The sequence below is a fragment of the Neovison vison genome, chromosome 10 (assembly GCF_020171115.1).
Source record: "Neovison vison isolate M4711 chromosome 10, ASM_NN_V1, whole genome shotgun sequence".
NCBI classification, from domain to species: domain Eukaryota; kingdom Metazoa; phylum Chordata; class Mammalia; order Carnivora; family Mustelidae; genus Neogale; species Neogale vison.
The window spans coordinates 13,230,842-13,363,257 of NC_058100.1; the positions used below are offsets into that span (position 1 = coordinate 13,230,842).

Genomic DNA, 132,416 nt, shown 5'->3' on the forward strand with positions numbered 1-132,416 from the left:
CTCTCTAAACTTCACTTTCCTTGAATATAAAATAAGATCGGTAGAGTCGATAGTCTTAAGATCTTTTCTAACCTCCAATGACTGTGATTATTTAATACTAAAGAAATGTTCATTACTCAGCTAGAAGGAATCTCTGGCACCTAAAAGTATATTTTGAAGGAAGTGTACTTTAGAAGTGAAATGTGACCTTTGAAGTACCTTGAAGAATCAGGGACCGGCGTTCAGATGCAAAGAGTCACATTAATGCAAGTGACATCAAATTAAGGGCTCTTGAAAAGTTGCAGCTAAATAAAAAGGAAACTAGTTTTGCTGAACAGCACCCAATTTTCCCAAACCAGATGCAAACAAGTACTTAAATCTGGTCAGAGACTTACTATTGTAATTTTTTAATCTGATCTGCCTGTTCTGGGAAAGTCACGGCAGCAAGTTATAGGAAATGAGCCCTGAATTCTTGCCACCCAGAGTATGAAGACTTGCCACCCAGAGCCTGTTCTAACAGTAGTAATGATGATAGGAGGCACCTCCCTATTTTGTTCTTCCACAAAATTAAATGGTCAAATCTAGAGACCACAGAAATCCCATGCAGCTCTGTCATAACATAGGTTTAGATAGCCTGCAACATTAGCATGGTTTAATCCTACCATTTCAGACCTCCTATACACTATCAATTGAGCAACATTACTTACTCAATGATCCAAAAACCTGTCATTGTAATTTTAGCTTAAATTATAACAAACTCATAGGTTCTTGCACTCAAGGAAAGCCAGAAGGCCCAGATCAACTCATTTGATGATTAAGCATCTATGCATGCACAGAACTTGCAGGACACTACAGGGGACATAGATGAACATATCATAGAAATTGTCCCAGGAAACATGAGAGGGACATGCTAGGTGCATCCCATTTATTCATTCCTTTAGAATTCTTCAGGTCCAACACTAACAATGCCAGACACTTTCTGCTCCAGGCCCCCTGGGAGTAGAGCAGGGAAAGAGGTAAAGTCAGCATGAAGTTCTTCGAATCCAGAGGACGGAGGAAACATGGCAACTGAGTAGGGTTAAGAAAGTTAGCAGGTTAGTAGGATTCAAGAAGATGAAATGTGGGCGAAGATTAGCCCAGGCACAGGGGTCTGATGGACAGAGGTAGAGAGCAGAGCATCAACAATTACACAGAGCACGGTGTGTGTGGCTTTTCCAGTACCACAGGCTGACTGGATGTGAGAACATGGAAGAAGCCAGAGTCCAGACCTGAAAATAGACGGGGCCAGAGGAGGAAATATCTGCAGGTCCCTGTTCTTACTCAGCCTTATCCCACAAGGTATTCCATGGATGTATGGACCCTCCCCGTGAAATGACACAGCTACATCATTGCTTTAGAGAACTTCCAGAAGATGCCAAAAGGAAGCTCCATTCCTTCCTCTTGGGACCATCTTGCGTGACAATGTATGCTTCAGGAATTAAAATAGAAGCTTTGTTTATTGTAAATGAAAAACTAGCCAAAAGGAAGTGGCGCCTTTATACAGTGACTTTCTGTGACTTTTCTGGATCATAAAATATGCTTCGTTATTCATGACTACAAAACAGAGGCATTTCTGTTGTTCATGTTGAGGAATGATGCAGCTCATGTCCAGAATATACTATTGGCCTTCATTTACCCAAAGGCGCAAGTCCAGTTCTTTTCAGCCGTTGTTTCAAATTCTTCTTTTTCATTATCCTATTCTTCCTTCCTTGCTCCACTCCATGTTAATACACATTGCAGCGGCAAAAAGGACTATTAAATAAGATATCAAGTAATAGAATAAATCCATTTACAAGGGTTTAAATAAGATCTCACGTCTACATATAAGCCCATGTAGGCAAATATTCAGACTAATTATGCGGCTACATGGTTAAATTCTGCTTCCCTGAGTCAACAGATAAAGAAACTTATAGAAAAAGAAACCATAAAAATTATCAATGGTACAGTAGCAGCTAGGCAGTTGAAGAGCAGGGAACAGAATACAGGAGCCCTCCCTGCTCATTCTTTCATTATTTCTCCACACTGTCCCCTTTAGAGCAAAGATAACACCCAACCTTTCTTGGAAAGCACCACATTTTTCAGGCTATGTTTCTTTTGGAGTTGTTCTGGAGACAACAACATCATTAAAATTTGAGGCAAAGGACAGACATAATGTCTATCTGGTTGCTATTAGTGTTTTGGAAACTCCAAATGAAATGCTTCTTTCTAGTTAGCAACTGGAGGTGTTGATCAAACAATAGTTTCCCAGCCAACCTAAAAACTGGATGTACCCAGATGACTTTGCACTCAAACATTGGAATTTTGAGGGCATGTGTGTAAAGCTTGATTAATCATGGTACCGACCTTAGCAAAGCCATAGAAGACTTTGGCTTTGCTAAGTAGCATGACATATGTAAGACAAAAAACCCATATCCTGAGTCTATGGCATGCCAGAAACAGTCACTTCGCATGGCATTACCAACTTCACCATCTAAAGCAACTTTGTTCCAATGTCCTAAACCAGTAGTAATCTATTGAATAATTAATCCCATGGCGGCTCTAGAGCTCCTCTTTACAAACTGAGAATATACTCAGGCATGAAAATATGGGAAAGCATTCAGATATGAATTGCTGAAATAACTACAAGGAAATCTCACTGCACACATACAAGTTATGTTGACATGGAAGAATATCTCCCCATCAGTCTGAGTAAACTATTACATAACAGCTAAGCTATAATAAAATCCTGATTCCAAATCAAATAAGTCTCCCAGACTTCTAAAATGAGTCACCAACAGCTTTATAAACATACAAAATACTTGACAAGGAAGTCTCTGATAATTTTTTAGTAATTATGTCTGCAAATTGTTCCTTGCTGACATCACCATTAGAAATGGTTTCCCATAAGTTTGCATTGCCTCTTCACATCTGTTCATTAATCACTAATGCTTTGAATATTTCTATCATTATTAGGTAATTCACAGCGTTTACATGATTCCACAGCACTCTCCTCAGTGGAATTTTTAATTAGGGGAATCAGTGTGATCAAAGCTGACATAACCGTGGTCTCAAGTTTCTTGCAGTATTTAGTGCAGGTTCACAATATTGACACACCTTTATCCTAAAATCGTATTTCACAGACAAAGATGTCATGACTTCTAAACATCTCCAAGAAAATGCAGAAGAAAGAAGGGAGCTGGGCTGGGGAGTGATGGGGGAACGTGCAAGGGACGGTGGCAGGGTGGTCACTGAATTGACATCTTTTGTGTTAAAAGACGTTTCAAAGCACTGGCGTCATCTCTCTTTGTGTTAGACATGAGATTTAAAGTTCTGATCTGACATGTGATTCCCAAACCAGCCCTGAGCCAAAGACGAGTGTCAGATCCTGGGTTCTTCATCCTGTATTGTCTGGCAGTGCGTCTAGGAGAGAGGAAGATCTGTGAGAGTTAAGTAAGCACTGCCGATCTGAAATAAAGAAAGAGCAGCCTCAGCCTGGGCTTCAGGTCAGGTTCATCCCGGAAAGGAGGGCAACATTGCCGACAATTTCAGGCTAAGATGAAGGAAAGTGGTTGGGAACAAGAGGACTCTTTGGCCTAAACTAGGCCATTATAATGGATGTGACCCAGAATAAACTAAGTCCTTGATCTCTCTGTAACTGTACTCATACAGTGATAAACACTGGCTCCCTGGAAGCCTGAGAAAGTACAATATTTAGAGGAGTTCAAAATGTGTCTAAATGGAATTTGGATTTCTCCCTAAATGACCTGTGTGGTTGGCATGCCAGAAGCTTGCCACTGGAATGCCACTGGAATGAAGATGGTTGAACAAGCAGAGGAATAAGCACGGTACTTCCTGTCGAAAACAAAATTGCTATCTTCATCAGGCCTGAAACCTCCCGTGTAATATGTAGAATAAATACATGGGAAAGATGCTTTCTATGGGGAAATGGGAGTTCTGAGGGTCAGTTTTAACTTAATGCAAAAGAAGCATTTTATCGTTAAAGCTATCCAACATAGTAATAGATTAAATGTAGAGTAGCATTTCCGAACAGGAAACACTCAGGTAGAAGTTATATTTAAGCGCCATATAAGTGACTCATTCATTAATCTATTCATGCATGGCATGGTATTCATAGAAAGACTTTTAAACATAAGGTGCCAATAATGCAGAGACTAATAAGCTATAGCCACTAACATACAGTAATTCACAGAATAGTCAATGAGCTACATACATAGCCGTACATAGAACATGACTTTATAAGGAGCTGGAGAAATATTTATCTTCCACCGGCCTTGTGATTGGTTGCTTTTCTGTGCTTCTGAAACAAAACAAAATCTTCAGATCTATCATTTATATTACTGGAAAAGAAAATAATGCCTACCCCTTTAATTTAAAGAGACGCAGCGAGTAGGAATAACTGAAGAGAATAGTAGAACAAGCAGTACTGCCAAAAAAAGTGAAGCAGTAGGGGGAAAAGATAAAGGAAAAATAAAGTGGTATCAGTAGACCCTTGGAAATCATGCTTTCTATGGCAAAAACAAAACAAAACAAAACTTTTCTCCCTCTTCTCTGATCCTAGAAGTAAATATCTTCTCATCACCCTAATTAAAAGACCTTTCTGACTTCAGAAATTGCCCTGATAGGAAAATTCTTTCTAGCTTATTTCAGTAAGTTAACCCTAAAAATTAATAGTCATATAAGCTATGTTTAGCTTACATTTAAAATTTAGGAAATTAGGAATATTTAAAAATTTAGGAAAGAGTGAACACTGAAAATGAAGAAAGACAAACTGCTTATCTTATCTAAGGTCCCTGGGATGAGGAAACCAAAAAGTGAGAACCACGAGCCACTGTCAATTATTTTGAAGAACTCTGAGGAGCATGAGAGGTGACAGAAGCTTGGGGAGAGAAAAGAGTGGTTCTGGACCAAGCTCACTCTGGGTTCACTGAACTAAGCAAGAAATATTAACTTATTTCCTGTTCTGAAAGCTGAGAACTTTAACTGTCTTTGAAGGACACTTGACAAGGTGAGTCATGATGTCCTGGTGGGGAAAATGAAGAATTGTGAACCCAACTGACCAGCTGGTTGGTGACTTTATAACTTCAAGTGACTATAATCTAAGTAAGGTGGCCATGGAGGGCACCTAACTTGGGAAGAAGATTCTCACAGCAAGCTATGGATGCCCCAAATTAACTCATTTCTCATTGAATTCAGGGAGGATGCTACTGAAATGATGATACTTTAAATGGACAACATGAACCAGAAAGAAACACCTGATTAGTTGATAGAACTTTTTTCCATGTATACTGCTTAATATGCTGCTACTTCTGAAAGCCAATGTCATATCTCACTAGTATTAAAAGTATGATTGAGATGGTAGAGCAGATGAAGGGTAGAAATTAAAAGCATGCATATCTCAATGCAAAACAAAGAAGCAATTTCTGATACATACATTGTTGGAAAATTTATTGGCCTTCTAGAAGAGGCTTGGAGGGTACTGAAGTGATTTTTTTCTTTGTGACTGTATAGATCTATCCAATATGGTAGTCACTAATTGCATGGGTCACTGAACATTGAAAGTGGGCCTCGTCCAAGTTAAGAAGTGCTTTGTCAAATACACTGAATTTTTGAAGACTTGGTAGGAAAAACTTGAGTGTAAATCATCTCCACACAAGGTAAAGTGAGTTTACACATTGGGTGAGGACTGGGCTCCCTCTATATCCTTGGGACTCCACATTTCATGCTATGGATTAAAAAACTGCCAATAGAAACTGAAAAATAATTAACACTTCTTTGCTAATTTGAAAAATGCCTTTCTAGCAACTACCATTTGTTGATTTAAGAGTCCTGCTTAGGTTAAGACCATTTGTGGAAGAAACTGAATGGCAATGACTCATCACACAAGTGTCCTTGGATTCTTGGCATTTTCTATTAGAGCCATCATGTTGATCAACCATCTGTTGATATCTGTAGTCACAGAATCTTGAACTAATGTTTATCATCCTTTATAATAGGCACTTTTAATTCAAGAATTTTCCAATTCTTATTTCCTACAGTATCTTACAGAGATGATGTCTAGTAGTTTGGTTAGTGATGGAGGAAAAAGCTTCAGAAAATTGCAAAAGAGCTCAACCTTGAGTATTTAACCCTGTGTGTTAGGAAAACTGAGGGGAACAAGTACAGTCTATGTTCATAAATTGGTTTATAATAGTCATCTTCCTGTTTCAAGGTTAAACTTTTATCTCCTTAACTGGATAATCATATCCCTTTGAAATCAGCATGCTAGTCCCTTGTATGAAGTGTGAGCTTTGGACAAGAGATTTGTGAAGCATAGACAGATGCTTGTTGCATGGATGGACTACAGTAATGCTCATTATTTGGGGAGACGAGTTACTTCTCAGAGAAGAGTGGAATATTCAGATAAGCCCAGAAAGCAATATAGGAACTTATGCTATCTCAGATCACTGTCAATTCTAACCCCCACATACCTGCCTTCAGAAATCAATAAGCTCTTCAAGGAGTTTATCATCTAACCATGGAGCTCACCACCATGGATCAGAGGACGTTATATCTGAAGACACCAACTCTGAAACCTACATCTCCTAACTCTGGTCTTGACCTCTTACATTCCACCTGGATGTTACTACCTAGGTATCTTGTACGATTGTAAGGGCTTAGCCTTTTATGGCACGAGGGGATAGTAGTTAGCATTAATGCTCATCCTTGACCTGAAATGCTCTGCTTTTCAGTGGCCTTGATCCATGACGATCTAAAAATTCTGACCAAATTTCAGGATCCCAGAGCCCTGCAGGGACTTTTTATATAATTGGCATTCATATTGTTTTACAGGCATTTGGCCTGTTAGGAAGCTTGTGACGGGCACTTAGAAGTCAAATGACAAGAGTAATTAAGAATAGCCATGAAGGATGATGTAAAGGCATCTCCATTTCAGGCAGGGAAGAGCAAGAAATGTTCTACCCACTGGGTCATAGATAAAAATAGCGGCCATCTACTGGTGCCAGGTACTTCACAGGATTCTCTCATTTTATCCTCGCTGTCCCTTTATGAGATGGGTGCTGTAATATCCCGATGTCATCCATGAGGAATCTCAAGCAAGGAGAGTTTCTGCTACTTGTCAGTTGTTATAGCCCCTGGGGTTGGAGCTCCGTCCTACACCAATCCCATTCCATTGATCTGAAGCCTGCTTCCTGTACTGACTGAGGGGAGAACAGGCCTTCCTAGCTGGGAGCCCAGCGGGTCTCAGAGGAGTCCCTGCTGAGACCTTCATAGACTGTGAAGAGTTGCTTCCTCTGAGAGTAGGAGAGAGGGCAGCTGAATTGCCAAGATGCAATTTGCACCCTTGTGAAGGAGGCTGTGCCTAGAGAGTTCTGGATGATAAAGGACCCCACTCCAAAGAATCCTGGGGACCTCAGAGTTCTGTGCCTCACACGGTAAGGTAACCAAAACAAGCACACCAAAAAAAAAAAAAAAAAAACGAAATTACCTAAAATTAGGGCTGCACAATTTCAGTAACAGTTCACTCTCTAACTGCCCCCAGAAAGAGGCAAACCAGTGCCTCCTTTTTCCCACAGAAACTTGCTTCTTTTGTACCTTAGTCATTAGGGTGTTCCAATCGAGCTCCGTGCAGATTAAAACCCTTTATGGACTTGCTATCTCTGTGTTCTGATCCAAATTTAGTCAAAAAATGAAGGACCGTGGTCACAATCAGAGGCCAAGGAGGAAAAAAAAAAAAATGCATATAAACTCATTATCATTAGACCTTAGAATTCTTATCCTTACAATGTTGGGTCAGAAATGTTAACTTGAAGTAAAGGAAACCAAGCAAAAAAGAGATGATGGTATCTCTCTCAAAGAGACAAGCAGGAAACAATCAGAAATGCAGGAGTTGCCTGTGTAGACAGCACTGGTTCCAGATCCGGTTCTGAAGGCCTTCTGAGAAAAAGAGGCAGGAAGAAGGAAGGAGGGCCTTCCCGATCACCTCCTGCCAGAAGAAAGTTTGAGCAAGAACGTGGCAGAGCGAAAGGAGCCCAAGAACAACAAGGCTGGGTGAAGGAAATGTCAGAGAGCGTGAATCTCAGCTTTGCACTTCCCGGAGGCCCAATATCTGACCAAATTTAGAAGTAAACAACAGCTGGAAAGGAAGAGGAAGAAAAGAAAGAAGAGACACATTTATCCAGGTGCTGTGAAATGTGAGGGGGAGTCGGATATGCCTGAGAGTGGCATCAGATGTCAAGGAGAGGCCGCAGGGTGGGGGGTGGGGGGCAGCTGCAGAAGAGGAACAGCCAAGGGCCACATTAGAGATCGCCCGCCAGCAGACAGCTCCAAAGCCAAAAGGATGTTGGCCTTTATGGTCAAAGCACAGTTCTAGGCCCTCATAAAGGACAAGTGCCAGAAAAGGAGGCAGGAGGGAAGGGAGGCAGGAGAGAAGTAAAGGAGGGGCTGAGTGGACAGACGGTGGGAAGCAAAGAAAACACACTTCCGGACCTTGAAGTGGTTATCTCTACGCAGCCCTTTCCTGCCTGGCTTATTTGCAACCACCAAATCCTCCAAATTATAATAAATATGAAAATGTTTTCCACTGCTGAAGTCTCCAGTTAAAGTTAAAATGGAGGAAAGGTGAAAGAGTGAAGAGTGTAGGTCCCTCCACCCAAGGTCATCTTCAGCCTTAAACAGGGGACTCCAATCGCAAAGCCTGGAAGAGGGTCGTCCGAGAAAGAGTAGAAACTGGCTGGTAAGGAAGGACAATGCAATCAGAGTGGTCAACGAGCCGTACAGCGCAAGGGGCAGATGTCTGAATTACCTAATTTAATGGAGTTCAATTTTGTGTTTGCCCCTGCCAGTTAAGAAACAGCCATCTAGCAATACGGTCAGGTGGAAACGATGTATTATTTAGAAAAAGAAAACAGTTTCATATTTCATGTCATGTGAGACTAATAGCCTCGTACACGTGCATCCAAATAATACATAATCAGTACTGTTGTTTATCATTATTATTATTATTATTATTTATTAACAACAGTGGTGTGGAACCCAATTTCGCAGTGGCTGAGGTCAGCCCCCAATGGATGACTCACACACATGGCCGATCTACATAATGGGCTAAGATTACCATCTGGTATAACAATCTACATCACAAGACTCCACATTTCCTGTTACCCAGGGTAAGTAAATTTCAAGCATGAGGGAAAATTTTAGCAAGTTTCTCCAAGTACCTTCACTGTGAGACGAATGTGGCTTTCACAGACAGGAGGGGAAGGAAAATTATGAGGTAAAGGTTATTCTCTCTTTCATCTACCCCTGACTTCCCCTCACAGGAGAGAAACACCACCTTTGCAATCCTGGCTTCTACCATCTAGAAAATCTAAGTGGCCTAACTGATCTCTAACAGAGGCCCTCCTGGCTTTATAGGAGACAAGCATTTAAAACGACAGTGAGAGAGGGGGGTATGTGTCTGAAAACCCCTAGCCCTTCCCTCCTCACCCTATTCTTTTATTTATTTAGTTTGTTTCTGGAATGAAGATACCGAAGCATGTCGTGAAAACACACAAGGAAAGCCCAGCCCCTTGAGGATTCCTTTAGTATTTTGTATTTCTAATAAAGACATCCACATCTGAAATCATTCTCACACAGAACTGACTTTGCTTCGTTTTTAAGATTTTCCTACCCATAAAGATGTTATTACTGTCATAACTGGAACTGCCAGGCTTTCCATTTGAGGCAGGCTTCATACCTGCCTGCGCGAAGCCCCCTGGTGCATTTTCTCAACACCCGTCTCTTCTTCTGAGCCACGCCCCCCAACAGTCCACCAATCACAGAAGCCCTCCAAGGGCTTTGGGGGGGGAACATAAGACAAGCCAACAACCCCACTCTTGGTTTGGTTTTTCGGATTCGTTTGTATGATTTAATCTTTTTTTTTCCTCTGCATTTTCACCTATTTAGAACTTCACAGTTTTGCAATTCATATTTTTAAATTAAGATTAGAATTCAGCTAGATAAGAGATTTCTATTTGCTACCTGTTAGAAAGTGTTGTATTATGCCCATTCAAGTATAAACAAAGAAATGTAATCTAACCAGGAAGAAAAGCAAACGAATAGTTTATGGCAACCTTTGCTTAGGAGCAATAGCTCTGTGTATTGTTAATAATACAAAGTCCTTTGCACGATAGTCTGAAGCAAGGATCGGCAAGCTTTTCCTGGCAACTCAGATAGTAAATATTTTAGGCTTTGTGGAGGCAAAATAGAAGATACTGTAGTTATTTAACTAAAAAGTATTTATATAACAAAAAAGACAAATTTTCCACAAAATTTTTATTAATATAGTTCAAAATGTAATAATACAATTGAGTATAGTTTTTTTGTAATATAGATCTCCTAAGAAGAAAGAAGTTATTGGGAGGGGTGGTAACATTTTTCGTAGTTGGGGTTCAGAGCTGGTGTTCCCTATCATCCAAGTGGGACACACATTATCTGTAGCATTCCTGGCTCGCTGGCTGTAAAAATAGGCAACAGACTGAACTTGATCAAGGGGCCAGAGTTTGCCATCCCCTGCCTTATAGTCTTATGTGCTTTCAAGTGAGTCTCATACCTACAATCTTACTTGTGCTTTCCAGTATTTCTATGAGAAGTCTAGACAGCTATATCATTCCTGGATTATAGATGAGGCTCCTAAGACTTCCAAAAATAGAGTGCCTTCCTGAGGGAAAAGCTAGTAAATACTGGCACCAAGACTTAACCCTGAACTTCCTAACTTTTCACACACTCCAACAGGGGGCCTATAGGGGAAGTCTCTGCTTCCTCTGGCTTGCCCAGGTAAATAGTCAAATGTTAATAATATTCCAAGATGGTGTTGGTACTACCCCAAAGATTCTTGTAATCCTATTTTTGAATGGTCTATCTTGAATGACAACACATCTTCCTTAGACAATGATTTGACTTTTGGTAAGATCCTTTGATGCCAAGTTTCATTGAACACAAGCTTAGTTTGAGTCACAAACAAGGGTTAGCTATAATGTGATGAGACTTTCTATCTGGATTGATCTCAAAAAACCAATTGTGAAGAAAATGTCCAAGCAGAAATACCTACTCCTGTTCCCCAAAAGAAAAGAAATCTTCCAGGATAAATGAGTAGCCTCCCAGTTGACTTAGCTTTATAACATTCTAGAATTAGAAGGGACTTTGAAGATAAATTTTTCCAACTTCCTTCATTTACAGAAGAAAAAGAAAAAATAGACCCAGAAAGACTATTTTGAAGACTAGCATTCATTTGGATTGTAAAATCTAATATTTAGTTTTAAAACCCTTCCCTCAGTAATAATAAACACTGAAGGAATTCTCTCCAGAATATAGCTTATAAATAACACTGGATATAGTGTTATTTACACTAACAAGGGTAAGATTTCTACCCTAAAAAGACTGGGAAGTTTGATCTTTTTAAGGCAAACTACTGGTCCAGATGACATCTCAAAATCTTTCCCAGCCTCTAAACTCCCTAATACTGTGTAGACTCATCTGGAATTAAAGTCAAATTTTGTGGGTAGTAGTGACCATTTACTGAGAGCTTCCTGTGTCTTGCAGAGTGTTTAGCTCTTAGTTCATAAATGTTCCCAACAACCCAAAAGATAGCTTATATTATCCCCATTTTATAGATGAGAAGACCTACACAAAGAGCTTTGTCTAAGATCACGTTTAGAGTTAAAGGCACATATTGGATTCCAACTTAATCAGTTTGTTAGAGTTCAATCCAAGAAGCAAGATCACCAGAAAGAGATATATATTTGAGTTTACACAATCATAAGCTCAACAGTTTATGTACCGCTGGGCCTGAAGTCAGAAGTCAGGGTTTCAGGAAAGGAAAGATGGACACAAAATAGGGGAAAGCAAGGACAAATGAAATCCATGAGGATAAGCTGGAATCTACGAGGGTCAACTGGAAACCATGTGAGCCTCTCACTGCCTCCAAGTCTCCAACTCCAATGATTCATGTAACCTTCCAGTGAGCTGTGCCCTCTGCAGTCAAATGCTCTACCCCTGATTTATAACCCTGAGCTGTGTCCTCTGTCACAGTATTGCACGCCAACCTCTCCAGGTTCCCAGCTTCGGCTTTCATGTAACCATTGTTCTTTCTGCTCTTTTTGGGGACTAAGACCTCTAGACCAACAGAGCATGGACATGAAGAAAAAATTCCATTAATTTATCACTAGGAGTGAGATAAGAGAAACCATTCAACATGTCTACCTCTATCTATGAGATTAATAAATCCTATCTATGAGAGAAAGAAGACCATCATCTGCTCACGAGTTTAGAGCAGATAAAGCCTCTTGGAGGCTATGACTTTAGTCATCTATTCTATTTACGTCCAGTTGGCACTGTAACAAGTCTTCATGAAGCCTTGCTACCATTAATTTTTTTTAAGATTTTATTTATTTATTTGACAGAGAGAGAGAGTACAATCAGGGGAGTGGGAGAGTTAGAGGCATTCTTCTCACTGAGCAGGGAGCCATATGTAGGACTCAATCCCAGGACCCTGGGATCATGACCTGAGCTGAATGCAGTCTCTTAACCAACTGAGCCACCCAGGGACCCCACCATGCTACCATTCTATCCGGCCTAATCCTCCAGAGCAATGGGGGAACCCAGGAAGAGCACTAAACTGCAGGATTTAATTTCCTGTAGAATGAAGTCCTTTGTTAAAAACAATATTGTGTGGTGATCATGGCATTCTAGAAGTCCATTGATGGTAGGGTTAGCAGAAGAACTACAGGAAGGTAAAGTGAAATCTACATCTAGAGTAAATATCTATCCAGTGAGAACAAAATGCTAGTGCTTTCCTCTTCCAAGAAGGAAATGACCCAATGCAATCAACTTGCCACCAGATTTCTGCCTAAACCTTCCAGGCAATGGTGCCATCTTAGGGGCTCAGTCCTTTTCTCTGCTGCTAGAAGGACAGATCTTCAGCAGCGGCTGAAGCCAAACCAACCTTACTGAGTATAAGACTCTGTTTTTGTGCACATGTACAACCTCCACTCCCACTTCTCTGTCCATATTATTTGAAGAACCCATTGAGCAAGTCAAGGGACACCTAGGGAGAGATTGACTTCTGTCAATAAGACATTATTGACATAAGACATAAGAATATTAACTTCTGGTAATAAGACAGATCATCTTGTATATTGATCATTAAGATCTTCCTCTGCTTCATTTGGTTTTGGACACACATCTAGAGATCCATCCACATATTCTTCCCAGACCTTTTTGTCACTAATTTTCCAGTTGAGCTCCTTCTAAGTCTCTGACCATCTGGGAAACCATAGCCACAGCCATGAGTCATTGTACATTTACTACATCTACTACATCTCTTACCCTCTCTTTCTAAGCAAAATGAATGACTTTTAATTACACTGCTTAAAGTTTTGCACACTGAAAGACTTTTCCTTACCTGCGGTGTCTTTAGGGCACCCAGAGTGAAGCTATAGAACTACAACAATTTTCTTTGGAATAGTGCTAGCATGCCATCCAGTACTACGCTTAAATCAGGAGAAGAAGATTGTTTCTTTCATCAACTGATCATAGGGAACCTCCACGAGGCCATATGCCTATGCCAAGATGGAAGGAGCGTTGTAGCAAGAGAATGTCCCATGAGCATCTCTGCTTTTGCATACACAACTTCCTTTTTCAGAAACTGCTCTCAGCTGATCTCATTTGTAACACTCCCATTTAATAATGGAGTACTTCTCCACACATACAACTTGATGACCCAAGTCCATGCGTGTCTCCTTGACCTTAACTATTGTGTCATCTTACGGTTGGAATTCATAACAAACAGGAGCCATGATATTGGGTGTAGAAGGAGACATCAGGCAACCACTCTTCTTTTCAACATCACTGCAGACATTATTTGTGTTAACACTGCTGATTTCAGATACAAAGCAGGTTTAATGGAAGAGCCAAACCCAAGCAACCCCTGGGGAAAGGATAATGGAGGATGCTTGATTTACACTCTCGAAGATGATGACCTGTAAGCAGTAAGTATATAGGAGAAAAGAACTCCCAAATTATATATAATTTAAGTTCTTTTTGTTATGTTATCTCTTAAGATTTATTTATTTAAACAAGATGGGGCCAGGGAGGGAGACAAAGCATAAGAGACTCTTAGTCTCAGGAAACAAACTGAGGGTTGCTGGGGGGTGGAGAGGAGGGTGAGGGTGGCTGGGTGATGGACATTGGGGAGGGTATGTGCTATGGTGAGTGCTGTGAATTGTGTAAGACTGATGATTCACAGACCTGTACCCCTGAAGCAAATAATGCATTATATGCTGATAAAAAAAATATTTAGTTCAGAGAAAGAAAACAGGGGTATGGGAAGGGGCCCAGAGGAAAAGACTCAAGCAGAATCCTTGCTGAGTGTGGAATCGATGTGGACCTTAATCTTATGAGCCTGAGATCGTGACCTGAGCCTAAATTAAGAGTCAGATGCTCAACCGACTGAGTCACCCAGGCGCCCCTATATAATTTAAGTTCCAAATATCTTTTTAAGTAAATGGGGGCTTCCAGTTTTTTGTTGTTGCTGTTAATGATGCACTCCCAGAGCCAAGAACAAAGTATCCAGTCTCCTCTGAACTCTTTAATTTCCCTCTCAGATTTTCTAAAATAAAACATTATATAAACTACAATAATTGTTCAAAAATGTTAACATTATTCCACTGTCAAACTTGAGACATTTTGCATCCCATTTTGACAAATGTTATAATGATAACCAACTCTTAAGTTTGGGTGTCCCTTTGGGAAGTTCTAATCTGATTCAGGCAAACTTGATTCTGGGCTCCACAAGGAAGGAGAAGGTAAAAGGAAAGAGAAGCACTTCCTTTGTGAAGCAGGAGGGGGGAAAATATCTTATCTTGGGAGACAGAGTGCAAACACGATACGGTAAAAGTGTGGCTTTGATGTCCATATTACTACTTTCCTCATCACAGACCAAAGGAAGACTTCACATAAGCAGAAAGATGGTGCATCTATGAAGAGAGAACTATTCGTTTATCAATATCTTACAAATAATAATAAGACAGAGTGATTTTTTTTCCAAAGAGCCTTCCAAGTATTGCATTTCCAATGATTACAATTAAAAGCAACTGGAATGAATCACCCCTAGAAATTTGAACGAGAATTTTCCTTCCAGTCTTTGGGTGACTTTTACTCTCTGGACTTCACCATGGTGGCTGAGGACTGCAAGTGTTGGTACCCTGGGAATTTGTCTCATTTTTCCTGGGAGGATTGTCTCGCTCTGGTTACTATTGGACATAAATGAGAAATGACGTTGAAAATGCAGTCACTGTCAAGGCTTTAGAAAAAGGGGGTTGGTAAGTGGTGACAAGGATAATCCAAGAACTGTAGTTACTGTCAAATGCAAGGATAATCATAAGAATTGCAGTTAAGCCAAGGAGCATTAATGCTTGGCGTGGGAATGGATCATCAAATTTAGGGAGCCTTCTTGCTGAACTCTAACAAACGCTAAAATGATTCTGTGCCCTGGGGATATCCACCAACTCAGAGGCTAGCCTATGTTTAACATTTTTCTTCAGCTGAGGTAGAAAGTAGACACCCCACGTAGATTCGTGGAGAACTGATTTTGTATGTGGAGTGGTAAGAGATGCCAGCAAGGTGAGGGAAGGAAATCCATAGGGATGGAGCAAGAAGAAGGCACATTTCACATGTATCTGTGCTGATGCTGCTACCGGTCTGGTCTGAAATTCTACACCCTGTACCGAAGAAGATGCTTACAACAGTCATGGGTCACAACACGAAATCCTTTATTCCCACGGCAAATAACATTGGAAAATGATGCTCCATGCAATTAAGGTTTGTTGGGATTTTTTTTTTTTTCTCTTCACATATGGCAATATTTATCTTCAAAGTTTTCCTCCTTGGCTCACGGGCTCCTTTGTAGAGCATCTGGTCTTGTGTGGCCTAATTGTAAGATGATTTGTTGTGTGATTCAGTAGCATTGTTTATTTGTACAGTGGTTCAGTGGAATTTATAAACTGCATAATATTGTTCTAGACTGTTTTCTTTTTATTAAGACGCCACATTTTCTCCAGCATTCATGACTGGGATTATAATTAGGTGGAGCATTCAAGATATTTTCATCCCAACTTCCTCTGTTAATTAATGACATTAAACAAGAAATGCTTGCATTTCAGTGAAAAGATGGAGGCAGGCATAGAAAGAGGACTGGATGGACGAATCAAGTTAAAATCCATCTTTGTTTTGCACACAAGAGCTTGTTAACAAATACTCAAATGTAACGAATACAAGCTGCAAGTTATTTCTAATTAGTCCTAGCTGTTCTCAGGAAAACCGAGTCGAATCATGGAGTCTTTTAGAAAAGATCCCTTTTGCTATTCTTGGTCTGTCCCTGAGAAACCCTCAGTAAATGGTCCCAGTGACTTGTCACACGTTCTTTAATGATGAAATGTTTCCAGTGCTGCCAGGCCTATAAAAAGTTCTAAGAGCAATTTGACCTTCCCACTTAGTTTCCTTTATTAAAAAGAAGCCGCATGTGGGGTTTTTTGTTTTATTTTTTTTCCAATCAGAATATTTCTAAATAAAGTATAAATGGTATTTTCAAGGGGCTTTGGGGTTAAAAAAAAGTTGTAATTCCAGAATCGGGAATGGGACTTGAAATCTTACAATGTTAAGATATGTTGGAGCTGGAAAGAAAGTCTTGAGGCAAAATAGGGATATCACAGGGGAAAAACCAGCTAGCTATTGGTCAAGCCGTTTCCAACATGGCACTGCTTTGGTGAATGAGTCACAGACCAGAGTCTGGCCCCCCGCCTTTTCAGTCAGCAACTGGACCTTATCAATAATTCCAGACATAGTCAGAATCTTGAGGAGAGACCCACACCCTCAGTTCACAGGAGATTAATGTGTAAACCAAAGGTCAATTTACTAATTTATTATGGTTGATATCTATGTCCAGTGTCCCGAGTGCTTGCCCCTCCCATCTAAGACCTCCCTTTCCATGTACTGAACAGCTAGGAGGTTGGGTTATTAATCTGAATGTTGCTTGGTTGGCGTGGAACTGAAACAAATGGGTGGGGAATGTCTTGAGGATCATGTCATCTAAGCTAAGATAAGGTTTAATGAAACTCCCATCATCTCACAGGAAACACTCTACAGATATCTATGTCTCCCAAATTCAGTCATTTGAATCCTCCAGCTAAGACTTAACATAAATCATTAACAAGCTTACTCTTTTTCTTCTCTGCTGCACGTCTTTATTTAAAAGTGTTAAGATTATTATTAACCAATTATCAAATGACTATTTGTGTGGACATCAGAAAGTATGCTGTACACTTCCCTTATGTGCTTATTTAATTTCTCTAAATCTCTATGAGCATCTTTTTGTTTTGTTTTGTTTTACCCCTCTCTAAGTTTCTTGGATAATCCTTGCCATTATCCCAATGTATCAACTTCAGACTTCAGGATTCAATCATCCACTGAAGATATGCTCATTTATCTGGAATGTATTGAGGAAATGCTAAGTGCAGAGAACCGGGTTTGGTACAGTTAAAGGCACGAAAGGAAGAGGAGATGAGCTCCTGCTGTCAGGAAACCTCACATTCAATTAGGAAGATGAAGTATCCACACACAAATTCTAAAGAACAATGCAGGGCAGTACATGGCTTCATGCCAAACATGTAGTGGAGTTCAAAGAAAGGGGAAAACAGGGTCGTTCGGAGAGGGTTTCATGGAAGGAGTGGAATTTCGGAGGAAAACCGTATATGGATCCCAGGGTAAGGCAGGCTTTCTCCATCTAGGCACTGCTGACATTGTGTGAAGACCTTGCCATGCATTGTAGGGTGTATGGCATAGCCCTGTCCTCTGTCCCATGGGCCAGTAGCACCAAGTGCAACAACCAAAATTCCCTGCACATTGTCGAACAGCCCTTGGAATGCAAAATCCCCTTTACTGGGAACCAGAGGGTTAAGGCGACCACTAATCTAACTGAAAGATCCAACTGACCCTTAGAGATGGGTGACCAGTGCCCAGCGGGGAGAGAGGTTAGCGCTACAGATCCAGAATAAGAGCCAGCAACACCAAGCTGTGAACAGGTTAAGATCGGGGAGGCCAGGAGACTTGGGGGCAATCTAAGAGATACAGGCCTGGGACTGGATGTAGGATAATACCTAACTGAAGTCACATAATTTCCTTTTTACCCTCAAACTGATTTTTCAAAAATGTTTAAAATGTTCTTGCCTTTTTTCTGAATTGGTGATTTTCTTTTATTGGGGGGGGGCATATCTTTAAAACAATAAGAAAAACCTCAAATAAAAAGATGGGTTGGCTACATGCAGCCAGTTATCTCGGGAGACATTTAAATAACCTAGAGGAACAGATAGGACTGTAGGCATGACATCAGGAGAGCTTTTCGGGGCACAGAGTTCCCTCCTTACTCTACACGATTCTGCCTGAGAATGTGAGCCCTAAACTGAGTGCTGAAATATATGATTACTCCAGGACACACTTCAAAATAACCACCACCCTAAGCAGTATCATTACCATCCATTCTAGAATGCCTTTCCAGAGTGCTGTCTTTCCATTAGGGCTACATAGGAACAAAGGTCTCACTCATCCGCAGCCGCTAATTTTCCTGAAATGCCCCATGGACAAGCCAGCTCAGAGCCAGAAATGGTCACGTGCTGGTGACCTGGGGGGAGGGGGAAGGGACCCGGGAAAGGCAAAGGGACACCTGAGACTAGAGAAGGCCTGTGACGATCCCATCAAGTCTTCCACAGCCTCATTGTCTCCTGGATTCAATCTGTAATCATTCTAGCAGGAAGCGAGGAGGCGCCAGGAGGCCCGCAGGATCCGTCCTTTAAAAGAAAAAAAAAAAGAAAAAGAAAAAACCCAGTTGACCTTTCCAATTTGGGTCTTAAAATTGTGCTTGTTTGTAACTCACCCCAAACCAGCTACGGTGAGGAAATATGGTTGCGGGTCGGTAAGAGGTGATGGGGGTACTGGGGCACAGTGAAGGGCCATCGGAGGGGAGAAGAAACCAGGATCTATCTGGAACTTTCCCCAGCCTGGTTAAGTCAGCTTCCATGCTTTCTATTTCACTCTTTGCCTGGACGCTAGCACCTCGGGAGCAAGCAGGGCAGAAACAACGCTGATTCAGAAAGTCTGGTTGCCAGACATTCTGTCAGAAGCAGAAAGACGAAGAGGACCCTGTAGAGAAGGCAGGCAGGACATGGCGAGGGCTGTTGCCCCTGCCTGCCTGCCTGCCTGCCGAGGAAACGGTCAGAAAATCTCTCAGGTCAAAGAAAATCAGAGTGGAAAGAAGACTTCATTTAAACAAACAAACAAACAAATACTCAGTTTCCTCTGATTTCCAGAATTTCTGGGTAGGCATCAACTGGAAACGGCCACAGTGGGGTTGGTGGGCGGGGGGTGTTGTCATACAATTTCTTTTTCCCCGATAAAATCATTTTTATGCAATGATTCCTTTAAGGTCTTCTGAGATGGTTTTTATTTTGCCCGAAGAAATTCATCTCTTCCTTTTAAACCTCTCCTTCTCCATCCATTACTATTTGCTTCCTTTAAAAAAAGAAGAAACCACTCATATTATGACATACACTAGAATAGCACCAAGACCTATTCTTAGATTGATATATAAGGAATTCACTCACCACTCCCTTCAGGATTAAGGAGCATTAACCTTTGGAATGCAGTCTTTATATGCATGTCAGGGTATTTTTAAGAATGGGAAAACCCAGGATACAGATAAACAACATGGGTTCCAAATGGGGTTATTTTTAGACCTGAGATTCCAAAGTGTATAAAGCTACAGATACCAAAATGTTTCTCATCCTGGTGGACATGCCCCCCCCTTCTTGTCACCTTCAGAGTCCACTCTCCCTTTGGTCTGCTGCACTGTATGCACACATGCAAACACACACACACACACACACACACACACACACAAACACACACACCCCCTCAGACCTCTTCATAAAACCCCATTGCCACAATCTCTAGTCTTGATTATAGCCAAAACTGTGATGAGGAGTAGAAATATTGAACTGTTGTTTTCTGCAGACAAAAGACCACTTTTACTGAGGCTTCCTCCCAAAACTTTTTTTTTCCCCCCAAAACGCTGGGGTAGCTGTGAGTTTTTCTGTCAGCCTTTAAATGTGAGTTCTTCCTACAAACCAGTCGCAAACTCTTGAGAGTGTAATGGGAAAATGCTGTGGATGGTATCCTTCCTGCCGTTCCTACCAAGAAGCAGTCTCTGAGAAATGGACAGAGGGACCATTGAAAAGAATGGAAAAAGCTCCCTTACGTGATATGGCATATAAAATCCGCAATGAAAAAAAAAAAAAAGTAACAGCACTTGAAAGTTTAACTTATTTGTGCTGATCATTGTGCACTCTTTGGAGTTTTCATAGAGAACATGAAGAGTCACATGTTTATTCCCAAACTGTGAATCTCTCTACAATATAGAGTACACATTAATGGATCTTTTGTTTTCCACTAATCTAGGACACATGTCATCCTCTAAAGAACTAATGGGAAGGGAGGATAATGGGAACTGTTTGCCTGATTCTTGGGGAAATACAGCAGATGTATGGGCCCTGGCACCTGGACAGAATCAACTTTTCTATTTGGCTTGACCCAAATTGTCTGAGTCTGCTTATGTTCTAGGAAAGGAATATCATTATGCTAATGATTTTCATAATCATAGTCAATGGATACAATTCTGGGATTTGTTTCAGAATAGTCCAGTGAAGGGAAGAAGAAAGTGAGGGGAAGTAGAGAGAAAAAGCTGACAGCTCAAGGTAGAGAAAACCCTTGTACATGAAGGTTTATGGGACTATTTGTGCTACTTTTGTGATGTCTGAAATTTTCCATAGTAAAAAGCTTCTTAAAATTTTATTTTAATAAATATATTTATTTATTTTAAAAAGGTATTTTTCATATCAACTCTTTGAGTGACTCTTGCATAAAAGCACATTTTCCCAGTTTAACTTACACAGTGGAAGCCCCCATGGAGCTAGCAACCTAGTTTGGGGTATTATGAAGTCATGCAAACAGTAAGATACCCAGAATCCCAAATCCTTGTTTCATTACTTACTAGCAAAGAGATTTCAGGCAAAATTGCTGGCTCTCCCTGAATTTGGTAATATCACATCTGAATTGTAGACAGTAATACCTACGTTATCATAGAATTGATGTGAAGTTTAAAGAAATTAATACATCTAAAGGGATCCTGCCATGATAGGTGATTGATAAATGTCAGTTTTATTTTTCAACAAAACCATTAATGCAATAAAAAATGCTGACTTTATGTCAGACGCCAAAGAAACAGAACAAGTGTTCATTTCAGCATATATTTGACCTTCATATATTAAGTATCTTCCGTGTGATTTGAACCATGCTGGGCACAACACAGAATAATAGAGGATCCTAGTTCTAGAAGATTCCATAGCTATGTAGAAGGCAGATATATAAATTTATACAGCCAGTTAGGGGCAAGTCAAAATAGGTATATGCATGTGGAATTCCAGGAGCCCTGGAGAAGACGCTGTGGGCTTAGCCCATGAGGGGTCATCGAGTGGTTAATCAGGCACTCAATTAGGCATCCTACTGACCACTAAACCCTGCTCCACAGCCTCCCGGGGAATCCATCCAAGCTCCCAGCCAATCCATTGCCTTCCCTGTCCATATCCTAGGTAACCAACAGACAGCCGCGGAAACGGAGCATACACAGTGGAAGGAAACCAGAACAAATAACCTCTGGCATTTCCACTCATTTCAGGACAGTACATCTGAATTGTTCATAAACAGAGAACAGAACTGTTGGAAGGAACGTTGGTAGATTGGAGGGTCCGGCTTAAGGGGCTGGGGCAAGGGCTCGAGAGGGCAGATACAATGGGGACACTTGAGTCCCAGAGAGGCGGTCAGTGGCAGAGTCCCCCTGGGCATCAGAAGGCAGTCTCTGGCAGGCTCTGCCTTGGGTCAGGGGACAAAGAGGATTTGAAAACTGAAAAAGAGAATCGCTGGGGTGGTAGTGCACAGAAAGAGGCGATGTCCAAATAACTTGTCCCTCCCATTTTCTATTGGCACTATAAATACCATTCTAAAATGTTACCGTAACTTAATGAGTCTCTTTTAGGAAGCATTTGGTAGTGAGTCATCTCAAAACTATGTATGAAGCTAAAAACCCTGCTCTGATTTTTTGCAACTCCTCAACTGGCTTTTACTGGGTCTGGTTTAAAATCCCATTTCTGTGACCAGGAAGGACCTGTGCAATGTACAGACAAGGTCACCTTTGCTGCCATGGGATCACAAACAGCCTTCACTCCTGTCTGGCCAGGGACCTTCCAGGGGAAGAGGAGAGAGAGTCAGAGACCTCTTTTTAGTAAGACTTGAGACAGGGGCTCATTTTAACGAATAAAAGGTTTTCAGAATGAGATCCTTCTCGGATGACAGGCAATAGACAGAAGGGAACTAGACCGATGGCCCAACACAAGGGACTTCGAAAGATTGGGCCCAATCCCCAAACATCCTGGATCCACTTTCCTTTCGTGTCCATTGCTACAGCACTGGCCAAGCCGCCATTTTGGCCAACTGCCTAGGTAAGCTCCACACGCTTTCCTTTCAGACCTCATCCTCTCCACCTTGTGGCTCCTCAGAAAGTCAACAAAAAAAATCAAGGGCCTGCACTAGACAACAATCCTAGCAGAACTGCTACATCACCTTACAAAGTGAGGGCCTTGCGCATTACATCAAATCCTTACCACACACAGCAAAATAGACAGTGTTCATTAGCCCTAGGTTTTTGGTGCTGTTTAGTGATTCTGCCTTTTGAATTAGAATTATTTGTCAATAGAACAGTAATATATGTTTACTACATGAACATTTTAAGGTAAAACAACAACAACAACAACAACATAGAGATAAGAACTCTTATCCGACTCCTTGAGCATAAGAATGATGAGCATTTGGGTACAATTTTCTGCTGAATTGCACAGGGATTAAGAGCATAGGCTTGAAGACAGTGGCTTGCTTTAATATTAGCTCCTGCATTGGACACCTAGATGACTTTGGCCAATCTATTTGACTTCTCATCATCCCACGTTCCTCACCTGAAAAATGGGGACTACAACAGAAGCAATCATAGGAACATTGTAAAGACTAATCCTCAGAACTGGTGTGCTGCAGCCAAAAGAGAGACAGCAGAAAGGGGCTCAGTACTTGAGAGTAGAGGAGAAAGAGGAGAAATTCTGTCTGGAAACCTGTGCAAACTCCTGTGATTGATTATAAAATTGAGCTCTGAGCTCGTTGGCAGACAGAATAAGAATAGATTATTGAGGCATCATATTCTCTCATCATCTCATTAAAGAAAGCTTCCCATTATATCAGGAAAGATTTGTATTCTATTAGCAGTTGACTCTAAGAGGAATTATTGTATGGTCTTTTACATGTGGGACCAAAAAGAACATAGTAGGGATTATATTTTAAATATTTACCAAAACACAGATGTTTCTGGCAATCATCTTATATCTTCTCTTCATGCTCTCCAAGTACGTAATTACTTGCTTTTAAAATTGAATATTATCTAAAAAACAAACTTAAATCACCCTCCTAAATATCAGATTATCCTTGACTTTGCAGCCTTTCATTGTTTTACCATAAATCTCTATGGTTTAATACAGTCTTTCATTTTACTGCTGTATATATTTCCCACTTACAGGTTCTTTTTTTTTTAAGGTTTTTTTTTTGTTTTGTTTTGTTTTGTTTTGTTTATTTGACAGAGAACACAAGCAGGCAGAGAGGCAGGCAGAGAGAGAGAGGAAGGGAAGCAGACTCCCTGCTGAGCAGAGAGCCCAATGTGGGGCTCCATCCCAGGACCCTGAGACCATGACCTGAGCTGAAGGCAGAGGCTTTAACCCACTGAGCCACCCAGGTGCCCCCCTACTTACAGGTTCTTGATAGAAAGGTTAATGAACAACATTCAACTGAGTGAGATTTAAAGACCTTTTTGACTTTGTGTAGTGATTCACCAATCAGGCAGCACCCAATGGGCCACCAGACAGAATCAAGCTCCAAAGAGTTGTACAGCTCAAGAGGGTTTTATAGAGCAAAGCGAGCAGGAACAAGGAAGTTATTCTGGGAAAAAAGCAAACAGGTTCTTACTGTAAAATTACTTCTCTTTATGAAGCAAAGAGCCCAGTCAGGTAACTTCTGCAGGCAAGCACTCATTGGTTGACCTAAGTTTCCTTTTCTGGGAAAGCCAAGCATACAATGATGGGTAAGCTTGGGTTTGCTGATATGGGACTTAGCATGAGGGATTCCATCTTGGGCTCATTCTGGTTCCTTTAACAGAGATCATGCATGAAATTCGCTCCCCTTGAGAAGAGAACATGAGTTTTAAAATAGGGTGAATATAGTATGTTAATTATGGCATCAAAACCAATATCTTTTTACAAAACTTTAAAAAAGAATTGAAAACAAGATTGCACTGAACTCATTAAATATGCTTAAGAATAGTTGAAAACTCTTCTTAAGCTCTCTATGGACCCCAAACTGACAACAACTAAAAATATCTCTTCTGTGTCTTTTCTGTATGGTCATTGTATTAAGTCCCCCAAGTCTCTGTACATAACACTTTCCTTCCAGAATTACCAAGCCCTGAATACTTGAAAACATTAATGCTGCATTTTTAAATGACATCTCACATTTAGATTTTCTATTAATCCAAATGGCTCTATTAATGTGTCTCTGTAATTAAAGCTGTGTAGATACCGAGAGGATAAAAACAGTTCAGTGATCAGAACCAGGCCCCTAGAATGACAGAAAGTTCCAAAACCATCCATGGAACAGGCTTCCTTTTTGAACAGCTGGTTTATGTTGCAAAGATCACAGAAAGCTCAAGATAGCCTTTTCTTTGTGTATGAGACTTGTGAGTAAGAGTTAACAAGATCCATAGTTAGGAAATGACATCACAACTTTCCAAGGGGGGGTGTGGATTTACTTTGTAATTTGTGCACTGAATGGTGTTTCTGATAGTGATTGTCTAGTCATGGGGGTGGGAACAGGGAGGTCCTTTTCACGCCACCTGCAGCACACTTCCATGGTGTGAGGGCTGTTTGGGGGCTCACTATGAAGGTACAGGAGATGACTTAAAGTTCTAAACTCCTCAGCTCTTCAAGAACAGTCCTAGAGCTTTGGAGGTTCAACTTCCGAAGGCCATGTCCAATATCAGCCACATCACATAGCACGTAGCACACCCAGCCTAGGGAGGGGTATAAACTGAGGCAGGAGAAATGGTGACCCAGTAAAAGAGCCCAGTGTACAGTTGAGGAAGAAATTTCTGCTCTGGGGCTCTGTGCATGGCTCCAATTGGTTCCCTTTATTGGTAAAGTTTTTCTTTGTGGGTTTTCTTTCTGGTCTATTGAGGACTTGACCAATAGCCCATGGAATGTGTCAGCTCTAATTGCCTGTGTGGATTGGCACAAGTCATGCCTCAAAATTGGAATGTTGTCACATATAACATAGTCCTGCAGAGGAAGAAATGTGGCCTGGAAAATGTTTTATCCAAACATTCCTTAAAAGCAATTGTGTTCTGCCATAGTAAGGGGCGGACAACCTTTACCAGCTGAGCGACTTGCCAGGAGGCCTGAGTCTCCACACGCGTCAAGACACTTTTACCTCCCCGGGCCCCTAAAAAAGCAGACTTCCTCTTCCCTCTCAGAATATCAGATATGGCCAATTGCATTGGGGGGCGCTCTAGTACGGTCATTGCCAAGGCCAGCTTTCTAAAAGCGGATAATTAGAGAGCAGCAAAGAAAAACAGATGAGGCATCTATGCACCTGGGCTTGGCTTTGGGGTGAGCCTCCTAAATGATCAGCAGCTTACACAAGCATGGCCTGATGGGCAGGTAAGAGCTGGCAAAGTCAGGCAAAGCTCGCTGGAACAAGTTCGAAGGAAGCATGGAAACTGTCTTCATGGGGAGACTGGCCACTAAGAGAGATGCCGTGAGTTCAGGCTATAATGTGATTAGGGAGATGAAGAAACAACAGTAACATCAAGGGAGCATCTGTGAGTTGCCAGGCACAGTGAGTTGGCATTTTTGCCAATATAATCTGAGGACTCTGAAGTCCAAGCCCTCACATTCTCTCACAGAGTCTGTTTCCTTTAGAAATAAATGGTGGCAATCTGGTTCCTGTGAACCAATCAAGTGGTAAATATCAGGCCACGCAGAAAAATCAGTGCTTTGCTTATTCACTCTGTTTCCCTCTGCACCTGGTAGACAGGTGCTGGGTGAGAAAAACAGATGCTTGAACCCAATACTACCACATAGGTAGGAAAACATTCACTTCCCATGTCATAAGCCCAGATACTATTCCTCTTGCCTCAGAAATATACCTCATTAAGGCACCTAGGCAGACACCAAAGCATTGTTGACAATAAAGAACGTAGCAAAATAGCTTTCTTTACCTAAAACCAGTCTATTGGTTGACTGACTGAAGTTTTTGAAAAATTAGCAAAATTGAGTTGCTCTTTTGTCACAAGAGAGTGAGTTGAATGGAGACTAGTAGCAAAGCCAGAACTCTACATCCGTTGGAAAGATATGATCAAGAGCTCCCACCAGGGAAGGACTCTCTACAAGAGAAACTTTCCAGAAAGTTCCCATAGAAAAAACTCAGACCCACAGGAAATGTCTAGTTGAGTTGATGGATCGCAGACCACCCCACTTGCCAAACTCCCATTTCAACCTCTTGCAGCCACCATCATGTGAAGAAACAATTCTCCTTTTCGTCCTGGGATACATCTTTTTTGGGAAATGACAAACTGTGGTCTTCTAAACATTTCGTGTTTGATATTTGACATTTTCCCAAGAGACCCAACCCTACCCTCACGGTGCAATGGAATGGAGATAAAGATTGCTTCTTTTTTTAGAGAAGGACAATGCTGCTTTGGGAGAACTAGAGAGATAAGCAGGCATCTCCCAGCAGAGAGTGGGGTCGAAACAATCAAGATCCCCAGAGAAGTGAGTGTGGGTCTGTTACCACCTGATATTATTGATACTTAATCTTCAAACTGATAGTCTTTCAAATATTTATAGTGTCTGGAAACTATATGTCCCTGAAATGGTTCTGGTTTTATGAACACTTTTTCATAAATGGAATTGCCTGTGCCAGATGGTCAGTGACAAAAGCAGACATTAGATGTTGCATTGAATTTACCTGGAAGATTTTTTTTTTTAGCTATAAAATCCCTTCCCCTTCCCCAAAGTGATCTGAGTCAGTAGGTCAGGGGTGCACTTAGGAATCTTTAATTTTAAAAACTCTGGGTGCTTCTGTTGTGTACCCTGTCTTGGGACCAATGGGGGCAGGTGGAATGCCTGTGCAGAAGAGAGTGTGAGACTTTTACTTATCCCACAGTTGTAGATTTTTCAAACTATCTTACAAAGAAGACTGAAGAGCAGAGTTTGGTCTAGTTGGTCCAAATCTTTCTCTATTTTCAGCAAAAATATCCAGCCATGATCAGATCGTTGAAGCCCATTATATATATATAGTTTATTATCCCTTGAACGTTCTCAGGAATAAGTGTGGTCTTTTTCTCTATACTTCTGAGTTAAATGGCTATAGGTTGAGTTGTGTTCCCTCAAAAAAAGATCTGTGGGAATCCTAATTCCAAGTATCTCCAAATATGACCTTATTGGGAGATGAGGTCTTAACAGAACTAATTAAAATGAGGTCATTAGGGTGGGTCCTAACCCAATATGACTGGGGTCTTTGTTAAAAGGGGATATTTGGACACAGAGATAGATGTTCTAGAGGAAAGATGATGTTCTAGAGGAAAGATGATGACACGGGAAAAAGATGGTCATCCATAAACCAAGGAGAGAGGCCTGCTTAGAATAGATACTTCCCTTACACCCCTCAGAATGAACCACCCCTGCCAACATAAATTAATGTTGTTAACATAATAAATTTATGTTGTTGAGTCACCCAGTTTGTGGTGCTTTCTTACAGAAGCCTTGGGAAAAAAACACATAAACATCAGTCAATATTTGGTGGCCCAGCCTCCATCTACCTTCTTAATAAATGTAATATTTCTCCAGTGTAATTAATGTTTTCCTAGTATAGGGAGTCTTGCTGGGAGGGTAACTCCCTTTTGCTACTCTACCATAGTACCCAAGGGAACCAGATTTTTCTTCTAAATTCCCATGTTCTAGCAAAAGAATTGGCCTATGACCTAAGTTCAGCCCATCGGATATTGTCTTCTGGGACTTTCCATCTTGAAGGAGGAAAGCACAGATGGAGAGAGCCTGAGGAAGCTCTATAGCACCTCCACTTTGCTATCCATGCAAACAGAATGTTGGTTTCTCCTTCCTGCTTCCGGTCCTTCCAGAGCTTCCTTGGTCCCTGCTAATCCCCCAGTCTGGTCTCCCTGAATCTTGTTTTATTGTCCTTGTTGTTGTTTTTAGAAATGGGCAGAGGGAGAGGGAGAGAGAGATTCTGAAGCCAGGCTCCATGCCCAGCGAGGAACCCAACTCCAGGCTTGATCTCACAATTCTGAGATCACGACCTGAGCTGAAACCAAGAGTCAGACACTTCTAACTGAGCTACTAGGTGCCCCCTGAGTCCTGTTTTTGGAGCATCAGATGAGATTATCACTAGTCAGTCTTTTTTTGACCCTACAAAACAGCCAGTTTCATATGGTTCAACCTAATAATTTTGCCAGAGTCATTTTCTGTTGTTTGTTGCTAAGAACCTCAATGCACTTCTAATGCTTCTCACACATTCATCATTATAACCCACTAAGATAATTTCCAGGTGCCTGTCTTCCCAATACCACTATATTCCCAACACCTGTAGAGTGCTTATCACATCATAGGTGCTCAATAAATATTTAATGATTTGATCACTTTTGACTTTCAGCTTGTGTCTCTTTCAGGAGACTCTGACTCTCCAGCAATTTATACATTTCCCGGTGATATAAGATGTTGTTGAATGGGACGCCTGGGTGGCTCAGTTGGTTAAGCAGCTGCCTTCGGCTCAGGTCATGATCCCAGCGTCCTGGGATCGAGTCCCACATCGGGCTCCTTGCTCAGCAGGGAACCTGCTTCTCCCTCTGCCTCTGCCTGCCATTCTGTCTGCCTGTGCTCGCTCTCTCCCTCTCTCTCTCTGATAAATAAATAAAATCTTAAAAAAAAAAAAAAGATGTTGTTGAATGACTGAACTCACTAAAAAAAAAATACCTTTTCAATAAGAAAGGATCCATGCAAATCATCTTTTTTTTTTTTTACTTATAGCCCCTCTTAGTTTTATCAATATCTTAAAAGTCCTGTAGCTAACTTCTTAATTTCAAAGGCAGAAATAGTAATTATTACTGTTATCATTGCTATATAACCAATCAACTTAACTGATGGCTTAAAATGGCAATAATCATTTTTATTACCTTCCATGGTTATGAGTATTGATGAGATCAGCTGAGCAATATTTGCCTGAGATTCTTTGTGCAGAAAAAGTCAGTGACTGTGACTGGAACAGTCTGAAGCCTTCTTCACTCACCTGTGTGACAGCTGATGTTGGCCATCAACTAGGATCTCAGCTGAGGCTGTTGGCTGGAACACTTAAAAATGGTCTGTGCATGTGGTTTGCATTTCTTTACAGCATGATAACCAGTTTCCAAGAGCAAGTTCCTGAAGAGAACCAGATAAAAGCTATGTTACCTTTTATGATCAACCCTTGGATATCATGTAGTATCACCTTCATTACAGTCCCAAGTCCAGTCAGATCCAATGAGACAAGACCTGTATTCCACAAGGAATGGGAAGAGTATCTATTTCATGATGTAAAATGTGCATGTGGGATGAGGTATATGGTGGCAGCCATTTTGAAAAAATATAATCCACCAGAGTTTGCCCTCTGACTACAGTGATTCATATCCCTCCCAAAATACCACATACACTCAACCTCCTCCCTCAAAACTTCCATGTCTCATGCCATAAGTTTGAAGTCTAGGATTCTGTCATTTAAATCAGATACAAATATGGTTGAAACTCAGGTGAAAATTCTTAAGTACATCATCGTAAGTACTATTTCTCTTGATCTGAAGGCCTATAAACTCAGTGGCCAACATAATACAGGAAGAATATGGTTCCCCCTCCCACCACAAAGGAAATAAAAGTTTCACAACTGTAGGAAAGAGATTGGAGCCAACTTGATTAGGGTGTAGAAGGTGAGAAGAGGACCATTATCCTGTACTTTGGTCAAGTTTAAGGAATATGCACGTCCACACTTTCCCAGACAGTAAGCCTCATGGGGCAAACTGCACTGCAGAAAAACAATGACTGAAGGAGATGTTTGAAAGGATTACCTAAAGCAGCATCAGTGAGTTCTATGAACTCAGCATGAGCCAAGAAAAACAGGCAAGAACATCCAATAACTCTGAAAAAGACACAGAAATGGGAGAGTCAACCAACCACCAGAGACAGGGGATTGGGATGTGAACAATATAAAGCATATCTTCTTAACAGCAAGAAGGACACAGCAGGTCCCCTGGCCTCAGGAGCACATAAAGCAAACATAGAGGGTATGGTGGGCCTGAGCCAGTTTGCCCTGAGATCCATTCCTCACTGTCCCCCGACTCTGTTCTCTGACATGGGGAAGCTAATTCTTACAGGTTGCATTACCCTGACTCCCATCTCACCTGGCTTCCCACTGAGTGTAACCAGAGGAGATGCTGACAGGACACAGGGAAAGGGGAAGAAAGAATCTAGGGGGCTTCTATCCTATTTTGCTTCAGACAACATTTCCAGCAAAGACAGTGGCACTTCAAAGCTCCAGCCCCCAACAGAGGGGCCACTCCAACGCAGCCCCTGAATTCATAACACTGCATCCTCACTTGTCCCTCTGGGTATCATGTAGTATCACCTTCATTACAGTTCCAAGTCCAGTCAGATCCAATGAGATAAGACCTGTATTCCAGTAATTATTAGCTTTCTGCTGTTGCTAGCCTTTGGGTTGCCTTAAAGTCTCCTATGTGTTTCCTCATCTCTTCCATCCCCCGGTAATCAGTTCTGCATACCAAATTCCTATTTCAAACACCAGTGTTTTTTTATTTTCCTGTTTTGACCTCCTCTAATATAGAAGGCCATGTCCACGATGGGTTATGACATACTCCAGGGATCAGTGAAAAGAGAACCGCACACCAAATATGTACCTCCTATAGGCCCCATAAGCCTCCATCAGGACCCGCATGCTACTGAGAACAGAGAAAAAGGAGGAGTGGGCCAAGCAAATTCAATGCTGAGTAATTAGCCAAAAGAAACAGCTTTTAAACTGTAGCAACGTAGTTTTCTTCACTTGGCAGGCTTAATTGTTCCACTACTTGAACAAAACAAGAGGCTTATAAGTTAAGTGAATTCAGTCAGAAGAACAGAAAATTCCTTCCTTCACATCTGAACACATAGTCTTAAAACAAACATCTACCATGTCAAGGATTTTAGATTTGCCTTCTAAGCAATGGCAATGCTCTGTTAGGTTTCTTTCAGGGGCTGACATATTTGATCATTGCTTGAGAAAGATCCTCTTGCTGAACTGGGAAGCATGTTTCAGAGGGAACAAGATAAGAGACAGTGAGACATGTTTGTCTTTTTATAACAGCATAAATTGCGGGTCCAGATGTGGCTTTCCTTAAGGACATGAGCAATTTGATCATTTGGGATCTATACCCTTCAATAAATGCTCCTGTTAATAAAGATGACAACCCAATTCCCTTTCTTCCATGGTCAAGGACAGAGCCCAAAACAAATTTCTTTAAAGACATTGAGGGAAATGCTAGAAATATGAACGCAGAAAATAAGTCTTTAAACCTTGCTTTCCCACAGACTGTGACTTTGGAGCACATGGGGAATGATATCACATCCCAAAAGCAGTCATCCCTGGAGCCTTTATGATAGACACAAATTAATGCAGAATTCACCTGAAGAGACCCTCTGGTTGAAGTAAATTTTGGAAATATTCTCATTTTTGCTACTGTGCAACTAGAGGGTCATTTTAGAAACCCACCACCGTTATTTACACTATTTAATAATTCTTCACGGCCTTATGAAACCCTTGATAACTGACCAATGTTGAGGAAGTTTTAGTCGATATCAGAGTTTCTCAATTATAGCAATATTGACAACCTTTGGCTAACTACTTCTTTATTGAGGGAGGCCATCCCGCCCACTGTAGGATGTTTAGTTGCATCCTTGGCCTTTACCCACCAGAATCAAGTTGGACTTCCTGAATTGTAACAACCAAAAGTGTCTCCAGATCTTGTCAAATGTCTCAGGAACAAAGGGACAAAAGTGTCCCTGGCTCAGAGTCCCTGGAACTGGGATTAGATGGAACAAGTTACCCATGGGGGCTCTCAATCAAGACACACACACTTGTAAGTCGTAGTGATGATTCTGGAGATGTTGGCATGGCAGGCAACAAAGCTATGATAATGGTAATTTGGTGCATTCCAAGCTATGAGCTCTTGGGGTGCTGAACTAGTTACTGTTGACTTTCAAGAGCTCTAGGGGATGGAATGAATATCAGAATCCCTGTTTGCTTGTCCTTCATCTTCAGAGATAACATTGTTCCAGTCTTCCTTTATTATGAAAAGCTGTTTATCAATTCTCTTGTGTGAATTTGCAGAGTCGGGTTATCTCCCAGGAGAGCTAATTTTCCAACCTTATCTCTGGTTGGCAATTGAAAGACTTTGCCCATTGACAGGCTCTGATGGAGAAAGCATTTTGGGAAGAAGTAGCTCTTCCTTCTCCTATACCTACCAAATGATGCCTGGGAAGTGGATGATGATTCTGCCTCCTTCAGAGATGGAAACCATGTCTCCGTATTGGCAACAAGGAAGGTACAGTGTGAGCTCACATTCTAGCATCTTCTTTCAGGTTTTCACTGGAGTGAAATCCCTGCTCAAACAGAATATGATCAGAGCAGAGTTTATTGATTTGGCCTGTGTTGTTCACTTTTGTGAACTTAAAACCTGAAACAAAATCTGATACATAGGATAAACTCAGTAATTACTTGTCAAGTGAATGATGCTTCCTGCTCGCTGGTACCAATCATAGAAAAACACATGCGGGCTACCTACAAATCAGGAAAAAAAAATACAAAGTACTTTATAGATTACCTAATCCAATGCTTGTGTTTTATTAAAGAAGGACATACTGAGAATGCTGATTTCTTGGGGTCCTAGACAGTGCCTCAGCAGCAGAGTTGGGACTCTGCACCTATCCCAGGCCTTTCCTCAAATTAACAAACATTCATTAAATTTCCATGAGTTAAATTGTGCTGGAACACAATATAAATAAGGACTGGTCAAACATGGGAAACACAGGATTGGGATGCTAACTGCTCTGAGAGAGACCCCTGCGGGGAGGGAGGATGTGACCATTCCCCAAACCCAGTGCAGCAGGACAGAGACAGAGAACAAAGATCCCCTTCTTGTAGTCACATCATTTATGCAAGCAGCAGGTTGGCTTTTAAAAGACTCCTAGTGAAAGACAAGAGCACCGTGGGATTCCTCCTTTGAATCTTCTGCTTCAAGTTAAGCCCAGCTGACCAATTTGTTCTGTAATTTTTCAGTACATTTGTTCGGCTGCTTTGATATTACACACAGACAGCCAACTCTTGGACTACATGTGAGCCGCACATGAAGCTGGAGCTCCGTGGCCCTCCCTTTCCCATGTTCCCTCTTTCCTTTTCCTTCCGTTGCGTCCTGAAGTGATCCCTGATATCACTACTCTAGATCCCTGATCAAGAGTAAATAAATTAAAATCGATTCTAGTACCTCTGGGTTGCAATTGGTTCTGGTGCTACACCACTGACAATGTTCAAACTCACACACACATGCACACACACACACACACACACACACACACTTTGGGAAAGATCATACGGAATAATTCTTCATTTTTGACCACCAGAGGCTGTACCAAGTAGGCAGTATTCGGGGGGATTGCCCGACCTCCCCAGGGCTCCAGGGTGCCTCCCACAGCAGCTCCTATCTACTTCACCTCTGTAGGAATCTGAATGTGGCAAGTGGTTTCTTGGACCACCAGGACATGAGCGAGGGGAAGATGTACACACATGCTGATGTGACATTCGAAACATCACAAAATGAACCACCAGCGCTTGACTTAAAGTTCTCAGTTTTCTGTACTGTTTAATTTAATTTTGTTTCAAATGAAGAAATTAGTGTTACACCCATATTTGAGGACAAGCCAAACTGCATGACTTCACATTGCCTTTAGAGTCGTATTGGATTACATAACTTCTTAGCTTGTTTGCTCCCAACATCCTGAGATTTGGAATTTTCTATATGATTCAGAATGGAGATTTGGGCCTGAGGAGAGGGTTTCCATCTCTGGGGCTGGCCAGACCTTTATGATGTCACCTGAGTAACACATCTGTGTTCTTTCAGTTGGGTTGGCATCTATAAGAGAGAAAATCCTACTTTGGGGGAAAAGCCTGAGAGATTATATTGGGCTTTTTCCTTTACCACTAACTTCTTGCCTTGCTCTTTAATTATGTCTGTTCTCTCAGGCTGACTGATTTCCCTAGTTTTGATCACACAGTACAGAGTCTCCCTCTGTACATTCTGTTCCTTTCACTAGGTCTCTGCCCAGTTACAGGAACACACTCATCTCTTCTTCAAACAGCCATTACTTGCTTGAAATAAAAGAACCAACTCAAAGTATTTCAGGGAAATAAAGACACCATCAGGAAAAAAATCTAAAGCAATTCTTTCATTTAAAGAAGGCCATTGGAAAGCATTTTTTAAATCATTTTGTGAAATAATTTCAATAAGTTACTCATATCTATCAATACAATGATCAAATATGTATCTTAACAATTTCTCCAATCTCATAGGATCTAGTTTGATGTTTCAAAAGAGGTATAAAACTAACCTTTCCTTTATTGTCTCTGACTTGGAATACTAGTGAAACCAGAGTCTTATTTTCCTTTGTTCAGCATGTAAAATGCAGTTGCAGAGACAAGGGGAGGACAGAGAACAGAGCAACTGATCTAAACTGATTTAAAACTGATTTTTAGCAGATTAGCAACAAAGAGATGAAATCCAGTTATAGCTAGAATTACAAGGTAACAGCCTTTGATAGAAACAAAAGCATGTGTTAGCTTCAAGCCCAGAAGTAGGTTTGCAGTGAAACTCTTAAAATTTACGATGCCCAGGCTTTTCCCATTGTTATGGGCCCTTTCTAAGACTCTGAATCTAATTCTGTATTTGTAATTTTGATTCTGTTTTAAAAAGATAGGTAGATAGATAGATAGATAGATAGATGATAGGTAGATAATTACAAAAACACAACTCCTCCCTTCTGTAAATTTCTGGAACCCAAAGCCTGGAGGCAGCTATCTAAGGCCTCCAGCCCTGGAAACTCAGCACAACCTACTTACAGATAGAAAAGCAATGTCAGGCACCTGGGTGGTTCAGTTGGTTAAGTGACTGCCTTCAGCTCAGGTCATGACCCCGAGTCCCAGGATCGAGTCCTACATCGGGCTCCCAGCTCCACAGAGAGTCTGCTTCTCCTCTGACCTTCTCCTCGCTCTTGTTCTCTCTCGCTGTCTCTCTCCCAAATAAATAAATAAAAAGAAAAGCAATGTCTTCTCCAGCCCAGTAACTCAAATGAGCACAACAAGTGTTTTGCTTCCTCCCTAAATACAACAGAAAAAGTTGTCACAGGTGTATCGGTGAAGATTTTTATGGACTGAAAACATTTAATAAGATAGTCCAATGACTCTAGAAGTGGGTGGTACTGCCCCACACAGTGGCTTTGCTGGTATGTAGCAATTAGTTTTGTCAAGAGTTTTGTTGGTGGGGCTTGGATAATACTTGCATTTTCCTTACTATATTAGTCAACCAGTGCCAGCTGTTAGGTTGAACCCTAAGGAATTGTCAACATACAAGAAATCACGAGCTACAAAACCAGTTTCAGAGGGTTTGGCCTAATATTGTTCAATGGTATGTTAATTATAAAAACAAAAGCTGGTCAGTAGCTGTTGAGGGTAGTTTAGATTTTGTTTCTAAAGAGAACAGCTTCCAAATTCTACATTAGAGCTGTCGAATAAGAAATAGAACTTCCAGTTTCTGGTTCTGTGTATAAAGAACTGGAAGTGGCCACTTCATCTTAACAACTAGTACTGTCAACTGAGCAGACTGAAAAATCAGAAAGTCTTCTTGGAATCCTAGGAGAGGAGAAAACTGCAGCTTCCAGAACTGGAGAAAAAGACAGGCAAACACAGGCCATCACAGCTTCCAAGACCAGAGTCTCACAAGCCAGAACCAATGCAGGAAGCATTGCAGGGCTAGAAAAACTGGAAGCATCATTGATGAATGGCGGAAGGCTCAGTGCAAACAGCTCTGAAAGTTAAGGAATTCTAGGGGGACCCAGTTACAGGGGAGGCCCCACAATACTGTTAAGATTTACCTCCAGGAGCTCTACTACATTCCCAGAATAGATATTGAAGAACAATTTCATAGTACACCCATCAGGGAGAGGGGGCAAAGAGCCATTCTGAAATATACCTAAGCACTCTGTTCTTAGCATGGCCCCCTCTCAGGGGAAACTAATTAACCGAAGGCTAACTAGCCAGAGTATCAGAGCCTAACTGACCTAGAGAAGGGAAGGAAATACGAACTCCAACCCACTCTAGCCATGCTGTGCTACCTAATGGTGGTGGATTAGAAAAACTGAGAAACTCTTATGAAGTTCAGAGTCCAGGGGCAGAGGCATACTGAGACCAAGACCTCACCAGGAGACCGTAGTACAGAATGCTTCCCCTCCCACCTCAACACCAAGCCAGTAAGGCCTATTTAGAGCAGTTTCTTTCACCCAGTATGTCATGTCTAGCTATCAAGAGAAAAATTACAAGGCATACTAAAAGGCAAAAACACAATTTGAAGAGACACAGCAAGCATCAGAATCAGACCTGGCAGGGATATTGAAAGGACTAGATAGGGAATTTAAAACAATTTTGATTAACATGCTAAGGGCTCTAAAGGATAAAGTAGACAGCATGCAAGAACAGATAGACAGGCAATGTAAGCAGAGAGATGGAAATCCTAAGAAAGAACCAAAAAGAAATGCTAGAGAAATGGGATGTGAGCCACATGGATAATTTTAACTTTATGATAATAGTATTAAAAAAGTAAAAGAAACAGGTGAAATTAATTTTAATAATGTACTTTATTTAATCCCATATATCCAAAATAGTATTATTCAAACATGTTATCAAGATCAAAAATTAATGAGACGTTTTACATTCTTATTTTGGTACTGTCTTTGAAATCTGATGTGTATTTTACACTTTGTTATATCTCAGTTCAGATTAGACAGATTTCAACTGCTTGAAAGCCACATATGCCTAGCAGCTAGTGTACTTACTGGACAATGAAATTCTAGACCCTTCCCTTACAAACTGAGGGATCTTGGACACATGATTTAACCAAGCTGTGTCTAATCACTTCCCTGCAAAATGGAGCTGTTAAAAAAAAAAAAAAAAAAACTATATCATAAGGTAATATGTGAGGTTAACTAGGTTAACAGAGAACAGGAGCTGGTAGGTGCTCAGCAAACCACAGTTCTATCATCATCTTAGGAAGTAGGTCATTCAGTTGGCCACTTTGTCTCTTTAACAGAATTACAGAGTATTCTCAGAAATAACTCATGGCTTGATCCATTTATGAGAAATAGAGTCTGGAGCATTTACACACTCACTCTCAAGACAGGGAAGTACGGCCCCAGGTTACAGTCTGAATATAAACAGTTCGTTACAATAGAATTGCCAAGAGTCCAAAACAGAACAAGTTGAGAAATATATTAAGACTGCAGTTTACTGATTATCCACTATAGTCCAAACGTCAAGGGAAATACTTGTCATACGTAGATTCACTGGACCACAGGAACACAAAAACAAACCTGCAAAGCCCTGTAAATCAGGTAGTCTAGTCCTCATTTACAAAATAAAGAACCAGGTCTCAGAGTGGTTGACAAACTTGCCAAAGCTAATGTTAGGTGATTCTCTTCATTCCCCTGCTACCCTCCTTTTCTTACTCATCACAGGAAGGCAATGAGGGCTTGGATGATGGACCCCACACTGGCCACTCTGCAGAGAAGCAGGAAAGGACTGTGTTCAAGTGAAACACTTCCTTTAACTGTGAGTTGAAGATCGAAGATGAAACACAGACGATCGTAGAAAAGGGACCATTTTTTTTTTTTTATGACACCTAAACTTGCATTGAGGGTCTGTTCCCGTGTGAGGTTTCGATGGTGGGCACAGACTGGTTTTTGCATCGGAGAAAGCAAGACAACCAGATTGAGCCACGACTACTTTTTTATTAGTTCCATTTCTTATGAGATTGGCAACTCACTCGTGAAGCCTGGCCTTGAAGGGAAAAGGCCAAAGCTCTTTGCGGGAATAGGGGTTTTTCGGGGCAGCGGACCGGGGAGAGAGAGAGGAGTAGCTGTTCCGAACACCAATCCCAGAGAGCACGTGGTTCTCGTTCTATCCGGCTGGCTCAGCAGCTGCCCAAGTTATGGGGCTACAGGGGATACTGTCTAGACCAGTTCTTTTGGCCCTGAGGTTGGCAGAACATAGAACCAGAAAGCCAAGGCATGGTTCAAACAACTCTCTGCATTTTTTCTGGTAGACAGTCAAGCTGGATGGAAACCGAATCTCAAACAATTACCAAATGGCAATAAACAACAGAATAAAAAGACTGCACAGGGCTTTCTCTGGTCCTTGGTCGACACATCCTAGCTCATGAGCTATAAAACATGACATTTCTGGAGAGAATATCCTTGAAAATAAAAGCCCAACCTTAAAGATCTAGGACTTTTCCAGCTCGAGATGATTCTCAGGGCGGTAAAAGTGTTCTCTAGTCTCAGTGATAATCCCGTGAGAGGAAAAACACATCAACATCCAATCGAAATAATTTATTTACCACTAGAGCACCACAAAACAGACATACATCATGTTTAAAATACAGCGTAATCGGTCATCAAAGTACAAAACAGCTATTCTTCTATTCCATTTTTTAAATCATGCCGACCGTGAAATTGTACTGCTGCTTAACACGAAAACCACCATCCCGCCCCGACCCATAGACTAACATCTTCCCATTCCCGACCGCCCCCCTCCCTGCCCACCACAATATTTACTTATGGGAGATAAAGACCTTACAGAACCTCCAAACGAAAAAAAAAAGGATTCAAGAGATCTTAAAATAGAGCATTTAAAATATTATCAGTGCATTCATGAGGAAAGACAAAATAATACAAAACAAAACGTCATTCTGAGAGGAAAACACCTGCAGAAATAAAAGTGATTTACATAGAATTAATAGCAAACGGAAGGAAAAAAATCAACGCACTCGTTTCTGAGGTCAGGTCACACCCAACACCAGGGTCCTCTACTACCATGGCGTCCCTATTCTTGCCTTTCCAGTTTGCAAATCTGTGAATCCAATTCATCATCTCATTAATGGCCAGAAAACGGCAGACAAGAAGTCCACTGGATCACACACACAACTTCACTTGGATTCACACCTCGCCAGGCAACCCTTTCGGGGACCCTGCATATACTCCATTGTTTTACTTATTAATTTTTCTTCTCAAGCTAAGGAAGAGACAACTGGTAAACTGACCTACCAACCTTGACAGAACGTTACCTTCTCTGCAACAATATGGCAAATCATTCACTTATTAAAGCAAGGTAAATTCTAGTCTCAGATCTAGATAACTCTCATTCAGAGGGATAAACAGAATTTTTGGATCGTGGGCATATTTGGCTTGTACCTCTAATGACCATCAAAGAACATCTATGAAGACCTTAACTTTAGTGAAATCAACTAAGTGACTCGCGCTAAATGGGGCTTTTTTCCTTCCTTTAAAAAAAAAAAAAATCAACAAAAATATCAGTCTTTCCATTTCTCCCCGAACACTAAAAACCTGACTAAAGGAAAAGATGTCTCCTATGAACTGTCTGATCTCAAGAACCATAGAATTCTGTGAACATACCGATTAAACCAAGTTGCAGAAAGCTGTCTCCACTCAGCCATGAAGATTCTGAGTTTCAGTCAGATCCTGACTGAAACGAAAATACTTCAGCTCAGTGATCTATGTATATCTATCATATTCCCGAGTTTTCCTAGCACAGAAGATGGTTAACATTGGAATTGATTAGTAATGATGCTTAGGAGATGAAGGAAGACTTTTGAACTTGAATCGATCCTTTTTATAAAAGGAAAACGAAAGGACAAGTGGACTCAGATAGCTTATGTCATAATATTGGACAATACACAAAGCGCACGGGGAGAAATACTATAAAACACATAACTGTAAGTGCAAGTCAAACTGCAGGGCCTTTCCTCCAAAGTCCTGGCCGGCTAAAGGAAACACACAGGTCTGAGTGATCATTAAAAAGAGCCCCAGTGTAAGTCCAATCTAAATCATAGTTGACATTATTACAGAACATTAAAAATATGGTAAAAATTTACACATTACATGTAAAGTAGTTAACGTTCTGATTTAATAGTTTACAAAAAAGATCTGCAGATGTGTTTCCAATTACACTGGCTTCTCTACCCATCTATTGTAAGAATGTAGGTACGGTTACATATATGGAAATGAAGAAAAACCTATAGCATAGCCATACAGCAATACTTGAAGGTCTGAAATTGGACCGGTACGTAGCAAAACATTTCAACATGTCACTGGTTTACTGAACTGACAAAGAGCCATTTACAATTAAAAGGAAAGAAAAAAATCTTACAGACTTATTCTGACTGAAATTTTCCTTTATTAACAGGCTTTTCAGTTTTGAACCTTACAAGAAGCTTCCTTAGGCAGTTGGTACACAGCATGTGTTTTCAGGGTCTTTATCTTAATGCAGACTTGCTTGGTCACAGAATAACTCGCCTGCGTTTTCATCCCGTTAATATGACCTCTTTTTTTTCTGGCTCATTTGAGTTCAAGTTCCTTAAGCCATCCATGAGTTCCTGGCAAAGTATTTGGTCTCCACTTTATACACCTGTTTTATTTTCCAAGGGCAATGAAACGTTCATTATGTAGTAACACACAATAAATAACTCACTGTTAACTCGAAAGGTAACGGGCAGGGTGCCTATGGCATAGCAATACAGAAAAATCAAGTGAGGCATGGGATAGGAATGGTATGTACAGCAACTCCACTTAATGGGATTTTCCTGTTTGTTTGTTTGTTTTTCCTTTCACATAATTAACACTAACAAATTCTTCCAGTGTTTATTTTTTTCTTAAAAAAAAAAAAAAAAAGGTTTCGCTTCTTGTCTCTCTCACTTACAGAGTAGGTGAAATGTAGAATAAAGCCTTCAATTTGTTTCATTTTGTTTTGTTTCAGATGCCAGTTTTAACAAACAGAACACAGACTTCCGAAGTGTTTGAACTAGTACCGTTTTTTTTTCAAAAATTTTTTTAACACTGTCGAAGCAAGGCTCTCTTAGTTTTCTGTTATAAACATTGTCTTTGTTCTTGTCATCGCCCTCCTGCTTATCTTCATCACCATGGGATTATCATCTCGCCACTTTTCCAAGAATCTTAGCTGCATTTGCAAGACTTTACGATCATATTAGAGAGTTGTTCGATCTTGGGGGTCTTGCCGATGTAGTAGAGAATGGTGAGCGGTTCTAAATCCTGGGACACACAGCAAGGAGAAGCAGATGCTTCTGGATTTATGGTATTATATAAGCTGAGAACCTGAAAGAACATAGGAGAGGAAAGAGAACATAGGAAAAGACCAATAAAAAAAGGTAGGGGAGTGACTTTAAAAAGAACAATTCCATAGTGCTATAGTGTGACCTTATCAGTCACCGCACTCAGGAGACAATTTAAATGGACTGGTTTACAATTTCCTTCTCTTAAACCCCCAATTATGGTCAACTTGGTATGTGCTCCTAGCAATCACTGAATTCATCATTTTCCTACAGAATCCCTTCCTCATACGCCGTAAACAAATGATTTTGTAAAAGCTCAGATTGTACAAAATCGCTCATTCAACAAATTTTACAGTTTCCCCAATAATTCTTGACTTTGATCACTGCATCGCTGTACACACACTTGCCAGACTGTCGAAAAATTTGGTGCTCTTAGTATTTGTTTTGCTGTCTACCCTTCCTTGTAACCAAGTGTCTATTTCTAATTCCCACCTAGGTTAGCGCTCCCTTTGGCTCAGAGACTCTATGGACTTTGTTTTGACCTCACAGCCGGAGTAAGCAGAATGAGACTGTGGGCTCCGTGAAGAAGCAAATGCAGGGAGAAGTAGAAGAATCACAGGCTGGATGAAAACTCCCATGAGCACTTTAATCTACCTTTACGTATAGAAAAAAACACCTGTCTGCCTGTGAAACCTCTCTGCGCTGTGTCTTGGCAGGCCAATTTAATGTCACCTACATTTTTGTTTTAAAGAAAAAAAGATACAAGTTTTTTCATTTAATATTGCTTCATAACACAATCAAGAATTAACCAGTTAAGAGTTACTTAAGAATGACACCAGGGCGCCTGGGTGGCTCCATGTGTTAAGCGTCTGCCTTCGGCTCAGGTCATGGTCTCAGGGTCCTGGGATCGAGCCCTGCATCAGCTCCCGGGGAGTCTGCTTTTCCCTCTGCCCACCCCCTTGCTCACACTCTTCTCGCACGTGTTCTCTCTCTCTCAAAAATAAATAAATAAAAATCTTAAAAAAAAAAAAAAAGAATGATACGAAAAGCAAGCTCTATTTTTAAATTATTCACTTTCTTTCATTTTGCTTAAAACAACAATAGTAATAATAATCAGCCCTCCATCAGATTCCATGTGGTAAATGGGCATGCCTAAGTGGGAGGGCTTTAGCCAGTCCCACAGTGGAATGAAAAGAAAGTTCTAGAGTTAGTCCCATACCCTTAACTGAGTTTCGTATCCACGGGGGATGGGCCTTTAACCAATGGAAGTACGTAGGTTCCCCAGTGATGATAAAGAGACGTTTCCAAGGATGCCATTAATGTGTTAGTCAAACAGCAAGTGACCTTTTCCTCGAGATTCACTGCGATTTTTTCAGCCTAAGACAGAAGATCTGTTCAGTGCGGCAACACTGACTACTTTATTAAGCTACCTCTGGCTTCTCGGGTAACTGTCCAAACCACATATTTGTGACCATGACAGTTATTCTTCCTCTCCCCTTGAAAAACAAGCATGGTCTCAGCCTTCACACACTCCCTCTGTGTATCAGGGAGGGGAATTATATTTCTACTTGGCAATGGGGCCGTGCCCACATTCTAGCTACTGTTGCCACAGCCCAGTTGAAACAGCCTGGCCAGAGAGCTCAGACAAAGGGACAGGCATGAGCAAGCTCTCCTCACATGGCCAAGCACGTGGTCAGCCTGGAGTGCCAAAACCTACAGGGGGTTGAGAAAACAGCTGAAGGAGGGAGTGTCCTATTTGTCAATTGAAAGCCCAGCATATGTAGGCATTTATAAATAAATAGACTTCATGTTCTACTAGCACGTGATTTTTCATATGAATTAAAGAGGAATTTTATAACACAGATTGTCTAAAGTCATCAATAACCCCCAAACTCTTGAATTGAGTCGAATGCCTTATGTGATCCTCTTGGCAACAGGTCCATTTTCCTACCCTGCAGTGAAGGCAATTTTTCTAATGCTTCTTTAATAAGGAGATTTACAGAGGCATAACCCCAATGTGTAGCCACATTTTGGGAATAAGACTCAGTAAGGCAGAGCAAACCGAGGCCTGGTTATAAAACAAGGAAGTCTGCATTCCAAGTTTTGGTTTGTCATCAACTGTTAGATCCTTGATCTACACGATCTAGACTCTAATTTCTGTAAGTAAAGTGAAATGTTCAGATAAGATAATTTATGAAGTCCTTCCCTTCTCTGAAATCCTACATTATGAGGTACGAGGAAAAAGCATTAGGACAAGCATCATTATTCCATAGAAAAAGTCTTTGCTGATCTGGGCTACTCATCCATAGCCTCCCATCAAGAACTGGCCCTCTGAATTAGCCTTCTAACCTCACTGAAGTGATCCAACAAAATATTTAGATTCTTGTGTACTTTGGGTATATTCAAAAAGACTTGGAGATCCTAATTTTCCCATAGCTTTCTCTAATTTCATCAATTTGCTCTTTATATCTACTCTCAAGTTTGGCTTTGTTATTTTAAAAGATCATCTTTAACATAAACATTCCTTTTTACTGATGAGAAATTGAGGGATTGAGGTTTAGAGAAGTCAAATGACTTTTTAATTGTCGTGCATGAGGGAGTCACTATTCCAAAGCATCAAATGAGGTCCTCAAAGTTCTTTCCAATGTGACAGTCCTTGATACAGATGATGAGAGCTCCTTTTTTTAGATGGGGACTTGGGTCCTTTCACATCCAAGCTATGCATGACCCCAAGTGATAAATTGATTCCAAAAGATTTTTTTATAGCTACCAGTCATTTGTAATATAAAATAAAGAAAAAAATGAACAAAACTGTCTCCTAGATGCTTATCATTGAATTGGGAAGGCAAAATCCACACTTGAAACTGAGCAGTGTCCCTTCTGACTTCACCTACCCCCTACATTCTTCCTGGCCATTCAAGAGGATCGTTCCAGTACCCATTCATGTGCGATGAACAGGCACCAGGCTAAACAGAATTCAGTGGACATATTACCTGGAGGTACACATTAGCGACCCAACAATAGAAGAAATGGAGCCAAATACTTACCCTACTGTGCTGAGTGTCTGAACTCCATAAATATGGGCACGCTCCAGCACAGAAGTTGGCATTGTACCCTTTAGGTTCATGTATCCATTTCCATCCAAGATCCCTCTTGAAATCAATGTAAAGTGGACGCAGACAGCAATTATCCTGTACATTTCTGTTAGAAGAAAGAGCAGTGGAGATTTTACAGCTGATTCCCCCCCACACACACCCAATTCCAAGCCAGAAAAATGACTCCTTCACTCATGCAAACAGCATCCAATGAGCAAGTACCATGGGCTAGGTCCGAATGGTTTTATAGGAATCTCAAATGACTTTCACGATGGAATGTCATGGTGACCTGATGGACTACTTCCCTTTAAGAATTCTAAACCTCAATTCCCTTGGTTGGCTGTGACCTTGAAAGTCAAACCTTTCCCTTGAATGACTAGATAGAAGCAGAGAGGTGGCTGAAGAGACCAATCCCCCCTTTCCAACCAACACTGAGCAGTTTTGCCAGGTCAGCCTCAAAGGTCCTTTCAAATATAAAATGATCCAAGTACAACAGCTATTTTCAAAGAACCACCTAAGGCATTTTCCTTTGAGAATGAATCCATAATTTCATCTCATGCCCCTAGACCAGGGAATGAACCAGAAATCAAGACACATGGAGCCTCGCTGAGGGTAACCACTGACTCTGGCGACCAATAAAAGCCATTTTACTCATGAACTCTCTGAGCATCTATCAGTGAGGACCCCTTACTGCCCCATAGCTCTCACAATAAAGAACCTTCCTCTCAGGAGGCTTGATAAGAAACCACAGGAGAACACTCACAACCTCCCCTCTATGAACTCTTACAGGAGTGGTTAATAAATCTGTGTAGCCTTCACTTCTCTCAGATTCAGTAGCTAATGACACAGTAGCATTCTTCTATTTCTCTCATCTCTGTGAAAAAGGGTATGGCCATGGACGCTCTACCGTGGACAGTGGGGGGAGGGCGGGCTTCATACAGACAGTGAGTCTTTCCAATTAAGGATCAGCCATCATACCCCTCAAGTAACCTTATATTCGCTCTGGGGAGCAGGGAGCTCATTTTCTTCTTCAGCCCCAAAGTGCTTCAGGGGGATCTGGGAAAAACTTCAGGGGACTCGTTTTTTGACTTCACACTTGGTTCCTTGCAATGGGGCCATGGAAGACTACACAGAAAACAGTTTGGAGCCTCTGGGAAGAAGGCCGTTAGGAGGTAGGGTGGCTATCCTGTCCTATACCTGGCCTTAAGCCATGAGTGGAGTTTAGCTCCATTTGTAAGAAAAGACAAAGGCAGTGTGAGAGTCGACAGATGTGATTACTTTGTTTTATTTTGATTTCCTTTACCTAAAACAATATGCTGCATCCAAAGCACGCTTCTTCCGCCGGTTGGACTGTTGTGACTCAAGTCTGTAGGAGGGCAACAACATTAGCAGGAGGTGTGGGGTCTTCCCACTGTTTTTTTTCCTAGTGGACTTTATAGTTTTCTGATCACCACTGGTATATGTGGAGGCGCCATCAATACCTTGAAAAAATGCATTTGGGTGACAAACATTTAGCTTTACCTTCATCAAATACAATCAGCCATTCTTTCTTTCCTTTGCATCTTGTCACAAGCAGCCATGATGACCTCACAATAGCATCACCGGTTGGCTACCGTCATTCCCCACGGAAATCGATACAGCACGAGGAGACAATCACAGGCGACAATGGACACTTCTCACTGAGGCTCGTGGCAGGAGACAGTTCAGTGTCCAAGGCAGGGCTTGTTGGTTATGAAGGTCACTACAGAAGAAGACTTTGACCATAGTCCAAGGGCGACCTAGCTAGTTTATTTGAACTGAACCCTCAGTTCAGGCCATGTCCAGCCCCTCAGCGACTGAAGGGCACAGCAAAAGAACACGGCTTGTCCCCCGCCAATTCACTCTCTTCCTCAGGCTACTAAACTCAAAAGACTTTCCTCATGAACACAACCCGAGACTCACAAGAAATTGCAGTGAATTAAGTTCAAGTGAAACAGAAGTCACCCTTACCTAATGCTATTTGGGGAAGCTGTGAAGAAAGGGCTTTTTCATTTATTTTATGGCGTCTTCAACACTTTCCTGATTCCATCTGAGATTCAGAAACTCGAGCTCCCCAAAGCATGCTCAAGAGACTGCCAGTTTAAGCATTTAATCTCCACACTCCAGAGAATCATGGCTACGTTAGAGACTGAAATAAATCTCTCGACCTTCTGGAGTAGTTTTCCATGAGCGAGGGCCACTGGAGCCTTCTGCAAGTGGACGGGGGTCCCGGGTGGTGGTAGCTGGGGCAGGGGAATCAGCTCCCTGGCATGCTGCTGTGGAGTCACTGCGGCCCGAGCACACGGAACCCTTCCCTCCTGCCTCTCATCATCCAAACTGGCTGGCTCACAAGGGAAGCAAGTCCAACTGTTGGCATCTCCTCCTTCTCCCTGACCTTTGGCTAATCACTAAGAGGTGAGGAGGAACAGGGAGAAACTAAAACCTCATCATGTCTTTATAAATTATTCCAGAAGTTTGATCAGGCAGCCAGTGGAAATACTGGATGCCAGCTAGAAACGGTGGAGTGTTCTGATTCACATAAGATGAGGTCAAGAGGCTATGGTATGAGGGGCTTCTCAAGTGAAGTATGGTTGTAGGCCTCCTGATGTTGCACTTGGGGCATTATCGATGGATGTCCTTGAATGTGTGCTATCTTCTGCTATAATACTAGCATAGCTGGAAAGCTGGATTGCTTAAATGAAGAGTACAGGGCTTACCTGACTAATAGTTTGGAAAGCTGATGAATCAGTCAGTATTGCCAAATCACAGGGCATGGAGCAGAGTAAACTGGGAACCAATTGCTTGGTCCCAATTCTTTCTGCCTTCATTTATCTTTCTCCAGTCTTATCTTTTCCCAAACAATTATAACTCCTCAGGCCTCACCAAACAATTCCATTTTCACATGCAAACGTGCTTGATCCCCCACGAGATTATCAACATAGACCCTCCCCTCCCCCACCTCATATGACCAAGTTTCAGTTACCTGCAAATCTTGCTTCTAGCTCTTCACTTTTATTGGGAATGATGTAATTATTAGATGGCACAAAGGTGCAGCAGGGACAGTGTAAACTTATTTTAAATCCCAGGTTTCTGTCTGGAAAACATTAAGTCAAGGAGGTCATTTGGATGTGTGATAATACCCTTAATTCTGCAATCAACTTACAATAATGTGGGGTCACTGAGCATCTAGGGACGAGGACAGAGGGCGGCTGTAACCTTTATGGTGGAGCCATTCGTGGACGGCATCTGTCACGTCAAAGGAAAGCCATTCGCCTTCTGCTCTCGTCTTGACGACTTTGCTGTCAATGTAGCGCTGGGTTGGAGACGTTAAATCTTTGGATTTGAGAATCTGGAGAAGGAGAGAGAGAGGGAACAAGCTCAGTTGGCAACCGGTCAGCATGACTAACCCGAAGCCATTAACAGTATTCCAAGTCATTATCTAAACTCAGCTCCGCTCTGGTACACCCAGGTATTGTCATCTAACGGCACGTGTGCATAAAAGCATGACACCAGGCCGTGTGCCATGAAAAATAGAGCTACTAAGTCAGCTGTGTATTATGATAAAGGTGACATAAACCATAAAGCCAAGTGTCTAAGAGAAAGTGACAGTAATTATTTTACTTTGCTGACATACGCTTTGTGAGATTCCAGCCATAAATTCTATGCTATTAAGTTAGCGGTTTTGTTCTGCTTTTTAATCTGGGGAGCTGGGAGGTGGGGGGGACAGGAAGAGTGGGCCAGTCCAGAGGACCCATGCTCACCCTCTAACGGCCCTGAATTATATAAATCTCCTTCTAATAAAGAGAAAAAGTTCCCAACCTTGGTTCTTAAATCCACCCCCATTGACATATGTGGCACGCCTCAGCTTTTGAGGTAAGTCCCTGGCTGGGATTTTTACTCTCCAGGTGTGACTTGTTATGATTGATAAAGATATTCCATATCCTGCAGACAAAGAATGAATTGGGGCAGGAGCAGTCTGGCCCAGTGTGAGACTCTGAAAGCCAACCAGCCTGAACACTGAGACTTCAGAAGGATTCGTTCAGTTCAAAGACGTAAAGAGCCACTGAAGGAGGTTCTTGGGTTTCTATAGGAAGTGAACACTTCAGGTGGTTTTTAAAAAATTCTGTCTGTCTTTAAATGATGATGTCTTATGAACCAGTCAAACCAAGATCTCATTCTCTTAGAGCTCTATTAAATCCCTACCCTAACCTGTAGCTTGCCTTCCCTTAGTACTCAGGGGCTTATACTGCCCTTCCTAATGTTGAGTCTAACTCTCCTGGGCTTGGTTCATACATGTGGGTTGGTCTCTCCAACAAGCTCATATGCTTCCCCAGGGCAGTGATCATATCTTCAATTTGATGCCATTTCCAGGCACAGCATTCAATTTAATTCAGTGTCTATTAAAGGACTGTTCAAATATCCAGAAGCCTTACTTACTCCCCTTTCAATCTTGCAAAAACAAAAATGCATAATCTTCCTGCTGATTTTAAAAGGCAAAAAAAAAAAAAAAAAGGCACTTTTCTTCCGTATGTGTACATGAATTGTTCAGGTAAGTAATTTACCAACAAATGCTTCCTAAGATATTTGGCATTAGGGTGGACTTTTTTTTTTTTCTGGATGAAGTAAGTTTAGGAAAGAAAAGAGATTCTCGTAATGGAACTTTGGGGGGGGGCTCAAAAATTTTAGACAAAATCTACTCTACTGGTCTTGCCCCTGAGGGTCGACACACCCCACTAAATGAAGACAATTTAGAGGCATCCGTGATTCTACCACAGACAAGAGATGTTCTTGGTAAATTAAAGGAAACGAGTAAACATGGTTTGAGGGCTGGGTGCACCGGGCTCTGGGCTTGGCTCACATTATTTCCTTTCATTGAATCCTCAAGATGTTCCTGTAAAGTGGATTAAGGAAACTGAAATTCAGGGAGGTTCACCAACTCATTCAGTGCCTCACGGTGAGCATGTAGGGAGAGAGGATTCAAAGCAATCCCCTAAATTCCTCACTCTGGTGCTGGATTTTGAAGACCAAAGAGTTATGGGGTCAGATTTGAATCACCATTCATCCTTACCCCTTCCAGATGACCAAGAAACATTCAGTGATCGAAGTAAAGATTTTTAAATAAGATTAAAATAAATGTTGGTATAAAAAGGAAATAAAACATGTGGAATGTATACACAGTTAATCCTGGTGTAAACCTCTAAAGATACAGCCTCCCAGCAGGCCAATCCTCTGGAAACCAAACCTTGCCTTGAAAACACTCCCAGGTGGGTAAATAAGACACCACGTATCCAATTCATAACAAATGGTATAATTAAACTAACCTAGGATTAAAATGATAAAACAATGGTTGAGATGTGTTCAGGCATTTCCATCTTAAAATTAGTAGAAAATTCAGAGCGTGTTTTTCTAATTTTAAATTTCTTCCCCTAGTGGACTGCCTATACTGATACATTATTTCATAATGTTTTTATATTTGCTTTATTCCTAATCAGCACAATGTATGTCTTTTTTTTTCTTTTTTAAGATTTTATTTATTTATTTGACAGACAGAGATCACAAGTAGGCAGAGAGGCAGGCAGAGAGAGAAGAGAAAGCAGGCTCCCTGTCAAGCAGAAAGCCCGATGCGGGGCTCGATCCCAGGACCCTGGGATCATGACCTGAGCTGAAGGTAGAGGCTTTAACCCACTGAGCCACCCAGGCGCCCCAGCACAATGTATGTCTTATTCACCTTCATATCCCTAACACTTCCTCTAGAACAAAACATTGCTTTCATTGTTGTAGTAATTACATATTATATATTTATAAAATATATCAAATATCTATGATATCGATCTCTGATATAAGTATCATTGAAGACACAGATTTTTTTTTAATGACCATATTGATCAAATGGACAGAAAAAAACACAAACCAGCAAATCTATGGAAATTCTTCACCTCAGAGAGAGCAGTAAATCTAGAGGATCTTTCTTTCAAAGAAGACCAAAAGAGATCAAAAGATTCTGAAATCTTTTTCTTTTTTAAATCTCATCCTCTAATAAGTGTTTCATCAGCCACAAAACACCAGTAGGTTCTGATGGTGGACAGCTTCATATTCTCACCTGACTGATAGGTTCTCTGTGTCTTTTCACTGGTTCAAGAATAAGCCCATTTAAGCCACCCAAGAATGACCGCTACTTAGCTACACAATTCTGAAACAGAGAGGTGGCTTTGGTCTTGTGGGTTTGCTGTCTCAAACTTTATGGCTAAGGAGTTCTTAAACTCACTTGTTGCAACTGAACTCCATTCTTTCTTACCAAGTCCTCCATGGAAACAGGAAACAGCTGCTTTCCATCACTCATAGACTATCCCTCATATTCTTGGAGACTATTATTAAGTCCCCCTCAGCATGCCCGCTCTCTCTCTCTCTAAGCTAAATAAACCCTGTTCCCTTAGCCCATATTTAGAGGAGTGATTTCCCAAACCTTTAATCACTTGGGTCACTAACTGATGCTCTATAAAAGTATTCCTCCTCCAGCTTCGTGGTGTTGATTCAGAACTGGCTAGAAAACCTTCTAATCGCATCTGAAAGTCTGAAATCTTAACTTAAAAGGTATCTTCTTTCTAAGAATAGACACCACCTCTCTATTCCCTGGTTATCTTTCATTTAACACGCACACAAAATTAAACGGGAAGGGAAGAAAATCAACCTACTGCTATTATCGATTAGGACCTCCTCAAATTCAAGAGTTTATACAAAAATGACTAAATCAGTCACTCTCACTCCATTTTAGCCTTTGCTGTCATCTTTCCCAGTCTCCCGACGAGTGTATTGAACGTGAAAAGGACTGGATATTCAGTTGTCGTTTTTTCTAGAGCCAGAGTCGCTTCTAAATTCCTCTATAGATCGTATCGTGACAAAGATAGTTCAGATGAATACTAGAAGTTCTCTGAACTGGCTTCCACTCAACTAGCCAGATTCACCAGTATTCTCCATTTGTTCTGTAATGCATATTGGCGTATGCTGGGGTTCATTGCTGGAAAACTCCTCTCTAGTATGTTCCGAGAACTTCTGGTCTTACCCATTGAGTCATATGCTTAGCAAATATCAACTGTACATGTTTCTAAACCAGTGTATGACAGTTGGGCTTGATATTGTAATTTTCCAGGGGAATCAAATGGTCTAGAAAGGATGAAATGCAGGCCCCAAAGTTAAGAGAGAACTGTTGCTTCTGTGAAAACCAAGGTGAATGCTTAGGAAAGTCTTCAGTACAGAAAAGTTGCTTTAAAAACACTTAAAAACAAAACAAAACAAAACACCAGTTTGGTGGTTCCTCATAAAGGTAGACATAGAATTACCATTTGACTCAGTGATTCCACTCCTAGGTATATATATAACCAAAAGAACTGAAAGCAGGCACTCAAACAGATACTTGCATCCCAATGTTCAAGCAACAATACTCACAATCACTGAAAAGTAAAAACAACCCAAGTATTCATCAACAGATAAACAAACAATATAAATAAAACATAACATAGACACATATTATTTAGCCATGAAAATGAACAAAATTCTGACATATTACAACACAGATGAATCTTGAAAACATTATGCTAAGTAAACTAAGCCGGACACCAGAGGATGAATAAAGATGATTTCACTTCCACGAGGCACCTAGGATAGGTGAATTCATAGAGATAAAAGTAGAATAGAAGTCACCAGGTTTGATGGGTAGGGAAAATGGGGAGTTACTGGTTAAGGGGCGCAGAGTTTCTGTTTGGGATGATGGGAAATTTCTGAAAATAATGAGTGGTACTGGTTATATGACATTGTAAATGTACTTAATGCCATTGAATTGCATACCTAAAAAATGGTTAAAAGGTTAAATTTATGTGTATTTAACCACAACAGTCTTTCTCTAATTTCAGATGTCAGAGAGACAGCTATAGAAGAAATAACAAAAGGAATAATATAATAATAACCTAGAAGGAGCCTGGGGCCCCTCAGTGGCTCAGTTGGTTAAGTGTGTAACTCCTGATTTTGGCTCAGGTCATGACCTCAGGGTCCTGAGATCGAGTCTCACATCAGGCTCCATGTTCAATATGGAGTCCGCTTGGGATTCTCTCCCTCTAGCTCTGCTCCTCCCCCAGCTCACTCTCTGACATAAATAAATAAATAAATAAATAAATATCTTAACAAACAAACAAACGAAAAACCCTAGAAGGATTCTGTACTTGTGTTGCTCAACACATTGCCCTGAAATTTCTTTCTTCTTCAAAATTTCTTTCTTCTAGAAAAACTAGAAATTATAGGTGATGCATAATGGATGTAGTTCATGCAAAAAATACAACATGGATTGGCAGTAGGCAGAGCCATGGAAAAGTCCTTGGCCTTTTATAAAACACAAAGCATGTAAAGTGTGTGTGTGTGTGTCTTTAGGTATGTATATGCATATACATATATATGTTTTAAGTTAAAATATCTATTTACCTCTCTCACTCGCTTGCTCCTGTTTCTATAAAACCCCTGCTTTGACTTTTTTTTTTAAAATAACAGACCAAAACTGTTTCTGATTGAATTAGAAAGCATACTGAAAATGAAATTTAGCTGCCTCTTGCTTAGCTACCACCCACAGTGGTATGAATGTTACCTTCATTACATTACTGATATACACACATTATCTATAATATGTGCAAAATACCCACATACCGCCTTTGGCAAGGCTCTAAACTCTACACTGAATTACAAAACTCCCTACACAAAAGGATCCATTCATCTCTCTGGCACTGGAAAGCAGCCAATCAGGAGTGGATCGAGGCAAAAGTCACTGATGTTACCCAATAGTTCAGGGCAAAAAAAAAAAAAAAAAAGGAAGAAAGAAAGAAATAGAAGACTAGATGCAAAATTACAGCCAGAGGAAATCTTAGTCTTAAAGGAATAACAATATAAATCGCTCCGGATTTGGCTTAGACACCAACGGCAATACCTTTTCCTCTCCTATGAGACACTGGAAAGAGAGAAAGCAAGCATTAAAAATTCTATTCTACTTCGCATATTCAGACATCAGTGGACCTACAGGAGAACTAGGGAGCCAATTCAACCCAGACTTCTAATGCAAAGGTATATTTAAGAGAAAATTCCCAACACTAGGGTAACTAGTTGTTGCTGTTGTTTTAAATGCATTTAATGTTCTTAATGTACTTAACATTTAAAAGCATTTAAATGTTTGCGGTTACTGGCACAAAGTGATTAGCTAATGCTGAATGAAGAATGTCCTCTGCTGCCCAAGAGCACAGTCTCTCAGCTGTGCCTGACCTCACACTCTCCAACCTCCCTACCATGAAGTATCGGTGTCAGAAAGTTCCCAGAAGGCCATCAGCTCCAACCCATACGATTCATTCATTGACATCTTGGTCTCTGAAGACTTCTCGTGATGGCGGACTCATGACTTCTTGAGGAAGGCCCTCTCGCTTCTGAATAATTTGTATGTTGTAATCCTTCCTTCTCTTGGATGCGAAATCTCCACCAACTAGTCTTACTTAATAGTAATATCATTGCTTCATATGGGTACTACCATTTCCGCTTTTTCAAGTATTTCCACAGGTTCATGTTTTTCTGTCTTCACAAAAAACCCTGTGGTGTGGATATCATGGCCCTTACCATCCAAGGTACACAACTAAAGGGAAAGAAGCCTGAAGTGCTTACGTGGGGGATCACAGCCCTGTAAGAAAAGTCTGGTCTAACATCCTGGCCTCTTCATCCCAGCAGAGAGGGTTTCCCCATATTGTGTTTTGTTCTCTGGAAAAAGACATGAAATTCTCTTTCTTTTCTATGTCAGGCCCCTGTCATAGGAGGCGCCTCTCTCAACGGCTTCCTGCAGGACGAGGTTTGAGGTCCTTCACCATCCTTGTTAAGCCCCCACCTCGATGTTCCTCTTATAATCCCTTCTTCAGCGCACTCGGAGGTCGTCTAGCAGGATGCGGAGAATATCTCAGAATGCGCCACGTGTGGAAAAGAAGGGAGATTGCTTCCCTTGTTCTGGTCACTATTTTTAATGCAAACTATTTACTTTTGGCAGCAGCCACATCACACCATTGGGTCATAGTAAACTTTTTATAAAATAAAACCTTTGTCCTGACACAAACCGTTAAGTCAGATTTTCCATCCCCAATCCTTTCTGGAATGACATGGAATAGAGAGACAGAAATGAAGGGGGGCAAAAAGGAAAGAGAAGGTAGGTTTATCTAGCCGCATGGTTCTCTAACTTCAGCCTACATTAGAAACATATGGAGGGCTTACTAAATAAAACACAGATTGCTAAGCCCTAACCCCCCAGACTTTCTGATCTAATAGAGACGAGATGGGGGCCCAAGAATTTGCATTTCTGACATATTCCTAGGCGATGCACAAGCTGCTGGTCGACTCTGCGAACCAGAGCTCTGGTCTACATTTATGCGATTCATTCTTGAACCTAAATGCAAATTGCACATTATCTCAGTTAATTTTGAACTTCTTATTTGACCTTGACCTTAGGTTTTAGCCTCTTGGAAGCTCTCTGAATCCTGTTTGCTACTCAACATATATGCTATTTATCAGGGTGATGGTAACATCATTAAATCACCTAGAGCCAAAACCATAACCTCTTGCTGGATCTTTGGGTCCTTCTTTCCTGGTTGGCCCTGTTTCTTTAATCAACACTCTGTGGTTTAATCAACACTCCTTATATACAGCAGAAAAAAGTAGTTCACTACTTTGAGGTGTGAGGCCCAGTTTAGTTCAGGAGTCTTGCCCATTTTGCCACTGACAATCGAATCTGGTGGTCCCTTAGGTTTCTTTGAAGATCCCCATAGGGCTTGCCAAGTGCCTTTGGAAATTGTTAATGCAACAAAAAATTTTCATAGGCTTTGAAGTCAGGCAAACATAAACTAGCACTTACTGGATTTGTGATTTTCTTATTTATGGAATGGGTTAATAAAACTCACCTTCTATGGTTGTTAATAGAATTAAATAACACATGAGTAGGGAAAGCATCTATCACATTGCTGGTATTCAATAAATGTGAATTATTATAATTATGTTCCTTATCTGGTCAAAATCTTCCAGAGGCTTCCACTGTCTAGTGAATAAACTCCAAATCCCATAGTTTAGTATTTAAGACATAACTTGCTACTAATCTATCAGCCTAGACTTGCCTCTCATCCCTAGAAATCTAAACCCTATCCCTAAAACATATATTCCATGTCCCAACTCTGCATTTAGACTAGAATCCCTATGAGTATGCCTTCCCCACTCTCCCGGTTTTTACTTAAAAACAAAAACAAGCTTAACAATCACAAAAACCTTCTTACTTTTCAGCTCAGCTTTTCAATGAAATGGTTACTTTCACTCTGAAATCCCTTTTCTCGTCCGAGCCCCTCAGCAATCACTGTGTGTGCCAAGTATTCAGCCCCTTGCACACCGGCCTCAAGGGTAATCCTGCCTGTGCGTAAACGTCCATTTCTTCCAAGGGAATAACCAGCTACTAAAAGAGAGGGAAACATGCACTAATTTACATCCCCATAATCCCTGTGCTCTAGTTTGCTGACCCTGGAGGCTTAAAGAATTCAGATTCATTTATTTAATTTTAGAGATCTGACTCTCGGGATTGAAATCTTGCTTCCATCAACCTTTCCTCTCCTGCAAAAAGACAAACAGAACCCACTCCCGAAGATGTTTCTTGGCTTTTCTGCAGAAGGAACAGGTGATTCTCTGATATACCCTTTGCATTGACTGTGGAGGAGATGTCTGTCCACAAGAAAAAAAACCGAAAGCAACCTATAAGTTCTATAATATTTTATATGATCAGTTCATTAGTTTGGTTATTGACTCATTTGTTGAATAATTGCTGGGCACCTTATACGTGTATGAGTCTTCATTTATTCATCCCTTCCAATGTGTTTCATAGCTCACTTCTCCAGGCGAATTCAACCGCTCTGAAGCACTTGTTGTGAGCAAGGCATTACCCTTCTGTCAGGGACAGTAAGATGGTCCCCGTTCCTAAAAGAATCCATGCTCTAGTAAGGGAATGGGGTCTCTCAACAACTGAAAGTCCTGCCTTCACGGGCCACAGTGAGGTCATGTTGCAGGGCATGACCGGGAACAGGGAGATAACTATCACCAAAGTGACAGGTAACTACTAACGTCGGAAAGGCTAGCAAGAACCCTGGGCACTGTGAGAACACAGGCCACATCATAGAGACGTCCAGGCTCATTACAAAAGAGAACAAATAAATGTCATCTTCCTTTCTCTGCAGGGCTCCTTCACCCATCCTAAGCACCGGAAGCTTGAACTTAGAGTTTGCCCCGGAAGTACATTAATGTACTTGGTACCTTAGCTCTTGGAACAGAGCACTACAAACTGGGTGGTTTAAAAGAGCAGAAATGAACTCTCTCACGGTCCTGGGGGTCAGAAGTCAGAAAGCAATATGTTGGCTGGGCCATGTTTCCTGGGATACCTCCAGAAGGGGATCCTTTCTTACCTCTCTCAGTACCTGGTGTTTTGCTGGCAATCTTTGGCATTTGTTGGTTTGAAGCTACCTAACTTCGATCTCTACCTTTGTCTCACATGGCATTGTCTCTGTGTGTCTCTGTCTTTACATGGTCATCTTCTTATAAGAACACTGATCATACAGAATGAGGGCTCTACCCCCTACCACAATAGGACCTCATTTTGACCTAACCGATTGTATCTATAATGACCCTATTTCCAAGAAAGGTCACCTTCTGATGTCCCGGGGATTACAACTTCAGCATGTCTTTTTTTGAGGGAGCACAATTAAACTATCACAATAAGTGTTCGTATGTTACACTGGGCTGAGTATGTTCCAAATGCTCTGACCATGAAGTGCTTCAAAACAAAGGACGTTCTGGCTCTTTCTTATTCTTCCACAAAGTATGCCACTGAATTTGCACAGTCCGTTCTTGGCAAATGCTTGTTGACTAGCAGACTTCATTAGAAAGACACACACAATCAAGTGATAAATAAGCCCTTGAACAATCCACCGTTTACACTATAAATTTGGAATTTTATGCACACACATCACAGAGATTATGTGTATGTGTATCTCTATACCATATTTTATGCATATGACAAGGAGGAGAGAAAGAATTATCAGTGTAAGCAACTTTATACTGTCTTTTCCTTTTCTATTTAATGTATTTCACTGTGGAATGAAAATAAGGGAGAAAAAGCAAGAAAAGAATTTTCAAGTAATAGAAAGTAGGGCTTTATGGAGAATCAGAAGTACGGAAAAGGTTTCTTTTCTTCCCCTGAGGCATAAATGTAGCTCTCTGTTCCTGCTCGCCTGCAGGCTCCTTGAACGACGCTGGGTCACTTTAGGGTGCTTAACACACAGACAGACCGCCTGATGATCCTTCAGAAGTGGCTTAACGGACCCAATACTTATCTTGCTTCTCCCATCGCCCTGTCTTGTAATTGCCCTGGCTGCTTTGAAATCGCATCCCTCTAAGAGGAGGTGGTAATGTATACCTCACAAGAGCTTCGAGAGGGCCTGGAGAGTAGACTCCCATGGAGTACAGATCAGCTTCAAAAGAAAGACACACATAAAAATACAGTGTCTCTGGGTCTCAGATATCTACATTATTGTGTCACTAGAGTAAGTCTTTCTCTGTAAGGCACAGAGTTCCTGTATTATACATATCCGTGTGCAATTAGGATAAAGAAGGGCATATATAGATCTCTAATGACCTTTATGGAAATGTTGCCGGAGAGGTCTTCAAGCTACACATATACACACAAACACACATACACACATAGGAAAGCCTTGCCTCTGTGATGAACACACCTTATAATTCTCTATTGTTTTCTTCCACTTTTTTTTCATTCTCTACAGATGGGCCTTTGTGCTGACTGCCCGTACGCATAAACAAGTAAATTCATTTCCACAGGTCTGAGGGATGAAGGAGTCCTTTGTGTGAACACAAAGTCTTTCAGATGTCACAGCTCAAGAGCATTCAGAAGACCATCCCCTACGAATCACACAGCAGAGGAAAAAGAAAAGATTCAGCTGAGCAAAAGTCACATCGGGGCAGGCTAGAAAGAGACGTGTGCAGGCCAACAGTTAGCGACAGCATCTGAAGGGAAACTAGGTCAAGACCTCAAGTCACGCCTATCCTGGAGGCTGGACCGCACAGCCTAGGACTGCGGATTTTGATAATTCCAGTTGTTTCCTGCTGTGGCAAGAAGGAGTCTCCCCCAACAAGACTGCAAGCTCTCTGGGGCCTATCTTCTGATTTTTTTCGACTGATCTCCCTTTCCAAGTCCACTCTGACTTGACACCAACACACACGCATACTGGAAAACCATACTTCTAACACCCTTTCCTACTTCCTGGCTCCCAACAACACATATGGCCTACATTACAATTTAAGTCCCTTCTTAGATTCAGTCGAGCACTTTAATTTAGGGGGTGAGATTATAAAGCAAGGAGTCGAAAAATAAAATAATGACTCCGGTTTTTCTGCAGACATAGAGTTTATGGGTTACCTAAGAATATCAGTTTCACGAATCTCTTATGTAATATATATATTTTTTTACCTACATCATTCTTATCCACTTAACCAGCACTAGCTCTGAATAAATAACAAAAAAAATGGGTAGATATATGTTTCTTTCTCGATAGTTAGATATCTTTAAAACAAATGTAGCAAAATTTCCAAATCCAAATAAAGGAAAAAATATTTCTCAGAAGAGTCCCCCTCATGATATTACACACTTATTTCACAACATTTCCTTGCCCTTGAATCTCATTTTGAAATACGTCTTCAGTTCCTTGGAAAACATGTGTTGAACACCCACCGCGTACCACGTACCGTTCCGGGAATCTGTCCCCAGGGTTGAAGGTAAAGCAGGTAGAGGAAGGGCAGAAGATCAAGTACAGCCAAATGATGAAGGGCCTGGGGGGAAGCATGCAGTGGAGCGTGGGGGTAGGAAATGTTGGGAAGAGGGGCCCTGAGATGTCAGGGCGGCCACGAAGGACCATGTGGGCGGAGGGCACAGTGGCCAGAGTTCAGGAGGGAGTAAAGGCAGGTGTCGGAGGTGTAGCCAGGAGGAGGAGGCGCGGGGGAGGGGCCCGAGTGAGGGCAGAAAGCACAGGGGGCGGTGGTGCTGGAGGCCCAGCAAGAAACAGGCCCCCACACAGTAAGGGCTTTGGCTCCTTGGTGATGTGAGGTGAGAAGCCATCACAGGGCTTTCAACAGGGGACTGAGATCTGACCCACATCTCAGTGGGAATCGGTCTTAACTACACATACACACACACTCTAAGGAGGTCAGGGGGCAGCAGCCAGGCCAGGGGGCCACACCTGGACCGGCCAGGACGCTACCGCAAAGGCTAGAGGCAAAAACTCCTTGGATGAGAGTAGCAGCCGCAGAGATGAGAAGAGGCTGGATTTCAGATCTGTCTTTGAAAACCAGCTATCACGTAGGAAAATTAATTACTTTTCAATTTCCTCTTCACCAGAACTTCGGCAGTTTCCAAAAATTAACACCACCTTTCAGAGGTTCGGATCTGTTTCCATTGAAGGAATTCCCAATTATGTATTTGTAGGCTCTGAACCCAGCTCTAGAGGAGAGGTTTTCAAAACAAAAAACAAAGAAAATCCCGAGCACTGTGAATATCAAGAAATAAACATACATCCTCCCTCGGAACCATCTTTTGCCCTAGTGAAGGTTGTCCAACAGTTGGCAGACATTAAGATTTTTTAAAACGGAGCCTTACGAAGCAAACAAGGAGCTGCTCCCCACGAGCCCGCCCTGCCCCCCGATAACAGGAAGTCGGTCTGATGAGACCTCACCCCACCAGACATGAGCGACAAAATCACACAGTGGTGTCATCCTCACAAGCCATGTCTAGGGGAAATATAAACCATGTTCTGGATGATAAGCAAAACCCTGAGAGTAATGCACTCTCCATGCATCCAACATGCCAGACCCTCCCGTGCATCTCCTCCCCGTGACTCGTTAGAACCATGATCTCCATTTTATGATGAAAAACTGAGGCTCAGAGACATGAATAGTTTGTAAGACCAAAACGCTAATAAATAAGAAGAGGCAGAAGATGACCCCAACCCCTTACCCCTACACTCCCCCCACCCACCCCGCAACACCCCTCCACAAAGATTCTCTTCTTTCCTGCCTGGAGCTGCTCCTCAGCGGCAGAGTGAGACCAACAGGAGCGGAACTGAGTTGAAAATAGTATTTTAGGAGGCGCTGAAGCGAACTCCCGGGGCAGCCACCGAGAGCCTGACCCCACAGCAATGGAGACCGGAGGGAGTTTTCATTTTTACGAGACTGTGAGCAGATCAAAAATTGAAGAGGCTGTTTCTTACAAACGTTCAAACCCGACGCTTTGGCAACTATAGTAATAATATGAGAGTAACCATTGAGCCGAAGTACATTGTGCTAGGAGTTTCCACGCATTCCGTGTTCGCTTTACGAAGTCCTGGCCAAGGAGGTGTTTTTACTCACATTTTACTGATGTGGAAATTGGCTCAGTGATGTGACTTCCTCAGACTCTCCGGAGGGGCGAAACCACACCTTGAACTCCCAATGGCCCCACCCCAGGGCCTGCGTTCTTCCTGCGAGTGTGGGCAAGTGGTCCAGAGCATGGCCTGTGGGGCCAGACTGCCCGGGTTCGAATTCTACCTCTGCAAGGGCCTGGGCAAGTTACTCGACTTCTCTGCGCCTCAGTTTCCTCTTTTGTAAAAGGAGGGTAAGAACCCACCTCAGAGGCTTATTAAAAGGATTGAATGACTCCATCTATATAAAACACTTAAATCGTGCCTAGCATACAGTGTGCCCTGTGTGTTGGTGATAATTATCAATATCATTACACAATCATATTCCACAAAAGGAACATGGAATTATTAGTAACTCTTGCATGACTATCCACGTTTCTTTCAATACAGTGGGGTACTACTATTTGCACAACTTTTGGGGTCCCGTCTGCTCTCATGGTTAACATTGAGTAACGTCATGACTTAACCCGAATGATAATAATCCGATTTCCCCATGAGGCAAGCCTGTCGTTCGATCAGTTTGAAAAAACCAGAGATATTAATAGCCTCGTGCAAACAAAGTGTTTATTATATATACCTCATGGCTTTTTTTTTTTTTTTTAAGCAGGTCACTCTACTGTGTGTCTCCAATGTGGCGCCAGAGTCAGGATCAGCATTAAGGGGATTGTATGCTGTAAAATTCTGCACAACAGAAGCACAGTATAACTTTTTTTTCAGTAGCACATTTTGCAAGTCTAACTTAACAGACAGTCGGTTTTTTTGGCTGACTTCTTTTTATTTTACACACCCTTGGGCAATATGAGAAATGAAAACTGAACTCTGTGTGTGTGTGTGTGTGTGTGCATAGGAACACATGCATGTGCATGTGGTTGGGGTTCAGAAAAGGGGGCAATTCTTATTAACCCCATCAGTGCCATGCTCCCCACAGTGACGGAACCTCACCCTTTGAGTCCCTTCAAAAGCAGACTCAAGCCATTAACCTTGCATTTTCACTGTAAAGCCTCAGGGTGTGCATATTTTAAAATATTTTGCAGAGATTATATATGTATATATAAAATTATATACACACACACATATATATATATAACATACATATGTATTCTATATATTACATAAATAAGATTCAGAATTCCTCTGAAATCCACTTGAGTTTATTTTGTCTCAGCACATTTATCTTCTACTAACCAACAGGCACCCATCAGCAGACTGTACTCTCCCAAGCTCTCTGCCACCAACACTAACGGTCTCATACCAGCGCCATGCAAGAAGATGACCTTTTTCTCCCAATGTTTTATGATATATGAGCATATGACATCACCTTGTCTCCCAAGGAGTGTTTTTGCATGATTTTATTAGTGGCCTGAAGCTAACAAATTAATCTTAAAAATAATCTGGCAACTGACTTGGGCGGGTAATTCTGTTAGGGCTCTTCCTCTTCAAGGAATCAAAGATTTTGAAGCCAAAATCGAAGAGATGACATGGAAGGAATTGAACCAGGACATGTTGAGTGCCCACTCTCCATCTGGGAGGTAGAGACATTGTTTAATGTCACCCTTCCAATAAATACCAAGCTAATCAGGAATTGTTAAGGAAACTTAGGTCACAATACTCTTGCCATTGAACCTGCCACCATGTTACCTTGTAAAGGGTGAAAAAAGAGCATAGATGAAGCCATCGAATCCCGGGGTATTAGCGCACACACTGAAACGCAGTAAAAGCAGTCCCAACATGATTAAAGAAATCGCTGTGCATATTAACTAACCAAATCTGCTCTGATCTCAGTCTGATATATTCAGATATCCCTGCTGTAAATATTGTTGGGCTCAAGGGAATCTCTTGATTCAGACAGATGGTTTCACCCAAGGAGTCCAACCCGATGCCAGGCTGCCCCCCAGCTGGGGGAAAAAAAATGAATTCTGAGGCATTTCTCTGGATCCTCCCAGCTTTTGCTTTAAGAGTACTTTGGGAATATCTCTATTAGTGGAAAGACTGTACTGATGAGACACAGTGTCAGATAACGGATTGTTATTTGAGGCCATGAAATTTTGGGGTAGCTTGTTATTCAGTGACTAGATTGTCAAAACAGTCATGAAGGTACAAGTCTTACTATCCTAGAGGTGGTCAAGTTTGAAACGCGCAGTTAGTTTGGAAAGGGTGTGAGTTAGTGAGGGGAAGCTAGAAATATCTGAAAGCTACAAGGTCCTTTGAGGTCAGTACAGCTAACGTTAAGTATTGGTTGGTGGTCTCATGGCACCATGAAGTCATGACTGCCCTTAAATAAGTTATTAATTTCTTGGACCCTCATTTCTTCACTTGTAAAATTGGGAATTTTTCCCAGTCCAAGATGGCAGGTGCCTTTGCTCAAGTTGGTGATATTCATTTTGAAGAATGTTTCTCTTCCCTATCTATTCTCTCTCTTATAACTCTGGGCATGATTTTAATCGTAAACGTAGGAGCAGGTTAATCAGAGAAAGATGTGTTCAAATTTCCAAATGAGCTGAGAGCTATTTTCCAGATTGTAGGTTCGAAGGCATTCCCAGAGCACTGGAGCTTTATCTGATCGTATTCCAATAAAGGCCGCCTTTGGCATAAAGCTTTAAAAACGTGGTAAGGGTCATTCCCATTTGGAAAAGGTTCAGTTTGTGTCTTTTTTCCCCTCTTCTTTTTCTTCATCTATCAAAGTGCTTTATCCCCCTCATGTTCCCTCCAGCATTGGTGTAGACTTGAAGTCATTGCACAATTCCACCAGTACATGCTGTTTACAGTCCGTCGACATCAGCAAAGTCAGAGCAGGGGGACAGTAAGGCTTTATTTTACCACCATCCATCAAAGTTCTGACAGACTATTCTGTAGAGAGAGGAGAGCCGTGAGAACTCCAAGTCCCCTCGCCAAGCTAAATGTGACTTCCACAGAAGCTCGGGTGTCCTAAAGCTCCCAGGAGAGGAGAATCAACACACACACAGCCCCGGACAAGACAAACTGTGGACTCACTCACAGAAAAGCTATCTTATCCAGCCTGGTATTCTGACTCTAGAAGGATACCTGTATAGATCCTATGGGACAGAACAACCACCAAACCCTGCCTGAAATCTGGGATTCCCAATGGAGAAGAATAATGTGCATATCCAAAGATCTGAGAGCCTTTGCAAACCACACCTGTCCAGATGCAGGTTTTTAATTTTTTTTTTTTCCCTCTAAGGAGAATTGGAATCTAGAGAAAGGGACTGTGGACGGGCCTTATAAAAGTTCCCACAGGGCTTTCATACTTGGGGGAGCACCAGCACCTACCCATGAACTTGCATGTGCACATACTTATACACACACATTCTCCCCCTGCATAAAACAAATGCCCTGAGGAATTCTAATAAATTATCCATTCAACCATCTGAACAGCCTGAGAACCTATTCATAGCCCTCCTACCCTTCTTTTTCTAGGGAGTAGAATGCCAGTTGCGTGTCAAATATACAGTAATCAAAGGGCATCTGGAAACTTCAGAGGCTTTGTTCTTCTGAATAGTGGAGCTTTCGAAATAGCAAAAGATCTCCTTGTGTAAGCACCAAGCCTTGCCCCCCCCACAAGATAACGTGTCAGCAGTTTCAGACGTGAAACTCTGAAATTTTATTGCATGTATTCAGTTTCCTGAATATCATCTAACCTCACCTTCATAATTCAAGGCTCTTAAAGCACCAATTTCCGTACCGGGGCTAGAAGAGGGGAAAAAAAATAAATAAACTCCCTCTTCTGGAAGGATGTCCTTACTCTCAGAGACCGTCTCATCGCCAGGAAGGGATGTGTCCCTCGAGGCTGGTCATGTAGAGGACCTTTAGTGAAGGTCATGTAGAGGACCTTTAGTGAAGGTCCTCTACATGAAGGCTGCAGAGATGCCACATGGCTGCTGAAGGCAAGTGGAAAGTCAGAGAACAAGCCAAAAATGGGACTCCAAATAAAGACACCACAGCAGACGTCAGGAGCCCGGTGGGATGCCATAGCTGTCAGGGCTGGGTTAGCTATCAACAGGGAAAGATTTAGAAAAAGGGCCCGCAACAAGCACCACGTTCATTCTATGATCTGATTTTCGGGGCCAGCATCATCGAGGTGTGTGGGCAAAAATCCAAGTCTAAAGGATCATCCGCTTCTGTCAAAGCATCCACCCCCAGCCCTCCCCTTCTAATTCAGCGCTTCTGATTTCTTGTGGTCCTAGAGACGACCCCCCCTGGTCACAAGTGAATAAAGGGCCAAAGGCTGCCTTTCCACGAACTCAGCTGTGTGTGTGTGTGCTTCGTGTCTTCTGTGACGGTGGTCAGGGGTCTCCGACTTACTTCCTAGCCGTGTTTCAGGAGGGGAGACCGCTGCCTTGTTGAGCTCCCCATAGATGAGGAATTGTTTCCTTCCTTCCCTGCCCTCTAAAACCACCTCCTTCCAGTTCCTGTTTTCAGGGACAGAGAACGAGCCCATGCTCACCCTCTTCACACAACACGCTTCTGTCTTGGGCTGTTCCTCTTCCAACTGGGGACTCCTATCTGTGCAGATCTTACTGCTCCAGTGACGGGAGAGCCCGTGTGGCAGGAACCTTCCAGAAGGTACACAGCCACTAAGAAGTCACTGAGGAAGAATTCACTAAAGGTCCTCTACATGACCAGCCTCGAGGGACACATCCCTTCCTGGCGAGGAGATGGTCTCTGAGAGTAAGGCAAGTGCTCAAGTTAATTCTGCCCTTACCAGAGGCCGCTCCTTGGAGCACAGGGTCAGGGGCCCAAGAGTAACAGTGACTTGGCAGCTTAGCTTAGGGGCAACAAGATGTAAGAGATCTGCCTTCAACTGATTGAAGTCAGACCACTGAAATGGAGCCAGAGAGGATATTCCATGATGCTATCCTCCATACACAAGACATATAAAGGCAATTTTTTAAAAAGATTTTATTTATTTATTTGACAGAGAGAGAGAGAGATCACAAGTAGGCAGAGAGGCAGGCAGAGAGAGAAGGGAATCAGGCTCCCTGCTGAGCAGAGAGCCCCTTGAGGGGCTCGATCCCAGGAACCTGAGATCATGACCTGAGCTGAAGGCAGAGGATTAACCTACTGAGCCACCCAGGCGCCCCATATAAAGGCAATTTAATTGAGAAAGAAGAAAAGAGAGAACATGGAATCATGTTTTTGGTTGTTGTTTTGTTTTGTTTTGTTTTTTTAATTACCTTGAATTATCTATCTGGCTACCTTTGCCCTAGCTTCTTTTTCCGAGAACCCAGTCTTTGTTTTCCCTCCAGATACCAATCCACTCTCTGGCTGGCCTGGTCACTCTTGTTTTCCTTCTCTTCTGGCTGATACCCAGGCAATGAGGAAGGGAATGCATGAGGTGTAGTGAGAAGCGGGCACCTGGGAGTCACAGCTGAACTGGGGTAGCCACCTTGCCCCTTCCTAGCTGTGTTGATCCTGGCCAAGGGACTTACTTTCTCTTTGACTCAGCATCTGCCTCTGTGAAAAGGAGGAAGAACACAGTAGTCAAAAGAATACCTTCAATGGGTGAATGCGGTCAAAAATGTCGAAACTTCCAGTAATAAGATAGATAAATCCTGGGGGTACAAGATACAGCATGGGGACTACAGCCAACCACGCTGTAGCATGTATTTGAAAGTTGCTCAGAGAGTACATCTTGAAAGTCCTCACCACAGGGGGGAAAAATTGTGTAACTATGGGAAGTGATCAATGTAAACTGAACTTACTGTGGTAGACATTTTGCAATACAGACATATGTCAAATCACTACGTTGTACCCCTTAAACTAGTATCATATTATACTGCTATTATATTTCAGTCATTTCTATAAAAGAAAAGAATACCTCACCATGCCAGCCTCGCAGTAGAACCGTGAGTATTAAAGGAGACAATACTTAAAACATGCTTAACAGAGTCTCTGGTACTCAGGAAGCCCACACTGACGCTATCGTAGGTGACCAGAAGCAATGGCTTCCCTCACGGTGCTCTCAGAACATGCACCAAGATTTGAGGTCCTCCAAGAAGAGGTCCTTGGGGATTCATTTTAATAAGTAAGAATTAGCTTTCATGAACACACATGTAAACTAGTACTTGAAGACTCTTTTTAGAACTTTTAAAACCTACTCTCTGCAACCTCAGACACAACATTGATTAGCGTGGTAATTCCTCATTCTCATAACAAACACAAAGAAAATTCTCATCCAAAGTATCGACGTTTCCAAGTGATTAGAATCCAGAACAACTAGAAGTTTCTACCTACAGATGTCAATATCTTTCTTTTCCTCAAGTAAGTCCCGTTTTTAGTCATACAGTCACCCATGCCTCCTCCTTAGCATCATGGTTCTCTGGTGTGTTCTTGACCCTTAGTTTCCCTCAGACACTCTCCCTGGAGGACGAGCTTCTCCCAGTCTCCTCTCACCCCCAGTCTCTCCCGAGCACCATCTACAAGGTGCCCCTCAATGGGCCCCTTCAAGGCTGTGTTTTTGAATGGGTTGCTCCTCTGTCGAGAATGATCGTCCCTCATCCTGTTTTAACCATGCTTCTCAAGGCCCTGGTCCGATGTCAACTCCCTGGTGAAAGCTCTTCAACTCTGCCCTCTACACACACCGTTCCTGTCACCCTACGACCCGCGGAAGTCACTCGTGCACAGGTCTGCCTCCCTCCTCAGACTCAGGGCTTTTTGAAAGTGTTCCCAAGTGCATTCGAATCACCCCAAGGTCTTGTGAAAACCGTAGATTCTGCTCTACATTGTGTTTGTTCAGACTCAGCGAGGCTGGGATGACGCAGGAGGTTCTGCATCTCCCTCAGCTTCTAGACAATGCAGTCTACTGCCCTGTAATCCACTTGAGAAGCTTTTAAGAGCCTTTCAGAAATGTCAGTGACTTGGCACTTCCTCTTCCTCTTCATTCTCCTTCTCATCATTTTTTTTTTAAGATTTTTACTTATTTATTTGACAGACAGAGATCCCAAGTAGGCAGAGAGAGAGGAAGAGAAGCAGGCTCCCCGCTGAGCAGAGAACCCGACGCGGGGCTCGATCCCAGGACCCTGAGATCATGACCTGAGCCGAAGGCAGAGGCTTTAACCCACTGAGCCACCCAGGTGCCCCGTCATCATCATCTTTTAACACAGGTGCCCAGCACCTGTACTTAGAGAGATGAAAGCGATGTCAGGGCTGCCTGAAATAATGGAGGGCAGAGGCAGACAGGAAATGGGGCTGGGGGGAGCGGTACAGAGAAGGAGGTTAGCGAAGGGGCAGGAGATAGGGAAGAGGGGACAAAAAGAGGGAAAATTATAGGGAGAGAGGGGACAATAGAAAGGCCAACACTGTCTGACTTTCCAGGTTGGGGAGGTGGATTTCTGGTTGCCATCCCTCCCGGGGTGGGGGGTGCCCCAGCCATTTATGCCACCAGAGAAATGTGCTCAGACCTTCACCACTTCTTTCTAAAGGTTCTTCCTTCCCGACCGATTGAGGAATGAGGTACCGAGAGCAAAGGAATAACAAATGAGTCTCCCTCACGATTGTGAGTGTCCAGAATGGTTTTTGTCACAACGGCAGAAAGGATTTTTACCTTAAGACTTCAAACTAACTGTTCACCAAACCACGTACACGAAAGTTACCTGGTAGAGTTCGATCCGTTGTTCGGGCACTCTGGCTTTCGGGTTCTGTAAACGAAAGACTCTGAACTCTGCTTTCACCAAGTTGGATGCATTCTTCTCCATCGCCGAGACGTCGAAGCGGACGATTCTGAAGTAGGGTCTGTAGAAAGTGGGCGGGATGGCATCTGTAAAAAGGGCAATCATTGAAAATGATAAAATCCATTATTCTCTCAAAAAGGACCCTGAGGCACGAGATCGTCTCAAGAAAACATACGGGAAATATCTACAGAAGGATTTCGTTTCCAAGGGCCAATTTAATACCATTAACAATTTAACCAGAGGGGGAAAAAATAAATAAACATGTGCATTTGGTTACAGGAGTCACAGATTAATAGAGATTAACAAACCACTTCCAACTCCGTTCGAGGGCATGCCGTTAACCCCATCCTTTGAAAGTTGACAGAGCCGTGGAAAATCCTAGACGGTTGTGAACCGGAGCAAGATTGTGACAGTTGATGCCTGGAGAGAGCTGTCGGGCTTACATACACTTAATCAGATGTGCCAAGAAAATAGCTCCTAATGGCAAGCAGTCTGCCCATGGATTTTTTTTCCTTGAAGTTTTGGCATCCGAATCCTCTGCTCTATCCAGGTTCGTGCATTGCATCTTTTTTGGCTTCAATAGTTTGGTTTTTTCACACACATATGACCAAATATACCCTCTAGTTAAGTTAAGAAAATTTGAATTTAAAAAGATAATAATAATAACATCCAAATACAAGTTATCTGGTCTGATGAGGAGAAAGACACGAAGAGTCCGCCCCAACACCTTCAATTCTAAGCTGAAACACACAGAGGCAGATAGTACACAACAATTTCAAGTTCACGGGTTGCTAGAGGTTTGCTGTTATTTTACAGTCATTTGCCACTGCCTTTGAACAAGCACGTGAGCTTCTCCAACAAAACCCAAGCGGGTCCCCATCCCGACCACGCAGTTCAGACCCGGCATCCGTGTATGGAGCCTGTACACTGCGCAGGCCACTTGTTCCAGATTTTTCTACAATTCTCCTCCCAGATCTTCTGCAAACTTTCCTTCATTATTCCGGAATGTTCCATCCAAACTGGGTAGCTCCAGTCCTTTCTACCCTCTTCTCAAATGTGTAGCTTCGTTACAACATAATCATTCACAGTTGTTTATGGCTTTTTACAAGTGTTTTTATGACTTCTGCATTATGTTTGTTTATTTTGTTTTCCCCTGTGGAAATTTTGAGAATCTTGAGGGCAGAGACCAGATTTGCCAGGTCTTCCTCCCCGCCCCTGCAAACCCTACAACCCTGGACAGGGCCCCCTGCACACTTGGAATTCACCAACCATCCCCTTTTGGCATGGTTGGTCATCAGTAGGAGTCTTGAAAGACTCGGCCATCTGGCTATTGGCAAGACTAACTTCTTATTAAATAAACTAGCCATCTTGCCGATCTTCAAATAGAAATAAATACCTTTCATGATTTCTTGGGAAACCCGTGCCCTGACGATGAGACTGGAACAGGTAACAAGCCACTATACATTGTGTATATAAGTAGCTTGCGATTAAATGCATAATTAGGCTTCCTGTTCACGGTTACTTTGTAAAGTGATAACTAGTTAGATTTCTTCGTTTCCCCCCTCTTGTCCATATCCCCAAATTTGATTCAGCAGGGAGATATGGCTAGTGTTGAGGTGAGGGAAACACCACTCACTTGATGTCACTCTAGAATCTCCCATATGCAAGATTTTCCCTGAGAAGCAGGGGAAAAAAAAAAAAAAGGCAAGAACATGCGACCATTTGCTGATCTTAAGAGCTCAGCACTCTTTTCCCTCAAGGGGGTTTACCCCATCCCTCTCCCCGCGTCCTGGGACTCCCAGAAAGCCACTTTTGGGGAAGGGGTGAATTCCCAGCCACGCTCCGCACCATGACTGCCAAAGGACCTTGTGAATGGAAGCTTTGTAGCTCGTGAGCCAGGAGTCTCCGAAACAAACAAACAAACAAAATAAAAACCCCCAAAAATCTAAAGCATCCAGGTGTCAGAAAAAAGAAAGTATTCATGCGGACACAGCGATGGCCCAGCACACTACAACTGTGAGGGAGTCGGGGACGGTGTTCAGGTGGACAGACATGCCTTCAAGCAACCCCGGTTTCTGGACCCCCGAGCGCTGCAATTTGAAAAGGTCACACCGCTGGGCTGCTGGGAAGAAATCGATCTTTCTCTCCTCTGGGACGTGCCGCCCCCCTCACCCCCACCAGGTGATTGGAGCAGCTGGTCATGGCCTGACCAGCTGAGCCACAAACAGGCGGAGGCCCAGCCCAGAAGCTGGAGCCAGGCTGGAGCCAGGTTCTCCGGCTTCCTATACCCTCCAGGCTGGCCAGAACCTTCCACAGGCCTAATGGCTGAATTCGTCTTCCCATGGCCCCCCCCATTAGACAGCAGAAGCTTCAGACACGCTCTGAAGCAGCATCCGGAGGAGCAAAGCCCATTCGGCGCGTTTTCCCCTCCACGTTCTGCGGAAGCCCCACAGGCCTGTTCCTCTTCCCCAAACACCCATCGTTCACACCCACCCGCCCAATCTCATCCTCCATCGAGTTTGTAAATAAGTGCTCTTGAGATTTATTTTTATTCTCTTTTGTGTTTATTAAACTTGGAGCAATTCCCCCCCCCCTTCTGGTCTTCTGCCCAAACTCACTCTCTCTTTTTAGGGCTGCTTCAGACCACGAGGTCAATTTTGTTTCTTCTTCTTCTAAGCAAATTGTCCAATGATCCTGTCCGAGGCTTTTGAGCTCTAAAGGGGCGTTTGCAAATATTTACAGGAGCAGCTTGATGGTTAAGTGCAGCTGTTCTGCTCAGCTCCCTATACACTGGCGAACGGCCCTCCGCCCCTCTGGCTCTTAGAACCCCTTCCGCTAGTTCTGTTTCAAGACCTGATAACACAAATCTGCATTTGCGGGGGGGTGGGGGGGTGGTCTTGCTTTAGAAGCAGAAGGAGCTCAGACACCAGGAGAGGACCCCAGAGCAGCCCCCACCAGCAACTCTGCTTTGGTCTCTAACCACAGGGAAGGGACCCGGCCAGGAGGAAGCCGCAGCCTCCCCCACACCCTTGCTCCAGGACACGGGGCCAGGAGATCCCTCGATAAAGACTGTTGACCAGAAAGAACTGGTGACTGCTTCCAAGGGCCAGCTGCAGCTGTCCCCTGCTGTCATCTGCTACGGGACGCAGCCCCCTGCCTGGCTGAGGAACTTGAGTGACTTGGCAAATGTTTCTGCATTGGGGCGGGGAGGGGGGGTAGAGAAAGAGTCACAGCAAATTGCTCTGGCCTGGGCTGTGACCCTCCCCTTGCTTCATAAAAGCTTCTGTAGGCCCAGTGTGGGCAGGGCCGACAGTGGGCCATCGACACCCAGCCGGGGGACGGGGCCGGCTCGCTCCGGGAGCCAAAGCAGCCGGGTGGGGATGTAATGGCTTATGCAGCCCTAATCCACCCACTTCGCCTTGGAGGGATGGAGCTTTTTCCTCTGCCTTCTCCAAGAACTCATTTCCCCCGTTGGAATGGGAGTTCTCCCCAAAGTCCTCTGTAATTCCAATCCCAGCTCCTACTCCCCAGCCAGGTGGTCAGGTACTTGGGCTTGACCTCTGCCAGCTTACCCACACTCACATCCTGTTTGGCTCCTGCCTCTCCATTTCTGACCCACTTTTTTTTTTTTTTTTTGGTTCAATCAAATTGATTTTCCTGCAACCCTTTGGATCAGACCACCAGGCTGATTCTCTGCCTCCTCCCGTGCTTTTTCCCGTGGGCCTGCTTCTCAGGGAAAATCTTGCACATGGGAGATTCCCAAATGACATCAAGTGAATGGTGTTTCCCTCGTCTCAACACTGGCCATATCTCCCTGCTGAATCAAATTTGGGGGAATGGACAAGAAGGGGGGAAATGAGGAAATCTAACTAGTTATCACTTTACAAAGTAACCGTGAACAGCCTAAATACGCATGTAATCACAAGGTACTTAAATAAGCAATGTATACTGACTTGTTATCTGTTCCAATAGCTTATTATGTATTATCTTCTCCTGAAGTAAACGCCTCCTGAAGTAAACGCCTCCAGCCCAGGAATCTTTACATACAGTTCTTTGATTCATCACAGCCCAGGGCCTGCGGCATGGACGTGTGATCAGACAGTCACACAGAGTTCCCATGCTCAGAAAAGCATCATACTCGAGTTTAATGCTCTACAGTTGCCATCTTGAAATCCTTAATAATTTCATCTTTGAATTGAGGCTTTAGAAGGGAAGTCTGTTGGGACAAATGAGATGTACACAGGGGGTGTAAAGCCTTGGCTCGTAAGCTATTCCATCTCTCATTACCTGCGGACCTTCCTATGATTGGTCCTCAGCCCGCTAGCCCTCACCCCTCTAAGGCCCCCAGCCTCCCCTGGGAGAGTCGGGGTCAGGCACACACCATTGAACCCTCTCAGGGCACACAGCAGCTGTTTCCACCTGAGGCTCACAGCGTGGCCGTGCATTCAGAGGGCACCTCTTGCCCACTGTGACCCAGGTTACCAAGCACCCTGCAGGTTTGCAAACCTACGGGCTGGAGTGGCGGTCCGGAGAGGCCGGGTTCAACACGGCATCAGTCTGGTGGCTGGAAGCAGCAGGCGCCCAGCTGCACAGTCCCAGGGTAGAGGGCAGAGCCCTGGGGGCTACGCGTCTGCTCCTGCTCTGGGAGCATCCCCGCCAGTACCCATGGGAGCACGACATCAAGGAGCCCATGACATCACCGCAACGGGTCAAGAGAGAGGAGAGAGAAAGGGATCACGGAGCCAAGGAAGAAGCTTTGTATTTTAGAATCTTTGACAGCACACGTTCCCTGCTTTTTAAACAAGAGGCCCCACATTTTCATTTGGAAAAGCAACCCACACAGTTTTAGAGCCAGCCTCACCCCGGTGAAAGCTACAGGATCTTAATGCCATGTGGAACCTTCAAGGCCATCTGAATTTTAATCCCAAATCATCCAGTGCTAGCTAACGGCAACGGGACATTATTGGGCTTTTCGGAGCCCGTTTCTCCATCTGTGCAATGATTTAAATAATTCCCTATCTGATATGCATTGAGTCATGTGGTCAGGATGCATAACGAAGCAGATGGAACATTGGAGCCCTGGTCTGGCACTAATTTCCCCGCAGAAACGTCCCTTCCTGCCCCCCACCTCATTCTACAACAAAGTTGCCACGTGCTCCTCAGGGCTTCCTTGAATACCCTGGGGGAGAGAAAACTCCCCTACCTCTACTAACTTAATTAGAAGCGGAGAAGAGAAGGAGCAGGAGCGGCTAAGTGGACTGGGGCAGTTTAAAACGACTCTACCTCTGAGTCCCTAGGAGTCAATCTAAGTTTCCTCAGAATCCCCACCGCCCGCCTTCAGCCTCCTGCCTCAGAAAGGGGCCAAAAGACATCTTTCTTCTCACTGGACTTCTCTGGGTCAAGCTATTCCATCGCCCTCTCTGACGCTCATAGTAGGACTACTTAGTAGTAGCAGCAGTAGGACTACATCGTAGGTCTACTCACCCAAAAAGGCGGCAAAAACACCACCAGAGGAGAGTCTGACAGCATGACCAGCATGATGAGCTCTGACAAAGGATGTGGACGGGGCTCTGCAAGAAATACCCCCGAGAATGTGCAGGGCTCAGCCTTTAGAAAGGCAACGAGCCACTCGCCCGGCTGGTGCCTACTTCCTAATACGGTTGTCTTCTTGCCCGAGGCACTCACCATTCACCTGGACCTTAAATACAAGGTGGTCTCCCTTCCTGGGGATGGGATGCGGGGGCCTTACCAAGTACTCCAGGCTCCTGGTGAAAAGGGGAGCGGTGGGCCCTCCATAGTGGGGGTTCTCAAAGCGTGGGTGTGGGGTAGGGGTGGTCCGCATTTTGTCAAAATCCTTGGGCAACTCGTACATTCCCTAAAGCTTAACAACCACTGAAATTAAAGACAGAAGAAAAGAAATCCACCGAGAAGACAAAGGAGCACCTATGAGAGATTTTTTTTTTTTTTGAAACCACCGATCATCACATACTACTTAAATTGAAAATACTAATTATTAGTCTTTCTTTTTTGTCCATCTCCTGCTGCTAGAATATAAACTCCATGGAGAGAGCTTTGTTTTATTCAGTGAAGTATCTGAAGTATCTAGGAAAGCGCATAGAACATAGTAGTCACCCATTAAATAGTTTTGAATGATTTTTTTTTAAGACAAAGGAGTATCTAAACTTTTTTTTTTTTTTTTTTTAAAGAAAGTAATCTATTGGGAGAATCCAAACTTTTGATCAGGCATTACACATGAACAAAAAGAGTAGGACAGGATGCCTATGAGGTTCAGTCAGTTAAGTATCAGCCTTTGGCTCAGGTCATGATCCCAGGGTCCAGGGATAGAGCCCCACATCGGGCTCCCTGCTCAGTGGAGAGCCTGCTTCTCCCTCTGCCTACTTCTGCTCTCTCTCTGTCAAATAAATAAATAATTTTTTTTAAAAAAAGGAGGAAACAAAGAAAGAAGAGAAGAAAAAAAGACAGAGAAAACGTGAAATGACAGCAACACATGACTCTGATAATGGAAAAGGAGAACTCCCCCATGATTTGTACTAATTGTCTCCCTTGACTCCACATTTCAAACAAAAGAACTTTGAAAATATGAATGCCTGGGTCCCAGCCCCAGAAACTGTTTAATTAATTGGACTAAGAGTGACTTTCTTAAGCCCCTCAGCAGATTCTCAAGCAGAGACAGAACAGAGAACCCAATCCCTTAAAAAGGAATTGATAACACTTAACTTGAAGAAGGAGACAACTTAGAGACCCCAAATATTTCAGGGTCTTGCATATGGAAAGTTCTTATTTTCCAAAAGGGTCAGAGAGTCATAGGGCTCAACATATAAACATTTTTATAATAACTTAGACGAGTTTTAAAAAATGCACTGTCTTTCAGGGTTGGGAGTGCTCACGTCACAAAGAATTCATGTAGTTTCAAGACCAAAGATGCAATGGGGTGTCCTGAAGCTGGGGGCGGGAGGAACTAGGCAGCCACCCAGCTCAGTTGTGAGATTATCTTTCTCATTTTGATGTTCTCCATTCATGAACCTCCAAAAAATGGCTCTCTCCCCTAAATCCCACATTAGAGGATGGTCACTCACTACCTATATGGGAATTACCTGGGGGTGGGGTGGGAGAACTTATTAATGTGCTTATCACCTGGCTCCATTCCAGACCTACAGGGAGGATTTCAGATGATTCTGTTTTACACTCAGGTCGGAGAGCATCTGCCCTAGCCCACGGTCCAACTACAACGAAGTTGGCCAGGCTTCCCTTCCTGTTCCTCGGGGTCATGAACTAACCAGGGATGAAGAAATATGTCCATCCACCATCCACACCCTGAAAAAGAATGGCCCGGATCACTGCAGCCTCAGAATTCTACTCCATGACCCCCTCCCATTTTATTCCAGCTTCCTAGACGTCATTTCTGCTCAGAGGGTGTTTTTCATCCCCATTTCACAGACAAAGAAATTCAGAGCAAGGAGAATGAACTAGCCCTTGGCTAAGGTCAAGGCAAGCCTGGCTGTTCCATCAGTTCTGGCTTTTTACTCTAATGCCTGCCTTCTGCTCAAGGGAGTCCCTTGAACGAGAAGGCATGACCATCACCCCAGGCAGAAATGCTGGCCCAGGCACTGGAGCACTGCCACAAAACCCAACACGGAGAAGTGGCTTGTTCTCAACTAGGGATCAGCGTGACCTTGCCTTAAAGCTCAAGAGAGTTCAACATGAGATCAAGTATTTTCACTGATACTTCTGGAAAGAATGACCCCGATTTGGAGACCTGGGTCTTGCTCAGTGTGAATGTTTCCCCATGAGACACACTTTGCCAACATCAGCATGGTCCAGAACCCTAAGCCCCACCCCCCGCCACGGATGTGCCTGGTGGCCGTCATTCCCGAGGCGTCCACAGGCTCCTACCCTGTGCTCCTCGAATGAACAGAGCTAACTTCTCACCTCCCGCCCCAGAAAAGACCACCTCCCGTGGCAGCTCCGCATAAGCGGCATAGACTTTTGACATCCCTAATGAGCGTCGTGGCCCCTCATTCCTGCCATCCCCAGCTCTGAGGGAAGTAATTTGGGGTTCATTAGACAGTCCCCAGAGTGCGGCAAGGCAAGCAACCCACTGAACGGCTGGAGGGCAATAAACTAGCTTCTATTTGTGTGTGCAGAGACACGGCCAGCGAGAAACCAAGACAATTGTGTTTTGGGGTTTTCTGAAATTTGTCTTGGCCCACGGGCTACGGATTCTATTTCACTACCACATCCCAAACACGGCTGACATTCAAGTCACAGCAATTTAACCCAAAATGACTGAGAAATAAACAGTGCATCCGTGGTTTCTGATGTTCTCTCCGGCCGTCCCTCCTATTAAATGTAACACGGCACCGGCGCATCTGCCATTTAAGGGGGAGGGGGGCATCTCCAAGTCGGGGACAGTGTCGAACTTGACGTGCTGTTGGCATCTGCGAGGCTAAGTGTGTCAGCATCGGCTTATGTGACTTGGCCTTCCTCTCGCTGCTATTTGAGACCGTGCGTCGTGTCAGCAGGAGTTTCTGGGCCCCTTCCCGCACAGAGCAAACGCAGGAAAATAACAGTGGGGCCGGCCCCTGGCAGTCGGCCTTCTCGAACTGTGACAGACACGGGGTTTCTAGTGTCTGCTCCCAAGTTTCCATCGGGCTCATAAAACCCCTCCTACATGGAAACACGCCTTCTGGTTCAATTCCTCTAACGTGTCTCCCTCATCAGGCTCAGGGCTAGGCCAGCGATGTGTGTAGGGCGTGCTGGGTTTTAGCAGCAAAATCTGTGACTGTGGAAAGGGGCAGGCCGAGCCCTGCTGCTAGAAGGCCAGTGGTTAACTGAGAAATGTCACAGGCCCTGAGCGCCACTGTCAGGGCCCCCGGACAGGTGCCCCGTGAATGTGGCGTCTCCCTTTCCAGTGGTCTCCCCGCGGCGGGGTCTTCTCCATGTTGGAACAGGCCTTTGAAGGCCCTCTGTCACTCTGCCACTGTCTCATTCTTTAAAGCACATAAAGCTCCTGGCTTGGGTTTCTTTCTCTCTCTCTCTCTCTCTCTCTCTCTCTCTCTCCCATTCTTATCTTCTTTCCTTTCTTTGCTCTATTTTCTCTCTCTTCTCTTTGATTTGTGCTTTCTTCTCTCTAGGATACCTAATGGGACAAAACAGTCACAATTTGGGGCCACTAATGGCTTTTAAAGAGGCCAATGACCCTATGACGTAGTTACCCATACAACTACTCTAGAATTCAGCAACGGCTCCCAACAAGGTCAGTAGGAAAAAAAAGGCAACATGCATTGACTTCGCAGACAAGTTAAACTTGGACATTTAGGATGTCATCCTTAATCTCTTAATGGACTAGAAGCACGCTTCATTTTTAATCTCTTTCTACAGATTGAGAAACTGAGGAGTAAAACCTCCCCAGGATTACCCCCAAACACTGGCAAAAGGCGGCTTCAAATGCACAATCTGAGACCTTCTAGCTCACCCCTGCGAAGAGAGCATTCATAACCCCAAACTTCAATAATCCCCCTTTCCAGAAAGGACCGCCCTTTCCCTGCAGCTCTAGGACTGGTATGGATTCTGGACATGATTAATGGACACGGTGCTCATTACCAGGCTGAAAATCTTCCTCTAATCCTCCTGACATTAAGGCAGTGATGCACATAATGGCCACTGCGTGTCTGGTACTGTGTGCTTCTCCCTGTGTTTGCTGTAAGCTTCTTGCTTGTGGCCTGACTTCTTTGTCAGGCAATTGCCTAATTACATGGACTGTGCTGATCGGCTGCTGCTCTGCCCTAAAGCTAAGCTAATGAGCAGGGAGGCACACCCTGCTAGGATTGCAAGCGATTCACCAACTTAACCAAGGGGCAGGGGCTATTATTATGCACGTATTAAACTCATAACTTCGGCGTGAGTAAAGACGAAAAGGAAGAGATGGTCTGGATTATCCAGTTTGAGAGAAGGAAAGCGAATACAGCCCACATTCCGTCTCCCTGAAACTCTGTGTTGCACTTCAAGGCATTGCCTGGCACTTCCCACGTGCTCTCTCAAGGTCATTGGCATCTAATTCTTCTTACTGCAGTTTTCTGTACAATAAGAGAAGACCCCATCGCGTCTCTCCCAGAACTCCTCACTGACAGAGAACTCAAAATTCAGGTATCCTACAATGTCTGACAGCTCAGGTGGCACAAAATTGCTTCTCTATGCTGCGCTGAGATTGGTTTTGCAGCCCTTCCCACTTGGTCTAGTTTTTGATTTACTCTACTTCTGCTTGACCCTGCTCAGAAATTTGGAAACCAGTTCTATGTCTCCCCACCCCTATTTCTTTCCTAAGCAAACATCCTTACTTCCCTTCATTATTTTTCATGAACGCTTTTTACTTCCACGTTATCCTCTTTGTTCCAATCTTAAAATCAGACCCTCAAGTCTGAACATAATTCTCAAGGCAGAAGAGAGTAAGTAGCACTATCACCTCCCTTCCTGTGGGACTTATACTTTTATTAATGCATCCCAATGGTACGTCATTCTCACTCTTTTTTCTCACCTTTGCACTCATATTTTCTATGTCTTTTGAATGCATAATACATTTCAAGTCTGAGGTCTTTTTCATACAAACTATTTTACAGATGCTACTGTCTTAGGCCTTATACCCGAGGCTTTTTTTGGGTGCAGATTTTACAATGATCAACCCCTGTTCAAATGCCTCTACTTATTTGACCTCATTCCTCATTTCAGATTTGCCCAGATGGATTTGTAATCTGATTTAGTAAGCATCAGAATTCATTTGTTAAATGACATTGCAGAGGACTGAATCTGAAAATCAGAAAGCCACTTAGTTTGTATTTCCTACAATACCCTAGATCATGAACCAAGTTTCTAAATTTTGTTTGGGTGAATACAGACCTGAATCCATGCTACAGCTTCTTCCTTTGAGCTGTTTCCACTCTGCCAGGCACCCCTATGTACCACTCATCTCCGTGGGGACAGCCAAGTCCAGGAGAAGGGGCCCCTAGTTACACACAGTGCCATAGGGTTGCTGTTTGCCCAGTGGCCTTCTTTCTAAAGCAGGTCAGCAGGACAGCTATATCCTACTGCCAACTGTCAAGGAAAATGGCCAACAGGACAAAGTTGAGGAAGGTTCCGGAACCCCTCTCCCCCCAGAAAGCCTATCCTCTACGAATCGATACTCTGAGGGTTAGTTTCCAAACACACTTCGTTGAAAAGCTGAATGGAAGGTCTGAATGGTTCATTGTGCTGAACGCTAGCCCTGAATCTCAAACATAAAGATGGTAGGGAGTAAGAATGGCTTGGAAGGAATTTTTAGTTAGCAGATAATCTTATTAGCATTTCAGTAGATGGTCACTCAGTACCTCAAAAAAAAATATTTGAGTTTCAGAGGATGGTGCTTTCCTGTATTCAGTAAAGGGCGTGTACTCTTCCCCCCATCCTGTTTGTACTGGCAACACGGCTATGGGCAATTAAGATATGGGGCCATACAGGAATTATAGGAATCCAGATTAACTGTGGCATGAACGTGTTCTGGAATGGAGCCTCCGGTGTTTTGCTTGTTTTAAGAAATCAGGTTAATTTGGGTGCTAAGCAACTTATGTTCAAGGTGGGGCCACCATTTGTGAGAGGAGAAAAAAACAATCTTTAAAGAAATCTTCATGGCAGAACTAGACCACAACTGAGTCCTTTTAAGTGTTCAAGGATGGTTAGTTTCATTTAAGTATCCAAGAGCTAAGGCCGGTGGCGTAGCATCAATCTCATGGGTCAGGTGCAGAGAGGATACAAAATGTGTCAATATCACCTGCTCTTAGAGACACTGAGCTAGAAAACTGACAGGACAACAGCATCCAGAACATCCTAAGATTGAGTCCAACCTGTCCCCCTTACCCTTGTATCCCCACAAAGACCGAAAGCACGGAGATTTTGAGGACAGACAGAATTCTTAAGGGAAAAAAAAGAGTTTCTCCTCTTTGGGAAAACGTAAGCTCTGTCTTACGGCTCTCTCGAGTTTTTTCTCAGACGCCCTCAGAAGTCTTTTGGACAAGAGGTCAAAACTCAGGTGATTTCTGAAGCTTTGTCCTCAGAAGTTCTATTTCCTCATGGCCAGTAAGCAGATGACACAGGACAGACCCTTTTACTTAGTCCCAAGCAGTGGCTCTCCTCCACTTCCTCAAAAGCATTTCCTAAGCCCTTCAAAGAAGAGCTCTTGAAGAAAGCTAGTGCTTCTCAGATGTGTTGAGATGAGAGCAAACAGAAGTCCCAGAGAACAGGAGAGGTATCCACCCATGTACGGAAGCAGAAGAAAACACGCAGCAGGCGAAGGTACAGAGATGGGAATTTCTACGAAGGCAGCAGAGGGCTTACACACGCACAGCCTAGTGGACCTTAAAGTCAGCGGAATTACTTTTGCCAGGTTACGTGACTGAGTTTTGCCTTTTTGATACCTATTTCTTGCCATTTTGCTTTGATTTCATTAGACTTAAAAATTGAGGTATAAGGGACATACAGTATTCTATTCATTTCAGCTGTTTCATTAGACCATTTTAAAAGGCTAGACAACAGACCCGAAAAGCATTCCTGTGTCAGAAAAGTGAGAAAACCATCACTTCCGTAATCTCATCTGAATACACTAATTTAGCTTTTGTGTATACAAATGAATGAAAGTTCACCAGTGAAGAACACACACATTGTGCAGCAGAGAACCCACAGGATACTGGCTTGAGTTCAGTCACTGCCGGAGGAGTCTGGACAAGGGAAACTTCGTAACTCTTTTCAAGGGCTCTTAAACCCCTTGAGAATTCTCTTTAGTAGGGAGGGAGCTGTGTCTTTGCATCTCCGAAGCCCTAGATCAGAGATCGCTGAAGAGTCAGCAAGAGGTCTGCAGACATCTGTCTCTCCAAGAAAACTCATTGGTGAGTTTGCTTTTAGACCTTCCTGACCAGGATGCACACTGGACCAGCCCTGGGAGCACCAGCACTAGGAAGACAGGCACTGGGCACTAGGAAGACACCCAATATAGAGCACTGGCTCTATATTGGGGGAGGGGTCTTCGTAACTTTCACAAGCACAGGGGCTAAATCCGTTGCCTTCCCACTCCTATGTTCCAGCTCCAGACCCAGGACAGGACCACCTAGCACGTCATAGGTGCTCAGTACCGCAAAGCAGAAGGAAGTACATTCTTTCCTCAAAAAGGTAAGTCACATGATGACAATGAATGCTAACACATCTGCACAGGACTCGGCATTGCACAACACACTTTCACATCTATTACTTCACTGGAGCCGAATAACCTACGAACAAGGTAGCATTATCCCCATTAGACTGTTAAGGAAACCACCTCGCAGAGAGGCCGAAGGTTTTATTTAAAGGGTTCTCCAGGATTCTTAGTGCTAATCTAATGCTCATCTCCTAACACCAGGCTTAGGAGCTGCATCCCTTCTATGATGTAAAGCAGCCACGGGTCCTAAAGAGAAGGGACAGCAGGCTGAGAAGACTGAGTTTGAGACCGCCGTGATCGTCCCACGTGAAGAGCTACAGCGACATGGAAATAAACACGCTGTCCTTTCCGCCGCTCTGATGTCCAGTGCAAGGAGTTTTCTCCTCACTGATACTGAGAACAGCTATTTCTAGTGCCGAGAGCAAAAGCATCTTCCCGTACAAGCACGACCAGTTAAGGGTGACAGCGCAGAGACGGGGCCAAGATGAAGAACCGGACTGACGGTCATCCCAGACAGCTGCCTCAGGGACCATGGTCTACCATGACCTCTGTGACTGGTACTTCAGGAATGACCTAGAGATGAGAGAGAAGCTGAGGGACAGACAGCTTCCCCAGTTTCAGCGGGAGATCCTCGACGTCTTTAGAACCCTCTGACTTCTTCCACAATAGGGGCGGCTGCCTCCGTGGGCATGACAAAGATTCAGAGGCGCTTTTGGATCATGAGCCTCAATCATTTAGTGGTTCAGAGACAGTCCACAGGGACCTGGGAGTTGGCAATACTTTTGACTGTTCCCTCTGGCTGTGGAGAACCAGCTGTAGCTGCGACCTCTCTTCCCGCCAAGATGGCCTCACCCAGGTCATTCTGCTCAGGTAGGCCATGGCGCAGCCCAAACACAGATGGACTTTGACAAACTCCAGCTGATCCCCTTGCTATTTTTTTTTAACTGACTGACCACACACTGTGCTTGTATTATAGGAAGGAAGCCGGGCGGTGAGGGGCGGCTCCGAGAGGCCAACATGGCTTCTCCAAGCTCTGCTAGAATTTTACCTGGTGTCTAATCCCAACCCACGGCTCTCAGGGCACCCTGAGTCCTCGAACTACAGATTCGAATCTTGCGGGAGACCCAGAGGCATGGTTCTTCCCACAGGGGGCCTTGCAGGCTCCATCCACTTCTAGGAAGGGTCACCGTGATCAGGCCGGGCATCAGGGGGTGGGTCAGACAGACAGACAGACAGAGACGCGAACTTCATGGTGTGTTCGGCACCTTCAATATCTCAGAGAAGGACGCCTGGACGCTGGAAGCACTTGGCAGAGAGAGAGAGACGGCAGCATGCAGTCAGGGCTGCTCTCCCAGGAAAACATCGTGTTTTCCCAGAAGTCGGTTGTAGGGGGGGGGGGCGGGTCAAGGGACATGAAAAGGTCAAGTGGGACAGGGTCTCGGGCTGTGGCCATTCGGGCCCGAAGGGGTTTATGGTGGACAGGGCAGGAGGGGCTTTTCAGAAGCGAGCGTGAAGAGGGCGAACAGAACAGATTCCGGCAGACTCAGACGCCCTGCGGGGCCGCGCCAGCAAACGCTCCAGGCCCCGGTCCCCTCACGCAGAAGACAACAGTGGGCCCAGGCTCCACGCGCCCGTCCAAGGCGGGGACGGTCCCCGGCTCCGGCCGTGGCCCGGGGCTTTAGGTTAGAAAGCGCAGACCCTGCTGGAGCTTAGCGACCCTCCTCGAGCCGGTCAGGAGCCCTGCGGCCAGGCAAGCCCGCTCCCATCCTTTTTCTTTTTTAAAAGTTACTATTTTTTAAAAATTAAAAAATAAAATAAAATAAAATAAAAGTTACTATTTTTTTACATTTTTTAGTTAAGTTCCCTCCAGTTTACCTCTAGTGTCTTATTAGTCTCAGGGGCAGGACGCAGTGACTCCTCAGTTGCCCGGGACACCCCGCGCTCCTTACAAGTGTCCGCCTTCGTGTCCGTCCCCCACGACCCCATCCCCTGACACTGTCCCCTCCAGCAGCCCTACGCTTGTTCCCTGCGGCGGGCTCTCTCAGGGTGGGTCTCCCTCTCCGACTTTATCTTCTTTTATTTTTCCTTCCCTTCCCCTCTGCCCACTTCCGCTCTTGACCATCCTCTCCCATCTCTTAACTTCCAACCAGCGAAGCCTCCACAGTTACTCTCCATCACCTCCAAGACACAACTTCATAATGTGCCTTGCTTCATACACTGCCACCCCAGCTTCGTGGGCACTCGGCCGTCTCCCCTTCCCTCTGCTCCTGCCACAGGAGACCCTGCCCTCGGGACACCCTGTTATTTCCAGACAAGCCAGGCACCGGCCCACCCACCACACCCATGCCCCTGCCACGTCTGGGCCCTCGTCCTGGAAAGTCTAGGAAAGTCCTACTTGTCCTGGAAAGTCCTGCCTCAGTGCCTCCTCTTTGCAGAATTTCCAGCTCTGCCAGAGCAGAAGCACTGTCTCCCTTCTTTGTGTCCCAGGGGCACTTCTGTATTATATATATATTATTGTCACCTCTCAACATGTTTACTCGGTAGACGTGGGCAGCAGGAGAGCAAGGACTCACAGTCATTTCTGGGCTTAAAATGTGATAACGCTGGGGCACCAGGGGGGCTCAGCTGGTTACATGTCTGCCTTTAGCTGAGGTCATGGTTTCGGGTCCTGGAATCAGGCCCTGAGTCAGGCTCCCTGCTCAGAGGGGAGTCCGTTTCTCCTTCTCCCTCTGCCCCTCCCCTCCAGTCATGCGCTCTCTCTCTCTCTCTCTCTCTCTCAAATAAATAAATAAGATCTTTTTTAAAAATAAAATAAAATGTGATAATGCCAACTCTCTCCTCTAAGAATTGCTATGAAGGGTTAGATAAAATAATGACTATGAACACAATGAGTACTCAGTCAGTGTAAGGTCGTATTATAAATGACGGCTGGGAGAGGAACAGGGAAAGCTGCACCTGCTCATGGAGAAAACCCGTGTAAGTAAGACTCTTCTACCCACAAAGAAGAGGTCCCATATGTCCAAACTCCAGAGTGCCTGAAACCCTGGGGATAGGAGCCATGCTTCTCCCAGCTTACAGAATCACACACACACACACACACAGCACAGTCCTTGGATCTGCCTGTCCTACTTCATTTACAACAACTAGAATCAGAAACCAGTGGGCACAAGTGAGCCTGATTCACTAGGACGTGTCTTAGGAAACCAGTGTTGGATCCACTGGATTTGCTGACCCACAGCATCACCCACATATAAACCAGGTGCAAAAACAGACTTGGAGTGGTTTCATTATTAGAAGTACCCACATGCCCATACAACCTACAAAACACTTTTCTCAACAGAATCTCATTTTTATCCCTGGGCGAGATCAGCCCCTCTCCTTAGAGCCCCCAGGGTATACATGAAAGGACCGAAGCTTACAGTGGGCAGGTCAGAGAGCAGAGAAAGGGGCTGGAAATCGTAAACCAAGTCTTTCTGTCCCCAAGTCCACACTCTTGCCATACCCCACCCCCACTACTGATAGAGGTTTGCTCTGCAGTACTTTAAAGACCAGGGGATGGAAAGTCCCAGGACAGCCCAAGCTCAGTAAAGCTTTCTCTGGGCCGGAGCTATCCACAGAAGAAGCTGGTAACTTGGGAGCAGTCTTATGACAGATTTAAGGAGAGAGGACAAAACCAGATGTCCTTACAAAGCCACCTCCCCATGACCTAGACACCGTGCTGAAGATTATCAAACAAGTCTGGGTCTAGCAATTTGAATCTTCGATGTTCCTAAAGAGCACAGAGAGGGAAAGAGCCAGACACATCAAGAGTTCAGAGACTGAACTTATAAAAGGCCTCGTTTAGGTTACAAGGTCTGGGCTACAGCTCTTTGCCACCAGCTGCTGACATGTTTGGCATGTGATTCGCTAGCCTGTGATCCAGTGCTGTCTGTTGTAGTTAAATGAGGAGACTGATCTTACTCCTGACATGTGGTTTTATTAAAACCCTTCAGCAAAAACTCCCAAGCCTTATGGGTGCGGAGATGGATGGTTTATGCCAAGGACTATCACTTCTTAGTAAGCAGTCCCATTTGTCCCTGAAGCTGTGTTGCCTTGGGGAAGACCCCATAACCTCTCTGTGCCTTGTCTACTCCTGAGTGCTTCACGGGGCCACAGTCAGGCTCAAACATGATGATGTTCACGAAAGTGTTTTGTTCAATGCAAAGCAATAAACAAACTTATTCTCAACTGTCTTTGAAGAAGAAGACTAACCCCACAGCCCGGGGGAGTCATTCAAAGATCACAAGCATTGCTTGCCTTACCTTATCTCATTCCCTGGAAATGACTTCCGAGGGAGACCCCTCACTCTGCAGAAAAGGAAACTGAGGCTCAGAGCTCAGAACAAGAGAGTACTAATAAGCCCTTAACAAACCCAAATCCTGACTCCTACATGCGTTCTTCCCACTGAGCACTTTGGGAAGGGTTCATGCCGATTTTAAGGCAGAGAGCTCAGGCCCCCCTCAGGATGGTTAGACCCGATCTCTGTGACCTCAGTGCCATGAATGAGACTTGCCCTGGCCTCGGCATGCACCTGGGCAGCCCCACACACCCGCAGCCAAGCCTTGTGTGCCCTCCCAGTTTCACTGAGCGGCCCCACAGGTCACCCTCCCAGGTCACACAGGTCAATGCAACCATCCTTCTCAGCAGATCTGTTTTCTCCTTCTGTCCCTTTTTGACCAGACTGTAGGCACATGAATGGACTACCCATGGCCCCTGAGCTTACCGAGGAAGAAGGTGAAGCAAACACGTGGTAAATCCACTCCCTGGAGTGTCAGCCTCTCAATGTGGAAGGCGCCAATAATAATGCCGGCAGCGAAGAGCCTTCCCCGCAACCTCTCCTCTAAGCCTCGTGAGGTGTCTACCAGGAAGATCCCATTTTAATCCCATTTTACAGATGAGGAGACTAAGGCTGAGGCAGATTACATACTGTATCGGTGGTCGCCCAGGTAATCAGAGATGGAGCCAGCGGGGAACTGTCTTACAGTGGACCTTGTGCCATACATCACAGAATGCGACATGAGCCCAGGGGACACACAACCCTGTTCATAATACAGAATGGAGTAACTAATGTACTTGCTTTTCTCGGCTTTGCAAATATCCCACATACCTGCCATGCTTTTCCCTCGCAGGTTATTCTGAGATTATTCTAATTCTGTTCTCACACACATGGCGACATCGATGATCTACACCAGTAAGACTGTAACTTCGAATCCTACAAACTAATGAATGACAAGACACTCATCAAAAATGAGAGAAGTACCCAGTGATATTTAATCCCTTTTTTCTTTCTTTCTTTTTTTAATGAATTAAGATGTTCTGGAAGTGGTGGGGGGGGAGGGATTCCCAGTGAATTACTTTGTAACTATTTAAATAAACTTTCTCTAGACCTCATCTCTACAGGACTGTCACACCACCACTAAATCTGCCACGGGTTACGACAACTCTGTGGTGCCAAAATGAGGGGAAGGGCGGAGGGCAAGCATTCTTGGTCATTTCACAACGTTCAGGAGGCTCCAGAATGGGGTGCTTTCTTAGCAGTGTGGGTTAACTCTCTACCTTTTTAGGTGGGGAAATCCAAAGGCAACAATTCTTACTTGAAAATGCCTTTCACAGAAAGTTCTTCAGAAGCTTGTGGTTAATTTTGTTGCAATTTCTAACTCCTTGAAATCTGACTCATGGAACAGATCAACAAATTTTGTGAGTCTTCTGACATGTAGTTTTGTTGAAATTCTTCTGTCAAAATACTCCCAAACACCACAGTTAGAGAGATGAGCCGTTCAGGCAAGGAACTCCAGAGTTGCCTACGAAGCCAAGAGGAGCCCGTGACTCCCCTTCCCACAAGCCACCTGCTCTCCCATCAAAAAGGAAAGGGCCCTCCGAAGGGCAAAATTAACACTCTCGTTCGTGCATTTCAAAATGTTCCTGCATTTTCCCTCATGTAGATTTATATCTACAATAGATGATATGTTTTTCAATAAGACACAGGCTTTCCAGCTTTGCATTTTGGAGCCACCTAAAGATCACTTACAAATCCCAGGAGGATTATGCATTGAAAAAACAGGGATTTCAGATTCTGTCTAAACCTGGGTTCATTTGTGCTCAGGGTGTTCCAATTAAACGTCTTTTTATACCGTAAATCCAGTTCTGCAGCTTTCCTTTGATATCCAAGGGCAGGACCCAGAAGTTTAAGACTCTGTCATGATTCTCTTTCCTCCTGGCTGAGACTCGCCTTTCCTTTTGCTTTTCATTCATTCCTGTCATCTTTCCTTATCAACTAATGTTTCATTTAAAAACCCCATTATTTCCACAAAGACTCGAAAAGCAATTTACAGTCGGTTTGTGTCACAGAACCACGTCCTCAGACCCATAAACATTTCTCTTCAAAAGCTGAGTGAGGGACCACAAGAGAAACAGCACGTCACACCTGCACACACCTCCAGTGCTTGGAAAGGAATGCCCACAACCACATGAGCTCCTCAGGGGACCAGAGGAAGACTTTGCAAATGGTCTCAGCCTCACCCCCACCCCCCACCACCCCCACCACCCTCACTATCCCCCCTCCACCCCGTTTGGGGAGCAGGGCTTGGTAATTCTAGTCCTTCCTGCCCTAATCCTGACTCCTTTACCACTGGCCGCTTCACTACAGACAAGTTACTCTACCCTCTTCTGCTTTTAGATTTCAAATGATGGATTCACTTTCCTGTGCCCAGATGTTCAGCAGGACACAGTACGGAAAGCCAGTAAAGGGGAAAAAAAAATAAAATCTAAATTTCCACAGAGAAAAAAAAACCCGACTACCTACTTGAACTTGGAAGTGAAACCAGGTGCTTCCAGCCAGTCCCCATAGCAGTCCTGCATCAGCAAAGCACCTCGAGGAATCGGGGCCCCTCCTTAAATCTCGGCATATATCTCCGAGCCCCGTTTCTCTGTGCTGGGGGTGACCATTCTCCCACAGACAATACTCACCAGAGAGCTTTAGTTCAGACGTCTGCTTTTATAATTTTCCATCTTCAGCTAAAAATACTTCTTTCTGAGTGAGTTTCAACCAAAGCATAATCCCCCAAACCAACAGGCACAGGGACAGAATAAAGGCTCTTGCAAGGGGCCTCGGGGCAAGAAGCCTCCTCTGTTTCTCTTTCCAGCCTCAATGGAAGACCGCCCTGAGCACCTCCATGGGGGCGGGGGGGGGGGGGGGAGGGGGACTGTTCCCATGGGATTGCTTAATTTACACACATTGACCATCCCCCTCTCCCCCCTCCCCGTCCCCTGCGAAATTATAGCTCTCTTGGGGGCTCTAAGGGCAGCCCCCATCTGGGGCAGAAAGAACTCGAGTCAGCTTTTTCCTTCTCCTCTTGCTGACCTTGGGGATCTTGTCACCATTTACCCACCAGATGAAGAGATAACAGAGCGAAAGCATGGGACGTTCTCCATGTACTTCCCTGGCAATGGTTGCTTGTTCGATCTGAGAATAATGGTCTCCTGCTGCAGCCCTCAACTCCCCACTTGTACACACACACACACACACACACATGCTCCGAATAACAGTATCTCATTTACCAGCTCTGTTTACTGACCTATCGACTAGCTCTGTTCAGTATGGGCTGTCTGGAGCTCTGCCTCAAGCCCCTTCTCTTTGAGGAACATCCCAGAAAGCTGTGCTGGCCCAGAGCTTTAGGGTTTGGTTTTGTTCGTAATCTTGGCCCCGGGGGCCGAAGGAAGACTCCTGCTTTACCGGAGAGCGACATCAGGGCTGCGAGCCCTGGGTCGACTCCTGGCTCCGCCACCAGAAAGCCAGCCTGGGGGGTGGGGGGGAAGCTCTTCACCTGGTTGGGCCTCAGTTTCCTCATTCATAAAATGGGACTAGCGCCCCCAGGGCCGGGCAGTTGCGTGGGTCAGAGGAAGTGAGAGCCAACAGGGGAAATGGGGAGGGCTCCGGTTGCTGGACCCCCCCCCCCACCACCGGGCAGCACCGCTCCCCCGCTCTGTCCCAGCCTCGCTCAAGTAAAATTCCAGACAGACCTTGGAACAGAACCTGGGGAAATCCACTTCAGCCTTGAAACCGCACTTTGCCCATCTGCACAATGGAGACGACCCAGCGCCTCCCTCGGAGGGCCCTGGGGGGAACAGAGGGTGTGGAACGCGGGAGCACGGGGCACTGTGCCTGGCCGAGGCCAGGCACCCCAACGTGTTGGCCAGTCTTACTTCTCTCGGATCCCAAGTTGCCAGCAAAAGGGCTGTTTCTGGCAAATGTTTGTTCACCTTCCCAGCTACCTACTCACCCAGCGAGTCCTCTGAGCACGGAGCTCCCTTCCCGGCCACCCGCCCCGCCCGTGCTCTGCTCAGCTCTGCTCTTCATCTCCAGATGAAGCAAAAATCTGGTAAATATTACACTTACAAGGTAACAGGTCTGGAATGCTTGGCATCTCAGGCGAGTGCAATTGCTTCTTGGCGCCCAAACACATATACGCTGCAGCCCAGGGCCAAACTACATTTGGCTGCTTTGTGCAATTCAAATAAAGATATTAAAAAATCCTCCAAGTCTATAAACATTTGTACTGTTTGCTAATCAAAGGGTTTTTTGTTTGTTTGTTTTTTGTTTTTTGCCATCTGAAGACAACTTGGCGTGCTGGGCGCTCTTCTCTGCTCGGAACGTAAGGAGTACTGCTGATCCAGGCACCGCATGGCTTTCTGATCCACGTAAACGATTTATCTAGTTTAGGTGCACTCCCCTTGCGAGGGACCTGCCTTTCCCCAAACAAACAGACCCCAGCAATTTTCGTTCCAGAGTTTGTGTCCGTCACAATGTTGCTTTTGTGCCGCAGGACCAGTGACTGACCTGAGCTTCCCGTGAAGGGGGGAGGTGACAGCTCTCGTGGCTACGGGTCCTGGCTCTACCTCTTACCAGCTATGGACCTTGGGCAAGCTCCTCTTTTCTCTCTGTGCCTTGATTCCCTCATCTGTGCAATAAAGACAATAATCACACCTACCTATTATTGCCAGGATCAAATGAACCAGGACCTCTGAGGTGCTTAGAAAAATCTTTAGAGTCTAAGCAGCACGATGCAAGAATGAGTAAAAAATATTGTTGTTATGGATCAAATACGAAGCATAAACAAGACAGTAGACGAAGGTCCTTAGCAAAGGATAACTTGTTCCTTTGGCAGAAGAAGCTGAATGCAACTGGCCTTACTTAGGCCCACATTCTCCATGAACTCACAGCAAGGAGAGAGGAACCTGGTAAAGTTAGATTATCTCGCGGTCAGTGATTTAAATGCGGACTTCACCAACTCAGATGTCAGGACTGAACTTGTTTTGGTTGTAAGGGCAGAAAAAAATAAATAAATAATACCATTTTCAACGGGCTTCCTCTAACCTTCCCGAGAGCTCACGTCAGAACTTTCCGATGAAGCCTCCTCCGAGACGGCCGCCATGAGAAAGCACAGGAGGGCGGACTTGGAGGGGCAGGTCGGAACAAAGAAAGGGGCCACATTTTCCTAAGAATCAAGGAAACGCAGCACACTCTCTGGGTCTGCTTTTACAGTTAAAGGGAATAGTGAGGCCCGACTTCCCCTGCGGGCGACAGGAGGTCGTGTTTCAAGGACAGCCGGGATGACAGCTAGAACAGGCTGGCAGACACCCCTCGGCTCGCCGGCCCTGGAAGATGCTGCTTCAGCCGGTGACGGCCACGGGCCCAGACACAAGCAGGTAAGGGCTACCTTGGTGCCGCTTCTACACCTGTTTCTCTCTTACCCTTCTCCCCACCCCCCGCCTCTTCCACCCCTGCCTATTCCCTCAGGTCCCTTTTCTGTCAGAAAAAGAAGGAACAAGCACTACAACATACGTAATGAATGAGAACTACAAGACGGTAGCTAACAGGGAGGCCTCATCCCAGGATTCCCTTTACAGAAGGTACTAGAAGCCAGTCATAGCAGTGAGAGAGACGGAAAGAATTTTTATAAAGTAAGACCCTCTGGGGCCTCACGTTGCCTCCTCTGGAGGCATCTACCTTGCATCCCCAGGACCTAGGGCAGAATTTCTCCCCCTGTCAGGACCACTCAAGGTACAGGAGAAGACTAGGGGGCTTCCCTGAGGGTCAGCAGGGGCAAGCTATGCCACAAGTGGGCAAGCACCCAGCATCCAACAGGACTCCTGTTCTCTGTACTTGAGAAGCCTAAGTCTCTCTCAGTATGAAGTAGGTGAGGGGGAGGAGCACCAAACTGAATGAATCACAGCGCTGATTGGGGGGGTGGGGTTGGCGGGGAGGGATGTCCTTGTGGTTAACCACATTTTACTGGGGTTTTTATTGATTACAGTTGTCTTGAAAGAGACATGACTCAGACATACCGTATCCCAAGCCACGTATAGCACTGGGCTCTAATGGAATTTCAGTGTAGGAGAACGTCACGAACCATACTATGAAATGTGAAAAGCTTTGTTATCAACATAGACCCCATTTGCTTCCGTCCTTCAGCAGCTCGAGAACAGGCTGACTTTTCTATTCCCCTTTCCACTGGAAGGCCGTGGTCATTCACTGCTCAAGTACGCACACTGCTCTGTGTACATTATGGGTCGCTGCTAGTTAAAGGTAAGGTTCTGTGAACCAACCTCTTTGCCTTGGTGCTCCCACCATCTTTTGCTTGTGAATATCATTTGACAGTTTTCTGGGATCCTCCTTTGTATGCTGTAAGCTACTTGAGGGCAGGCATTATATACAACAATTACATAACAATACAACAATTACAACAACAAAGTCAACATGACTTGTTTTGAGGGGCATATCGTCTATACTGTTCCCACCAGGATTATCCCATTTTAGTGGAAAACAGGAAACTGAGGCTTAAAGAGGAAACACAGCCAATCCCGCACATGGAACTAGAAATGGCACCGCCTTGACTAGTGCCTTTCTCCGGGCCATCTCTACTGCTTCTTCCAAGAGGGACCCATCTCCACTTATCTCATTTCTTATTCACCTGTGTGGTTCAGACACCAAACCCTGGAGGCAATATATGCTCAGTAAATATTATTAAACTGAATAAAATAAAAATTTCCACATCAGTATTTGCACAGACGAGCCCAGCTGGAATTCAAGAGACATGACACGGGAGGCAGAGGGACCCACTTAATTGTAGCAATAATTACCAACACATCTAGTCCTTTTAGGCCAGTACTGAGAGTTTTTAAGCCCTCCAGAGAAGATGAAGAATGTTATTCTGCCTTATACTCTTCCATCGATTTTTAAACAATGTCTCCAATATTATTTCCTCTTAAAAAAAATCGGTAGCATTTTTTAAATATTTTCCTAGGCTTAAAAAAAAAATGATACTTGCTTTTCTCAACGTATGGAAATTTGATATTCAAAACATGGGCCAGAATTTCTGGTGTCCTTGTAACTCTCCATATACAAAAGTTAGAAAGTTAAAGACTTTTTGTTTTTCAATTCCCTGAAATGAATGGATGGATGGATGGATGGATGGATGATGGTTTATTTAGCCCTTAGCATGTGCCAGGCATTTGTACGTATTAATTTCTCTCTTGGAAAGGATCATTGAGCAGGAGATTTTTTAAAAATTAGTCCTCATTTTTGTCTTAAATATTTTGTTTACTTGAGAGAGAGCAACAGAATGTGAGCAGGAGCAGGAGGGAGGGGGTAGGGGAAAGGGCAGAGGGAGAGAGAGAAGCAGGCTCCCCGCTGAGCAAGGAGGTGGGGCTCTATCCCAGGACCCTGGGATCATGACCTGAGCAGAAGGCAGACGCTTAACCAACTGAGCCACCCAGGCAACCCTAATTAGTTCTCATTTTAGAAATGGGAAAGATGAGGTTCAGGGAAGGTAGCTGACTTGCCCCATATTACAGTCAGGATTTTATCCGAGGCTCCTTCAGGCAAAGCCTGTATTTTCTTTCTATTATATCATAGACTGAGTGTCACACTCCAGAGTCATCTTTGGCTCATGTGTGAGTCACTTTCTTGGCTTATCAACAGTAGGTTAGGATCAAAAAACCAAAGGCTGACATCTCCACAACTTTAAAGGAAGGGACCACCGTCTGTTATAACAAAGCAAAAGAAACAGAGAGGCCCATTATATGAACCCGTCTGTCTAGACAGATGACTAAACAGGGGTCCCTCCAGGGTTAGACTTGAATTTCCTCCGTTCAGCCTGTTGGATATTTAGCAATAAAAAAAAAAAAAAAAAGAAAGAAAGAAAGAAAGAGAAAAAACACTGCTTAAAGGCTTTAGTGCTGATGCAACCCTCCCACACTACCCTGAAAGTTGTTTCAAAGTTGTTCAGTGCAGGCTGCATGTGTTAAACCCTCAAGAAGACAATAGACTGTCACAAGAGGAGCCCTAAAAATACTCATGCTGTGTGGCTAAAGACCCAAGCACACAGGCCTAACTTTCCCTTTTGAACCTTCAGTGACAGCCCTTCGAACTCACAGAGAAGCAGGAGGCAATCCAGGTGTCCCCCCCAGGACCATCCACAGCCAGACGGCATCAAAGTGGGGCTTCTCCTCTGTCACAGGGGCTGTCAAGTAGCTTCCCTTCCTGCTCCTCAGGTGCCCTGGGGACTCTGCACTTTTTCTAACTCACAATACTAAAGATGCTACTTTGAACGAAGAAAAAGTCAGGATCCTTTCATCAAGGCTACGAGAGGTAAACAGAGGCTGGTGGCTGGGTTTTTTGAAAGCCTATTATTAATACTGCTGTTTCGTGTACAGAAATGTCTCCCAGGTAGGCAATTAGGAGTTGTGAACACACGATGTGGCCCCAGGCAGAAACGGGGAGCTTACCAACAAACGAAGACCTTCCTCCGTTCCCAAGAAATCCTTAGCAACACGCAAAGCACTGTTTCAATCATGGCCCACATTTGCAGAATTCATTCACTCCCTCACTTAACAAATATTTACCAGGTGCCTCGATCTGCAGCATTTTTTTAAATGTATGGGGTGAGATAGGACTGCCAGGAACCTGGTGGAATTTCTAGAGCCTGAGCCTGGGACCATTCTGGACTTTTAACAGGCGTTAAAGGATTGATGCGGTAGTCGGAGTAAGTACGCAGATTTACCAGCCTTCAGGAAAACAAACGACAACGACAAAAAGGCTGTTCCTCTCCAGGGAACAAATGAGAAACACCCGATTTTGGATTACACGCTCCAGTGATTACACAATCCGAACAAGACAATAAACCGCAAGGAGGCACCAGAGCTCATGTCAGTTCCCATAAGAAGGAACCATTTCCTTCCTCAAATGGGGAACACAGAACCCAGATGGGCTAAAACCAGAAGTTGCCGCCTCATTCCCACATCTGTGTGCAAGCCCTTGGGTTCTGCTGCCTACCTTGAACTTTCCTAGGTTCTGGGAAGTGAAAATAATGTATTTAAGAGAATTTAAAATTATATATATATATATATATATATATATACAGTATTTAAAATACTGTATTTAAGAAAAAAAAACAAAGACATCCAAACATACTGTTTTTTTCTTTTTTCAGAATAGAATAATTTCCTAATCATACAGATACATATTATTCTCAGTAAGTTCTCCTTTTCTGACTATCTCATCCCTTCATCCAAAATTTCAGATTTCAGTTTATCATCTTAGGGGTCCGACTAGTAGGATGCGCTCTGAAGTCAGACAGACTTCATGTTCAAGTTCTGGCTCTGCTACTTAGGAGCAACATAACCATGGGGAAATTACATGATGTCAGTAAGCCTTGGTCTCCTTATCTATGAAACAGTGACTAATAATTATATTTATCTTATAAGACTAATATAGAGATTATCACAGTTCTTAATACAACTATTCAATAACTGACAGCAAGCGTGTTCAGCATTTTTAATTTGTTATTACTGAAGACAGAATCCACCCTCTCTCTCCCAACACCCTCCCCCAAATGTACATCTTTTCTTCATACAGAAGTTTGCTCATACTATAATAAGGATAGCTGGACAGAAAATCATAGTTTGAACATAAGCTAAGGAAACCCCCAAAAGAGAGCTTCTTACTCAAACCAAACATTAGAATCACCTGGGTTTTTTTTTTTTTTTTGAAAACCAAAGATACCGCACCCTCCCTCCCCAACTCCCACACCCTCCATCAACCCAGTGGAAATTCTGGAGGAGACCCCCAGCACGTTAAATGCCCCCCAGGCGGCTCAGCGCACAGCGAGGCTGAGAAGCCCGGCACTAGAGCCCACGGACCCTGTCGCGGACCGTCCACGCTTCCAGTAAGGGATCTGCGCGCCGCGGCACCTGCAGCCCAAGTTCAAGTTCCTGCCGCGGCGCCAGCGCACCTGCAGCTTCGCCTTCTTGGGGCCTCCCCCGACTCGTTTCTGACAAGTCTCTCTCCCTAACACTTACACTCAAGTCAACGAGCCCTGAAGCCTCCGCGGCGGCGGTCCCACAGGGAGCTGCCCTCCTGCTCCCCGGAACCAGGCGGTGGACCAGGTAAGGAGCTGCCTCTGTCCAGCAAGACGGAGCAGGAAAACAGTCGCCAGCCGGGCCGGCGCGCAAACACAAGTAGTCTGCTCCACTTCAGAGCAAAGAAGGTCCGATCCAGGCATCTTAGAAAAACGTGGCCTGACCATTTAGATTCCAGAGCATCCAAAACCAATCTGAAGCCCGTCGGTGGACAAAGTTCACATTCAGCGAAGCAGCTCCAGCAGCTGCATCGCGCACACAGCGGGCGATTCAGAAACACAGAGGTCGGGCCGTGTGCGGAACAACACTCTGGTTCTCGCTGCTCTTTCCCACCCGACCTCAAGGGCAGGGTGGAAAAGCTCAGCCTCCGCAGCTCCTAAGGAGATGAAGGAGAGGCTGCCGAGATGACTGCGAGCTCGCTAGACCAAGCCACCGAGCCCGCTCAGGACAAATGGGCAAAGGATGGGTGGCCGTCCCTGCATGCAAGGTCCCACCGGAGATGCCCCATGCCAGCAGGGTTTCTCTCCATTCGCTCACGGAACACAGCGGGAAGGAGCAGGAATCGAAGCAGCCGACTGGGCAGGTCATTGCCAGGCGACCGAGGTTCAGGTTCGATTGGATTCTAGGGAACCACGAGGCACGTGATGTTTAGATTGTTAAACTGGCATGGGCCTCACACAAGAGAGAGAAATAGGAAATGGGAAATCCGCGTTCCCTCCAGCAAGCAGTGAAGCACCTGTGGACTTCTGCTCTCCGGACACAGAGCGTGGGTCTTACCGGGGACGACATCTATCAGATAGGGCTGCGCATGTCAGGATCACGGTGGCAACCTGAGACCCTAAAGCTAAGGGGGGTCATCCTGGGTTTCAGAGTGTCCCTGACATACATGCATTTCACACAACACAGGAGGGCTTCCTTCAGAAACCCCATACTACCAACGAGGCCATTTATACCAGGTAGAGTTGGCTCCATTGGAAAAGACAGTCAAATATAAAAATGGAGAATGACATTTCTGTCTGTTATAAAATCAACCCACTGATTATTTCGTACATATCCATTACAAAGCTCCCCATAATTCCAAAGATGAAGCAACAGAGAGGATCCAAGCATGCAAAACACACAATATAGGAAGTTTTTAACAGGAATGAAATCTTTCTCCCTTCCCAAATCCGCCACCTACGCTGTCGTAAACTGCATCACCTGTTCAAGATGTCCGTCCCTCTCTCCTGGGCCCATTGCCACCTGACCCCCACCTTTGTTCTCCCTTTCTGTCCTGTTGAAACCAGGTGTGGCCAGTGGAATGTGGGCAGGGAAAACGGCCCATGTCATTGTGTGGCGGTGAGCTCAGCATGCCTGGCTTAGAGGCTGCCCCTTTCACTGGGTCCCAGAATGAGGATGTCGTGGAACAAAGCCACAGCCAACCCACAAACCCATATGATATGAGCAAGAGATTAATTTTTGTGGTATGCCATTGAGAGGAAAAAGAAAGCTCTAGATAGTGACCTTGAGCTTGTGAAATAATGCCATTTTCCACAGAGTCCCATTACACCACTGCCCGTCACAGTATAATGGATTTTATACGCAACAGACAAATCATGTCTTCTGAACGTATCAGCTCTGAATAACAAATCCTCGATATAAAGATCTTACCCTCTGGCCTCAGTATTTCAGAGTGGGTCTCCTGAAGGAATTCCTTCAATACTAAGGGCTTCTGCTGTTTCTTGGTTCAGCTAGCCATGCAAGCTCAGACAGGAAGGGAACAATGCGAAGGACACATCTCCTTCCAGAAAGCATAAGCCGCTTCCCCTGGCTGCTTGAAGACTGCCAAACTGCAATGGCAAAGGTTGTCTTTCAAGTAGCAGATATCACCTCCTTCAGGAAGGCCTCCTGTACCTCTCCATGACAAGTTAAGCAATTCTTCCAACCTGTCAGGACTCTTACTTAGAATCAACCATACAATACTGGCTTTTTTGGTTTGGCTTGGTTGGTCGGGGTGCTTGACTTCCTCACTCAGCTGCAGGCTCCCTGGAAACAGGATCTGTACTCTAGGCCTCCATCTATAAAGGGACCTAGCATAATACCTGCCACCCAGGAGACTCAAAGGATATTTCTTGCACAGATGAGGGACTGAAATCCACATTCCAGTCTTCCTGTTCAAAGCTTAAAAGTTAGAAAGCAAACTCTGGTCCAACAGAAATGCTTCTCACGAATAAGAGACACGGTTTTACAAATTCCCTGGCTTCTGACCACATTTCAGAACTTAGGCACTAGGCACATCTGGACAGATTCAGATACTCTTTGAAGCCTGACTTTCCAGTTTCCACAGGGGAAGGTGGTAGCCTGTCATTCTAGGCCAACGCATCGTCACCAATGAGCTTAGGGGCACATGTCCCTGCTCACCCGGTCACAGACGCTGTGAGAAGGCATCACAGCAAGGACACCTGTCAGCACAGATGGGAGACCCCAGAGGTTATTTTAAAACACACATAGCTCCTTTCTAGAAAGGAAAGGGGGTGAGTGGATAGTAACTCAGGAATACTAACTTAGAATTTTTTCGAAAACCGTATTCTACATACAGAACCCACTGGAGTTTGCCTATGAACTTATTCCCAAAGAGAGAACTCGGCACCACTTGAAATTCTTGATAGAGTGAGGTTTCACCTGGAAAGGCAGCTGCAAAATGCATTGCAGCACATCACAAAGACCTCCTCGCTGGACTTGTGTACGGTTCCCACCTTGGCAGCCACCACAACAACCTTGACTAAACCCGCCCGTCTCCCCATTTTATGCAGAGGAAAAGCCACAGATTTGATGTTGGCCTCCAAGGCACTATCTGACCCATCCGACATGACCTCTCTGTGATCTCATCTCCCAGGACATTTCTGATAATCCCTGAACAGCTCAGGAGCAGCACCAGCTGTTCCCTCTGCCAGAAAAGCTCTCTCCCACAGAGCCCCAGGCTCCTCTCCGACCTCCTTCAAGCCTCTGCTTCGAATCCACCCTCCTCCTGCGCCCCCCCACGCCCAGCTTCTTTGAAATCACAACTCCCCTCCCCATCCCCAACCCTGCTCTATGTTCTCCCCTCTAATATTTTCAGATCCTGCCATTCTTACTGAAATCTTTAAAAGAATTCTTCATCTTCCTCCAAGGCGTAGACCTCTCTAAGGACCCAATGTTTTGCTCTTTTATTCCCTGATGCCATCACTAGCGCCTAGACACGCTGTTAATACCGCTGAAAGAACTAATGTCTCCTGACAGCTTCCTGTTTCTACCTGCGTCCACCCACAATCTCTGCGTGCACTTGACATTCATCTTAAACCACTATCTATATTTTGTAATTAATGTAGAGGTCTTGTCATTAAAGGCTTTTGGGGAAGTAGAACAGACACAGCTCCTCTTTCTTTTCATAACTTCGGTAGCCAAGGAGTATGGTTAGTGATACAGAACACGAAGAACTGGATATTTCTCTAAACAGTTGGACAGCCAAAAGTCCTACAGCAGGTATAAGATATCCGTACCGTGTGGCTGGATTCAAAATCATCATGGTTCCAAAGTAACCAGCAGAGCATCAGAATAGCAGCCGGCAGAGGACTGCACAAATGCCAAGTAATTTATCCTCAACTTTTCTTTCTAAAACCTGATCAGATTTGCACCTGCTCTAATACCTCTGGTTGAGAAAAACATCCTTTGGAAGCAGAAAGCCGCTGTTACTCGAAGCGGAGTCTGGCTGAGCGAGTGGAGTTTACATTCCATCGTCGGCCAGATCCTTACCCCGTGGAATGTTTGAGAACAGGATTCAGGCCACGAAGAGGTCGGCAGCGCTTCGACCGAACATGACCTCAGGGAATTAAACCTTATACGTCGACTTATACATTATACGTGTCCCTTACACATCATACATTAGTTTTCAAAATCTCCTTCCCACTCCCAGGGGCCCAGCTCAAGGCACCTGGGTGGAAGAATTCACTGCCAGGCATAATTGCTAAGCTAGGTCTCCATCACCCCATGTGACTCATTCATTTGCTTACACACTCACTGCTCCCTCCGTGATGAACAGCGAGCTGGGGGCGGGGGGGTTGGGGGTGGAGGGGCGGATGTGTGATCCTGCAGACAACAGGTCAACCTCGATCTCTGTATGCACCCGGGAGAAGGGAAAACACAGCATCAAGACTGTTGGCTGAGGTGAAGGTCCCACACCTGCAGAACCAGATGATCTCACAGAGGCCCCGCTTCATCTGAATCTTCCCACGCGGGAGGACTGTGACTAAACGGACCTGCGTGATCAGAGCATCCTTGGCCTTGAGCGGCCGCAGACTCTAGTGAGATCAGAGCAACCTGCGCAGCCCACTTCCAGGTGCACAAGCATCAGCTCCACAACCCCGCCCCCCCGCCCTGCTATTCGAATTCTGAGGTTCTGGGCCAGGACCGGGGATCTGCTCTTCAGGACACCTCGGGAGACACACGCGCAGGCCACGCTTGGAGAAACACCATCTCTCGGCCTCCACCGAGCTATTTCAAAGCCTCGTACTCAGTAAAGAGTTGAAAAAATACAAAACCCAAACTCTCAAGACATCTGAATTCCTCTTCACCACTTTGAATCCATGTTTGCAGACAGACTGCCTCAACTGCCGATCTTCTAGGTTCTTAGATCTCAGTAGGAAAAGCTTCAGGCAAGCTAACGTTATCTTAACCCAGACTTTGGGGGCGAATGATTTAAAAAAAGAAAAATGATTCAGCAGCCACATAGGCTGTGCGGAGCAAGGACCACTGCATCCTCCAGAGGATTTTCTTTTGCGAAAGCTGTGCCAGTCCAACCCCGGGTGTCAGGACGCGGCCTTATCAACTGCTCCCAGGTTAGAGAGTGAGAACAGCGAGAGGCGCCACGGGCTCTGCGCTCCCTCCAGCCGCTCCCAGCATCTCCTTGGAATGGAGAGGCGGTTCACACAAGGTGACAGGGATGGCCCTCGCGCTGCTTGGCACAGGCCAGCCTCCACTTAACGAGTGCTCAGAATCACACTCAGCATGGAGAAATTCACCCTGACCCTGGACACTTGCCCCCTGGCATCCACTCACTTACATTTTTACTCAATTACTATTTCTAAGAACAGAGACCAAAAAAAAAAAAAAAAAAAAAAAAAAAAAGCAGAGCCCCACCGCTCCACCGTCTTCTGTGGAAGGGCTGAAAGGGGTCCGCAGGCCAGGGGTCCGCAGGCCTGGAGGCCGGGTGGGGCGGAGGAGGCTGGCGCTGCGCGGGATCCCCATGGAGTTCACGCTCTCTTTCCCTTCCACGCCCTCAGAGACACTCCTGATTTTCCCAGACTCGCTGAAGAGCATGGTGGGTTTCCAGTGTGTTTTCACCAAAGAAAGAGGGAGGCTTGCAGCCATGAAATGACCGAAAATAACCCCAAGCGAGGAGCGTCTGAGAAGAAAAACCACCCAGAGAACGATGGTAGGCCTCTCGACTTGTTTACTAGGGGAAGAAAAGATGAAAAGGAAATGAATCCGAAGTAGTCACTAAGACAATTACAAAAATTAATGAGACGGGAGGGCCAAGGGAAGGCAAAAGGAAAGCCAGAAAGCCTGGGGGCTCTGTGGTCTGGTGGAGGGCATGGAGGCCAGACCTGAATTCGGATTCTGGCTCTGCCGTCCACCCCTCGGGTGCTATGACCGAGCACAAGGTATTTTCCTGTCCAAGCCCCAGTTTCCTGACACGTGGGGATGGTCATCCCAGCCGCCCCTGACCCACCAGCATGGGGAGGACAGGACGCTGCATAACCCCATAGGACATAGGAGGGATTCAACAAATGTTTTCCTTCTCTGGTTCCCTTCCCTTTTCTTTTCCAAAAAGCTAGTGGGAAAAACACCAGACAATTAAATCCTTGGTTTAGATAGTGAAATAAAATATAAACGTAGAGGTTGAGAACAAAATAATAATCTGTCTCACAAAAGGGAAATTTAAAAGCATAGATTAAACCTTTTACTCTTTATTCACATAGCAACTTCTAGCCACTTTGTACATGAAAATAAATGTATATTCCCAATAGGATCTGTTCTTTTTTGAGGAAACCCAGCTTAAACCACTGCAAATAAATGACTTTAATCCTTTGTTCCTTGATTCCTAAGCAGCAAGGTTAGGCATGGTAAATTGTACAGTAGGCTATCCCAGTAAACTAGGTATCTACTAAGGTAATAAAAACATTTCTTTTGTCCTTATCTGGGACCTCGGCCCACACTTAGCATCAGTATAATGTGAACCTTCTTGGGGTCTCAAAAATATGAGTGAACCACAAGGCCAGGATTATGAGTCTATTTCATTTCTTCTTGAACATGGATCAGGGAAAACTGGACCCCTGAATTCTTACATATCAGGATCACTAAGTCCTATCTTTGCCGTGATCTCACTGCTCGGCATACAGTAGGCACTCAATAATAGCTGACGGAATTGGTTAATGCTCCGAATCAGGAAGCATGGAGACCTCGGGCTTCAGAGCTCCTCAGCCTGGCATGTAGCACTGGCTCCAAGGGGTTTGCACTCAGGGCTCAGTGGCGAGCTCCCAGGGCTGGTCAGCCAAAGGCTTGCCCCATGGCAATCCATTCTCATGTCACCCAGAAGGTCACAAATAATGGCAACATTCCCACAGGCCTCCCTCCAGACCTTCAAAGGAAAGAAAAGCTCCTTCGTCCCCTTTAGTTCAGTACGAGAAACATTCATTGAGCAACTACTGTATGCCAGGCATAAGAACATAGGTATTAAAAAAGACACCCAGAAAGGACCCCTGATAATCTGGCCACACTCGCTTAACCCTCCAGAGAGCATCGACCATAGGGGGTGGGGGAGAGCGGGGTCAGCAGATCCATATTAAACCCCCCGTCACTCCCAGACACAGATCTCATGTACCTGCAACCCCTTCTTGCACATACGGCCATCAGATCGTCATTTACGGACTAAAAATTTGGGGCACCTTTGTGACTGTTCAGCTCCAAGGCTGCATTCCCGAATTCTCTCTGGCCTCTGACAAGTTCCCCCACAGGAGACAGACACCGAAGATGGACGTGATAGCACTACGTCAAATGAGGTATAAAGCAGACAAGTGTACTCACCAGGGTACCCACAGAGCACCTGGGACGGCCTGGCGCACAAGCTGCCCACTGAGCCAGAGGGCGTTGTAACAACTGGGCAGACAGCTAGGAGTTTTAAAAAGCACAGTCATTAGCTATTTGACTGAGGTGATGCCTTGCACAGAGCTATACAAAGATTCAAAGTCGAAGCTGGCTCTCCGAAGGCACTCATTCCCCCACACACAGAAGGTCCCCCCTCCTCGGGGACCAAGGATCTCGGAGGGATTCTGGATTCTGCTCCCAGATCTCTCGGCACCCCTTAACCAACACTCAGGCTCCTGAATTCCGTTTTCCCTTTAACATGCTCTAGCATCAACATCGTAGGGTACAATTTATACACAGAAATGGTAAAATAAATACTGTGACTTATGTCAGAGATGAACAGGGAAGGCCTTGACCTCCTTGGACAAAAGACAGCCTACCAATGATGATTAAACCCCCATGTTTCATTTGGTTGGCCTAGATTTCGGTTTCCTTAAAACACCTGTCATCCTTCCGAACCCTCACATGAAAACGCCTTGAATGGGTCAAGAATACAAGTGTATCTTAGTTGGGTGTTGCTGGGTGACAGTTTAAACATCTAGGTCTGCTCCGGATAGGTTAAACATTATCTCTCATCATAGTTATTACCCCGTGAAATTTTGAACTTTTTTTTCTTTAAAATAATGGCAACATCTTGTATATTGCCAGCCATATTCTTAGAAAAAGAAAATACACCAAAAAATACGTGCAATGGAAGAGAAAACACTGCTGGGTGTTCTATCTGGGGTTGAGTCGATAGAACTCGACAAATACAGGATTTCTGTATAATAAGATGCAGATCGGAGCCCCCGCTTTCGTCACCGAATTCCCGTGAGTCTTTGAACAAGAGCCTCGATTCACCCAACCCTTGGTTTCTACATGAAGCATACATCAAGCTACCCCTGGGGGTTTTTAGGACAATCACAGTGAGATGATATATTTAAGAGACTGGCAAATAAGAGGCGATCAAGGGATGTAATAATATTAGTTATGTAACTAATTTGATAGACACACCCCGTGACTGGCTTCCAGGCCTGGGGTGAATGTACTTCTTCCCTAGCGCCTTACATGGATTTAGCCTCCGTGCACCTGCCATCCGTCTAGGGCATGTCTTCCAAAAGTAGCCCCGTCCCTCTGCAAACCAGACTTGAAAACTTCTTTTGACAGAAGACAAAAGGCCTTGTGGAGTCCTCTGTTTGTTCCTTTTTTGGCAGATTTGTGCCTTTTATCTCTCGATTTGAAAATGGACAAGGAAGCCCTTTTCCATAGCCTGTAACTTACCGTCTCCAACACTAAGTCCACTAACAAGACCCCCCCCCCCCCCCGGGACGCCTCAGTGGGACACATCTCCTGGTCAGAAGTCTGTGTCCCTGGGACCATGGGGCCCTGGATGGCCCGCTGAGGCATGGACGAAGAAGGTCCCCTGGTGGCTTCTGGCCCCTGCTGCTCTCACATTGCCACCATATGCTGTGACCGGCTGCCATCTGCTCACATATGTTCTCACCAAGAAGCGCCCATGTTGTTTATTTTTAGAGGCGCTCCACAGCCTTAACCCGGAGCAAATTCCCTCAAAGAACCAGTCAGCAAAGACAGGAAGCTACACTGGGTATAAACTGTTTGTCACAAGATTAGCAAGTCAAACAAAATCTGCTCCTTCATATCTGACCTCTAACAAGAGACGCTGGAAGTTATCTTAAATAAAAATCTCAGAGAATGCAACCAGGGAAAGGCAAAACAGGCAGAGGAAGCCGCTTTGCGAGCAATGCTTTTGCTTCAAACTATGGCCCTTTGCGGTTCTTGGGGGGATTTCACTCCTTTTCCTGGGAAACAGCACCTTCTTCAGGCCAGTGGATGTTGTGGTGCAGAGGAGGGACGGTTCTAGTAACAGAATCCAGATCCCTGAGTTTGCTCGGGGTCACACAGGTCAAAGGAAGTCTGGGTGAGGACCAAGGCCAGGTAACTATGGTCATTGCAATTTCCACCAAGCAGGCCTCAAGTATGCCCCTTTGGTTTACTTTTACTATACCATAAAGCTGCAGTATTAAATCCTTTCTCTCTGTCCTTTTTTTTTTGGGGGGGGGTTGTTTGTTTGTTTATTTAAGCAGGGCCAAGAAAGTGTGCCCCAGTGCTGACCCAAGGCCTCACAAGTAAAGACCATGAACAGGGTAGAGATCTTAGTGATGCTATAGGGATCATTTAGGCCAGAGAAAGCAACCCTTCGTTTTTTCACAGATGGATTTCAACAGTCTATAGGAGTCAAGGGGCATCGTGGTAGGAATACACTTTTGTAAATCAGTGAGGCTTCGGTGAATGTGAAATGCTTGATAAAATGTGAAAAGCTACAAAAATCCAAGACAATTAGTTTTAAAGAAATAATCCTTTTTTAGAAGTACTTGGACACTCACTAACTGATCATGGAGGATGACCACTCGCAGAAGTAAGACAGAAAGGACCCTGGAATTAAAATTTTGTATGGGTAACTTACAAAATGTCTAAAAGATTATATTAACTGCAAAAGTTCTGAGGTACATTTTGCCTGGGATGACACAGCTAAGAAACAAAGCAATGAAACAAAACAAAAACGCACGGTGTTTCTAGAGCATCTTTCTGAACTCCTGCCTAAGAATCACCTGGCCTTGTCATCAAGGTGCAGGTTTCTGGGGCCCACCTGAAAACGACCGAATCACAATCTGGATGGAGGCTAGGAGACAAGGATTTGGGAATCCACGTTTATAATGAGCACCACTGGTGATACAGGGAATTTTTTGCATGGTAAAATTTGAGAACCTGTGTTATAGGCTTCTATGACTTACAGTTTCAAAAAGACCTTTTATTAAAATGAAATCAGAGAGGGAGACAAACCACAAGAGACTCAACTTTAGGAAACATCAGAGTATTGCTGGAGGCAGGTGGTGGGGGAATGGGGGAATGGGGTGGCAGGCGGGCATTACGATGGAGTGAGCACTGGGTGTTATTCGTAACTGATGAATCACTGATTCTACCTCTGAAATTAGGAAGACACTATATGCTAATTTATCAAATTTAAATAAAATAAAATAATCTTTTTTTAAAAAGGCCTTTTACAAAATCTCACTTGACCTCAAGCCTACCCCATTGTTCTGAGTAAGTAGGGGTTTCATGTCATGTGAAAGTGTCTATCAGATAGTGATAAAGGCTTCCTCACTGCAGTGATATCATAAACATTATTAAATGCCATTACTGATGCTCCAGTAAACTCAGTGTCAGATCAGTCCCTCCTCAACTCCTCTAAACCTTCCCTACAAACATTTCTCTCAGGATTGTCCGTCAGTGGACATCATTTCCTCCCAACACATACTACAATAAGCTTCTACTTAAAAAAAAAAAAAATACAAATAAAAATAAGCTTCTACTTTACTTAGAGAATTCCCAGCAAATGCTGCTGAGAAAGGGCAAGCTGCTGATCCTGAACCTATAATGACCCAGGGTCAGCTTGACTCAAGACCCTCCTTCTAGAGTCTGGAGGCCAGTGCCAAAGAATTAATGAAATTAGACATGACTCTCTCCACATAGCTCCACTGCGGATGGTGATATTTTGTGACAGGGGATTTCTTCTCAAACATGTCTCTCTCCAAGACAAGCACCAGTCACCTCATGCTAGGGCTCATTCTGGGGGGGAAGGGGGAGAGCTTAGTGGGTGAAACAGCCCCAGTTCCGGTTGCAGTTCATTGGTCTGACCAGTAACTTCCATCAACACACTTAACAACCCAAGGCTTTCTACTGTGAGGGGCGACAAATGAATGACTAAATTTTATCCAATATTATCCAAATCAATATGATTTTTCAGCAGACGTATCTACAGGTGAGAACGGATGCTTCAGAACCCGAGGAGTCAGCCAAAATCCAGCTTCGGTTCTGCTCAGCTACTTCCAGTTAAAGCCAGGAACTCCAGCCCGCTCCCGCCTCTGTTCCTTTCTCATTACCATCCAGAGCCCCAAATGCAGAGGTTTGAGCTTGGATGTGGAAACGTTTCCCCTCAGAAAGCCCAAACAGGCCTCAGAAGGGCAGAAGGGGCCGTTCCTTTACCAAATCACTGATCTTTGGTGGGAAGGGGGAGTCCTCGGTCTGTGATTTTTTTATTTCTCCTTCTAAAGTGGAATCTGAAGAAGTCACCCATTCTTTTGGGTGCTTGGCCAGCTAGGAACTTACTTGTAAGAGCTGATTATAAAGCAAGCAGCAACAGCTTCAATGGTATTATCACTAAGATGTCAAAGCAGAAATGAAAATGAGATTAAGCCAATAGATGATAGGAAAATAAATGACCAAAGAAGAACCAAACCCCCCAATGGAAGGAGTGACAAAGCCCCTGCTGCATCTGGTATAAAGAAAATAATCTCTGATGATTTGGGTCTAAAAAAGCATTGAGGGGCGCCTGAGTGGCTCAGTGGGTTAAGCCTCTGCCTTCAGCTCAGGTCATGATCCCAGGGTCCTGGGATCGAGTCCCGCATCAGGCTTTCTGCTCAGTGGGGAACCTGCTTCCCCCACCCCACCCCACCGCCTGCCTCTCTGCCTACTTGTGATCTCTGTCAAATAAATAAATAAAACTCTAAAAAAAATAAAAAGCATTGAATTTCCAACACTGAAATGAGTCCAAAACTTAAAAATTAAATATCTCCCCCCAAAATTCCTACTTTTGTTTGGACAACCATCAGTAGTTTTGCGCTTTCAAAAGATACAAAGAAAACGCGCCGTGTTCTCTTCTAGATGGTGCTTCCGTATAGATTTGCAAAGGCCACTGGATCGGCGGTGATTTCAGGGTCTTTCTCAAAACCCAACCCTGCATTCCTGTTCACAAGATGAAGTAACCAATGAGGACTCTGACAACAGCTCAAGTTATGAATGAGCAGTTATTTGTGAACTAGCCTGTCAAGACAGATGTGCTGCTTGTCAGTGTGGCGTGGGTTAGATAGGGAAAGCCAAATGAACAGAGCCAAGGTCTAAGTCACAACATTTTTTCTTTTCCTTTCAGGAGACTGGAAAGATGCTACAGTATTTCCTGAAACAAACAACATCTCCCAAAAGAGCAGTCGGAGTCTCAAATAGCTGCTCTAGGGCTCTTCTTTCAGAATCCCCATGAGTCCGCTTCGGGAATTGCCTGCTTCCCAATCACCAACACGCAGGCAGCAAGGACGGCCTGAAGGAACAGTGGCACCGTCCCAGGGAAACACAGGGAACACGCCAGCAGAAGGGCAAACAGCTGCCTGGGGAGCTCAGAAATGCATTCGAACTATTTTCAGAAGGTTCGAGCTTCACAACCTCCAGAAAGCATTTTCCATTTGCCTGGAGTTCCTCAAATCCTTGTGGTTCAAGGAATATCGAGGCCCCACGTTTCTAACCTGTCAGGCGGTAACTATCCAAGGGCTCATCGGAGAGAATGAAGGGATGGTCCTGGCCCACGAATCATGGCTTTCTCAGCACCAGGGGGCTTTCCCTCCTTCTAACAGATGCTAAATCCAGTCACCTCAACTCCTCTTAGACAGCAGTGTTTTCTCACACCAGTGAATGGGCTCACTGGGCTGCCCCAGGAAAGCTGGATGCTCCTCACACGGAGGATGTCTTGCTGTTAACAACCACCCAGGGCCCGTGTGGCCTCTCCCCTCTGCTGTCACTTCCCATGTTTTCATTTCCTCCTCAGACCCTTTGCAGGGACACCTGACCACGTTCTCCTCTTCCTGTCATCCATCTTCCTCTGTGAGACTTCTACTCCCTCATGTCACTTTGTCACTGAGACCTTTTTCTAAAATGAATCACCTGACAGCTAAGAAACTGTTGTGGCCGGTTCTTGGTCGGGGAGGTGAAATGAGGTCCACCACGGTCTGACTTTGGCTGCCTGACCTGGCTCAGCCTTAACTCCAAATGGCCTCGCTTCCTTCTCCACAGACTCTCACCGGGAGAAGTTGGGGGGAGGCGTGGAGGGAGACAGAAAACCTGTGAGGAAGGACTGAGCCAGGCCGGGAAGTTTACCCAGAAGCAGCCAGTGCATGTTAGCCTCTTAGGGACAACATCCCCTCCTTCCTTCGCTGGATTTCAGACCTTATAACCAAGAGAGATAAAGAGGTGAATGCTGTGTGAGTCATATGCATGTTTTCATATCACTGAAGTACAGATCCTCTCCACTAACTAAAGCAAGATCACTTTTTAACAATTGCCCTAGGCCTGGAGTGGGGCTTCTCGCCCTTGGTGCTACCTCTTCTCGTTCAGTCTCTGAGACTCTTTCGGTGCAATTCCGTTCTATTCATACTCCTTCTTTTCCTTATTGGGTCTGTGTGGCTCCAAAGCCCGTGCTCCTGGTGCCACTACCAGCCTGCCCTCCCCAATAAATTCGTTCTCTGAGGGAGACAAAGGAATCCTCCGTCAATCAAACTTATCAAAACTCTTGTGAAGAAATATTTGCAGTTAACGACCAAAACCAGAGACCTGATAAATCATACATTTTGTATCAACCAAATGTAGTGAGAAAAGTTGAATGTGTTAAAGGCAGGGCAAAAGACCCAGGGCTGTCTCGCAGGCTTCAGAGGTATACTGCTTTTTATAGAAAAAGAATTCAGAGCTTCAGGCTGTAATTTCTGGGAGGAGAGGAGAGACACCAGTCTTGAATGCATGGGCTCCGTCATTTTGCCAGAGGAAAAGGAAAGTCATGCTCTCCATTTCCGGGTCTCTATTTTAGGCTCTCGATTATTTGTGGTTACTAAGAGCCTTACACTCAATATGCTATCCAGGATAGCAATAGCTATGTCCATGTCCTCGTGGGTCACAGGGAAAATGCTAGTAAATCCTAGTACAGACTCTACAGGGTTGCTTGTGAGAATCAGTGAGGACATGCAGGTAAACTATCCGAGACTGTGCTTGGCACAATCAGTAACCAGTGTAGGTCAGCCGCCGCCATCAGTCTCACCAGGACTTTCCTGATCGGTTGTAAGAATGGAAACAGGAAATGCACAGGTACGAGAAACCCAGTGTTGCTGATCCACAGTGATATGAGCCGTCGGGCACATTCTCCCTGATGACGAAGGTGAGTAGATTTCTTCTCTCTACGTCTGCTGGTCCTGATGCTTAGGAGCCTAGAGCTTTCATCCCCTGGTTCCATCTTATTCTCTAAAGGAAAACGTTCATTCAATTACGAGGCACGTAATGGCAAACCGAATGCGCTAGCTTCTGTAAGAGTCAGCTCCTGTTCTGAGACAATTTACAAATCAACGAAGAAGACAGTTGGACCACAGCTAGATTTTACCAACAGCCAAAGAAAAGAGGCTGCTCTAGAGATGACTGTCAGTCTTGTGGGAGGACAGAGGATGAACTGGTCCACGTGACCGGAGAAATCACCACATGACCGGAGAAATCTACAGACTGGCATCTGAAGAAACCTCAAAGGATGGTTAGAGGTATTACAAGATGGATCTCCAATGGAAGAAACAGCATAGACAAAGGCCTGGAGGCATGAAAATAAATGACCCATTAGGGTACAGGCCAGGAAGGTGATGTAGCTGGAGTGTAGCTCAGCGAGATTGGGATTTAGCAAGAGGTAGGGTTGAAGAAGAAGGGATCCGACCCTGAAAGATCTTGGAGGTTCTCTTAAGAAATCTGAAATGTTACCCAAGAGGTCTAAATTCTCAAGGCCTTCTTACAGGAACACAGATAGTACGACACATGGTGGGTGACCAGCACTTCCAGTGTCTGCTCCCAGTCCCGTAAGTGGCAGAGGTCACCTAAAGACCAATCCAAGCGAGCAACAGAAACACGCATTGAGTAGAACTTACAAAGAAAAGAATGAAGTGCCCTGAGATTCTGGGCTAGTGGGAGCGTTTCCCAGAGCAACGCTTCTACTCACACCGTACTATCTCTACCTTACCTCTCTTGACTGTGTCTTACAATCGATGCCATGTCATAATTAATTGTCAGGGTTACTCTTTGCTTGGTGGCACGCAGAAGGACGGCGCATCTTAAAATCAATGATGCTTGTGATTCAGTGAACGAGGGCTGCCAAGAAGGCCTACTGAGCGCCATGCCCAGGGCCAGGTGCGTCCTTAGGCCTCTGGGTCACCCTAGGAAACAGCTCCCTTCTCATCTGCAGAGGTGAAGCGAGTGAAGCCTGGTGAAGTGAGGCAAACTGCCATGCATGCGGATATTCCAGAAAGCCGAAGAAGGAGGCAATTCCGAGGCTATGGGGGAAGAGGTCAAGGGGGTAGCCAAGGCCACGGAGCCGCTCCAGGACTCAGGGTGGTGGTCAGGGCCGGGGCCGCTCCACACCCACTTCCAGGCATCAGAGGTTAGAAAAGGAACAAATGACCAGCAAAACCCCTCCCCGGCAGGCGAGTTTCTCCTGGGCCGAGAGACGGGGGCAAGCTTTCAGTCTAAACAAACCCATCAAAGAATGCTTAGCCTGTTATTAAATTTGAAATACCTGGAGAACACCGAATTCCTAGGTTTAAAACTATCTTCGTTGAAAGGGTATTCAAGAACAAAGGCACTCCATATGGTTCCAAAAGGACAATGGAAACATTTGTTTATCTGGGCCAGAGGCGCATTTCATCACGCTGTTCCGAGTCTGCAAAGTGGAATGCGCCCCGCAGCCGAAGGGGGGCCCGCGCCGAGCGAGCACATCTGGCGAGTCCGAGCCTCTCCAGGATCCGTCAGTGCCGGAAATGCGGCCGCAGGACAGCTCCCAGGGCGGCCTTCCGAGCTCCTGCGCGCCGCCCCTCTGCCCCGGGCTGCTCACCTTACCGCCCCAGAGCAGAGAGGGGGGCGGCGGAGGCGCGGGGGGCGCGGGGGGCGCGGGGGGCGCGGGGGGCGCGGGGGGCGCGGGGGGCGCGGGGGGCGGCGGGGGCGGGCGCGCCGCGTCCCACCCGGAGGTCGCTCGCCCCCCGCGCGCCCAGGGCCGGGCTCCTCGGCTGTTTCCCTAACCTTCTAAATATGCAGCCCGAAGTGTGTTGTAATCTCTGGGCGAAGGCTTAAGAGTCAGTGACCTCCTCGGTGCTAACCCAGATTTGATGTGGGATCAACAGTGAGTCATTAGCCCTTTTTTTCGCGTCTCCGTTTCCTCTAGGAAAAATGATCTGTCATTCTTTCATATCTTTATATGAAAGATGCGGCGACTGGGTTACATCAGCGTCTTCCCACCAGGGAGAAGCCGGAATTTACAGCGTGCAGCGCCGGGAGCAGACCCCAGGGGTCGCTGCGGAGACACAGAGGGCTGCAGGTCCCTGGGCCGGGTCAGGGGGTCCCCACCTGCCCCCTCTGGCCTCGCGAAGCCCAGCCTCCCTGGGCCGGGGACTCCTGGGGGAGGCCTGCGGCCGGCTGTTCTCCCTTGGCAACAAAGCCTGCCCAGCTGCTTCAGTTATCAGCAGCCCCCTTCCCTGAGTCTTTGAAAAGTAAAAGAAGGAAGGGACAGGAAATCCCGAAAGAGGAATGGGACCCAAGTTGACTGGAACCACAGTTAGGCACGAGAGTTAGTACAGGCAATGATACAATAAAAATGCAGAAACGGACGTTTGCTCTGTTGCGTACTACTAACTCAATCCTTTTAGAAATCAAGGGGGTCAAAACCGATGGTCTTTGATCTTTTTCTTTCTCACACATCCTCACACAAAGACTCTTAAAAAATAAAATTCCTGGATATAAAGCAAAAATACTATGATGTTCCAACAAGGGCTAATATTTTCCTTCATTGGGCAACTGGCCGATACTCCAGCAATCCGTATACAGAAGGCCATGCCCATGAAGAGACTCTTTAGTCACATTCCCCAGAACCATAGTGCTATTGGTGTTCATTGTACATTCCACGATTTCACTTGGAAAATAACAGGAGAGACAGAAAAGGGATTGTGTGCTATTAAAGGTTTAACATTCGTGTGAAACAGCTACAAAGGAAACCTCATTGTGATGTCTCAGGCTGTATCATCTTGGTTTATCTAATTCAGTATGATAGATTAAACCTACAGTTATTTACTTTCTTCTGTTGTCTAAGTTGGAGATCCCCCTCCTCGTTAACAGGAGCTGCTTATTTTCCTTGCAAGGAAAAGCCAAAACAACTTCTCACTTCTTTTTTCTCTGTTCTAACACCACATTGCTGCTGACTGAAATTACTGATGGGGAGTTTTGAGGTCTCCAGTTTGGGTGGTTTGGGATCATAACAATAAAGTATCCACCACACAAAATGGTCTAATTCATACTCCCATCTAAGGAAGAGAACTTTCTGATTGTGAGGGCTTCTCAACATGCACATTGCTGACCATTCTTTGATGTATGTGCTGGTGGGGGCGGGGACCTGTCCTGTACATTCGAGGATGGTTAGCAACCTTCCCTGGCCTCAACCCACGAGGTGCCCGCAGCACACCTTCCCTATGAGTCATGACTGCCAGACCTGGCTCCAGACAATGCCACAGGTTCCCCAGGAGGTGGGGGGCGGGGCAAAATCACCACCTGTTAGAACCCCAGCACTGCTTGGTTTGCTACAAAGAACAAAAGTGAGAGGAAAGATAGAATAGAAAAGGAAACTTTCTCTTTGCTCTTTTTTTTTTTTTTTGACTGTCCAAGCCTCTAGGGATTTTAACTGTCAATCATCTGGATTCTCACTCTAGTGAAAGGAATCACTCTCAAGATTTCTAAAGCATTGGCAGTGTCTTTCAAACAGATGTCCTTCAACTGCAGAGGGCATGTCAAAAGGACTAGGGCGTCCCCTAATTCCCACTGGGGAAACTATCGGTAAACCTTAGCATAACTCCACTTTGAGCCTTAAGCTAACAGCATGTGAAAAGATCAATATGAATAAATTCAAAACTAATCAGACCCCTTCTTTGAATGTTGACACAGTATTATTTATATCCCATAAATACCTTCTTGACTAAAAGTCATCCTTGGAGATTGGCACCTGGCCAGTTCTATTCATATTTACTGTATTTATACAGTATACTGGGCCAAGCATAATATTTAAAACAAAATAGGCCTGAGGGCATATACAATATCTCTTATATTTTTACTTTTAGATCTCCATATTGCTAAAAATACGTAGTCTGAACTGTATAAAATGTCCCACAAAGGACTATCAGCGATCTGTAATGATATATAGCTCATTGAGTATAATTAGAGCATATTTGTAATATTTGAGCTGAAGTCACTCCCTGAACACTAATAAGTTGGTGGTAAAAAATGAACCAGTGACCTTTCCCATGCCTTCATCTCTGGGGCTTATGACCCTTGTCAGATTCACTGCAAAAAATGACAGGCACACTCCCTCCCTTCAGCCACTTCAGTGACGCCTGAGTTAAAAGTTGGGTGGAAAAGTCCTAAAGTGGGAAAGCTGGTATATAAGCTAATGCTGTACTTTCAATTGGCTCCTTAAAAATATGGTGGAATGATTTCTTCTTTTCTTCCTTTTTTGGGGGGAAGGGTTCACTATATTCCAGTATAACTAGAAAGTGCTGGAAAATCAGTTAACCTACTTTCTATAAAACTATCCACAGTTCTTGCATAGTAGTATCCAATCTGCTCTTAATATGCTTTTCTGCCTCTAAACTTCAGAGAAGCCGGTATTCTTTGTATGAAAACTGACAGTATGCTATTTTTTTTTTTCACTGCACTTATCAGAGCTTTTAATCTATTTGGTGGCTGGAGGTAGGATGCCCTGGAGAATCCACACACTGATCTGAGATGTCATCCTCTGAAATCCTAACATTCTGAGAATTTTTCTGGTTTGGGGAGTATCATTGTCCCGGGTGGGATCATCTTGGCTCTTTGGACTGAGCTATGCCAGAAAGAACAAAGAATCGTCGTGCTCTTAGGTAACTGGCTCTCTCCACACCTGTCTAATGAGGAGGAAGAGATCAGACCTCCTGTCTGTAAAAGTGCTGGCAATTCATTTGAACTTCCGCAGGTAAACACGGTTCAAGTTCTATATAACCTACTTTACTTGCCAGCCTGCCCAAGTGCCAGGAGAAGGGATCCACGTGCTTGAGAAAGCAAACTGACTCAACTCTGTTTAGTCTCAATCATTCTGGACCAATTACAGCGAACTTGCTTTCTTAATATCTCCTTGGCTCCACCCCAGGTAGAAAGCTTTACTTCCTGAGGGGAAAAACCAGGGCGGTGTAGTTATCAGCGCTGTTGTGGACGGTGCCTGATTCCAATAATAAAACCATCCTGCCTGCCAGGATCTCCCGCATCTGCTCTGCTCCCGAAGGAGAAGAGAAGAGAAGGGGTAGCAGAAAAAGGTGGCGGGGAAGACTGCCGTGAGATCTGCGGGCTGACATTCTGAGACGGTCAAGTCCAAGGCAGGGCAAGTCACAGGACTAGGGCTTGTCGAACTAAAAATAAATATTAAAAAAGAAGTCCCACCCTGCAATTAGAACCTCTAGGCGAAAACTACCAAGATGGCCATATTATCTATTTAGGCAAGACACAGAGACATTGTGAGGGCGGCCAGCAAGTATATAGGGCATGGAAAGGGGAGGAGAGAAATGGGCAACCAATGAAAAAGTTTATGACTTGGGATTTGGAATAGGCAAATGTTGAAGCTTTTTTTTTTCTTTTTTTTTTCTTCTTCCTGGTATTTAACCCTCTCAGGTATCACTGGATATGTCTTTCCTTCCTTCCTTTCTTCCTTCCTTCCTTCCTTCCTTCCTTCCTTCCTTTCTTTCTTTCTTTTTCTTTTTCTTTCTTTTCTTTTCTTTTTCTTTTTTTCCCTTAAGAACTTGGAAATCTTTCTCTGCTAACTGTCCTCTTCCCTTCCCCCCAGAGGAACCGCACGATCAATCACTTCACGCCCGTCGCTACTGTTTGCCCCTGGTATTGAGGACGCTGCCCTCGGAGAAGCCAGTTTAAAAACATTAAAAACAACAACAACAAAAAAAAAAAAAACAAGCAAATAAACAAACAAAAAACTCGGTTGTCCTCTACTCTCTGTAAGATTTAGGAACACGCCGAAGTAACTGCAAGGAAGCCACAGAAAGCTCTGGGAGCCGAGGGCTCGAGAGGGAGAAAGTTCAACGGTAAACCCGTCAGGAAAATGATCTGCTCCACCCGCGACCTTAAGAAGACAGGTCCGAGGGAATTCTGAAAAATAACGCGAAGTAAAACACTTTTTTGACGTCGTCAGAAGCGAAGTTGTCTTTCCTGCCACTCCAGGTGAAATCGAGAGGGGACGAGGTGACAAGATCTCGCCTTGGGGGGCGGGGGTGTAAGCACCCGCTGTGGCAGGAGGTCCAAGAACTGGGGGTTCGGAGGTGCTTTTGGAGGGGTCTCCAAATGGGGTTTTGTCCTGGCGATGCTGACATTTTTAGGGGCGTTAGAGACAATAGGGAAGGCTTGGGGAACCCGCTGATAGGTCGGCCCGGAAAGGGGCGCCTTCCGGAGAGGCTAGGTTTGAGCCACTCTTTTTTTAACCCTTCGTGCGCCAGTTCGGTGGGGTCCCCGCGGAGAAAACAAGCCCACCGAGACGTCCCGGTCTAACTCGGCCCCGGGGAGCGCCTCGCGTGCGACCGAGGAGGGGGGCTGAGCCCTGGCTGGTGGCCGGGAAGAGACTTTCAGGGGCCAGAAGGAGAGCCTAACGCCTCGTACAGGACCGAGGCGTGGGGGGAAGGGAGACATGGAGAAAACCAAGTCGAAAGTGGCCGACTGCAAGCCTAAGGCTCTCAGGCACGCAACGGGCAGGGAGGTGGGTGGGACGCAGGACCGGGGAGGGGAGGGGAGCGCGGCCCCGACCCCGGGCGGGAAGGGCCGTCCCCGGAGTCGTGGCGGCTCCGAGAGCCTCTGGCCGCGCTAAGCCTCAGGGAATGGAAGCGAAAGAACAGTACTTACTTTCCGAGGGGAAGAAGGGCGGCATGTCTATTTTGTAAACCTCCTTGGCGTAGTACTCCTCGTCGCTCCTCTCGCGCTCGCAGGCGGCCGCCCTCCGGCTCGCCTTCTCCTGGAGCAAGTCCCTGGTGCTGTTGTAGATGGAAATCACCTCCGGGGGCACTTCCTCGGGTTCGGGATAGTCTTCTGGGGGGCTGGTGAGCTTCAGCTTGCTCAGGATCTGCCCGCGGATCGCCTCGATCCTCTTGCGCATGAACTGGTCCATATCGAGCGTGCTGCAGGTAGACAGGCTGAGCGCGGCCGTGACCAGATGCAGGAGCAGAAAAGCGCTCAGCACACAGTAGTGCATTTTTTTTAAAGGTGGAAAAATAATAATAAAAAAAAAAAGTAAAAAAAAAAAAAACAACTAAGGAAAAAAAAAAAGAAACCAACAACTCTCAAGTACAGATCAGGTAGATTTTTTTTTTTTTTTTAATGCGAAACTTTTGCAAACAATCGAGAGTCAACGTCCGATAGAAAAAGGTATCTTGCTTGAGTTCCTTTAAAAAGAAAATGCAAGTCGTTCCAAAAGTGGAAATAGTAATACACGATGGGCAGGGGGGACTCTAACTTTGGGGAGTAAGAAAAAGTTTTCTTGGAGCGACGAGATGAGGGGGAAAAAAGAGACGAGTGGCTATTAGGCAGGAATAAATTTAAGAGGAGGCAACGGAGTTCAGTGTGTCAGTTTCGGTGCGGAGTGGCGGATCTGAACTCGGCTCCTCCGGCCAAAAGGGAAGAGATGAAAAGGTCCCGGGGCTGGCAGCCGGCGAGCTGGCGGGAGGGGCGCCGGGAGCGCTGTGCGGGGGGCCGCCGAGGCTGGCCGGGCGGTAATTTAAGTATTTAAAGAAGGAGCGGTTCGGCCCTGCCTTCCACTGCGGCGCTGAGAGCAGGAGCAGCCGCGGCTCCGGAGCGGAGAGCGCACACGTGTGTGAGTGTGTGAGTGTGTGAGCGAGTGTGTGTGCGCGCGCGCCTGTGCGCGCGCTGGGGGCGAGCCGGCGCGCCGCGGGGAGGCGGGTGCGCTCCGCACGGCGCTCGGGACGCGGTCGGGTCCTGCGCGGGCCGCGGCGGCGGCGGCGGAGGCGGCGACGATCCTGCTCCCGGAGCTGCGCGCGGTGGCCGACAGCCCGGCCGGCGCGCGCCGACCCGCCCGGCTACTCCACGTCGTGCCGCCGCTCGCGGACGCGTCCAGCCTCCACCTCCCTCCTTCTCCTGCTCCTCCTTCTGCTCTCGCTCCAGACGCCAACCCGGCAATAGACGACCAGCTGCCGCCGTTGCAGTCAGCCCCGGGGGCGCGCTGCCTGGGCAGTGTTTCTCCTAAAGGGGCGACGAGGGGGTCCCTTGGACTCCCACCCTTTCCCAGCCTCTCCCGGTTCCCCTCCCACTCGGACTTTCTCGCGGCGGGTAGGTGGGCACTTGGCACCCTGCGACAGACCCTCTCCTCCGACTTCCTGCAGCCGGGCAGCCCCTCGCTCCGCTGCCCCGCGGCTCCCTAGACCGTTACACGGTTCTCCATCCCTTCCCCGGGTCTCCGTCCCCCGCGCCCCTGCTCTTCTCTGTGCTCCTGTCTCTCGCTCGCTCGTCTACCTCTCCTGCCTTGCTCTCTTCTCCTCTCTCTCTCTCTCTTTCTCTCTCGTCGGGGGCTTCTGGAGCTCCCCTCGGAGCGAACCTTCTGCTGCCAGCAGATAACATCACGATCTTGCCTGGGAGGGGAGATTTATAAGTTCTCTCGGAACCACGTGTTTGCCTTCAACAAAGTGACGTGCTAGGATTACAGTCAGAAGTCCTCTCGTTTACTTAGACCACGAGCTCTCCCCGAACCGTGGAGGGGGTGTGGAAATGAGGACGGCTGCGGGCAAGGGAGGGAGGAGGTGGAGTGTGCGCCCTGACAACAGTGATTTATGGTATTTACTTTATATAGTCATTTTGGACCGGTCTGTTGAAGGACAAGCTATCAGGCCTCCCGTTTTTACTTAATGTGGCTCACGCACAGCCTCCCAAACTCAATCACTTGCTCTAGAAAGTCTTCCCTTCTGTACTGTACACACACAACTCTCTCTCTCTCTCTCTCTCTCTCGTGAATGTGCATCACACAGTTTACTCAGGATGCCCCCAGCCCTGAGACATGCTTCCAATCTAAGATTCACTTCCTACATTTTTAGTGGAATCATTTTCTGAGATCCCCTAACACTAGGCTAGTACATCTCTCCTAAAGATTATCTTATTAGGGTTTGTTTTTTTACAGTCTAGTCCCCCATTTCACTGTAAACTGATGAGAACATGAAAACAGCACTTTTTTTACTTAGAGAATGAACTAGATGTACTTGTTTCACTGTATGAATGAATGAATACCTTAGCTTGCTGCCTATGCCACTTCTTCATAGGACTTTCTCTTCCTTGCCTTCTTTCCCAGGTAGACATCAGCAACCAACTTCATTCTTTCCATAGCATACACCCCGAAAGCCGGAATTTTAAAGTGATGTCTACTGCTAGGCACTACACACTACTTGACATTTTCTATTTCAACCTAGTCTCAATTAGATGAGTCTAAGAATGATTCTTGCCATGGTTCACTTTTCCCTTTGTCTTTCTATTTTACCTTCAGTTACTCAAAGTCAACATTTTCATTTCATCATGACGATGGCCATACTGATTAGACAGAGGGTTTAAAGTGGAAACTCTGTTGACTATTCCCCCAAACTCAAAGCCTCTATATTATTCCCTAGTTCAGACGTTTCTTTTCCATGGTAAGTGGTAGAGCTGCATTTTACAGTCAGGATCCGTTGCCTGCAGACTAAGATGCCCTATGTAAACTGGTACCAGAACATGCCCGACAAACATGGATTCGAAGGTGATGGGAAGTCTGGGAGATACGCAGGCCCTGTTCCTTCTTGCAGATTGACAATTCCCATCATCCTGTTAAAGGCTCTGAAAATCTTGCAGGAAAAAAAAAAAATTGTTCAGGTCTTTTAACGTAGCATATTCTGAACTCCCTTGAACATGGGATTCTTTACCTATTAGGGCACACTGGAAAACTCAGACATAAAGAGATTGTTCCAATCTGCTTCTGAAAGTTACAGATGAATCGGCATTAGTAGTTTCCTTTCCTCGTGGCCAGTTTCAAATTGAAGTGTCTTGAAAAAAGAGCTGGACCACCAGCTGCACTTCTAGTAGCCAACAGAGATAGAATCAAAAGGAGCTACTGTGGGCCTAGCTCTCCCCCAGACTCATCAAGCTGCCACCCCTTTGAGTTCAGCTGGAGAACAGCAAAAGATCAGCTCTACACCAAGGGGGGGAAAGTGAATATTCGTTTGTTCTAGAAAGCAGAGGAAGACATGCAAACTAGAGCTGGTGACCCAAATGCTGCGGCGGTGACCTCCGTCGTGATGCTCTGTGGAGGTCACAGGTTCAGCCTCCCTGCAAACCAGCGAGACTACCTCCGTGGTATAGACACAAACTGACCTGAGGTTAAGTGGATTCAGATTAGAGTACGGAGAGATTAGCCAAAGTCCATCTACTTCACTTCTAGAAAAACAATGTAAGTAATAAATTCTCCCGACAACCCTTCCCAACAGAAACATGTGCTTCTATGTCCACAATGCTTAGTTCATGGAGCACTTATCGCTAACTCAACAACCGCTGAGACCCCCTGGCCTAAGCCCAAGAGACTGCTTCTAATTCCCCCAAAGCCCAGGCAGGTAGGACCAGGGAGTGGCTGGTGAAATGTGGCATAGGCAAGTACAGCAACTCAGGCTAGCAGGAGTGGAGTCCCCTCTGCCTCTCAGAGGACCCTCTGAAGAGGTAAACGGGTTAAGACAGTAAGTGATGCGTCCCTGGGAATCATGAATGGACCCTTTCTTCTATTAAATAACTCTTTCAGAGCTTTTTCATCTCTATATTCAAGAAGTAAATATCCACTAAATTTATTGAGATCTTATTATGTGGGAGGGACTTCAGACAATTTTCATGGTAAGAGGGTATGTAACTCATCTGGATCATCCTGATTACCTCGGAAAGGTATTTAAGCTGTATAAGACATCTTGATTACCTCAAGGAGGCAGGAGAGCATAGTGGTTAAAGGACAGACTCCACAGTCAAGTGCTCTTGAGTTCAAATTTCAGTTACTTTCTGGTTTTGTGATCCTGGCCACGTGATGCAGATACTGTGTTAGTTCTTCATCTGTGAAAGGGGACAACACTTATTAACCAACAAGATTACTGAGGACTGAAGTACATCCACGAGGTACACAAAATGCTTCCAACAAACCTGGCACTTAGTATGTGCTCATTAAATGTCACTCAGTGTTCTCATATCCTCTCACTTCTTCATGTTTGTCAGAGACTGTGTCATAAAACACATGTGGTCTCTACTCTTTCTCAGATATAAATAGACTGAAAAAGCTAGGGAAGATGGTAGTGAGACTTTGCCTCATGGTTAGGCCTCCGGGCAATTTTGCTAAGTACATTCCCATTCAGTTATTTTAAACAGTCTGGTATTTTGCTCCCATGTATTGTAGGAAAGGACAAGAACGTATACTTCCGGGGAACATAACTCTGAATGACAGAAGCCCAGTTAAGCAGAAATTCCAGATTAAGGTCTCCTATTCTTCAACGCCCTTAAAGGGACTTCTTTGTTTTCCAGATCAGAGAGGCAGAGGGTGCAGCTGTTTTGACCACTAGCCCTTCTCTGCTCATTAATGGGCCTATTCACTTAAGTAATGTGGAATTCCTACAAATGTCTGATATCAAAACTACTCATTCCTGTCCAGGGTTTTACCCTGCAGATCCTAGGCAAGAGTTTAGGATGGAATAGGTTCTTCCTGACTCTGAAGAAAGAATAACTTCATTTGCAACAACTTTGAAAGTTGTTCGCACAAGGGTTTCAAGCATTATAAAACCAGGAGGTAGGGAAAAGTAATCTATAGAACTTAGCGACACTTGCTAAATGCAAAATAACCCTTTCACGTGAAAATACTTCAAAGCCTTTTAGGTTCTTCTGATTTGATATGATACAAATCAAAACCCCTCTTTGGTTTATAAATTTTCTTTTCATGTTCTGTGTGTATTTCTGTAGCCAAATAAACTTCTGCTCTCAGAATAATGAAATGGAAAGCTTAGTGATTTCCCCAGGAAAAATAATCCAATTACTGACTCCGTTTTGTATCTATAGGTTAATCTAAAACAGAAGTGATAAGGAGGGGACAATGCGCAGGAAGGAGAAAGCTTAAAAAGATCAGAGGTGGTCAGAGATAAAAGGATCAACTCAAGAGATAAGGACTAGAGAAAAATAGCATAGCAGAGATAAACTCACACTTTAACTGATACTCTGTGGGAACATTTATCTTCCCCTTTGGAATTATGATTAGCTGATGGATTACTGCTTGTGGCTTTCGGGCGCTCACATCTCCACCTGTCACTACTTTTCTGTTCTGAGATTTCCAACGGGAGTTAGTCTTTCCTTGGGAGGCGCTCTCTCAGTGGCCTGGGCTTTGTCAGTGCCAGGGCCTCCTGAAATCTGCTCTCTTGCCTCTGCTGAAAGTCATCCACTAAACTGGCTTTTAGTGACTGATATAAATGAACATATGGGGACAGTTGTCATAGAGTTTCAGATGAATACATGCTTCGTAAACTGTTAATGTGGATAAAGGGAAGCCAGCGGCAGCATTTTCCTTAGTCAGGGTATGCGTCTGCTCCTGGCCCTGACGGCGTCTCACTACTTCCTTTACCCCAGCACCCGGCTGTCCAGACACGCGGCACAAAGCAAGAAGCCAGAATTAGGGTGCTGGGGAGAAGGGCAGAGAGAGAAGTATTTCAACGAAGTAAAAATACAAATAAAAGATGAGGAGGGGAAAAGAGAAAGCAAATGATAAAGACATGATTATGCACCCATAATTTAAAAAAAATGACTGTAACAACGTAAAGTGAAATTTTCATTTTTTAAGATACATATCCTTTGAATAAATCTGCCATATCTCGGTGGGTATCATTTTGTGAAAATTTGAAGGTGTATATTTTCTTTTTTTTTTTAAGATTTTATTTATTTGACAGACAGAGATCACAAGTAGGCAGAGAGGCAGGCAGAGAGAGGAGGAAGCAGGCTCCCCGCTGAGCAGAGAGCCCGATGCGGGGCTCGATCCCAGGACCCTGAGATCATGACCTGAGCCGAAGGCAGAGGCTTTAACCTACTGAGCCACCCAGGCACCCCTGAATGTGTACATTTTCATTAGCGAAGTTGACAACCTCTATTTCAAACCATCTTGCCTTTCTGTTGCCTCAATTATCCTGCAGTTAAAAAATGAATATGGGGGTGCCTGGGTGGCTCAGTGGGTTAAAGCCTCTGCCTTTGGCTCAGGTGATGATCCCAGGGTCCTGGGATCGAGCCCCGCATCGGGCTCTCTGCTTGGCAGGGAGCCTGCTTCCCCCTGACCCCCGCCTGCCTCTCTGCCTACTTGTGATCTGTCAAATAAATAATAAAAATAAAATCTTTTAAAAAAATGAAAATGAGACAAAACCCAACAGAGGATAGTAATTGCATATTAAAAGAGCTTTTTATGTTAGGAGGAAAAACTAGTAAATAAATACTTTCAAAAGTAAAGTATAAATATACTTAATAAATATTTTAAAAAGCAAGGTTCTATGGGTTGTTTATAATCTATAAAACTGGAGACTCACAGCTACAAACTCTTCCTGATGTTTAAGTCTTCTAAGTAAGCTCTTGTAATGAGGGTGACCGTCTGATTTATCACACAAACCTGAGCACCGAGAGGATGATATTCATAAATACATGATAAGACAGAAGGGGTAAACCAGGACTGTCCTAGACAGCCCCCTTACTTTGAAACGAAGGCATTTTAAAATCTGAATCAATAAGGTCGGACGTTCCTCTGTTCTCAGTTACCATGGTGATATATTTTGCATATTTCCAAGCCTTTTTTATTCTTTGTGCTTCAGATTCTAATAATCATTATCAGAGCTAAAATTTGAAAATACTTCCTTGTACAGCTTTAGCATTGATATAAACATGCATCACCCAAAAACTGAAGGCTTTAAGAGGTCAAGATTCTTCTGTGCCCCATGAAAGACAGTCTCTCACATGGAAAGGAAGAAGATAAAAGATGTTAATAATAGGGATTAACAAGCATGTCATGTATTTTGTGCACAAATTCGTTTCTAAATTTGGGAAAACGAACAACTGATAAAAGAATTTTCAAAGTAAAAATGAATTCTGTCTTGTTCTCATTTTAGTGGACAGAAAAAAGCATGTCCTCTAGTGCTCGGGGGTCACCTACTACTGATTTTTTTACGTGTTGATCTTCCATGTTTAATAGACAGTAGATGGCTTCACAAAACTAGAACTTCACTCAGTTGAAAGGCTGTTTTCCTGTTAACCTGAAAATTGCTGTGATCCAAATTCCTGCAATTTCTGCTTTCTCCTTAGAGCATCTCAGTCATACCTACGTGCCCCTGTACGAAGGCAGTATCTTCACAGATTCTATCAATGGCGGACTATTTACCATAAGCCAAAGAAATAAATTTTAAAAAGTGGGTGTGTGCTGTGACCTGAGAACGACTTCAACAATATACAAACAGGATTTTGGTTGCCTGGTCAGTGCAGATAAGATTATAGGGTTTGCTTCTTTCAGAGATCTTTGTCTTTTAACGATAATTAAGGTTATTAAACAACAGACAATGACAAGGTCAACCAAGTTATTTGAACAGTTGTAAAAATTAAATCTAATCAATGCCACAGTTGTATTGATTGTTCAGAGACTAGGCACTCATCTGGTTGAACGGAAAAAATTTTTTATCAATCACTTAATTCAATGATAGCCTAAATCATGCCACCTAGAGGAGAGCAGTGGTATTTCTCACAACTTCCTATATGGAGAAAACCAACATGCTCAATTTTCTGAGCATTTTCATCATAGCTTATTAAACAATCTACAAACACCATTTTGCTGTAAAATCATTTAAAAAACTAATCAACAGTGTCACCTCAAGAATATTTCCTATTGATATGTTGTTTCATTTCTAGAGGAAAAACACTGTATGACAAAAGCTACTGCACAAGAAAATGAAAGTTACAATTTGACATGTTGAACACACACATTTTCAGGAAAGATCCTAAGTCAGTAACAATGGAACTTCCATAATTCTAGTTATCTCCTAGCCAATAACATCCTAAGCTAAAATCTAGTCTTCCTGTATAAAGCATAACTGAAATATCTAAATTCTTAAGAGCAAATATGTCAACACTTAGCATTTTCATGAATCATCAAAATATCATTAAATAAGAAACAGAAGCATATGGGCAATATATTGTATCTTGGTAATGAAAAGAGCAACAGAGTCATGTCCTAAGAGACAAAACTACGGGATCCCACTCTAGTAGTCATACAGTTCCATTTCTGCAGAATCCAGATAATTAAAACATTTTAATTACCAGACATATTCAAGACATAAAATAAATTCTCCAACGGCACACGGTATAATAAACAGACAGAGGCAACCGGCAACGAAAATGAAGCCTGGGAAGACATGCTACTTGAAACTCTAACTTGCCACTGCCAGGAAGATTTTCACTTTTTGATACGCCTTGTCCCCTCTACCTTCCCCAGGCCTTGGGTTCATGCCCTAAGTAAATGTGACTGAAAAATAGAACATGTTCACTTATTGTTCCAGAGCAAAAGTTCAATTTCTAGAATCTCATTTTCTTTTAGAATCTCATTTTCTGTAAGACATTAGTATCATCTAAAATTAGGAAATTAGTGTTGTGTACAGCCGCTCTGTCAAGTCAAGCTTGGACTTGACTGTATTAGCTGTGTGACCTTGCCAAGTTATTGAATCTACTACCTGTTCCCTCATCAATTTATTGGCGACAATAACAGCACCTACCTCATGGGGTTATAGGAAGACTGGGTAACCTAAGTGCATTATAAAACATGTAAATAGTATCCGGCCTATAATAATTACTGTATAAATGTTTGTTATTATTATTACTTGCTCTGTTTCAACCTAAACTTGAATGATGGATGGGACCTGTCAAAAAAGATGGTTGAGCATGAAAAGGCAACATTTTAAAATAAGTCAAGGAAACAGAGATTCTCATTTCAAAATAAATTTCTATTAATCAAGAGACACAAAGTGACACAAGGGGGAAAGAGTCAAAATTTTTCATGCTCAATGTTCAAAGCAAGGTAACTATTAAAATTTAAAAAAAAGAAAAAGTGGGGCACACCTGGGTGGCTCAGTCTTAAGTTAAGCGTCTGCCTTCAGCTCGGGTCATGATCCTAAGGGCCTGGGATCAGGGAGCCCCCACGTTGGCTCTCCGCTTAGCGTAAGCCTGCTTCTCCCTCTCCCTCTCTCTGCTTACAGCTCTATTTGTGCTGTCAAATAAAAAAATAAAATCTATTAAAAAATTAAATGAAAAAGAAAAAAAAGTAGGACTGTAGCAAATGGGACTCTTGATATAGTTACCTCTGCACTTCTCCAAATCAATACTTAAGAGTGTCCTCGGCAAGACGGTATTTAGAGTCTAAGTTCTAGAACAGTCTAAGTACGCAAAAAATGTTTTAGTATCTCATCGAATGTCAGAATCTTTTTACTCATTGTGAGACTTATCTTGCAAAATGTCGAAATTATCTTCTTTAATAAAGAATGTATTCTTATATACATCTAATGAACTTTTGGCATTTAAAAAACTTATCCTGTCCATGTTTTTAATCTTACCGTTTCAGTTAACATTACTGACACGTCTTTTCGCTGCCATCATTCTAAAGGGCAGCAGAAAAGCAGAAGTACCAAGGTTTATGTAAATGATCACTTATCACTGAAGCTGTAAGTGGTCTAAAATCCCTTGCCGTTAAAAACAATGTTATACTACAATACTGTTCACACAGCCTTTTTGTAAGTAGGGTCTTTTCCTGAGGAGGGTTTCCAGAAGTAGGGCTACTGGGTCTCAGTATGGATCTATGACCTGCAGACTGTAAACTTTTGTGGGGAGAAACATTTACAATTACACAGATCAGAAATGAACGACAAATCCACAGGCACAGCACCTGATCCTCCAAGTGCGTGACGGAGAACGTTCCTGGAGACCCTGCCTACTACATAGCAGGCACCGTGCTAGATGGGCTCGGAGGAACATTATCCCAATTCCTGTTACACGAACAAGCGTGTGCCCAGGCGGGATTTATATGCTAGTGATACGTAATTTCACGTACCATCAAGTCTATTCGGGAGTCTGTGGAAGAACCAGAATATGGCAGTTGTGGGTCGCACAATCTAGTTATTCTTGGTGTTTACAAGAAGGGTAGCATCACCTTGAATCTTTGTAAGTATGAGCTTTTACATTTATACTACATAGAAGAGAGCCCAGTGTTACTGTACGAAGACCAGTATCATGCAGAAACACCCCGATGTTATGCTTGGTAATACGCAGCTACTTCAGGGCGACTGCTGTGTCTGGCCGCCGTGTGCGTGTTTTGAGAGCTGATGTCAATCTATTGTTTATGTCCATTCCCTGGGAGGGGACGCATTTTTACCTCAGATTGAAGTCTGGTTCTGCAAGCGCAAAGGCAACTGTCTAGCAGCCGGAGGGTGAATCAACAGCTGTGAGGCCACCCACGCGGTAAGAAGGACCCAGCTCTCAGCTGTCTCTCCATTCGGAGCCCCAGTTGGTCCTGACCCCACACAAATTTGGTGTTCTCGCTTTGATGTTTAGGAACCGATTGCATTTAAATGCAGGATAATGATTCAGGGGTTAGAGAAACTGTTATTTATACAAACGTGGTTAACACCTCATCATTTTCAACTGGCTGTGCTAATAATGCTCATTGTGATCTTTGTTTTCGGGTTTTCTTGCCCAAATCTGCAATCTGAATTTGCTCTGGCAGGATGTGGCTGTGTGCTGGAATACACTGGAACTGCTGGACGACCCCAGAGGGCTGGGACTGAAGACACTTCTTCGGGGGACCTGCTAGCGTACGTGGTGTCTGGTGTCTGTGGGTCTGGCAGTTCTCCAGCTGTCCTTGTTCACGTATCATAAATCTGTTCTTTAGGGAATCAATAAGATTTACGGTTGGATGTGTTCCTTCTGAAAACTATAGACGATTACACTAAAAAAGTGAAATGCTATTTGTTATTAACAGTGGCCTCATATTTAAGGACAACAGCTACCTGAGGAAATAATGTAATTACAAAGCAACTTAATTTATCTTCTCCAAAATACAAATATTGAAAAAAGAAACAGACAGTGATTTAATCAATAAAATTACACCAATATTTGTATGTGCTTATATTGTATCCATAAAAGTTTATCAGAAGAACTCACAGACATGATTTCAAAGCTTACTGACTCATTATCAGACTAAATATATGCCAATTTTACTCTCTTCATAGTTAGATAGACCACCACTAGCTACATGCAGCTTTTAAAATTTAAAGTATTTAAAATTAAGTAAAATTTAAAACTCTGTTCCTTTATATCACCAGCCACATTGCAAATATTCGGTAGCCCCTTGTGCTAGTGGAGATATAACGTGTCCAGCAACACAGACAATCGTATTGGACTATACTGACTTGGACACTGAAATTATAAGGAATTAGCTCAGTCCTGTAACACACATCCTCGCTTACATCCTTGGTTGTAAACGCCGCCTACAGAAAGCATTTAACAGATAGCTCAACACGTACCCCTGCAATTGGAGGGGCCGGGGAAAAGGGGGAACAGGTGAGCAGTGCTGAACTAGTTATTCTTGACAAAAAAAAAAACATGTTCTGTAACTGCCTCAGAGGACACCTCTTCTGAGCACAAGAGGTTCATCTCCCATCTAGACAAAAAGCCTGAAACTGTAACTCCCTAAAATTATGCTTAGTAGCCTGGATGAAAAATATTCATGTGGTTCTCTAAGCTAGAAAGCACTCTTCAGAAAATCTAAAAATTATTTAAGAAGCATTAGAAGATACCTGCCATCTGTAAAATTCTGATTAGAGTTATTACAACTTAGTATTTTGTTAAACATCAATGACGGTTGTAAATGTCTTTCATGGACTTTAAAGACCATCCTACTTCCAAATTTGTTCACAGGTCCTATTGATTAATACATTTAGTCAAGCTTCAGAGAAGTTCACCCAGTGAAGAAGCTCGCCAGGCCTACCTTGGCTGCGATAGTCGCTAAGATTCATCTATCCAGCTGGCCAAAATTCAGACTATGGTTTCCTCGCGCCTGCAAATATCTGCAGGGCTTAACGGTCTACCTATGACTAACATACCAAATGGAGACAAACATCACATTAATCCCAAGAGATGCATTTAATAAAGGAAAGAGCAGAATGAATTCTGCTTCCTTCGCTTAACTTTCTCATTTTAATTCAAGTCAAGAAGCAATGGTAAAGTTATTCCACATCTAAGTTAAAAATGTGCAACTTGCTATTTTACATACTGCTATAGACTATGTGTCTTCCCAAATTCATCTATTAATGCCCTAACCCCCAATGTAATGGTATTTCCAAGTGGAGCCCTTTGGAAGGTAATTAGGTCACAAGGGTGGAGCCCTTATGAAGGGGATTAGTGCCCTTATGAAAGGGACCGAGAAAAGATGATCTCTCTCCTCCCTGAGCGAAGACACAGCAAGAAGTCAGCTGTCTGCAAACCAGAAAGAGGGCTCTCACCAGACATCGAATCTGCTGGCATGCAGCTGGGGCCTTATCATCCTATAGAACTATGAGAAAAGTCTGCTGTTTTAGCCGCCCAGTCTATACGATATTCTGGTATAGCAACCCAGGCTAAGGCAGCCAGCCAGATACAGACACATACGTGCTTTTCTTAAGAAACACAAAGGTTCAAAGATATATCCACTAATTTTTCAAATGTTTATTATTTTTAAAAAAGATTTATTTATTTGAGAGGGAAACGGAGAGAGAGTGTCCCAAGCAAGCCCCGCACTGAACGTGGAGCCCAACGTGGGGCTCGATCTCACGACACTGAGAAACCAAGAGTCAGACACTCAACCAACTGTGCCATAAGGCACCCCTCAAATGTTTATTTAAAAGTGAAATTCATGTTGCACATACATAGCAACATACTAAACACAATAATGGTACTCTCAAGTCATGAACAAGCCCAAAGAAATAAAACTTCCATCCCATTTCACTTAGGACTCTTTTCAGCACATATATTTATAAAAATCTAAGATAAAAACAACAAAAAGGAAGTAAAGCTAAACAGGGAGCAAAAAAAATTATCCAAAGTTTGCAAAAGTATTGCCTCATTTATTTGACCTCCTCCTTTCTCTGCGATAGAAATACTTACGCTCTGTGGAGGTTTCCTTTACAGGCATTTTAGGCCTTACAATATCTTTAACTTCTCAGCAGTGCAATTTATATCTACAGTTTGCTTATGCTTCTGTTCACACTTCAACCTTGGGAAGTCTCTGCTATTGTACGTTTAACTAGGACATCTTCAGGCATCTGTAGACTGTACCCAGATAGCTTTGTGACGAAGTACTGGACTCTGACCACCTGCACAGGTGGCAGAATTAGCTGGTGGTCACGGAATATTGGGTCTATTCATATATGCAAAACGCAGTAATCAAAAGAGCCCTAAGGTTTACCAGAATATAAACATTCCCTTTCCACTCCCTTGTAAAACACACAAAATATTTTTAAAAACTTGGGACCTACCCTCAAATAAACCTTCGGGAACCTCCTCGCAGCTCCTTGTCAGCCCCGAGTACCGATGGAGAGCCTTCGGACCATTCCAGCTAAAGGGCTTCCACGGTATGCTTTTCAATGAGCAGAATAATATTTGATCTATGTAGAATTCTAAGTAACTTGAAAATAAACCCAATACTCCGACTCCAAGCTAAAGTGCCAAACTATTAAGACGATTCTAAGTATTTTCAGCCTAAAACAGGTATTAATTTTGACTCTGGGGGCTCAATGACTAAAAACAATTAATAACCAACACTAAACTATGCTAAATATTGACGACATTCACGACAGCCATCTAAATACCCACATAAGGGGGTAAGAGAATAGTTGGCTACTGGTTACCTGGAAACTATTCTCCACAGTCTTTCTAACTAAACAAATAAAAATTATCTTTTTATTATTCCAGTACTCTAACTAGTTAACAAAAATAAAATCCAAATATTGTTATGTTGAGATAAAGCAGGGAAGATCTAGAAATGTGGTTCTTTTTCTCTTCCCTAGTTAACTCAAAGACGATGTAGAAGATGGAACAGATGCAGATCCATCCGACTGATGTGAAAAGAATTTAAATGTTGGGGGTAAAATACTTAGGGTAGAGGTGCCCGAGCTAGAATATTTAAAACACTCATCTCAAGATATATATTTCGTTTCTAAAATAATAGGCTCTTTTTTTTTTTTTTTTAAAGATTTTATTTATTTATTTGACAGAGAGAGATCACAAGCAGGCAGAGAGGCAGGCAGAGAGAGAGGAGGAAGCAGGCTCCCTGCTGAGCAGCGAGCCCGATGCGGGACTCGATCCCAGGACCCTGAGATCATGACCTGAGCCGAAGGCAGCGGCTTAACCCACTGAGCC

At 44.2% G+C, this 132,416-nt stretch overlaps 1 protein-coding gene across 3 annotated transcripts; it reads right to left on the reverse strand.

The window, feature by feature from the left end:
* Positions 1-39,026: 39,026 nt before the first annotated feature.
* Positions 39,027-118,816, reverse strand: TGFB2 (transforming growth factor beta 2). Of its 3 annotated transcripts, XM_044266821.1 has the most exons (8): positions 117,819-118,816; positions 103,950-104,033; positions 69,077-69,240; positions 48,127-48,259; positions 47,894-48,004; positions 46,196-46,373; positions 44,845-44,998; positions 39,027-41,840 (listed from the first exon to the last, which is right to left on the reverse strand). In XM_044266821.1, the coding sequence occupies exons 1-8, from the start codon at positions 118,162-118,164 to the stop codon at positions 41,682-41,684; spliced, it is 1,329 nt and encodes a 442-aa protein (XP_044122756.1). In that variant the 5' UTR covers positions 118,165-118,816; the 3' UTR covers positions 39,027-41,681. The 3 variants fall into 3 exon arrangements, with proteins under 3 accessions (XP_044122756.1, XP_044122754.1, XP_044122755.1); XM_044266819.1 differs by lacking the exon at positions 103,950-104,033; XM_044266820.1 differs by lacking the exon at positions 103,950-104,033 and having other exon boundaries at positions 41,724-41,840; positions 46,196-46,258.
* Between the last annotated feature and the right edge of the window lie 13,600 nt (positions 118,817-132,416).

Bases quoted from the DNA above. Each gene is read 5' to 3' on its own strand.
- TGFB2 (XM_044266821.1), bottom strand. From the start codon at position 118,164: ATGCACTACTGTGTGCTGAGCGCTTTTCTGCTCCTGCATCTGGTCACG. The intron at 69,241-103,949 runs GTGAGTACACTT...CCCTTTTTACAG, and splicing joins GGTGCTCTGTGGGTACCCTG to ATGCCATCCCGCCCACTTTC. The intron at 46,374-47,893 runs GTAACTGAAACT...CATTTTTTCAAG, and splicing joins GCTAGAAGCAAGATTTGCAG to GTATTGATGGCGCCTCCACA.